The sequence below is a fragment of the Xiphophorus couchianus genome, chromosome 11 (assembly GCF_001444195.1).
Source record: "Xiphophorus couchianus chromosome 11, X_couchianus-1.0, whole genome shotgun sequence".
Classification (NCBI taxonomy): Eukaryota; Metazoa; Chordata; class Actinopteri; order Cyprinodontiformes; family Poeciliidae; genus Xiphophorus; species Xiphophorus couchianus.
In genome coordinates, this window is record NC_040238.1 from 2533113 (window position 1) to 2677291 (window position 144179).

Genomic DNA, 144179 nt, shown 5'->3' on the forward strand with positions numbered 1-144179 from the left:
TCTCTTCAGCTGATAGGCAAGATGGTTTAAACTTTGACACACTTATGTCTTCCTGCAGGGGAATCCTAAATCATCGAAATTAGATTTTAAATTAAGAAAGCAGCCTGATGCCAAGATTTCAGAATGGCCCTAACCTCCATCCTGTTCAATATCGATAGACTTTCCTTGAAAATCAAAACCATTGCAGGAAACCAACCAAATTAAATTGGAATGGTAAATATTCAGCCAGAATTTACCCTAACCTATTAAAACTATCCAAAAAATTCTTGCTAAAAGACTTTTAATTAACGGTTAGTAGGGGAATATGTAGCTATTTATGCGTATAGGTTTCATCTTGTGTGACTAGACAATCTTGTCTAATTCACACAATGTTTCATTCATACTTTTGAATAAAACATTCAGTATTATGAATTCAAAATTGTCTAATAGATTGAGACTTCCTCCCTCAGTTGATGTTTTTCAAAATTCCCTGAAGTTGCTTGTTGATCAATCATACAACGTTTATAGCTAAATGGTTCAGAGAAATCACTAGGGAAACTTTATTGGTCCATGATAAGTGTAAGTCAAACCAGTCCCGCCTATTTTATCTGAATTAATTCTACAGGAACTACTGTTATGATTTCAGAATATTCGTCTCTTTGTGTATTTGAATGTACAGGAATGCATGAGCCTGAAAAATTTTTGGAAGCTGAGACATGTAATCTATTTTTTAAATCGGATTGCTTTAATCGTCTCCCCTCGCCTGCTCATCCTTTCTGTGCGTGCTTAATAATGCAGGACACCGCAGATTTTTCTAATTTATCACGCCCTCCCAGCTGGACTTGAAGTGACAGATTTATTAGATAGCCATTTTAACTGCATGTAATACTGCCATTTGAGAGTCGGTCAGACTGACAGAGTCAAAGCAGCTTGATGACCTCTGTGATAATGACCAAACAGGAGGGAAGGACATTGAGGAAAGAGGACAGAGAAGCTGATAAAGATATGTGGGGAGTAGTGTAGGTGGATGAAGAAATGTGGCCAGGATTTTCAAACAAGAAGAGAGTGGAGTAAGAGAATTGTGGAAATTCTCAAAACACACAAGATACGTTGTGTTTGTTGATAATTTATTTCACACTGTAATACAATAAAAATAATAGAATAATGCACATGTTGCAGATTGTAGCGCTCTTTTACATACATAATAGACCACTCTCTAACGTCTTAGAACATCAGAAGATTGATGATATTCTCATGTCTTTAAAAGGGAGATATTACGTAAGATTGACTTTTTGAGTTTTATATCATGTTAAAATGTTATTCTCTTATCAATATGAAACATGAAATTTTGCTTTGATACGTGCATGTTTGAGAAGTCCTTGAACCTCTCCTGACAGAATACCCTGAATGCTCTCACAAAGCACCGCCTTTTTCCAAAAAGCTCCTCCTTGGAGCTCCAGCTAAAGCTCCACTAGCTTGGTACAGCCAAACAGAACTGAGTTAAGCTAACTAGTAGAACAGGACCACTCCCTAAGTGTCATTGAAATGACATTGAAATGTGTTTGTAACCTTTAACCAGACAGATTTATGTCAGGCCATCTGTTTTAGATATGCTTTTGATTAGCCATGATGTGTTGCCTTAAGGCTACTTTCTGTTGTTAGACAGGCTCCACTTGAGAGATTTCATAATTCTACAGGTCTGACAGTAATGCGGCTGGTAGTGGTTGATAAAATTAAAGTTCTTTGGAGCAATCATATGTTCAGATAGGTTGGTTTGGATAACTATTTGTCTTCACCAATTGTGATAATAAGAGCAGTTGTATTGAATTATATTATTTTTTTGCCTGACATTAGGATAAATGTGATAATTTGAAACATTTAAGTATGAAAAACAGCAAAAAAAAAAAAAAAGAGGAAATTGTTAATGGGGATAATTATGTTTTCATAGCACTGTTTCTATCTGGTTGTGTTTAGTAATCCAAAAATAACTGAAACAAGACCTGCAAGGTTACAGCACAAAATGTAATTCTAGTGGAGCAAAGTTCCCATGTGAAAATATAACATTGTGTTTAGTTGCATTGTGTTCATGAGTGAAGGTGTTGATTTTATTTTAAACTTTGCACATATAAGTCCGAAACTAACACATTATCACATGTCTATGCTGATCTGCTTGATCACACCAATTGCTAGCATGCTTCCTGTTGCATATCTCATGATCGGTTCTAATGTGTTGCAGTTCCGTCCTCTATATGCAAATAATTTGTAATATTTATTATTTCTGTGAACGTACGCAGATCAGCTTATACTTTATCTAAGTAGTTGATGTGGAGTCCTGTGATTTTTACCTCTAATGAACTCACCACAATTACTGCCCCTCATCTAAAGTGGTGCAAAAACAGAGATGCTAATGCTTATTCTAGTTTATAAACTACTTTTGAATGGAAGCTGTTAGAAAACCAGGAAACAAAACAATACACCTTGATCCAGAGGTGTTAGAGGAAAGGGAGCTGAATTTGTTTGGCAATACATTAAAAATTATGCATCATTTTCCTTTCTCTTCAAAATTTCACAGTATTTTGTGTTGGTATTTAAAAAGTTCTTCATCTTATCTTATCTTATCTTTTATTCAACATTGGAAAATTAGGATAGAACCTGACAAAAAAGGCAGAGAAGAGCAATCTGAATGGCGCCTTGAGAACCATAATGTAAAGATGATTATGTTTATAGCGTTGGGCTACAAAAAGAAGATATTTTGAAAGATAAATAATAAAATCATGCATGCATTGCATATAAATCTGGGTTATTTAACTTTGGTCTTTTACAACAAAGGAGCATTAGATGAAAGATAAAGCCTGGTTAAAGAGATTCTCATTTTCTTTCCATCCTTCTAAAAGGGAAGTGGGCCGGGGGTACTCATTTTTCTCACGACCTGCTACCGGCTGCATCGTGAAAGGACAGGACAGTGGTGGGAGGAGTCTTTTTCTGTCTTCCTGACCTCCGTGGGCAGTACATATTGATATTATGGGTGTGTTACTGGTGCATGACTGCTAAAGGATGAAAAAACTGGGCGAGAACGCAGACTAGCCGGTCCAATCGCGTATCGAGGTGTGCCTCCTTGGAGGCGGAGCCACAGTGGTTTGGGCGGTGCTTGAAGCGGAAGCGTGCCTCGGCTGATCTCTCGCTGTCATTCGGCCACGGTCGGTTCCAGGAGAGAGGGGCAGCCAAGAAACACACACAAGGATCGGCTGGCTCTGTAGGAAAGACAGCAAGCAAAAAATAACCCCAAATCAAACGGACAATGAAACCGATCGAATAAGGCTCAAAAGGGAACCCCGCTCAGCTGCCACATTAACAAAGCTATTCGATGATCGAGTCCAGATCAGAGACAGCAGATAGAGAGCTGTGTCATTGAGAGGCAGGACACGTCAGGAGAAGGGAGAGAGAGAGAGAGAAAAAAAGCTGACCGACTGCACTGTACGAGTCAGCTATTAAATCGCCTCTGAAAAGCTTTGCCTGCCGCACTCATCGCTTCAAGGACATCTTCTCGCTGTCAGCCCGAAGCAAAGGAGCTCGACAAAAAGGCATCTCCGAGGTCGAAGGGGGTGATCAGAAGGTGAAAATGGTTTTTACTCGCCCGCATACTCAGCCTGTCCAGCGAGCTAGCATCTGTGCTAACAGCCGTTAATAGCTAGCTTGCTAATGTTAGCAACGGATAAAAAACTTCCCTGGTCACCTTTATAAATTATAACTGGCTGTATGTCAACAACTGTCGCAGGAGTATAAGGACAAAAAATGAAAAAATACATATTGTCTGGTTAAATGTGAAACGTTGTTCCCAAACTGAAACTTATCTTCGATTTAATTTGATCATAGTGTCTCCTGCTGACAGCTGTCAAAGCAAGGTCGACTGTTTTATTCCCAAACGTTAAGGCGGTTAAGTTGTCACATTTTAAACATTGACCGATTGATTACGTTTGTGTGTTCGTGTCGTTGTCGTGCTGTTTGTAGTTCAATGCCTGTCAGCTAATTTGCCTTTCTGAAAACCTCCTCCTCCTTCTGCTGAAAGAAGCCTGTTCTCGACACAGCAGTGTTTCTGGTTTTACGGGAGGCTGACTGGAGCTCAGCTGGGCTCTTACAAACTGGCAACGTCACGGGGTTATAATTAGCTAAAGATGGAACGTTGACTTGTTTTTTCCTCGGTTGTATTAAGGGTCAGCTCATATGATCATGGTTGATTATAATGTGTCCATAATTAAATTTAAAAAACGGCTACTAATGATGAGTACTTTATACTTAGAGAATACATATAAAATGTATTTAACACATGTATAATAAAATGCCTCTTCTAAATCTGTCTGCTACTGCTACAGGGTTCCTTTAAATAGAACATTTTTGGAAGACTCCCAATTTTTGTAAAGCCTTTGACCTGCTGACGCTAATTCTGTTTTTTCTTTAAAAGCCTAGATATCAATATACTAATTCAGGATCTAGCATCTGGGAATAGTGTTTCTAGTTTATTAGCCATGATGTCATTTTAAAATATCTTGCTTAATACTAAATTAGGTTGAACTTCTATTTTTAACAACCATACCATCTGATGTTATTGAAGTAGTTTTGCATGAGGAAATAAAATATTCCTTTTATAATTTGTACATGCTGTACATTTGCACTACTTAACAATCCTGTGCAACATATGCCATGTTTATTACAAAAAACAAAAAAAACAATTAGTTTCTCACAGCTTGGCTTTAGATGAGCACTGCATCATCTTGCCATTGTTTGGAAGTTTGGCAATATATGAGGTGATATGAGAATAGCATTCAAATCATTTTATAGCCTTTCTGACATTCCTGATCACTAATTATTTATGTTGGAAGAGAGTTGACATCACTTTGGGTGCATGAAAAGGCATTCTCAGGAAAAGCAGTTTTTAATAATAATAATAATTACAACGACAAAATGATGACATGGTTGACAACTGAATTTAGCAGTTTAGACAATTATGTCTTCATAACTGCCTTTAAATTAACCAATATTTCTAAAATTAGTCTTTTTGTGTGTATATTATTTGGAGAAAGTAGATTCTTAACTTTACTATTAGCTTTTCAAAAGGGTGCCAACATTAATAAATCCAGTTCCAAAAGCTCAAATGAACAAAACAGAGCCTTCCTGTTATCTGCTGAAAGATTTGATGTCATCCACAGTCTAATATTGGCTTGATATGTCTTGAAAATTGGAGTAGAGATGTTGTCACAACCGGGCTTGGTTTTCCTAATTTTTACAGTTCTAAAAACTGTTAGCAGTACGACTTTTTCATGTGTTGATGTACACAAATAACACGTTCACATGTTACTTAACCTTTTCTCAAAATAGCTAATTTTGACATCCTCAGCACTGTAAGACTTGTGCCTCCTGATAGTACCTACTTCTGATGTATTCAATTATCAGAAAAAAGCACATTGGATATTTGAGTTTCAGACTGATTGACCAACGAACCTGAAAACTGATTGATTCCACTCGCTTTTGGTAGAAAGTATGTTTTTATGAAACTGAAAAGATTTTATTTTATTTTATTTTCATTTTTACAGCTCCAAGTGACTTGGGACACTTCTTTTGTGTCGGAAAAGAGATCACATGTCATCATATTTTTGGACATAATAAAGTAAATTCAGAATTTCAGTTTGAGTAATGAGCCAGGAAGCTGAAAGATGTAGGTGTTTATATAGAGACCCCTTTTGAAACAGGGGAAGCTAACCTCACACCAACTCAGATTTTAATCGATAGTCCAGAATTTTTTAGGCAATATATTCTCACCATCTTATCTGAAGGAGAAGCAATATCCAATATTATATTACTTAAATTAGGTTGCCACTTCTGTAATTATGAACCCAAAAGCAAAGAAAGAAAACATTTTATGTGATGATGTGGAACCACCTGATGGATCCTAGATCCCTTGATCTATTGGGCAATGAAGGACTGAGTGCTAACCTGCATGCCTTTCTGTTTGCTTTTTTCACAGTCTGACCAAAGAGATCGCAGAATAGCATTTGTTCTGGGGGGAAAGAACAAATGGGGGATTACGGGTTCGGAGTCCTAGTTCAAAACAACACTGGCAACAAGTCTGCTTTCCCGGTCCGAATCCACCCGCATTTGCAGCCCCAGCACCACCACCAGAATGTGTCTCAGAGCCCCGCTGCTTTCATAAACAGCACTACAGCCACAGGGAATGGCACTACGGGAGGTTCTCCCTGGCTCTTCCCTACCTCTGCCACCCACAACAGTGTGCAAGACGAAATCCTCGGGGGCGCAGAGAAGCCCAAAGCACAGCAGCAACAGGAAATGCAAGAAACTCAAGAAAAACAGCAGCAGTTATCTCCTGGGGGTCACCAGGAGACTGGGAGCGGTGGCGGGATAATTGCAGAACTGGAAAAATCCCGATCAGAGGAAGCCAAGACAGAGAACGGCACGTCAGAGGGCAACAACGGAAAAGAGAAGCAGCTTCGTCTTGAGTCACCTGTCCTGACTGGATTTGATTATCAAGAGACATCTGGTCTAGGTGGAACAGGCCCGGTACAGTCGAGCACAACCTCGTCATCCCTTACTGGTTTTAACAACTGGTCAGCTGCCATCCCACCTGCACCGTCAACAATCATCAACGAGGACGTCAGCTTTTTTAACCCAGCCTCTGCTAACAACGGGCCTCTGCTATTCCAGAACTTCTCACACCACGTCAGTCCGGGGTTTGGGGGAAACTTCTCACCCCAGATTGGACCGGCTCCGGCCTTGTCCCAGCACCACCCTGCCCCGCCGCCTCACCCCCATTTCCAGCACCCCCATAACCAACACCAGCAGCACCGACGCTCCCCAGCCTCCCCCCACCCACCGCCACCCTTCTCGCACAGGAATCCGGCTTTCAACCAGTTGCCGCATTTGTCCAACAGCTTGAACAAGCCCCCATCCCCCTGGGGTCCGGCCAGCTACCAGAGCCCCTCTCCATCTCCTGGTTCCTCCACCTCTTGGAGTCCTGGAGGTGGCTATGGAAGTGGAGGTGGCGGCTGGGGAGGATCTCAGGGCCGAGATTATCGTCGTGGGCTTAATGGAGGGATGACTCCCATCAATTCCATCTCTCCACTGAAGAAGACCTTCCCTAACAACCACGTGGCATCCCAGAAGTACCCCAGAAATAGTCCCGCTGGCTTCAACCCAAAGTCATGGATGGATGATGGAGTAGGTCGTGATAACATTTTCCCTTTTCAGGTCAGTTTTCTTGTGATAATTTCACCAAACAATGTTCTTCTGTGCTACCATTATGTGGCATTGCTGCTATTTTTAGAAATGGGGGGTGGCATGGATTTGCACAATTTGCTTGTTACTGTGTAAAAGCTGTCACTGGACTCTGCACTTTCACAGTTGAATGTCCCTTGTGGTGACTCACATGGATATATCACTGCAGTGGCGTGTGCCACGTTGGTGGAAGGAGGAAGGGGAGGCAATGCAAGGAGAGGAAGAGGAGGATGGGTGAGGGGTGCATTTGATTTAGTCAAAAGATGGGAAAGGGGAAATGGAAAAGGCAGCTAGGAATGAAGAAATGGAGAACAGCTTCAGTGAAAATGGTCGGAAATTGCCAAGATAATCTGAATGAAACCAAATTATCTTCCTGAGCCTGCCTGGTTAGTTGCTTCTTTGACGTAAAGGGTTTCAATCTGTTGTAGTTGTAAACATAATACTTATCCTCAGACAATAAATCCACGAGGAATAATATTATTCATCAATACCACTATTAACAGTTGCACCAGATTTGTCTGCACATCCTTCATGAAAAACCCATATCAATGACTCTTGCAGCCTCTGTTGTATTGGGGTCTTGTGACTCTGGAAGCAAATATTTATTTGAGCTTACTATCATTTTCAAAACCTTTCCTGGGGCGTCGATAGTCTGTTCCTTCATATTTATTTGCTCATAGAATGCTGGTCAAATGTTGCTCGGTTCGTCATTGGTGAAATATTTTGAGGTTCTTGGATCAACTGCTTTGCAAGGCTGTATCTGTATTCTGTCAGCATGCTGATTCCAAATTAAGTCAACTTAGTTTTTAACAACTAAGACCTTCCTATTTTGTTCATTTTTCTCCATTTGCATTCAGTCAATCACAGGGTTCCACAGGTTAAAATGGAAGGACTTTGTTCTGACATGTCTTAACTTGCCTTTACTGTTTGTGTAGTTACATTGCAAACCTAAATCAACAATCTAACAGTCAGACAGCTACTGTAAACAGTAAGTAATCTTTGTTGGTGGGCTTCAGGTTTATGTAAAAGTACATTTTTGGAAACCAAATTTGACTTTGATAGCTAACATTTTTCTTGTGGTCGTTAAAGCATTTTAGACACATTTTTAGTTAAAAAAACAAACCAAAAAAAAAGTAGTTTTGTTTCATGCAAGCAGGAGGAAGTAGTTGCTGTATTGCATTACATAATGATTGTTGTCACACTAACAATTATGTGTGTGCTTTACTGCAGTCAGGGACATAAATATCACAGAAAAAGAGAACATCATGACTATCTTGAACTAATTAACACCAATATATATAAAGTACAATTATGTTTGCATATCTGCAATAACTTCCTTTCAACCTCATCAAAAGTCTTCATGTCTAAATCAATATCAAAATAAAGAATTAGCATGCTGCTCTATTTCATCCTAAATATAATTTGCTGCAAAACATGTGAACATTTTTTATAGCTTTCTTTTCAGTTCACAATTAGACACCGCTTTGTGTTGGTCTAACACAAAATTCCAGTGAGGGACTGTGTGACTGTAGCTGCAGCTTGTTGTTATGTGTGGCTGAATCAGAACAACTAAAGTAGCATTGTCCTCCTGGCTTCTTGACTCTGTAAGGTCAGATTGGGCATGGGGCTGTGAATAGCTTTTCTGTGTGAAGGAGAGAGTTATGTAAATGCAACCTATTTGACAAAAACAACTAGACAGTTTTACAACTAAAATGATCAACAAGTAGCAAGAATGTTTTAAGACTTTAAAAAATGGCTTAAGCTAAGAAGGTGGCTTGTTGTCGCTGTCTGTTTTGGTCAGATGGTGCAGCAGGTGGTCTGTTCTCCGTATTTGTGTTCAGGATTTTTTCAGTAATAGAATTGGAACAAAGTGTCCAACAAACTGGTGTTCTCGGATCCCTTGTGGTTCCATACTTAGTTTCAGAATTTTTCTTCATTGTTAGCCGCAGTCCTCCCCAGTATGATCCGGAGCAGAGATCTTTGCTGTCGTTTTGGGTGGTAAATTCCCTGAAGTTGATCTCGTCATTCTCTCCCTTCCCTCTTTGTCTGTATTTTCAGATGACTACCCAATCTCTATTTCTTTTAATGTGTTTTGTTGTATACTGAACCCTTTTCATTTTTTCCCAAGCACTGGCACGCTCATGCTTAACTGACCTTCATCTGATAACTTGTACTTTAGGGAAGCAGTAATTAAAAGGGAATCTGATGGCAGTGCTGCTCGGATAACTCCAGCAGTTTCCCAGGCAACGACACATAGGTCACATTTTACTCCTCGGAGGCACCAAAACACAAATCGTTATTGATTCTTCCCAAAAAAATAATATTTGCTGTTATTCTTGCCATTGGAACTTTCTGTTGTGGCCCACTGGGAGTTATCCTTAGCTTATTTGATTACCAGCCTTAAACAGATCTAAAGGAAATACTAAGATGGCTGCTACTACACTTGTTATAAATATTTCAAACTTATTTTGCCAGTGTAACTTACCAGGCATTCAGATTTTATTATTCATATTTCCTTTGTTTTTTCTGCACATCAAAACCTCTGATGTCATTATGCAGATTGGCAACAGCTACATGTAGCTGTGAATGCTTCCTCTGGAGTTTTTATTGTTTGCCAGTAGAAATTATGAAGAATGTTGTTCCAGCTAAATATTAGTATGCCAGGGTTCATTTATTTTGACTCCTTTAGAAAGGAAAACTTAATCCTACTAAGCTTTAATCTTAATAGTGATTACCTTTGTGGAAGAATATTTGATGTTAGAATGTTGTTACATAACTCAGTTTCAGAGTGTTTTATTTGTGGGGGCAAATTTATTCTGTTGCAGTGTTAAAGCTGTTACTATAGAAACTATTGCTAAATGACAAACTCCTCAAGGTTGTAGTAAGTCATAACTACTAAGTCATATGTTACATTTATACTCGTGTCTTAAATTGATTAAATTACTGTTCAGTTTTTGCTTCTCCCTTTCTTTTTTCTTCTTGATTTATGCATTTTATTTGTGATAAACACACTGATAACATTTGCTGATGAATTCAGGCAGAGCTACAAACCTTGTTGACAGAGAAGCTCCAGTCAATCTGCCAGAGACTGGAATAGTACTGTTATCCTTGATTGATTTTAATTCTGGAAATCTTGATCTCCCAATATTTAGTTTTCTATATTAACACATACACTAACCTTACAGTCTGTTTCCTTTTTTTAAGTTTAATAATAATAATAAAAAAAAATCAGCTAAAGCTTAGCATGAGTTAAAATGCTGTATTAAAAAAGTGTGTATTATTTTTCTTCTTTGTGTTATGGATTAAAACTGAAATTGGCAATCAGACTACAAGGAAAACTGCTAAACTGTACCGGTTGGAAAACGCTTGATCGATACATAACTACCATATGATACAGGGAAGCACTGAGTTCTGTGGAGAGACAAATATCCCCAAACTGTCGCTCTTTACTAGAAAGTTGAGAAACTTGCTCCTAAAACCAGCTTACTGACTTTAAGTTGAATCTTTTTTGCTCAATTAAAATCCGAGCATTCTTCTATTATCCACGGCCAACTCGTTCATCGCTGAAGAGTTACTGTTTTAAAGAAGACTACCTGAAAAACAGGCATTTTAATAGTTCCTAGAAACCCACTATTACTCTTATGGCGCATACTACATGCTTTTGAGAGGTGTTGAAGTTGTGTGACCTTTGTATAAAAACATGCAAGTCACATGCCAAAGCTTAAAAATGCTAATTTAAGTTTGCAATTGTACTTAACTTGCTTTTGTTAAATATAAGTTGTTAGGTTATTTTTTATAATTTATGTTGGTTTTGCATTTAAATCCAAGTTTAGCTTACTAAAACTCAGATAAACCCTGTAATAGCTAATATTTAAAGCAATATCTTAAAAATGAGCATTATGTTATTTTAAAGATGACAACGTGCTTCATAAGTGCCATCAGAATCAGCTTTGGATAACTTATTTTATTTCCTTCAATATAGTTTCATTTTCAATAAGACCTGAAAAGTGAAGTTTTCTTGTATTATTTTTAAATACATCCTTTCTGTACATGTTTTTAATCCAGATTACAAAATGCAACACGTGCTGCCAGGTTTTAGTAAATTAAACAGAATAACAGTTTGTGAACTAAACGGTCCCCATGAGGAACCAATGTCACACTTTCCCACTGTAAGCTCTCCAACTGCTTCACATACTTCCCATTTTAGCACCGACGCGGCAGATGAGGGATCAACGGCTTTTGCTTTACACTTGTCATTGTTTGGCCTTTTGTAGGCTTTCTGAAACTACAGTCGCACTGTGCTGCTTGATTGCATGTCTTTAGATCAATAGGTTTTTACAGTGCTGTTTTGGATTGTTCATTTGGAATGTCTTTTCTTTAGAAATGGAGCTTTATAATGGGTAACTCCCATTGCAAGGATCAAACCTCTTTGTTTGCCTCATGGCTTGGATTTTTGTACAATAGTAAATGAAAAAAACACTATTTTAAAGTTGTTTGAAGCACTGTAGCATGCAGAACATTTCCCTGCAACACTGAAGCTTTCAAATATTAGCACGGTGTAATACTTAGAATGGGCCTGTATCCAGCCGAGCTGTTGATAATGCCCTGTTCAATCAGTATGTGCTTTTTAACCAAACATTTTACTTCCATATAGTTCGCTTTAGCTTCTCTTTCATGTTGCTTCTCCCCTGAATCCTCACCTGTTCGACCCGCTGTTGGGTCAGGTGCACACACTGGGCTGATTTGGACTGAAATTTGGCTTGTGACCAGGTCAAGACCTGCAGGGCTTGAAGGAAAGTGAGCCAGGCCAGGATATTGTCTCAGTAAGCCACCTGGGTTACTGTTGGTTACTGTTCCACTCTCACTGTTTGTGCAGCTTAGAAACCTTCCAACATGTAAAAGAACATTATTAAACTCTCTCCTTAGTTCAGTGCATACGCTTTATGTGAATAAAATGCATATTTTTGAAAATGACTTTGCTTGCCCCTGCGGTATGTAAAAATTTCCCAGGAAACACACCAATCTTTGTATAAATTTAATTGATTTTACACAGTGAGTGGGAAAGTGGGGAAATATAGTTGACTACAGTTCAGAGTTTTTTTTTTTTTTTTGCTGGATCAAATGCAGAATCAAAAAAACATTAATATTGTGTAGAAGTGTGATGAGATCCATCTTGCTTGAATACTTTATATTAAACTGATTTGAAATTTGTAACAGAAATGTCCAATGAGATATTAGGTCTGTAAGGTAATGTGCAGGAGGCCTGCATACATTAAGAATTTATTATATATATTTTTTACACATCCTGCATTGTTGTACACAACCTGTTGCTTTAGAGCCTCCTAACATATCAGTAACTGAGCTAATTTCATCTGCATTTGCTTCTAGGGTTACTTTCTGTTTGAAAGAGTAAAAAAGAACCTACTATTTGGCTTCATTTACATTGGTTCTTTTTGTTGTTATACTGTACCCAATTTTCGATCCAGTTTGGGTATATGTAACTGTGATTTAAGTCTACAGTTACACCCCTAGTATTACTACAAAGTGTACTTTCCATCTTTTCACTTCTCTATGGTTGTTTTTCCAGAGGGAATTTACTCTAAACAGAACAGAAACCGCAGACAGCTTCGCACGCAAAACCTTTGCTATTTTCTTATCTTTTTCTCTCTTCATTCCAAGGTGATTTAGCTCTTCACCTGCAAATGTTCTTATGCATATGGTTATTATATGATAGTAACAAATTAAAATGGAAACCAATGGATGTTTGTGAAAAACAAAGTAATTGTGTGATATGTGCTTGCCAAACTACATGATATTTTGAGCAGCACAATAGCAAGCTTGCAAACGTTATCTGTACCTTGTGTTCCCAGCTAATGAGTGGTCTGAGCTGCACAACTCTGCTCTTTAAGGCCTCATTGTAGCCTCCTCACACCCTTGACAGACGCTTGGAAACAGGAAGAAAGAGCATCTCTCTGCACATGTGTGTCTCTGCTTGACTCCTAATTAGTCCCAAGCCTATGGTTTTCTCCACGTGTTTTGATAAAGGAAGAAGGCTAAGCAGAGCCTCGCTTAGGAGTCAGTTAAGATTGAACTAATCCTAGAGCTGAACATATACTACTGTAACTTAGCGACTCCTGTTAAAACCGCCCTAAATTCACTCATGCACACACTATTGAGCTGTTCAGCCAACACTGAGCAATTGGTTGGTTTTGACAGTTGGGGGTATTTTGTGTCATTATGGGTCTTTGAAATATTCGACAAGGAGAAATGGCATCAGAAGCGCAATCTGCTTCCCTTTCCTGCCCCCCTTTCTGTTCTTTTTACAATGCTTTGTATGCCTTCCCTTTTCATTATGGTTTGCTTTCCCCTGTTGTTGCCTTTTTATAAGTGACCAGAGGTTAAAATTTCCAACTTACTCCCTGAAGTGACTCAAACTACTTATTGACTGTAAAATCCTTAAATTTCATTTAGATCCAGAATTTTCATTCTTCATTACCTGTCAGGTAACAAGCATAAAAAATGCTTCCTCTTGCGTTATATCTATCTGTGCTACGCCACACAATGTAAATCTGATGAAATATTTATATCTGATGTTGCAGAAATCCTTATTGGGGTTTTAATTCCAACCTCTTATTTTCTTTTTAATTAAACAGAAGCAGCATTTTAATTCGGAGAACATTTTGATGTCAGCTGCTGATGATGAATAACATGTAAAATTAGCAAGCCTGGACTCTGGTGGAGAGGTTTAACTGCTTAGCTTTTTAGTAGCTTGAACTGTACCTAAATTCTGAAGGTGCTATGGTAACAAGGTATGTTGGTCTCTTCATGAATATGTCATACTTTACAATACACATGGGGTGCTTTACAAAAGACCTGTACTCTTTATACTTTTTCATAATCCATGATGTCATGACAACAGACTTTGTATTTTATTGGGATTTGATATGATGGAGCACAAATGTTGTGATGCATGCCACAAATGCATATAAGTGTGGCATGCATTTGTATTCAACTCTCTTACTTGTTTACTTTAGTGAGATCCAATGCATCCAGTAGACTTCTGAAGTGTTTTAACTAGTAAATTTAATCTAAACAGGGCTGCATTCACACCAGCCCTGTTTGGTCTGTTTTAATAAAACTCAGTTGTTTGCTCAGGAAGTCCATTTCTTTTTTGAGGGAGGTGTGAATATACAATCAAACTCTGATGCAGACCAAAAAGGCGAAGTCTGATCTGCCTAATAACCTTGATCTGGTTTTGGTTGGAGTGAATGCCAAGCGGACCGGAGACCTCTCCAAAGTTTGGAAGCGGATTAAAGAGCAGGGCATTCTGGTTAAATACAACCAAAACCAACACAGAAGTCTATACTAGCTGTAGAAATGGCTTTTAGTCTTTTGCCAAGAAAAGAGAAATCCTGCCACTGCTAAAGTCTGAAGCCACTCCACTTGTGTTTACATTTTGTGAAGAAGGAAGTCACACTTACTGTGTTGTTTAGAGGTTTTTGTTTTACAATCTTTAATGGTTCTTGGTACAATGTCACCACAGACGATGCGCTTAATGGTTTTTTTAAATGGTTGGTTCGATTGACTCACACTGCAGCAGCTGAAACTGCAACAAATGTTACAATCTTGGTCCCCAGTGGAACTGAGTCAACCAGACTATCAGATGTAGCATAAATGCAGGTATAATAACTTCATAGAAGGTATGGCTTAAAAGAAAAAAAAAAAAGTAAAATTAGCTTTTTTAAAATATGTGTAGGAATGACCCCGTCAAAATCTGGGAAATAATCCTTGAGAATCTATTGCAAATCTTGAAAATTGATGTTTAGACATTCTGTATTCAATCTGAGTTTAAGAAGTTTCCACCAGTTTCCTCTGTAACAAAGAAAATCCAAAAACGAGGTGTGCCTTCACTATTATTCCTTTCACATTATATTTATGAGATGCTTTGTGTTGATCTGTCACAGAAATCAAAATACACTTAAATTGTGGTTGTGATGCAGCAGAAAGTAAAAAAATCTTATAGGTTTTGGATGATTTTAGGAGATGCAGTCTTCATAAATCCACTATTAATTTACGATCAGCCTCCATTATCTCAGACAAAACATTTTGTCCCATCAAAATGTTTTTTCTTATTATGTTATTTTTTCAGATCTGTTGTTATTTTCTTTCAGATCTGTTGGTTATTAATTTCATAATCAGCTATTATTCATAACTGATGAGTTATTTTCCAGTCCTCTTACAAGTATCATGACATTTTTAAAAAGTAAGTTGAGCATTTTCACAGATGATAAGATTTAACTATCAAATACACATTTCTATTAAAAATAATACGGTGTAATTCTACTTCCAGCAAAGAAGCAGGTTAAAGTTTTGCCAAACAGCTAATCAATGTATAAACGTTTTTACAGTGCTGGTAACTTTAAATGTGTTGGCTGCATTGCCCAGGTTTGTAAATTTGCAACAGGGTGTCCACAGAGTTGTAAAAGGTATTACATTTAACTTAAGAATTTCTGTATTGTGCCTTTCTATTTCAGTCGAAGAAATGACCAAAAAGATCTAGGAGATCCTTTTTTCCCTCCATGTTTCTAAATGTATGAGTGTATAGGAGAAAGCAGTATAGTACTTTTACCTAAAAAGAAAAATTTTCCTACATCACAATAAGGATGATTACAATTAATATTCATCAATGTGTTAATAAACACCATTATCTGTATCCAAAGGTCATTGTTACTTGGCCTGATAAGACGCTTCTCACCAACCAGTCATCATAAAAGACAATCCCCTTTTAGTGTGCACTACCTCACCATTATTTTAGGTATTTATTTTTTCAGATAGGATGATTTATTCACTACTTGCATCTCCGAGGTACAGTTAGCTCAGCGTAGGATGTATGTTTTAGGTCATGGTGAAAGATTCATAAATTGTAACATGAGCCTGTTGTCTTGCAATGTAAAGAAATGAACCCTATTGCACCATGTTTTTTGCTGATTCATCTTATTAAAAGGTGTGTCATGGCTTTTAGCCTCTGTTTAAATCCCATACAGATCCCACAGATGGATAAAGTGAGATAGTTTATTGATCCTGCAACACATCTTTTTTTTTCTGCAACAAGCGAACAATGCAGCAACAAATGACAAGCTATGAGCTAAACCTATGACCTGTACTAACTGTGGACCATTTCTCATGGATTCATGACACGGACTGCCTTGTAAATTGAGTTTTTCTCATTTCAGAAGTGCTCAAATGTGTATATGTGCATGCCCTTCAAGTTGTCATGTATAAACACTTTGCTGGTCAGCTGCCCAGTTGTTGAGATAGAAGACTGCACAGATCTGTTGATGAATCACCTTCACCTCACCTCTCTGGGCTGAATTTTACCAGCTGCAGAGCACAATCCATACTGATTGTACCGAAGCTACAGAATGAATTCCAAACAACAGTATTATTTCAAATGACGATGGCCTAGAAATGCTCGAGGATTGCTTCAGCTTCCTTGTATCTGTTTATTGTGGTTTGGGAATTTGGTTTGATTCCAGTTGTAAGGTGCAGTTCTTTTGCAGATCTGTATTTAATGTTTGTTTCGTTTGACCTGAAGCAATGGTCCAAGCCTTGTGTTTCTCATATCCTCCTATGATACTACGGAGGATATGAGAAAACAGAAGACAAAGTTTGGCTTGTATTCCCGTGCTGATGCTTGTTTTGAGGGAGTGAGTTGTGCGCTGGGTGTGTTCTGCCATGTCAGTTCTGTTTTTGCAGATTCTTTCAGTTAGTGTGGGAAATCTGCTCTTGTACAAATCTAAAATTTTGGTTACAACTTGGTGAGTTGGGCTGTTTGTTTTTCAGACATTTGTAGTGTGTTGCTAAATTTTCATATCCTTCAAACTTTTTCTCATTTTGTCACATTACAGGAACAAATGTCAGTGAGTTTGAATTTTATGGGAACAACACAACCGCATAATCTTAAAATAGATGGTAAAAGTGTAATGTGCTTTTGTATTCAGCCCTATGAATAAATCTCTTAGAACACCCATGTGCTGTAATTACAGCTGCAAGAATTTCCAGTGTACGTCTTTGGAGTACACTGGACTCCAAAGATGTCCAGATTTTGAATTTTACACATTCCTATATGCTAGCTCAATCATATTGAAAAAAAGAGTATTTTCACATTAGCTTTTAATTCTTGCCACAGATTCGTTATTAGATTTGTTGTAGGTCTGGACTTTGACTGGGCCATTTTAAAATATAAATATACTTTAATCTTAACTGTTATATTGTAGCTCTGGCTGTACATTTAGGATTTTTGTTCTGCAGGAGAATAAACTTTGTCCCACGTCTGAAGGCTTTTGTTGGCTTTCAACTTCTTGTAGGATTTCCCTGCATTTAACTGCATCTGTCTTTGTATCAATTCTGACCAGGTTTCCTGTTCATCCTAAAGCAAGGCATTCTTACATCATAATGCTGCCACTTCCATGTTTCTCTGTGGGAATGGCATATGCAGTGTGATGTGATGTATAACAAAGACTGTCCCCTGAATGAGGAAATTCTGACCAGGACAGTTAGACTCGGAGCTTACTGAGCAGCTCCAACTTTAGTGTGCAATATGGCTGCCACATATGTTGAATGTAGTGACAGCTGCCAGAATAAACAATTTAGATTCATTTTGGACAGTTTTTAGCTCGTCAAGCCAGTGGTCAGTATAGTGTAAAATATTTGTTGTTTAAGTGCACAAAATGATGAGAAATGCATTATTGGTTAGTATTGCTAATAGCAGTTAGTGACTTGTAAAATTCACTCAACTTGTGGGTGACGTCGTTGCCAGATCCAAGCTCTGATCAATGAGACAAATTGAATGCAACATTAGTTCCACACATTGTCCTTTCAACTCTTATCAGGTTTACTCTCCCTGCTAGAAAATAGCAAATCCTGACAGCATGATTCTTTCACCTTGGTTCACCGTAGGGATTGTATTTCCAGGGATTATTCCCAGAGATACAGTTTTTTTTATGCAATTTCTCTATTCATTAGAAAAGTAACTACCAAGACTATCAATTGAGTCCTTTCCAAGTTTTAGGAGAACTAGAGTAAATGTGGCAGAATGCATATTCACAACACATTTTTCAAAGTTTTATTCATAAAAAAATTTGAAAACCATGTATCATTTCCCTTCCATGTTACAGTCATTAGTTTCTTTGTGTTTGTGTATCACATCAAATCCTAAAAAAACACACTGTAACACTACAAAACTCCGGATGGTGTTAATACTTCTGCAAGGCACTGTAACTACGCTCTTTAACCCGTCAGACACATAAAGTAGCTTCTGAGTTTAGAAGCGGCTCCAAACTCCAGGGAGGGGATGAAAAAGTGAGGTGCCTGCCTGGCAGAGCGTGGGTCATGTGGTTCACAGAAGTAGGTCTGTTTTTCTGAACCCTGTAGCATTTAACCCCTGTGGAGTTCATGGTAACAGAGTATGCTATGAGCTTTGCTTTCTACAGTGCCTTCACCCTCAGGCTTTCTTTACTCACATAAGCTGCAGTTCTCCAGGATTTTAACCTGATTTTTAATAAATACTAGAAAATCCCAAGACAGTTGCACAGACTCAACTACAGCATTGCAAGTGAAAAGTGGAGCTGTGCATCTATATTACTTATGTTGACTGGTATGTTGGAGTTATTCCTCTTGTGCAAGTTCTGAGCTTTACCAGTCACAGTGGCAGTCTCTGTACAGATTTGTTTCATACTTTCCACTTGTTTTTCTTCCTTTTTTTCAATCACAAGGCATATAGGCATGACAAAACTGAAACTGTACAAGACAATACAATGTAGCTCAGAATAAAACACTAAGAAGGAAGCATTGTAATATATTTGCTTGTATTCTCAGTGGGTGAGTTAGTGTGTATCCACATTCCTTCATCTGCATTGTTGGCTCAAATATATATGTCTGACATAGATAACTATAAAGCGAAACCAAGAAGACTTCTGTCTAGGGGCGCACAATGTATTGCCATCAATATTTGTATCGGCTGATGTGAATCATGTTTTGACATATCGGTAACGGTCCGATAAGTGTCAGGTGATGTGACAATGATGGAGTGCAGGATTGTGACGTTTAATCGAAGCAGAGAACTCATGTAGTTTGTCACTCCTGCACTTTCGAAAGTAGAGGGGAATATGCGTAATACATGGTTAAATATTGTCTATCGGTGGATTTTGATGTTGGCCCAAAATGTCCTGACCAGGATTTTAAATTTTCACTTGACCCCATTACAGATGTAAGTCATTTAACATAACAAAGTTTCTGAAACCAACTTCTAGTCTGACACTTTGTGTTTTGTAAAACCAGTCTTCTGTATTTGCCTGAAAACATATTAGCTTAAGGAGCCATGAAATGACACCACATTTAATCTTATTCTGAATATTGCTCTCTCTTTAATTGCCCCACCTCAGGCTATTTAAGCTAAAGTAGTGCCCATAATGTTCTAAAAATATGTCACTTAAAAGCGAAGGCTTTACCGTGTGTTTATAAAGATACACCTGACTGGATACATATAGGTAATGTTTTATGTCCAATAAACTTGGGTCTTGCTCCTGCTAGCTACCATTTCATGTGGAGCAGTTTCTTTCTTGTTTTGATGTAACTCTGATAATTTCCCACATTTTAATCTCTAGAAAAAATATAAAGGAAAACTGAGCATTTTGCTTTAAATTGTGTAAACTTTTTCAACTGTTTTAAACTGATTTCAGTGACCACATCATAGAGCAGGTGACATCAGACAGGATGCAGCAAACTACACAATCTCTGCTAGCTTGTTGGGGAACCTACAGATTAATTTTTGAGCAAAATCTTTCCTGATTTAGTTGCTGTTTTTGCAAGATGTGGACACAAATACAACAGTATTCATTTTTAAGTAAATTGTCTTCAGGTCACGGGGTTATTCTAACTATAATAAGTTAGTTTCAAGTTGTTTCCATTTTGCCAGTTTTTGTGGCATTCTATAGAGCAAAGAAAAAATTATAAAATATTGCTACATCTCATTCAACTTTTTCTTTCTGAACTTTGATTGCTCTGGTTCAGATCAAGAGAAAACACTTATTCTAATCCTGAGTGCTAATCTATGCTTTGAGTCTGGTCTTTCAAGTAACCTGTCAGATTTCATTAAGTTCTCAGTGTCTTAAATCATGTTTTATGTTGCAGTCCACTGTTATTAAAAGTTAGTATGATGAAAATGTCAGACTTAGCAAATCATATAGTCGTATTTGGATGTGTTTCTAATATAATGGTACACAGAGAGTACCTGCAGACTTTTTGGAACAGCACTTTGAAGTACTGAAACCTATGAGTGCAGAAAGTAGGTTTTAACTTGACAGTTTTGGGAGAATAAACATCTTTAAGCTTCTTTAAGACTGAAGTCTTTGTCTTTGAGACAAGCAACAACTTGTAGCCACAGGAGTCGCTGGCTGTTTTAAGTCTGGGATCTCTGATGCACAGATGAGAACTATGACAGTATTTAAGGAATTTCTATTTTTGAGGTGACACTCACTGTAGAATGACTGGAAAAACAGTAAAAAATAGAAGAAAGGAAGGAATGAAATGTTCAGATATGTGGTGGAGTTGGGATGTTAGACACTTCAGATAAAAACAATAACGTTATGAATTTCAGATAGTGGTCTTTGTTTGTTTTTGAAAAGCAGGAAACGAGACGAGTTTGTTAGTGTCGCCGCTTGTCGTCGGCTGCATACTTGGCCGAGGCGGAGTCGAGGCAGAAAGCTTATCAGTGTGCCACTCGCAGTATTTGTTTGTGGATGGGGTCATGTTTTTCAGTGTGAGAGCATATTTTGTGTATACACATTGTAAGGGTGTGAGAGTGTTTACACATGTTGGCGTGTGCATACACAGATATGTGGCGTCGCCGGTATGCCAAGGATGGCCCAGCTGAAGGTGGAGCTGTGGACGTGCTGTGCTCTGGCTTGTTCTTAATGCCATCTCGTCAAGCTGGTTCATCTTTCAAAGCATTTTAGAGTCTGAACAGGAGTATTTTGATTAAAATTTAGCAAGTGTTTCAATAAGCAGAATGAAAATGAACATAAAATAGATTATTGACAAAGGAGTTAAACAACACTCTGTTTTTCAAATATTTAGGTTGATCTCAGAATGATATAATACTTTAGCAAACAGTTGTACATTAATTTATTCAGCTGTTTGTTTTGAAAACTTCAAAAAAGATAAAAAAGAATACATGGATTCAATGCATGTGATCTGTCATATCTTTTGTATTATTCTGTGGTATTTTATGATCTTCCGCAGAGGTGTTCAGCTAGTATTTGAAGCAACGGTTCTCGGATCATATTTTCATGTGCAAATTAGAAATGCTGTCTCCTCCTCTTGCTTCGGTCTCTATGTGTTAATTAGGTCAGTGCTGCATTAAAAGATAAGTCTAATGACTGCTGCTCCACTTTAAACACTGGTTGCCACAATAACAAAAAAGGAATCTAAACTACATGCCTTCTGAGGGAAGGAAAGAAGTCAAATTTGTCCTTTTTCTCTGTCCCCTGTAGGAACGAACCAGATCGTTTGACAGCTTCAACATGAACACTCTGGAGAACTCCCTGATCGACATCATGAGAGCTGAGCAAGACACCCTGAAAGGTAAATATAACAACTGAAACTCAAGAAACATGTAGACGAGCAGCAGTACAATGCTTTTTAACAAGCCTGATGCACATGTAACAATCGAACAAAAAATACACATACTCTGACTTATAACTTAATTAAATGTTTAAAATTTGACATAAACCATTTTGCATGCTGTGATATTTGGACAAGCCACGGTTAATGTTGCATTTTATGCATATTTATAAGTTGGATTTTACAATTTCCTTTTAAAAACTACAACAGGACAACGCCTGCAGAAGCTGGAAGACTGTGCTTTGAGCGTCCTCAAGCTCAATAACCAGCATGACTCAATGCTCACAGGGTTAAAGATACAGGTACAACCTATTAGCAATGCTAAAGGCTTGTACCCTATTAACCAGCAGTACACTCAGTAAAGTACAACTCTATTTGTGAACATGTTAATTAAGTTTGAGTATGGAGAGAAGTCTCACTGTTTTTCCTACCAGCAGTGAGAATGTGATGCAATTCCCAGACACAAGTTCTTTCTTCCAAAGCAAACTGAACTTTATTCTTTGATTTTCATCATTTCTAAACTTCACAACGCTTTCCCAACAAATAACTAGAAAGTTCCTGTTAATCTACAAAATTGAACATTAAAATTAAATAAGTTATTTTTAAATTAATGCAATATCTTAAAATCAGCAGCCTGTGTTCAATCAGTAGGAAAAATATGTTGACATTTTTTTGCCATCACATGATCAGTGTTAGTTGATCAAGGTCAATTGATTGTAAAAATCCAAAACTTGATTAACTAATTGCTTCTTCACAAATGAGCATTTTATTCAATGGTAAAAACTATTTTTTGTCTTTTGGAGAGAATGTGTAGAACAGAAATCCATCTTGTTCTTATAATTCTCTTTGTGAGTGCTGTGGTGGCGCAGGGGCAAAGCATGACCCACATATTGAGGCCTTAGTCCTTGTGGCGGTGATCACAGGTTCAATTCCTGGCCTGGCAACAATACCTGGCTAATAGAAAATCACCATCATGATTCTTATCTGTTGGTTGAGAGGGAGGACCTGTTAGAGTTAGTTACACCTTTGACACAGGCTTTACTTTAGTGTAATCCTTTGAGTGCTGCATGCTAACTAAACTTGTCAACCCCAATGCCTTAGCTGTTAAATAGATTACAAGACTTCAATGCCAGTAGCAGCCATGTTTTAATTAATTGTTACAGATTGAGTAAAAAAATATATATGATGACAAAAATAAGTGATTTTTAAAAGTTATCCCACATGGATATAATACAGTAGATTCATTCATTAACTATTTAACATTGGTGGTGTTGCTTTTTCTGTTTTAATTTATGGCATAATTTTAAGCTCGCAACATTTGAACTGTTTAATGAAGTCCACAAGCCTGCTTCCAGAACCCAAAATTAGCGGTTCTTATCTCTGGCATAGCAACGGGTTGGGGTTGAGACTGCTCCTTTTTTATGCTTTAGTGGAAGAAATGGGTTTGACAAAAATGGTGACTAAGCTAACTCTAGTTTTTGTTTTAAATTGGGGGAAGTTTGGTCATAAATGACTCAAAGTATCCAGGTCTTGTGTTCTCTTTGTGATCCATCTGAAAACATAAACTTCCTTACAAAAAAGTAGGCCCAGATAAGAAAATTATTTTCTCTTTTATCCCACTGAACACAATAAAATATCTATAAAGGGAACCACCTTGTGAAATGCATAAAATCAGTGCCACTGCTACAATAACAAGATAATAAAAACATTGAAATACAGTCTCTCTTCTCATGAATACCTTTTTATTATTTTAGCGCTAAACACGCAAAGCTCATATGCATCCAGTTATGATTTTGTGTTCTGTCGTTGGAGCTTATAGTAGAAAATATTTTTAATATTAGAATTGAAAGTTCAAAATCTTTATTACCATCAATGTTATGGTATCAGGTTTTTGACAGTTTTTATTTTACACTAGCGGTTTATTATGGTGGTAGTAAAATTAATCACAGCACATTTTTCACCTTAGTTGCCCTAATTTTTTTCTCCATCAAACTCTAGATTGTTAGTTAAATGTACAGTGCACAGTGGTGAAACCACGAAGCACACCATATCATCTCCCAAACTTATCATCCTTTCATTTGAAGTGTAGATCTTGGAAGCAATCAAATTTTACAGTCATAATTTCATCTAATAATTTCATAATTTCATAATTTCAATTTCATTTATAGTGCAGCCTAATACAGTAGTATGACAGGTGGAGCTTGAGTAAATTTGCTCTTTTCTTTCCAGAGCTTGAGTAAATTTGCTCTTTTCTTTCCAGAGCTCGAGTAAATTTGCTCTTTTCTTTCCAGAGCTTGAGTAAATTTGCGCTTTTTCCCTTGGAGGATAGTTTTAAAGAACCATTATTACAAGAGGTTTTCTTTGAGTGAGCACTTTTTCAATTTGTCACACAAATGCATCTATGTAGAAAGAACAGCAAATCTTTCTAAAATAAATACATCAAATCTTGAAATTTCTCATTTGAACTGAATGTGCTCAACAAAATTGAGCACAACAAAGCAAGGGAAGAGGCAAGACAAAATGTCTACAGAAGAAGTGGCTTTGAATCCCTTCCAGCATTGTTCCGACTGACAGAAAGAGTTCCTCTGTTCGTCCACTGCACATAAACACACCACTGCATTGTGCGAGGTTGTTCATACATGTGTTTTAAAGTGGACTGTTTGTGTGCAGCCAGCAGCATGCAAATAAGCTTCACAAAGCAGCCACAATTCATCCTGCAGACACACTGGGTTATGGTGTACCTGTTTACTCCTCAGAGATTTAAAATGTAATGACAGCCTGGAGCTTTCTCTCTATGGGAGGGAAAGCTGGACTTTGCGTTTCAGGTGGTGCAACTATAGTATGTGCACCTTGTGTTTATTACCTGGCTAATTCACTTGGGGAGATAAATAGGTAAATTTTGCAGTGAAGAGTCACACTGCAGTCTTTATCTGGTTTGGGTCAGTCCCTATGGCTCTGTTTCCTCTGTTCTGTGAGTTCAGTTCACAGAGTGTGGAGGAGGGGCCCACAGATTTCCTTGTGACAGGGGCATCGGAATGCACCAATCACCAGGCGGTCCGTACCCACACAACAATGACTGCACTATTTCAGCTCTTTCATCTCATTATCCTTTCTGGTGCAAGCGGGCCTTGCATAACTTTGAAGATTGTTTGGCATCATAACATGTATTTGTGTGTTTGGGAGGTGGCCCTTGCAAATTGCTCGGTGTAAAAAGTATGGTATGAGGATACAGATTCTAAAATGGAGTTGAATGTGAAGGAGAGAGATGGTTCATATTTTGTAGCCACAGTGCCCGGGGTGGAGGACATTCAGTCTGGTGGTGACGGCTCTGGACATTTTTGGGTTTTCTGGTTGATATACCTCTAAAGTGTTGTATGAAGAACTGGGACAGCAGTTGTGAAGTGGCAGACTGGGGGGTGTTCCTAATTATGAAGAAAAGGACAGGAGAATGTCTTCCAGCATTTAAGTGAGTGCACATCCCAGTCTCCCTGGGGAAGCTTAATCTCGGAGGTTGGAAAAGAGGCTCCAACTGACCATCCAAGCTCTGATTTCAAAAGAGCAACGTAGCTTTCGTCCTAGCATGGAAGAGTGGACAAGAATGTGTTATATCTGGGTTGCTTTTAACTGGTACCCTGTCCGTGTATACCAAAAACAAAGCTGAGATTAGTTCTGTTTGTTGTGTTCATGGAAAGGACTTCAAGTAGCAGCATCAATATCTCTCACAGCAAACCCACCTTGCAGTGGTGAAGAGTTAATGACATTTTCGACTTAGTAAACCTTTATCAGTTCATGTCAGTGATGGTTCATAAAACACTCATCTGTTTGTATTTATTTAATTGTTTGATTTTTTTAAAATGTATTTTTTTTTTTTAAGTGTTGCATGTGGTCAGGACATCAGTCATATACCAGGTCTCAGGACTTGAAATGGTCCTTCTAAGAAGGCCCAGTAGAAACTGCACTTCCTGCTACAATAACAGCAGTACAGCCTTCCACAGGAGCTGCTGGCCATTTGCTATATAACCATGATTCAGTCTGCCATGTGCTCATCCATCACTGTGTGGTTTGGCCTACCCATAAAAGAAGAAAAAAAAACCCATAACATCAGTCAAGTTGTACATTTATTCCCATTTGTCATTTCTTATGCTTTAAAAGGTACTGAAACTTTCCATAGGAATTTAACCCGTCAGACGTCCTGAAGAGATGGAATCTTTTTGTCTGTGAGCATGAGTTCTTGGCTTTTTCTTGCCAAGATGGAAATGTTTGACTGTGGCTGATTGTCCATGATAACACCTTTGGAATGTAGACACAACCTTGAAGTGCCTGGATAAAAAAAACCCATGATGTGTATCATTGCATTTTTCACTGACTCAAAAAACGTCAAACTTCTAAATTAGAAGATCCCAATTTGATACTGCTCCTCCACTGAACACTTGATCTGTTATATGTTGTGTAGAGGGTCTCTGAAGTTGTGAACATTGGAATATTTTTTACGTTTCCCTACAGCCGGACATTAGCCAATTTTAGCAACAGGGTGAGTCTTATTCAGATAGTGTGATGTGTCTTGACTCTTACCTTTTATCTTGTCATATACTGCAGCAGGTGAGCCTTATCACATTTTAGTCTGCTTACTAACCAGACTAAAAACTGCAAAATCATACAGTTTGGATTTCTACATTATTATGCTTCCGTTTCCTGTTGTGGTTGCCATAAGAAAAAAAAAGCCTTTCATTTCTGGAGCCTGCACCATTATCATAAAAGCCACCTTTGTAGTTTGTTCTTTACTTTTGGTCCAATCCAAAAGCTTCCTTATATTTGGTTCCAACCTTGGATCCTAGGAATAATTAGACTGTCTTCTGGAAGGACTTACACAGAGTTAAAATAGAGTAAAGATATTATATGAAACACATTTTGTTCTGTTTTTCTGTGTAGGTCGTCTGGGGTTCCCTCACCCTGGGGCGGACAACCCTCTGCCCCTTAATGGTATGTATGGCAACCTAAACACATTCCCCAAAAGTCTACTAACCCTGGAAATGAAAGATGAGTCATCAAAAGGATTTTATATGCAAATCATGTCAAGTGGGAAACTTTAAGTAAAGTAGAGATGTAATAGTCATAATTTTGAGGCAAATGTGTAGTTTTTGTATAACATTTAACCTGCTGATAAGGATTTTAGGCAGCTTTGGTATTTCAGCAGGGCTAAAAAGATGTCATTTTTTTCTGAACTTGTGTTTAACACAATTGGAGGTAGAAACATAGTATTACACCCTGTGTTTGAGAGAGCAGTTGATGTAAAACATGGTTTTGCCTGTTGAAAATAAAAACAAAGAATGACCAAGTTAACATTTTAAATGTGTCCTAGCATGTTATATTAGCAGTTAGCATGGTTACCATTGCTGAAATTGCCACCTTTGTGTCTTATTCCCTCCCAACATTTTTAAGTGCAGCATGTTCCAAAAAAGAGGTTGAATGGTCAAGAGGAAGAAATAGAGCAATATTTCTGTACTTCAATTAGCCGCCTTATCTAAAGTGACTGAAAATCTTGTTCTTTCTCGTAGCTTTAATGAAACAGGAAGATGCTTCAAACTACCATATACTGTTTCCTTCTAATTAGCTGTTCAGTTTTTTGTATTTTGTAGTACATTTGGAACAAACTGTTAATAGTCAAAATATTTAACTTTGAGTCTAAGAAAGTCCACACAAAAGAGTGTTGTCAGCATGAGTTGATTGCACTTAGTTTGGTGCATTCATGATCAGATAAGTGGTGAACTTTTGAAATTCTGACCGACCGGTCAAACTGAACATTAGCCGGTAACAATCAAAAGCAGATTTCTTGGTGTGCTTCTAAAGCTTGAGAAAAAAATTTTGGGATCATATTTTAATGTTGCTCTGTTTTCTTGCTGGACTTAAATTACAGTCAAGAATTTAAGTCCATCTGAGGTTGGAAATCTTTAGGATGTTGCTTGTCTCCAAAACCTGGTCGCCCATGTCCCATTGAAACATTGACATATTTAGTCTATTAGTCCCAGCCTAAACAACAATATTTTAGACTTGATTAGCCCATTAGTTCAACTCCAATCGCTTTCCTACTCAAAGACCATTTAAACATTTTTTCACCTCTTTTTTCCAACCATATTATCATCCGGTTAACCTGTTAAAATGGAGGCTGATATCGTCTTTCTGTCTTTCTAATGACATTTTGATGAGTGGAATCTTCTGTTGTTTTGCAACTCAAAGCAAAATAATCATTTCCTTTTTTACTTGCAGAGGAGCTTAGGCTTGAATACTTGTATATAAACTTCTTTACCTTCTTGTTCATTTTGTGGCTGCGTCTATTGCTTTGTTCTTGAATTAGAGAAGGATGTAAGAAATCTAATGAAATGGAATGATTTTTAAAAAAGCAGTGGTTTGATAGATACAGAAGATTTTTTGTGGAAGATGTCCTAGATTTTGTCTAGAATTACTGAGCTCCTGTGGTGCTTCAGCATGTGACCATGATTGCAAAATAGGATTTTTCTTAGAGATGAGATTTAAACTCTCTGTCATGCAATCTCTTCCTTCATCGCTCTGTGGTTGTAGTGTTTTAACGTCATCTGTACGGGCTTCAACTGGCAGGTAAAACAGGAACTGCCAGTAGTTTCCTGAAAAGCCTGCTGGGTCACATGGTTGGATCACATGGTTAGGAGCTGTCATGGTGCCCTGAGACAGAAGGTGCCAGCGGATAGAAGCTGCACACCAGTCCCGGTTTTCTCTCTTTGCCTCATAAGGATACACAGACTGCATTCCTCATTCTCTTCCTCCCCCCATCCTCTCTCCCTCCAGTCACTCTCATTTTTGCGCACCCCCACACGGCTTTTTATCAGCTCATTTCTCCATCACTTCTAATCTAGTTTTCTCTCTTACACTCACATATACACGCACACGCCAACACACATGCACACACGTCTTTTTATAGCACTCTCTGCTCTCTTTCAATCTGCTTTACTGCCTCTCAGTATTTTTCTCCGTTTCTGGCTGCCTTTGACCTTCCCCGGCGCAGTTAATGTCCATCTGGTTTGGAATGTCCACTGAGGGAGGATTACGGGTTCTTGCAATTGGAGATTGTGTTTGGCTTTTTTAAACTCTTCTGTTTAAAAAACTCTATTTTTTATCCTTATGTTGCCCCAACTGCTTCCACTGCCTCCCCTTGGAAAATTATACACTATTACTGAAAGGACATTACTTTTCTTCAAATACAAACTGCTCCGTTCTCAAGCTGGAGCTGCTTGACCAACCTCGCAGAGTATTGCTTTTGTTTGAGTGAAGCTCTGACGTGAGAGCGCCATCCTTGAATCGTATCAGGTCCCCTGACTGGCTGTGATTAGGCAAAGTGATATGCTTTAGTCTCATTTCTGCTTCTTCCTTATTCTCTGCATGATTAATTCACATCTCCCCTCGCTGTTGCCTGTAATTGTGCACACTTACTTTCTTTTATTACTTTGCAGTCAAGCTCAGTAAAATGGATCAGTTGCACAGTGTTTTGCTAAAATTGCTTAACTAATCAAATCTGCAGATTAAAGTCCAAACACGGTTCTTTTCTTGGATACTTCTGCAAGCTGCTCTTTTTGCAATTACTCTGCATTTCCAGGTTTAGCTTCGGGTGTCTCCAGGGTTACAATGGCCTATTTGGGCCTGATTCAGTCTTTTAACTATACATCCTGTGGGCTTTATTACATTGTGTTTTAATTGCCTCGCTTTTTATGCTAATACCTGTTCTGTATTGAGTACCGATCCTCTCTGGTGAACTGATATGACCCGTCTACTCTGTCTTTCTGCATAAATAAGCACAATGCGCACGTCAAGTCCATCACAATAATTTAGAATATCATCTAAATTTATTCCTGTAATTTGTTTCTAAAAAGTAAAATTCAGGTCAGTACACTCAAAGTGATACATTTCAGACATTTCTGATGACTGTGGCTTGCAGCTAATGGAATTCTGAAATTCATTTTCTCTGAAAATAAATTTTACATAAGAAAAAATATACGGTATATGGTTTTAAATCCCAATATTTCACATTATGACCTCGCCAGTCATGCAGAAGATTGCTGGCTTGACAGTTTTTCAGGCGACTGTGACTGAAACATGCCACAAGGAGGGGGTAAGTCACAAAAGGTCACTGCTAAAGTAGCTGGCTGTTTATAGAACTTAACCCTACCTTAATAATGGAAAGTTGAGTGGAAGGACAAAATATTGGTATGAAGTGCTCGAGCAACAAAGATGGCTGCAGCAAATTATAAACAAAAGCTTTTTCAAGAAAGCATTGCTTCAAGTGCTAAAACCCACAGGTTTATTTTGGGCTTGGGCTACAACTTTGCATTATTTGTGTTAAACTACAGAATTTGTTGATACTGCCATGTTAATCTGCTGGTTTCTGTCAACTTTGTTTTATTAAGTCCAAATCACTGCAGCCATTTACTTGTAAATTTGATCTTCTCATGCTTCTCTCTGATGACAAGATTTATGGAGATGCTAATTTCATTTTACTGGAGAAGGGAACAATTCTTCCAGTGCTTTTCAGTGCTAGCTCTTTCTGCTGGATTACTGGAATAAATAAATGTTTCAGTAATTCTCTAATTTTGGAAACGTGCAAGATTTGATAAAAACGTCTTCTTGAAAAGGCATTTGTTTATAATCTGCTGCAGCCATCTTTGTTGCTCGAGCACTTCATACCAATAATTTTTTCCAATAATTGAACATTCTGATTCAAAAACCAAATCTATAAAAAAATGAAATGCATCCATTCTGTACCCGCTTACATAAATTGGTATTTGTGTGAGAAAAGTACCGCAGACTGATTATGATTCAGCGCTAATTAACAGAATCAAGTGCTAGCAGGCAAGCTAACTGTGGAGCCTCTGTCATGAACCACCTGGCACTTTTATTGCTCTGGTTTATTATGCCATATTTACAAACAGCCTCTCCTTTAATTTATTTATTTATTATTATTTTTTCCCTCGTTCCACATGCAGCCAGGAATTATAGCAGGAGACGAGGTAAAACATATTCATAAATCTATAATGTCCATCTGTGGAATACGTTGTTTTAACCATTTTAATTTTTTTTCTATTTAACAAACAGTTTTCTGATTTATTTAAAATCCCCTGCATGTTTTTCTTCTTTTTTTAAAAATTTGATTCCCATGTTTTGAAATACATTTTTTCATTTGTGTGCAAAATTGTCTAAATGTTGAGTCATGTTATAAACTTGTGAAACTATCTTTTCCTCTCATTAGGCTTCACTCTTTGCATATTTCCCTTCCTCACTTGCATTTTGGAACATTAAACTAGTGTCGCATTTAGCTGAGAGTTAATGAGGCAGCGAGGTACACAACGCTTCGTATGTCATTTACCCAATTCTGCGGCGGAAACACACACACACACGTCACACTGTGGAAGTCAAGGCTAACACCCTCGCATAAAGCTTTGTAAAGCAGCTCAGGGCAGTTCGGATGGGACGGCTTAGCCTCCACCACACATATGTTCCACAGTGAAAGTATTCAGACTTAAGAGGACTGCTGTGTTTGTGTGATTAAGCTTGCATGCCTGCTTTGTGGGAAATCATTACAGTTGAGTAACATCCACCAGAAGAGCACACAACATTTTGGAGATTTCTTACTTTTTGTTTTCACACTTCATATTTCTTTTAATTTTAGTTTTATAGAATCCTTCCTAAACAGCAACCTCACAAAGTATGCACACTAGTTGAACTTTTTCCCCATGTTTCAACCACAAACTATTTGAATTTGATGTTATCTACCAACTAAGTAGATTAATTGGCTGGGAAATCATTTTTGGCATTAAATGTTCTTCTGTAAAGTGTACGTTTGATCCCCCCCCTTGACTCTGATAACCATAAAAGGTGCAATCCAGAGAAGTTTGACATGTTGGTAGGAGATCATTAATCAGCCTACAGCTCTATTCTAACTCTGGAGCAGCTGCAGGGATTCACAGCTATTTTGACAAAACAACTCTTAGGTTTGCATGCTACAAATTTGTTTTGATTAGTTTTCATTAGATAATAAGTCTATGAAGACATTTTCAGTTGTAAAAGATTTAAACATGCCGTATCAAAGGAAAACAGAGCCATTCCCTCAGTTTTTGCTTTTTTCTGCACATTTGCCAAAGCAAAAATCTATAAAACAGAAATCATCATCACCATTATGACATAACTTATCTTTACCCTTTTCTTATCATCTTGGGAATTAAATCTATACTTCTGACCTCCTTATGTTTTCTTAGGCCACTCCTCGCTCTTTCCAATGGAGGACAGTTTCCCTGACGACGAGCGAGCTGACCAGGGTCTCGCGGGCCTTGGCTCCCCGCACTGCTTTCCACATCAGAACGGAGAGCGCGTGGAACGCTACTCCCGCAAGGTCTTTGTTGGCGGACTGCCCCCAGACATAGACGAAGGTACAGTCATTTAAATGAAAAACAAAGGCTTATTTCTCTCATATCAGAATCTCTTTGTGCTTGAATTAAATTGATATTTAATAATTTTCCTTTCTGTTTCAGATGAGATAACTGCCAGCTTCAGGCGTTTTGGACACCTGTTTGTGGACTGGCCTCACAAAGCAGAGAGCAAATCCTATTTTCCTCCTAAAGGTATTGAAAATAAGTTAGACTTGTTTGCGTGTTGGTGACATAGCACATAAAAGTTCCAGCCACATGTATTGTAAAAATACTAAAAGTTAATTCTTTTTTACATAAATTTTCTGGTGACCTGGTATCTGTAAATCTGCTTCTTGGTTTTCCTCAATACCTGTATTAGGTCAGCTTCATCCATATGGGTCTGACTTTAGGTAGCAGTTTGAATCACTTTTAGTAACATCTATAAAGTTTATACCTGTTTAGTAGAGGCTGACCATTTCAGGACATAAAGCACATGCCTGAATTCAGAGATCAGATACACAGTCACAATAATCGATCTGTTAAATTTTAGTTTCTGTACTTGAATGACCTGCCTGTGTTTGGTGCAGGCTACGCCTTCCTGCTGTTCCAGGACGAAAGCTCGGTGCAGGCCTTGATCGACGCCTGTATCGAGGAGGACGGCAAACTGTACCTCTGTGTTTCCAGCCCTACCATTAAAGACAAGCCAGTTAGTTTAAAGTCACACAGTTTTTCCATTTCTCTTTGTTGTTCTGGCTCTTTTTTTTCTTTTTTGAGTCTAAAGCTTTTTGTGTGCTTGTGCCTCAGGTCCAGATTCGCCCGTGGAACCTGAACGACAGCGACTTTGTAATGGACGGCTCTCAGCCTCTGGACCCGAGAAAAACTATCTTTGTGGGAGGAGTTCCCCGTCCGCTCCGTGCAGGTATCTTTCACTCTTTGTTCTTCTGGAGGTTAAACTGAAAACAAATGAGTATTTGAAATAAAAACAGTTGAATTTTAGGTACGCACAGTGCATACAGGCTGGATTTATACCTCATTTACGACCCATATTTTGAGGCCTTTATGAAAAGTCTGTAAAATTTTCCTGCTGTTTGTTTCTGATCTCTCCATAAAAATAATACATTACCATTCTGTACTTTTGCTGCCTTGTTCCCATTTGCTTAATATTCCTCTATGTGGTGTAATCAGACCTGCTGAGTAATAAAGCTGCAGAGGCATTGACCTACACTGGTGGTATTAAAATCAGCTCTTTGCAACCTGCTGAGCAGTTTAGAATATTGAAATGTATTGTTTCCTAATAGCAGTGGTATGTGTATTATTAGTTCATGTCTGCGCTGCTGGTTGCCATGCTCTAAGCCTCTGTCCATGTTCTGTAGTAGTGAAAAAATATTCTGTAAACCCCTAAGATGGTTTAAAGTAAAAAATAGTAATTGCCATAATTTTTATTTTAGTAAACAAAGGTTTTAGATGACAATTAGAACAAAATGAAGTGCCCTTCAAAAGTATTCATTTCTTACATTTTGACAATTTTTTATTGGGATTTTATGTATTTGTGCAACAAAAATAGTACCTGATTCTGAATTAGAATGAAGATTTATTGCAAATAAAATCTCTAAAGTGAGGGGTTCATTTATACTCATCCCTCTTTACTGTAAAACCCCTAAATAAAATAAATACATTTACTTCAGAAATTTCAGTAGTAAATTCATGGAGCAAGATGTGCAAGAAGAAAGTAATGTTTGAAAGAAAGTCATAAAAATCCCATTTGCAGTTTGCCACAAGTCTTGCAGGAGATTCAGTAAGTATGTTTTGTTTGGTCTGACTGTCATCAAGGAGCTTTTTATGTTCATTCCGATGTAAATATGTACATTAACTCACTATGTTATTGTTATATTTTTTTGTGGTTTTAGTTTAATATTTGTGACATTCTTCAGCAAATTTTGTAATGACTTATGCATTTACATTTCCATGTTCATGGGATTTGGTTGAATGTTCTGGATTAAACTCTACATAGTTTATCTGATGAAGAACCCATCTTTGAGACGGCCCGGTTCCACATTATGGTGCAACAAAGCAGCTAAGATGGAACTCCTCCAGAGTAAAACCCGGTCTTGTTTATCAGGAAACCACCACTGCTCATTCCCAGGAACGGGACAGTGGCAGTTTCATGCTGTAGGGATGTTTTTCTTCAGCTGGCGCTGGGGAACTGTTCATAGTTAATGGAGAAATGGATGGAGCTAAATATATGGTGGTCCCAGAAAAGAAAAAAAAAACTGTTAAAGAGTTGAGCAGGAAACCTCATAAACATCCAGTCGGTGTTATAACTAAATTGTTAGACTGGCCTGGTCGCTAAATCTAGCTGGTAACCTGCAGCAAGACCTGAAAACCTTCCAATCTTATGAACTTCTGTTGGAAAATTACATAAAATCCTAACATTGTTTATGATTGTAATGTAACAAAAAGAAAAGTTAAAAAAAAAAGTTCAAAGTGTGTGTATTTTTTCTTAGAATGTAAACTTAGAATCTTTTCACATCAGCAACATGTGTGCCATTCGTGCTGGATTTTTGGTGTCGAGTATTTTTCGCGCCTAGCATTTCTCCTTTTGTTAAGACAATGCTGTTTTTGTTTTTCCTCCTCAGTGGAACTGGCCATGATCATGGACCGCCTGTACGGTGGAGTTTGCTACGCAGGCATTGACACGGACCCAGAGCTGAAGTACCCCAAGGGAGCGGGGCGGGTCGCCTTCTCTAATCAGCAGAGCTACATTGCCGCTATCAGTGCTCGCTTTGTACAGCTGCAGCACGGGGAAATCGATAAACGGGTGAGTGGAAAGAAAAGGGAGCCTCTATGTTTTTCCACCTCCCTCCTCGAAGCCCCTCTCTTTCTGAAGTCGTCTCCACACCACAGTCTTACTTCCTGTTCCTTTACCTCAAACTGCACTGCCTTTCTCCTTACGGTGAGCAAAAAAATTAGATTTTTGCTGAAAGTAAAATGCGTTTGTTGGAAGTAAGGCAGTAAGCTGGGAGTGCAAAGTGTCAAACATTGCTCCTACATGAAGAATTATTTGGCCTTCTCTTATGAAAGAAGTTTCATTCCATGTTTTTTTTCACTTAGGGATAGGCAGCAGTTTAACAAGTCTTGCTTTCAGATTTGGAATCAACGATTCAGTTGAATTTCCATAAACTCTAATGAGGCCTAACTTTTTGAGGTTGTAATCAGAGCCATGCATTTCGTAATGCTCTTGTTAAACAGAAGGATCTGCACTGATCCAAGCTGTAGATGTGCTCCAACTGTGAGTCACAAAATTGTGTGTGGGAGCAGTAAATGGGATTCTTGCATCTGGAACAAAGGTGCCGAAATCTCCCCTCCCACTCTGCAGCATCTCTGTAAACACTTTATTTTTACTACTGCAGGTGACATTTCTGAAACAATAGTACCAATAATGCTTCTTCTGCTGGGAGACAAAACTCTGAACTCTGCTGCTTCTCAGTGTCACCGCTTTGCAGTTTCAGTCACGTGATTCCCTCATGGTGCAAGCTTATTTATTTTAGGATTCACACTAATATTTGTAGCACTGGTGCACAATTTGCCATAACCAGTGAATTATGCAAATTTAATCCAGCGCTTGCACAAAGAGTAAGTGAAGATAGCTGAAAATCAACCTGGTGGAACTTCTAGTGGGCTATTTTTTCACACTTGAGTGATTTTTCAATATCTATCTGCTAACAATGGCACAATGCCAAGTTAATAAGCTGGTGAAAAGTGAAGTTGACTGTTCCTGGACTACAGTCTGACCTTAAAAAAGGAAAAGAACAGATTTCAGCATTTGGACAACTATCATGAAAATTGACATTTAAATATGACCTTAAAAAGCTCCTCAAATCTTTAAAAAATGCTCTGTGACCTTTTAAAAGCAAAATGGAGCCAAACTATCAAACTAACTGTGAAGTTTTTCTTTACAATTAGTTAACTAGATGTTTCATTAAAAATCTAGTTTTTTCATGCTCCAGAAAACATATCATATCAAAACATATCATTTGGTAATAACATGTTTAAAAAATTTGCCAGCCTTGTATGATAGGTAACATTTCTAATGAACACTGAGAAATATTTAAGGCTGAAACCTGGTCAAAACGTTTCCCTTCATGTGACTTCTGTCAGCAGATTTTTTTTCTGATCCAATAATAGTAGGAAGCAGTGGTAGTATTCATTCTGTTTGCAAGAAATATGATTGTTGGTTTTGTATAGTTCAGTGATTTGCTGGTTTTTAGTATCAGAATGTTTCACTTGAAATCCCTGAGAAGAGCTGGAAGTAGCAGGTAAATCTGCTTGGAGAAGTCACACTGACCTGATTTTGTCAAATGCTGGTTTGAATTCTCCACAAGGAAAGATTTACAACTTTAAGCAACTCAGAAGGGATTGTTGGCCAGGTTGGAGGGAACATCTAAAGTAAAGACAACTTTCCATGGGTCTAATGCAGTTTGGAAAAGTCTGGAATAAATTTTTGTAGTTTTCAGATCTGGTTTCAGGTTTCCCTCTTTTCTATCGTTTTTCCTCCCCCCTTCCTTACTTACAATGTCCTTTCTTCCCTTCTTTCCTTCATCACTCCTTCTTTCCTTACTTTTTTCTTCCTTCCTTAGTTACTTAGTTACTTTCTCACTTAAAAATACTTTTGTTCTTTCTTCCTGTCTTACTTAGCTACTTACTGACTTGTGTACTTAAAACTTACTCAGAAGGAAAGAAAGTAGCAACTTTATTTCCATCTTTCCTGTGTCGTCCTCTCTTCCCTCCCTCCCACTCCTTCACTCATTTCTTCAGGCTAAATATTTAAAGCCGTTCTGCTATATAAATATATGCCATGAATTCATAAAACTTGTAAAAAGTCTGAAATATTGAAATGAGTAATGTGTAGAACAAGAGTATCTACATCACCTAGAAACTTTTGCGAAAAGAAAAAGTCTAATTCTCATCTCTGCGTCCAGGTGGAAGTGAAGCCATACGTTCTCGACGACCAGCTGTGCGATGAGTGCCAGGGGACCCGCTGTGGCGGCAAGTTCGCGCCGTTCTTCTGCGCCAACGTCACCTGCCTGCAGTACTACTGCGAGTACTGCTGGGCAGCCATCCACTCCCGCGCCGGCCGCGAGTTCCACAAGCCCCTGGTGAAGGAGGGGGGTGACCGACCGCGCCACATCTCCTTCCGCTGGAACTGAGCGACGGAGAGGGAGAGGCGACAGAGAAGCAGGGGAAGGAGAGGTAGTGCAGGAGTCGCAAATCATTGTACAAATAAATGCACTTTTCTGTTGCTGGTTCCTTTTTTGCTCTAATTTCACCTAACAGCATTTTGTTTCTGGTTTTATTTAAAGTTAATATATATCAATATTTTGGAGATAGAAAAGAAAAACTGGAATTGTATCCAAATATGTCCATTTAAGGGGAAGAAAATGTAACATAATTTTATTTTTTTTCTGATTTTTTGAAATATTTTTATTAGTTCTCAAAAAAAAGATATATATATAAATATAGGAAAGTTTTGATGTGTGATATGGTACTCTGCTATTCAATTGGCATATTTTTCTAAAAAGAATATTTCCTTTTGATACAAGAGGCCCTTAAAAACACCTTTGATTTGACATTCAGCTGTCTTATATTGTAGCAGAGCTGTTGCCTTTTTCCTTTTGTACAGTCTTCACAGCAAATGCTGCTGAAAAAGTGCGTCATTGGCTATTTATTTCTGAGATATGGGATTAAGTTTGCTATTGCTGCAAGAAGCTCCAGAGCAAATGTGATTAACAAAGGTGTTGCTGAAGAAGAGTGCACTTATTTCTTGTTTTAAAGAGTGAAGACACCGTATATGAGTATATGAGACCCTTTTGTAGTTAACCAAAGCTGAATTCTAATTAACTTTGAAGAACAGAAAGGGCCCGCTGCAGGAAGAAATGGAGTCTTTTCTCTCCCTGTTTGAAAGAAAAAAAGAAGAAGAAAAACTCTTTTTATGAGTTCCAAGACCATACAGACATTTTGACGTTACTTGAAAAAAAAACCACACAACAAATTTTAGCAACACAGATTTGGGTTTTGATCTCCATTTTTCACATGCAAAAACCAATACCTCAAACTCAGCTGCTAATGTGCCGAATACATTAAGGAGAAGAAGGAAAAAAAAACAGCAAGTAAGCAAGAAAAGAAAAAACACATTTCCACTCTCTGGTGTTGAGCTTCCCTTTGAGCGAGAATCAGAGGGAAGTGATGCAACAGACAAAGAGTGACATAACAGGCACAGTTTTCTACTCGCTTGCTTCATCACCTCCTTATTTTTGTAATCAAACCCAGGGTTGTGCTAGGGACGGAGTAAAGTATCGTACAGTATACAGTGTAACATGGGAATGTATGGCTAAGGGAGGATCGGAAGAGGCAGGCGAAGAGATGAATGCAGCCCCACTTCCCCTTCCTCATGCCCGCTTCTGGCCTCTAGAACGAGACTAGCAGCTAACCGAGAGCACAGCCTCGTTGTTGGATCAAAACCAGATTATTCGGGACATGAGGTGAAGGTGCAGCGCCTTTCAGAAGTATTTCATACCTCTTAATCTTTTTCTACATTTTAGTCACATTACAACCACAAATTTCAGTTTATTTTTTTCTGATTTTCACGAGATACCAACACAAAATAATGAAGTGGGAGGAAAAGAATAGTTTGTGTACAAATATAAACTGGAAACTGTGGCAGGCTCCTCCATCTCAATCCAGATGGAGAATATCTTTCGACATCAATTTTTAAATCTTGCCACAGATTCGTAGGCCTGGACTTTGACTTCTAACACATGATTTGATCCAGACCTTTCCATTATAGCCCTGGCTGTTTGGTTAGGAATGGTCCCATATGAGAAGGTTTTCCTCTTAATTTCTTCCCATTATTTACCTCCAGCCATCGTCCAGTCTGCTGTGTCCACCCTGCTACCCACAACATGATGCTGCCTCTACCATGTTTTACCTTGTGGATGAGATATTCAGGGTGATATGTAGTGTCGGTTTTCCTCCATCCAAAACTCCGATGGTAGATGAAACCAGAGTTTAGTAGCATTGAATTTCATTTAGCGCTAGCAGATTGAAAATGGGTGGAAACATGTTATTTAAATACTACTTAGTGATGGTTTATTAGACAGCATTTCCTAGAAAAAATAAACTGAAATGTAAAAAAGTTTAAGGGGCATGAGTATGTTTGTGCGGCGCCACCTTTTCAGCACCAAACAGGAAGCGCCTGTCTCCGCTGGTTCCCTTAAAACCCATTTGTGCAATTCTCCCAAGTCTTTAATAACAAAAGTGCTCCTTTTGCATCCAAGATTGAAAGCGACGCTCAATGAAGCGTGCAGTTTGCGTTAATCTGCTTTGCACATCATCAGCACGCGTTCGATTCACGGAGGGGTCGTCCCTCCATCCGTTTTGCTGCCAAGTGAATCCAACTCAGCATCCAGTGTTTTAGAAGCATAAATGAAGATATTCCCTTGCAGTGTGCTCTACTACTACTACTACTACAACACAATCGTGACCCACATGCAGTTTTCAGGCCTGTTCGGTTGCACCCAGTGGCTCATGGGAACCAAAGATGGCTGTGCAGTAGTGGGTCATGCTGTAGCTCATTTCCTGTCAGGATTTTTATGTTTTCTCTCATTTCTTTAGAGTTACTTTTTAATTTCTCTTTCTCTCTCTCTCTCTCTATATATATATATGCTCATAAATGTATCACTCCGACCCAGTTTTTGTTTCACCGTTAAGCCCTGGTGGACTACAACAAACCAAAGATTGGCCTTGAACACAATGCAGGCGCTGCAGATATATTTAACAGTGATCACCATCTGTGGAAAACCCAACAGAGCTTGCAGACGCACAGAAAAAGACCCCAGCTCAAAGCGGAGGTGGTTCTGTCAGGCACGTGTTTTTTTTTTTTTGTTTTGTTTTGGGGTTTTTTTTATCTCAAATACTTCTGCAAGTTTAAAGTGCACATTCCCACAGCAAAGGTGAAAATAATCCTCTCATTTTCTTTGGTGTTTTCCGTCACTCAGTGGCGATCTTCTAGCCGAGCATTTAAACGTCAGGGAGTCAGTACCGAAACTTGATTTAATAACACACACTAGTGAGAATCCTCATATTGGCGGGGGGTGTCGCTTTGCACCCCGTGCATCAGTTTTGCGGGTGAGCATTTTAGAAGTTAAAAAAAAAAAAAACACTTTGTGAAGAATTTGCTGTTTAAATGAGATGAAAAAAAAAGATTATTTTATACATGGCCTGCTGATTTTTTGGTACAGTGTTTTCTAGCTAAATTATTTTGTCATGCACATACAAACATTTATTATGCACTACTTTTCTAAATATTTTTTTTTCCTTTTTTTTGTCTTTTTTTCCAAACAGTCATTTTAGGCACATTTTTCACAAAATGGGGAAACTCCTTTTTGCAATACCTCAATTTTTCACATTGTGAAAGGTAGCTTTTGTACTTTTGTTACTGAGAGATCTGCATATACGGAGATGTTTCATTTTTTCAAAAAAAAGGACAAAAAAAAGTTGAGTGCTTTCAATATATATTATTTTCAATTATGCTTTTTATACATTTCCGTGCTGAGGAATCTTTACAACTTTACGAGTGCGCAGTTTTGTTGATGCGACTTCAGATCTGCAGAGGAGAGACCAAAGCGGAAAGCTCTCTTGGTCTTTGTATTTAATTTATTTTTTTTCTTTTTTATTGGTCATACACCAGATGTTCTCCAGTCGATCTGCTCAATAAAAAGCATGGCGGGAACAGAAGAAGAAAAAAAATCTTTTAATTTCAAATTGATGTAAATGTCTCCAGACTTGGCTGTACTAGTTGGAGGAAATGGCAACTTCTGTCTTGGTTTCCTCTCCATAGATGGAGCATAACTTATAAAGAGGAGAATGCAAAATCTGGTTCACGCTTAACGCTGAATCTTGTACCACAAGAATGGATGTTTGGTGTTTTAGATATTTTAATATTTGAAAAAAAAAATCTATATACATATACATATATATATATTCTTGAACTTGCCAACTAGCACCTATTGTAACCCTTAGCATGCATGACGAAAAAAGAGAAAATGACAAGTACATGAATTAGATATTAAAATTAACTGTTGTGGTGTGCACCAAATGTTTAACTATTACGTTAAGGACACCTCAGCTCTCCCCCTCACTCCCCTCGTGTCGATTTCCCCCCCGCTTCCCCTTATCCGCAGACCTGCAGGGATGCACATGATGGAGAGATAAACATTTAAAAAAAACCTTAATCCGATAAGGCAGTGCAGGACTTTGAGCATCCGTGTTTAAAAAAAAAATATATAAAAATGACAAAAAGATTTTAAAAAAAGCAAACAAACAAAAAGAAACACTGTTTTGAAAAGACTTGAGAACTTATCCCCGCCGTGCGTCGCGGTGAGCTTACGTAGACCTATCTGGAGGAAAGGGGAGCTTAAAGACTTGAATGTGGTAAATTGTTGCAAGTTAACTTCAAGTTGTTATGTGCAATACTTCTTTTGAACCTTTTTCCAGAGAAAGACTCTTTGCAATGTAATTCTTTAATGCCATTTTTAATTGCAGACATTTAATTAAAGAAGATGTTAATATGTTTTTCACAGTCATTTTCTACTGTTATTGTAATCCTTTTCATGCTGGTGTTTGTAAAAAAGAAAAGAAATCAAACTATTTGTACTAATATAAATAATTGAAGTTATTTTTAAAACATTAAAGGTTTTTGTGCTCATTTTGCTTATTTTTTTGGTTTATTTTAAGCTACTGTGATTGATTGCATTGTAATTATTAGGTCAACGATGTATTTAGCTGTTTATTGGTATATTTTTAATTGGAATGTATAATTGATTTTTATAATTTTGATCAGATTTTTGTTATATTTTTGAGGTGAAGCTTTTAATATGTTAAAGTGTCTAGTTTTTACTAATTGCTATATTGTGCTCCACAATATATGGTTCACATTTTCTGAAGGAAAATAAATATTTAAATATTTGTCTGTTAATGATGTTACTTAATGGCAAGATTTCAATAGTTTTTAACTGTGTATGGGAAGGTTGTTGTATTTATTAATAGCATTTTTTACTTAAGATATCACCTTAATTTTTATTGTCATTTCACTTTATAAGTTCCTATTTTTGTATTTTCCTTTCTAATTAAGTTATGTAATACGGATATGTCCATATTTCTAGGAGTTGGTCTGTAGAAGTGCTAGTGAAACGAAAAAGAAAAATCTAATGTTATTTAATTGTTTGCAGCCAACTATTTATAACAGTATGCATAATTTTTAAATATTTGTAATGTGAAATGTTGAATGAAATAAATCTTAACTGTGATGAAAGTGTGTGTAATGGTCTGATTATTTATGCTTTGTGTTAGGACTTTCAAATTGTAGTTTGCCTATTACTATGTGTTTCCTTGTGTTGAGTTTCCCGTATTTAGCTGAGTATCAATCAGCCTGTGGCTCTGAGATGGAACAGGTAGTTCAGGTTGCTTTACCAGCAGCAGCTTTTCTGTTTTACTAACTCTTTCTCATTTTCCACTTGACAATAGTCCATAAATTCTGTTATTTTTATTGCAGAAGTTTTCTGGCCAATCAAATGCATCGATGCAATAGTTAATGAAGCACGTATTGATGTTTTTTGTGCAATATGGACAGGTGCCAAGTCCCTCTGGAACAGAAAAGCAGCATCTCCAGGAAGCTCGTCAGTCTGGAGAAACATGAAGTGTTCTAAAATTTCCTGGTGGATTTACTTTAAACAAAAAGTCTGGATAAACACCAGCAGATGAAACGGCTCCTTAAATCATTAGTGACTGTGGAAAGTTCACAATAATCCGCAAGCAGGATCTTAGAATCTGATCCTAAGATCCTAATTTTAAATTTTTCAAAATTGAATGCAACATTTGTTTTCATCTGAAGTGGATCTTGGACCACTCAGCTACAGCACAGTATTTCTGACATTGAGTCTGGTTCAGATCTTAACATGAAGAAAGTGACAGTTTGTGTGTGCAGACTCCTCTTGGGGATTAATTAAGTATTCATCATCATCATCCTTGTCAGTCTCCAAACTCTTCAATGGACTTTGCGTCACAACCCTCCTAAAGTTGTCTTCACTGTTACTGGAGCACTTTATTCTACCAGACGTTTTCCTTTCACCCACCTTTCTGTTGACATGTTTAACGTAAGGCAGCTTTAGCAATGATATTTTGTGATTTACTCTATTAAGGAAGATGTTTATGATTTCTGGATTAGGGATTAGGGATAGGGTAACCCTAACCCTATCCCCTATTGGTCAAATTTAAATATTTGAGAAACAGACGTTTAGGTTTCTATTGTAACCGCCCAGATATTTATCAAACTTAAAAAGTAAACAATTGCTTATATATATATACAGTATATATACTGTATATATGTCTCTCTGTGTGTAGAGACAACTATTAAAAAGTTTCATTTTTTGAATGAAGTTATTAAAATAAACTTCCTTATAGTAGTCTAATTTACTGAGAAAAACCTTCCCATTTTGTAAATACCAGGTTTTGTCAAGATGCATGTAAATGTCAGTTTTGTTTTGTAGGCCCTGTTACGGCCAGTGGCCTTTTCTTTCTGTGTTTGTTGTTTTTCAGTGGCTAATCAGATTGACTCCACCTGGAAGTGGGTGCTGCCCTGCTTGTCCTGTGTCACATCCTGAGGCCTACCGTGATTGGGTCATCAATTGCCGGCTCCACCAATCACTGTTGAGGCCTCCCTTTAAGAACCAAGGACATCCTGGGAGAAGGCGCGGCTGTTTCTTGGTTGAAACAGCTTGCCACTTTGTTAGGGGTTTTGGTTGACTGCTGTAACCTTGTTTTGTTAGCTCTGACAACCTTTGTTAGCTTGGATAGCTTGTGCCACTCACTTTGTCCCCGTGTGGGATCTTTGATTCTCTGTTAGAGATTTGTAGTTTGTTTTGTGAACCCTGTTCTGAAAGTCTATTTTTGTTTGGTTAAGTTCTTTGATTTACAACTGATTGTTTTGGGGTTTTGTTTTGTTTAGTACCCTTTTGTTAGTCTCTACATTTTGACTATTGTTAATTTTACCCCCTTTATTTTTGTTGAACCCAAACAATAAACCTATAAACTGTTAAACCTTACCATCTAGGTTTCTTTAATGTTGCTTCCCTTTTCCCTAGCCGAGCCGGGTCGTAACAGCCCCCATACTGATGCCTTCATGCCGTGTGAAGGCTTAAATCAGACTGACTGTAGGACCCTGTAATTTTATGACTGGTAATAAATGAGTGGAACTGCACTCAAATCATAGAGGAATAATACCTTCTCATTTATTGGCATCCCTGGTAAAGATGTGTAAAAAAAATTGCAACTGCATATTCCACATATGAATCGATATGTACCAAAAGACGTGTTAATGGGAAAAAAAAATAAAAATTGAATACACCATGAAAGCCACCACTTGACTGTGTGCTTCGGCTGCAAAAACGTTTTCCCCACAATATCATTTTTCAGCCAAACAAATGCTTATTTTCTGCCAGCCCAGAGTCTAGACTACTCAGCTTTTATTCATACAACTAAAGTGCTTAGTCCAATTTTTCAAAGAAGGAAATCAATACTCTATTTTTTCAGAGTGAAAAGGCTGTCCTCCTTATTCAACAATGTCATGCTTCAATTCTCATCCAGATACCTTAGGATGGTTTGCCAGAAAATGTTTGCTCTTTTACACCTTCACAGTTTAATTATTTTTGGAACTCTGTGGTCTCAAGCAGTACAGAACTGTTTGATGGTATAAATACCAAAGGGCCTCTTGTTTAGTTGCTGTCAAAACTGTACCAAGTTTTGGTGCTTTGCAGAAGACTTTTGACTTTTCACACACAATCTCACCACATATCTGAACATATACCAGTATATGACTCCATTACAGCTCAGTTTGTAAACACAGAGCTGTTCTCCTGCTTAAGGGTGTATTTTTGGCCCAAGGTTCAGCTTTTTGGCTGCCTCTAATAGGTTTTCTTCCAGGATTGCCCTGCATGTATCTCCATCCAGTTTTTCTGCCCTCGATGGAAAAATGCATCTCCACAACATATACAGGTGAATATATTTTCTGCTACCATTGGTAACTCCTCCAGAGTTAGTATGGGTCTATTTACTGCTTTTCTCATCAATAGTTTCCATCCCTGACAGTTTGGTAGGTTTGCACTTGTGGTATACTGTGTTCAGTTCTGGCTAATGATTGAGAAATACTCAATGTCCAAAGTTTGGGACATTATTTTATTGCCTAACTCTCCTTTAAACATTTCCACAATTTCATTCCTGTCCTGTCTGTTGTGTTCATTGACCTTCGTGCTGTTCAGTCATGTTCTCTGACAAAACCTCTGCAGAACAGATTTATTTATAATTAAATTAAATTACAAACAGATTGTCTATGACTTGATTACTTGATTTTACTTTGGGGTGTTAGAGGAAAGGGGGCTGAATGTAAAATGCCTGCTGCACTTTCCAAATTTCAGTTTGGACCTTCAACCTTTTACTTAATAATTATGCCCCAATTTGTGTTGGTTTATGGAACCCAATAAAATAAACGTGAGTTTGTGGATGTCAGATGTCCAAATAAGGAAAAATTCAATGTAGTAGGAATACTTAAAGCAATATACTGTAACTCAACACATGGTCTGATGTTACGCTTCTTACAGTCTGTAATACAATAAAAAGATCGCCAGATGGCAGTGTAGGACAAAAAGTAAAACTGACACAACTCGCCTGATGTTGATTGCGTTTGGGTTATAAAGCCTCTATACACATTCCTAAACCTACGAATAATTGAAAATATATATACAGCTAGCAATGTGTGGATTATGAACAGCTGAAGTATCCATATGATGTGAGAGATTTTCAAAGTAAAAATCAGCTGTTTTTTTTTGTTTTTTTAGTTAAAACATTTCTATTTTTTATTTCATCATCTGAATTTAAATTAATTTATAATAGATTTTTTTTTGTTGTTCCATATTATTTTCCAAATGATTCCACCTTTCCGATGTAGAATCTGGAATTTACGAGGCACTGTCAAATGCAACATTAATTTAGCTTTCACTTTAACCAAACAATCGAGACCGGGGGATTAAGACGGCGAAACATCCCTCTAGCGGCCAGCAGCTCCAGCGGGTGTAGCTCCACGGAGAAGAAGAGGCTGTGCTCGGATTAGGGGGTTGGGCTGCCTTTGCTTGACGGAAACCCGCTGCCAGACATCCAGCTTGTCCTCGGCGGCGCAGTGTTGCTTTCCCGCAGCATCAGCAGCAGCGACACCGCAGCGCGGCTTCACCTGCTCCCCAGAGCTCCATCCTCTGGTCCGCACTCAGCGCTGCCGCAGACCAGAGCAGGAGGACGGACAAGGACGAACAGCTCGAAGTAAGTGGCATCACTTTTCTTGGCTAAAACGGCGGTGAGCGAATGTATAGTCTGTTTTTCCTCCAAAATAAAAATCGTGCGTAAAATGTCCATGTTTTTGCTTATTATCGCAAACCCAGAATAATTTCTGCCTGTAAACAAATCCACAAACTGACCATATATCTGTGACTTCTGAACTTATTTCTCTGTGTTTGTTCCGGGGAGCATAAGATGTACTGTTTTTTTTTGGTTTGTTTTCAGGAGCAGCTCTTGAGGGAAATAAAGGGATACAGCAAAGCTGACGATGGTGAAACTGGGGAGTAATCTTCAGGACAAAGGGGCCAAAGCTGTGAGTGTTGAGGACGGCTTTCAGAATGTGCCCCTCATTACTCCTCTGGATGTTGGCAGCCTCCAGAGCCAAGCACCTGACAAGGTGAGACACGTACAGCCCACCAGCTCTGTGGGTTTTATCTGTGTTTGTGTATGAGGGACAGCAGAGCCGGCCTGAGGTATAAGAAAACTTGGTGACAGCTGTGGAGCCTCAGGAAAGATGCAAGTTTATGTTTACAAATAAAGTAGCTGAAACAAATAAAGCAACAACGCTGTCAGCAGCGGAGATGCTATGGAGTTTTTCCAATAACTTCAAAGAAGTAAACATTTCAGTCTTATTCTTCATAGAGGTGTTAAATCTGACTGAAAAATGGAATAACAAGATTATCTTAAGTTATGCACTGAAGCACATATTCCTCTCTATATTTTGTGATTTGTGTCAGTTCCATGATCTTGGTCGATGCATTTAAGAATGAATAGAAAGCAATTTCAGTTTTTACTTTTGTTGCATTCAACAAAGGGGGCAACACTTACAGATCAGAGCCAATCGGGGGATATTTGTCCAATTCTGACAATTATTCTAACATTTGTCTGGACATTTTCCCCCACATCTACAGTCTATTAATCAGGTAAAAACCAGCCGGTTGTTCTGTGCTTTGCTTCGTACCGAGAGTCTGTTGAACCTTTAAATTACTGGATCTGATTTTACCCAATCGCTAACATTTGGGGGTGATGTATGCAATGTGCCAGCTTGATTGTTAGGGAAGACACGCTACAAAGCTTAACAGAAATTGAGTGTGAAAAGAATTTGTTTTATGACACCCCTAGTTTAAAAAGTATTTATGGAAATAACCATAATCTACAAATGATTTGTGCTTGTTAACTGCAAGTACTATTATTTTTTTTTCTGATTCTAATTGGATTTATTTGAGTTATTCACATTACCTACACATATGTGATTGAAACAGAATGAAGAAACACTGATTTGGACGGCTGCAGAAAGTCTGCACATGAGTCCTAAAAAATATTAAGAATATTAACAACCACTTCCCCCATTTATTGTCAATTAAACGTTCTCCTGTAAAATTCACCTTTGGCCAATAGGAAAACTAGATCATTTGCCAGGAAAACTTTGTCCACCTTGTTTGTTAAGAAAAAGATCAGTGACTGGAACCAAATATGACGAACATTTGCAGTAAACACACATGAACACATACAGTGAGTTAAATTAAAATCATCCATTCGTGAAAATTATACTCTGGAAAAAACATATGTTGACAAATCTATAAAGCCAATATTATATCTTACCCATTAACGTTATTTATTTGTTAAGAAAACTCAAGAAAAAATATAACATAGTGAACGCCATTGGCTGACACGTTTTTATAGCAAAAATGTTGGAGTTTCTTTATGCACTTAACAGAAAAAGAAAAAAAAAAAAATGTTCCTGACCGCAGAAAGGGGGGAAAAAATAAAATACTGTCAATAAAAGGACGGTTGCTAACTCTGAGGTGGCTCAACAGGAAGTGGACCTCCAAATGACCTTCTGCATGGGACCTCTTATAACTTGGGCCGGCCCAATTTGAGTGATTATGTCAGGGAGAGCTTTATTGGATGTGCATCTGTCTGTCTGTTTCTGTTGCCATTTAAGTCGATGTTGTTGTTCCATGCCATCCTGAAACCCTCTTGACTAGAATAACCCCTTCCTCCAAAGTACTTACACACACATTAACACACACGCCTATGATGTTTGATTCATTTACACATTCATTCATCTCAGCTGTCTCCCGGCTGTGTCCTTTGTTTTCCAGCTGAGATTAGGAGACAGATTTGGTGCCAGACAGCTTGTCATTTATCATCCTGACATGCCATAGTAACTCCGCCGCCGCTCGTTAATCCAGTCACCATGGCGGTGGAGGAGAGCCGATTGGTGCATCTATCTGCAGGGTTGAGACAGAGAGCTGTGCTGATTGCACATTATGGAAATGAATGGAATGAGGCAATAGGCAAGCTCATTATCACTTTCAGCACATTTGGAGGCTTTATGTATGAAATGTGTTTCAGTGTTTTGCGACGTTCCGTGCAACACCATTATTTCATTTTTCAGATGCTTAAATCTATATATTTTACCTTTGTGCTACTCATCAGTTTATTGAAGATATTTTTTTTCCAACTTGAAAAACTTTAGAAGCCTGGAGGTTGTTTGCACTCCTCAGTCAACACAGCATCTTCATTATCTTCAGAATGTGAAGTCATCCTCAGCCAGGTGGCTTTAAATATGACAAAGCAGTGGCATCAGATAAAAATATGGCATATTTGTCTGTAGCCCATTTTTCAGGTTTTCTGTTGCTTTAATGTGAGTTCATTCAGTGGGCAGTTGGTGTTTCCTGCTTGTAGCTGGGAATAGGGAATCAATTTTATGTGCTTTGTGTTGGACTTTACTGCAGATTTTCTCAAGATTTAGATGGTTACCTGTATTTTGATTGGTCGGGGCTGGGGCAGCAGAGGAGGGACTTGCCCAACGTGCCATTCATGCACAACCTCCATCAGTGAGCGTACAGACAACAGCTAGTTTAATTTGTGGTATGACACATTTATCAGAAGAATACTTTTCAATCTTCTTTGGTGCAGGTCTTAGATAATGGCTATATAATTTCAAATTCTTACCAATAAAGAAGTTTAAATTTTATGTTGCAAAGGTATGCAACATTCTAAATATCGAAATAACTGATTCCTGTAGAGAAAACAAACAATTCATTTCTCATTGTGTAATGTACCCTTCGTAGCCATAAAATTATGAACACAAAGTCAGTTTAACTAAATCTTGCTTTTGCAGACCAAAAACCAGTCACCCTTCAAGGCAATTGGCTCAGTTTTTCAATGTTTATTGAATTTGTTTTTTCTTTTTTTTTTACTTTTAGGTTGTTCAGTGGTCATTGTGACCCTTTTATTGACTAGAAAACATGTTTAAGTGTAAATAAATCTGTGTGTAACAATAAAATTAAACATTGGATTCTTGGGAAGGTGATCCAAAGGAAACATGGATAGTCTGAAGGACGAATAGGAGCTTTTCCAGTACACAATATCAAGATGGATCCTTGAGGAATGCCACAACTTATCACCACAGTTTTTTTAAAACACTTAACAGGAAAAGAAGCACTATTTCTTTTCATAGCTACTAAGAGAAGCAAGTAAAATGTTTGGTTAATTAAAAATGAAAAATAAAGAAAATAGTAATAGCTGTAGAAGTTGACAAAGATATCAATAGAATGTATAATTTTTCTCATCAATATTTGAAAATAATCTAATGCTTTTCTCTTTATTCAAAATGATCGTTGTTGTTTTTTTTGCAGATTTGTCTAAATTTGAAATATTCCTTAAATAACAAAATCAGATTCAAAACAGAATAGATTTTGATGTAAGTTAGGCATTTCGCCAAAAAATAATCCTGGATTATTATAATAAACTGTGTGCACAAGTTTGCCTGGAACATAAAGGTGCATATTTTATGGGCTTGCATCATTTCTACTGATCTGTCACCCGCTTCGGATGTTATCATCCCATAGAATGGCGATTATCAGTACAATTTCTACTGAGACGTCTTTTCAGAAAAACAATCTCCAAAACCATTTTGCATGCAAAATTGTCAAATTTTTAATAAGCTGGACATCTGAAGATGGGTTCATGGTATTTAAGCTTTTCTTTAATCTAACACAATCATACAGCTGCTGTCACAGCATGCAGAAAGTCAGTGCAAGGTCTGAACCCACATTTATTCTGCTTAGGGAGTCACCGTCTCTTTCCATTTCAATGACTTGTCCTTCAATGCACTTACACACTTGCATTCTTACTCACAACAACAATTGCTCGCTTCCAGCAGCGTGCATGTTGAGTGCAGCCTTGTGGACACATGCAAGTGAGTGTGTGAATTGCATGTTGATCATGTCTGCAGCGACCAGTTTGTAAACGGACATCAGTCAAGCTGTCAGTCATTCCCCGCTGATTAAATCAGTCCCAGCAGAATCAAGAGCAGCGAAACTGCAGCCATCAGAACCTGAATATGCTGTATAGAAATATTCATGTTGTTGTTTTACTGCATTTTTTTTCTTTCAAAGATTGCACTTGTTTCCTGCTTGTGAATAAAGTTGCTCACAGATGATGCAGATATTGCATGCCATGTCTCTGCTTCACAGTAAGAAAGCTGCTGGTCCAGACTTTGCATGCTGATGCATGTTTGTCCTTGCACAGGACACAATGAGAGTTGGAAAGATTATTTGCCATTAAGTTTCTTATTTGTCAGCAGCCTTAATTGTTAGAAGTTGTGCTCCTAGCAGGGAGAGCATGGATGCAATTCAAGGCAAAAAAATAAATAAAATTAATCTGTAACTATACAAAGAATACAGAATGATATCTGAGGTAAAGAGGAATACAAGTAACAACACTCCCATAATTTATTTGTTCACAACGACATGGACACAGATTCAAAGTCACAGCTTAAGAGACACAAAATAAGTTTTGTTAGGATTCTTCTGCAATGAGAAGATGCTGAATTAAATGTCAGAAACGGTTTACTTCCTTTTGTTTTTGATAGGTTTGTCACTCTTAAATGTTTCAAATCATTAAACAAAATTTACTGCCAGACAAACGCAGGCCGAGAAAATACACAATGCAGTTTTCAAACAACGACTTAATTTTTCTAGGTAGAAAAAATCCAAACCAACCTAAGCCAGTAAGAAAAAAATAATTGCACCTTAAACATAGTAACTGGTTTTCTCACCATTGGCTGGAAAAAATATTTTTGTGAACTTTGCATTACTAAAGAGAAATCTTGGCCCTCTCTTCTTTTCAGAATCCTTTTATTTCAGCCACATTGGAGGTATTTTAAAGACATGCAGTTTTTGTTTAGGTCATACCACAGCATCAATAGGATTCAAGTTTGGGCTTTGATTAAGCCATTCTAAAAACCTTTAAGAGCTGGTCTTCTTGGTGTTCTTCAGACCATTCTTGTCATTCATTAACCATGTGAGCTTGAGAATACGGTCACAAGCTAAAGATCAGACGATCTTCTTTAGTATTCATGGTTCCATCAGTTACAACAAGCTGTTGAGATCCTGGAGCAGCAGTGATCAGATCATCCAGATCGTCCCATCACTACATTTAAATGAAGGATTGATGTTCTACTTCTGATGCAACATCTTCCAAAAAGTACTCTTTTGCCTCATCAGTCCCCAAAATATTTTCTCAGAAGTGTAAAACATCAAAATGTTCTCGTCTCTTACAGCTTTATATCATGTCGATAATCTAAATGGATTTTGTTTTATATGTGCTTCATTCATTTTTACTGTGCCTTAGTAAAGTAGAAAAGTCTGTTAGTACAATTTGTTGACTAAAAATAATGTGATGGAGTATTTTGGATTTTATGCTAACCTCTCAGAGCTTGAACACCAAAGTCACAATGAACATTGAAAAATGCAGTGAACACAAATTTCTGTATTCAGAAAATGTTCATTTTCTGCTGTCTTTCATTCACGGTTTTCTCATGACCACTCTTTTTGTTTTTACACAAATCCTACATTCACCCTTATCATGCTTGCTTTCTCTTCTTAAGGAGAATAAAAATATCTAACTCTTCTAGTGTTAAGTACTTTCCAGCTGTACTTGCTAAAAATGCTGTGTGCTGCTCAGCAGGTTATGGAAATTTTTGGGAACAAAGCTGCTAGAGATAACACTGAAGCTGTGACAGAAACCTGGAGCAATAAACTAAGCAGACTGTGAAATAATAATTAGAAACGTGTTTTAGCACTTCATACAGCCAAAAGGAGGATGCTTAATAATTTTTGGAATTGTTTTTCAGTGTTATTTTGGTGTTCTTAATATATTTTGACCTTAAACATAACAAAAATTGGAATGTGCTCCTAAAAGTAAATCAATGGAATAAAAATGTCAGTATTGCTGAATTCAAGGCAGTTTTTTGGACATAATTTAGAAAAATAAAATTGATTGTTTATCTACTTATCTGAGACTGTTGTTTTAAATCTGCCCTCCAAAGCTTACAGGGATCATTTCTGGCTCACATGATCAGTCCTGGACCTCATATCACCCATTTGGTTCCGAGCAGCTTTACAAACACACACTGCCTGTGGAGGACTGCGTTGTAGCTGCGGTATATTTTCTCATGGTCACTCAGTGTTCTGTATTTAGATAGTGTGCAACCAGCAGAGCTGCTTTAAAAGCTACTCTTACTCCAGGTTTGTGCTGCTGTGCACTTAAGAGACTGATTAATTCCTCTGATAATGGGAGAAGCCAAACTGCTGCTTTTATTTTCCAGATCAAAAAGGCTCACTGTGAGAAGCCAACAGTGCTTCAGGAAGTTTTCCTTCTTTGAACGTTATTAGTCAGGTTTAAAAATGTAGAAAACATTTTACATTTATTGCCAACCCTAAAAAGATGCATAAAAACCTTTCAAATTAATTAATCTGGAGATGTTCTTCCCCCTGCATTACAATCCTCAGTGTAATGTGATGGGCAAAAAAAAGAGACCTTACCCTATCCTGTTTGTTGAAATTTTTAAAATTACTTTCAGAAGTAATAATTTAAAGCCATTTCTTGATTTTTAAAAATCACATGTGTGACATCAATAGCATTTTGTTGCCTTTCCTACTTTTTGAAGAGTCGAAGTGAAATTAACTTTTAGGTCTCATCATACTGATACCACAGGGAAACAGGACATTATGCATTGCTAAATAAAAGTTTGTATGTATGAATATTACATACTTCAAACATAGAATATAAAAAAATAAAATGCTAGTTATATTTATTTTAATTGGGTTGTAGAGGTGACACAGTAATAAAAAAAATTATTTATATGATCTATTTTTGTTTAGGCCACAACAATAATATCCTTGAGGTTGTTCACCCTTTGTAATGTTTACTATGAGATGTTGAGAGTGCAATATGTAAGTTATCTTTACTTTAAGGCCTATATCTTTTTATTTACTTTCTTGTGGTAGCAGGTTGTGATTTATGTCTAAATTCTCTACCTCTAACTGGAAACTAGTTATGATTGCAAATCCAACACGAGTGGATTTGCCATTGTGTAGAAATACATGTACGATTAGATCAGGCCTTCTTGTCCGTATTTGCTCTGAAACATGTTAATATTTACGTTCTGAGCTCCTACCAAAGACAAGCAACAACACCAATGTCTGTTTGTAGCTCTAATCAAATAAATATGACAACATAAAAAGAGCGGCTGATTAAACATTAATCATCTTTGATTAAAATATCACTTGATCCTCTTGGAACTTGTTTTGCAGTGCTTCAGCAAAGAGAGATTCTTTTTTTTTTTCTTATTTATTAAACATGTTGTTTATACCTTTATTCATAAGGAAACAAAAGAATCCAAGATGCCAAGAAAAAAAATAAAAAGATTGTCTGCAGCTGTCTTCCACACTGAACCTTGCCAAAAACCTGCACTCCCACAGCCTGCTCTCCAGGGATTACAGATAAAACAGCAATCACTGCTGCAGCAGTTCTAAGGAATAACACACTGGGAAAGACACAGAAAGAGGAATTCTGATGGATTTCCTGCAAGAAAGATCAAAACTGGAATAAACATACACAGATAGAGTTTTCTTGTAAATGTAAATCTTTATGCCACATTCTCTTCTCCACTTGTTCAGTTACACAATTGAAACTTTCAAGGCATTTTAAAGGAACATCTAAATATTCTTCATCAGCTCACTGCATTGAAACACAAAGTATTAATACCCCTTCTGCTTTTACATATTTTGCTATGGTACAACCACAAATCTATTTTGTTGGGATTTTATGGGACATGCAAATACAAAGTAGAACAAACTTATTGAAAAGAAGGATGCATAGTTTTCAGTTCTTTACTTTTTTACAAATAAAAATATGAAAATAACATTTGCATTATATTCAACCTTTTGATACTTTGTAGATCCATCTCTTGCAGATAGTACAGTCTATTGTGGCATGTCTGTTTAGTTATGCAAATATCCAGGGACTGAAATTTCATCTCATTAGTCTCATTTAATCTTTTGCTAAATGGTTTTGGTCAAATTGCAAATGGATCTTTGTGTTCCTTTCTTTAAGCTGGGGCTTTGTTTTTGCCATTCTTACATAAAAATAATTTAAACTGCAAATCTATGCGCATCCTCCAGAGTTTCTAAAGATCTTTTTGGGTGTTTTTTCCTCAGTGATCTCCTTTCCAAGCCTGTCAGTTTAAGTGGACAGCCCTGTCATCACATTAAAATGACCAATTTGTGCATTTATGCTTGTGGTCCTAAGATTCTTGCATGTTTTTGGTGTAAATCATGCCTTTCTAAAACAAATTGAAATGCATCTCCATTTCTTACAGAGAAACATTTAAAGGTCACATGCTTTCAAGGTTTTTAAAATAAACATTACTCTTGAAAATTAGATTCTCCAAGGCTGAAGTGTTGCTTGAGCCGCAATCATTAGCCTACCTTTTCTTGATGTTCGACCGTAAGTCTTGCTGGCAGAAAAATAACCGAGCAGATAGTCAGCAGCCGTGCAAGAGATGAAAAGACAGGTAGGACAATGCTTTGTAATGCAGCCAGTGTAAGGCAGCAACATCAAAAAGGTGCAGTGGGGGAAACATTGTGGTGATTGTTGTTTGTGAGCTATACATAGTATTATTGAGCCAGGAAAGTGTGTAAAAATATCAGAAAAAAATAATAACGGAATTTCTAATATTTCTTTCTTGTTTTGGATCTTCACATCTTGACACACCTGATAAATAAGGAATACCACATGACTTTATTAATGAGGGTAAGATAGTCTTCTTTTGTGCTGATGTTGTTCACTATCATGGATGAGAGCCGTCTTTTTTCTAATCGCTCTAAAAATACCCTGCTTTCGTATTTGTGGGGCAGCTTTTCAGGCATTAGTTTGTGTTTCAGAAGGACCTATTTTAGGATGAGATTAATGGTTGCAAATTAAAGGTTGCGTTTGGGTGGATTTAATTTCTGTTTAGGAACCAGCTCCAGTATTTCTCTCAAATTGCAGGAATTCTGTGATTCTTTTTAATCTGTGTCTTAAATCAAGACACATGTAGACGAAGAAAGCTATGGAGAAGTAAAGAGACCAGAAAGAGCAAATCCTACAGGAATAATGATACAAGCTAGAGCAAAAAAGAACTTAACTAAAGATATATCTAGGAGGCAAAACTCGGGGAGTAGAACTAAAAAGGTGCAGATACATTTAATATGTCAAGTTATTTGGCAGTGTAGTTCTTGTACATCTTCCAAAGGTTTTCTTTTATCTCTAAAATCAAATAGAATGTCTCTTTCTGCAACAAAAACATGAGTTGAACTTTGTCTCCCTTTGGTACTTGTTCAGTGTAGGCATCGAATGGTTGAATGGCATTTGAACAAATACTTTTCATCCAAATAAAGGGCTTTAAACAATACCTACCACATGACATAAAAAACTGTAGTAGTTTTGAAACATATATTTTATTAAAAGTCTTGGCATAACTTGATACTACCATGCCTTTATTGGAGTTCTCTGGTTCTCTTCAAAGCTTGTTTATGATTTTGATGAAGTGATGGTTTAGTAACTGTCTTACATTTCATTAGATTTGTTTGGATTTTATTAGATAAAAATATTACTATGCTACATAGACGATTTACTCACCTTGCCCGCTAGATGTTTAGATTAGTTGTTCTTCTTCAATTAAAATACATTTTAAAAATCTTTATAAGGCCTTTTATTCGAGAAAAAGTAAAATATTATGTAAAAATAGCAGTTATGAGGTGTGGCATCATGCTAAAGTTGTAAAACTCTGAATATAGGTTCCTGCAATGAAGCAGCAGAACAGCATGTTGTTAAAGACGTTTTTTCTTTTACAGATTTAAATGAAAACACTTATTCTCCAGTAAATCTTTCCTAATGTCCCTAGACTTTATCCAGCTAGTTAGTTATTACAGATGACTTATTATAGCTGTTAATTTAAAGTACCTGTAAGAATATTTACAATATCCCATCAGTAGAATAGCTAAATGTATCTATATCTCTATTTTGTGTCCTTCAAGGATATATAAACAGCGAAAGCTGAACTAAACCCACAAAATACATGTGCTCAGGAATGACCACAACGAAAATGTAATTAATAACTTTAAATATGTCTTTTGACATCGTGTACTGAAAAAAGCTTGTGTTCATAAATTGTTGGTTTTCAGAACAAAGTGGGACCCTTCTAATCAGAGAAGGTGGTGCTGGTGGCTAAAGACGCGTGAAAATGATCTAAAGTTGATTGATAGCCACTTCACTGGGTAATAAGAAACAAAGGAGTGAGACGTGAAGGTGGGGAAAATGTAATGAAACAACATAAACCCCATTGTGTTTGAAACCTGAAAGCTCTGTGCATTTTGTTGTGAAATGACTTCAAGAACGAGAAAGTTGTCATAAAATATTAGACATTAAAAATGGCAAGCAAGGCATTTTGTGCTGCTATACCGACAGCCACGGGGCTTCTGCGCCTCAGGAGTCCGACGAAACGCGGTGCATTCACCTACTGCAGCTTTCAGCTTTCAGATAACAGCATTGTGGAGCAAAGCGAAAGCTTTGTTGTTCAGATAGTGGAGTCGGTTTGTGTGCACAGCAGTTTCTGGCTTTGTCTCAAAGTGACAGTGAGCTGCTTAGCAGCAGCACAATCAGCCACAAGGACACTGAGACATTGGCCTTGTTTTTCTTTTTTTCCTCCACCCCATTTTCCTTTTCTGTGTTCAACATCTCTTACCCCAAAATCTTGGGGATTACTATCCAGGGATTGCAAAACAGCAGCTTAAGCACTGTGTCCATTTCAGGATCGCAGTGGTGAATTTTCATCATCTACAATAATGAGGTTAATTATTGATAAATGTTCCCTGATGTCACATTTCAGTCCTTTCAGTAAATTAAAAAACACACAAGACAAAGAATAATGCAAATATACTGATACTTAAGGGCAAAATTAGAAAGACAAGTCATATTTTATAAGCTTGAATAGAAGTCATAGTGCAAACTTTATGCAGAAAGAGTGCAGACCAGGATTTGAACCCATGACCTTCCTCCACTCAGCAGTTCATGGAATATAGTTGACTCATACTGTTTTCTGTTAACTTGTTGTGTTTCATCCAAAGTCAAATATTTGTGCTGTAGTGTTCATATTTAATCCATGTTTTCAATATGCTGATTTCTAATAGCAACATTTCTGAGATATGAGGGGGTGTCATTGTATGAAAAGTGTGAGAAAAATTATGTTTGTGTGTAAATTTTATGGGGTTTTTTTCTTAAGGTGGTGGTGAAAACTCGGACAGAGTACCAGACAGAGAAAAAACGGCTGAAGGTTCCCAAGGTGGAGGAGTTTACTATCAGCTTCACCGATGGGGTTTCAGAGAGACTCAAGGTAATAAACATTACATTTTATTGTTCTTGTTCTTAAACCTTTGGGGTTACAAAAAAAATAAGGTGTGTTGTTTTCTCCTACAACAATCAAACTTTAATAACTGAAATATGTAATAAATAATGAATTGCAGGTACTACAGCTATAACTGTGAAGGTCTATGTACAGATGTTTCACTCATCCAGCTGCAGCTAGGTGTCTAAATACCGTTTCATTGGACCAGTCTGATTTGTTAAATTTGAAATGCAAACTCTTCAAAGAACAGCATTTTTAATCCAACCAAAGAATTTACCAAGAGTTCAATATCTGCTATTAAAAATTAGATGCGACTGTCTCAACATTACAAGTTCAAAGCAGACCCTGCTGCAACTTATGGTCTTGTACTTGGATCTTGAGGGCAATAAGGTTAGATACGTATTAGGTAGGTGCAACAAATTATGCTATATGGAAAGAGTGGGTGAAGTGTGACACCATGGTGTCCACGTAGCCCAGGACAGAGATATTGGAACAGTCATGTCATTGTGCTTTCTGATGAGTTGGTATTTAGTATATCAAGTGTGTATAGAAATGGACTGAATACACAGCCCTGTGGTGCTCCGGTGTTGATGGAGGAAATTGTGCTTGAGATCATTAAACCAGGTGTGGACGTTGAGGTTATTCAGATTCTGGTGCAGCTAAATATATTAATGCGTCATATCGAAAAAAAGAAATGTGGGCAAAAATACATTTCTATTCTTGGTTTCTCTGTACTTATGTGTTTTGCAAATCATATTTTTTATCTCTGTTTTACATCTCAGTGGAAAAGAGTAACACATGTAACTCCAGCACTGTGTGTGTGTGGTGTGTTTGTGTGAATCACACAGTCACTGTTCCACAACGTCTGCATGACCCAAAACACTGTCTGTTAGGTCTTTCTGTCGTCACGGGAGACCAGAGAGATCTCATGTTGTCATGGCAGCAAAAAAAAAAAAATCCCTCCATGGCAACCCCGACAGAGAGCAAAGGAGGAAAAGTGCGTGAACAGAAATGTGCAAATGTGTAAATGATAAGTGTAACTCTCATGTGAAAGGTCTGTCAAAGACAGAGAGGGAACAATTACAAAGACGGCATAAGACATGTAGAATGTGCTGATGGAGGGAAAATTAGGCTTTTTCAAAAGTATGCTTCTTTAATTATATTATCTTTGTCTAGTTATGTTAGAATTTAAAAATATGTATTTTTACTGAACACTGCCTTTCAGAAAATAAAGGAATGACCACGTTTGAGAAGCCTAGTATGATGTGAGGGGTTGGCATGACTCCTTAGAGAGCCGTTTATCTTTTAGAAACGTTATAAATACCTCCGTTTGTTTTACTGTTATTGGCCTCAGAGCTATAAGAACAATAATATAAAAACACCAACTCTGAAATAACAGCAGCAGAGCTGCATTACAAAGTTATATTGGTCATAAGACACCAAAGATTGCAATGTGTGACTTTCTTGGATCCATTGGGCTGGTTATCGTGTTGTGATGAACGGCGTTTGTATCAGTGTGCTTCAACCTTTTCAGTGCAAACCTTTTTTTTCCTAAACAGTGCTTTTTAACCACAAACATGGCTTGAGATGCATCCATCCATCCATTTTCTGTTCACCCTTGTCCCTAATGGGGTCGGGAGGGTTGCTGGTGCCTATCTCCAGCTACGTTCCGGGCGGGAGGCGGGGTACACCCCGGACAGGTCGCCAGTCTGTCGCAGGGCAACACAGAGACATACAGGACAAACAACCATGCACACACACACTCACACCTAGGGAGAATTTTTAGAGAAACCAATTGACCTGACAGTCATGTTTTTGGACTGTGGGAGGAAGCCGGAGTACCCGGAGAGAACCCACGCATGCACAGGGAGAACATGCAAACTCCATGCAGAAAGACCCCGGCCGGGAATCGAACCCAGGACCTTCTTGCTGCAAGGCAACAGTGCTACCAACTGCGCCACTGTGCAGCCCGGCTTGAGATGCAAACAGCAGTAAATCCAAAAATACCCTAATCCATTTCTTGTAGACTTGTGGATACAGCATATTTGTGGTTTCAATAAACAAGGCACTGATTTGAACTAGGACGCATAGCAAGAAATATCAAACACCCTTTTTAGGAAATATTGAGTGGACCATAGACTCCTGGTAGAAAATATTTTTGGCCTGTTTTTGAAGTTTATTGTGTTTTGGATTTGGTGGATTAGGCTATCTTCTCTGCCTTGTTGCACCACATTCGTTTTTGTGTGGCAAAAATGCATTTCAGTCTCTGTGATTTTGTGCGATGTCTCTTAGTTTTTGTTTGCTGAGCTGAACCGTTTGCTTCGCTTGACAGACGGAGCTGATTCTGCAGGCACAGAAACATCCACAAACGTAGTTCACAGAGCGACGCACGCCCTTCTGTGCAGGGCAAACATTTTCAGTCAAAATGCTTGCATGCATATCTTCTCTCTCTTCAAAGTCTTGCAGATTGTGTTGATGGATGAAGAGCTCAGATTGTGAAATGCTCTTTAATCTGCCCTCCCTCTCCGTCTTGTCTCCCAACACTTTACCCGGCTCTCGTGTCTGTCTTTTCACTTCATATGTATCTCTGCTGGCAGGACAGCTTCCTGTTTTAATCTTTTTCTGTTTAATTCCCCACTAGAACTGTTACAGTACACTTTTACTTATAGATGATACGTCATTTTTGCTGACCTTAACCACTTACTACAGAACAATCTTCAATGGCAACCTTTAAACCTCTAAAAAATTGGTGTCAAAATATAGTAGGAAAGCCATCCAACTTTCTTCTTATCCATTTCACCAGATCCATTCATCCCCAGTTCCTCTATTTTTCACAGTAAAACTTCTCCTTATAGCAAGCTGAGTTGTCATTGCTTAAAGAGTCCTTACTCTCTCCCTCCTTTTCTTGATCCATAAGGGAGGACAGTCTCCTTGATTCATCCCTTGCCGCCTGTCTCTACTCCTCTCTTCCTCTCTGTCCCTCTTGATACTCCCAGCAGGTAGAAGCTGTCTTTTCTCTCCATGTATTTTTTGTTCCATATAAGGCTTTAGAGGAAACAATTCTCCACCTTTTTAAGAATCAAACATTTAAATTGAAAGCTTCTGAATTTCCTGGCGTTCGGATCAAACCGAACTTTGAGAGATTCTTGTTGTCGATTTGTTAACATACTCTAAGAGTACTATGCTTTTAAATCTTTCGGGAAAATGATGATAATTATGTAATGACTTTTCAAATGTTGCATTTCATTACATTTATTAAATGTTTTTTTTCTACATTCATTTAAAAGAAACTCAGCAGACACAGCTTCCTTGTGTGATACCATTATAGAAATATTCAATGAAATCTGAAAATTTATAAGGGAGGTATTAATGATCCTCTACAAGTGTAGTTCATCCTTGGATATAATTTTCATATCCCTGAAGGTGCCTCATTCCTCTCTTAAAACAATCACTTGGAATTCATGTGGATGTTCGGGTTGTGGATGTGGTGGGATGGAAGATGTTCGCATCAACCAGAAAACAAAAGCTAATGGCTTGTGAAGCTGCTGACTGAGTAAGAGTGTCATCATCCACGGTGAAGTAAGTAGCATTATTTGAAAAGCAATCTTAAAATCAAATTACAGTTTGTAAAAGCACTGAGGAGGAAAGGCGTTTATTTTTGGAAACATGTCTTATATGCTGAATAAACAAAACTTAAAGTGTTTAGCAATAATGGCCATCAATGGAGGACAATAGATGACGTTAATGGACTTCACAAAATAAATAGTATCATGAGCAAAAAAGTATTATGAGACAGATGAACAAGAAAATCCATGTTAGTTTGATTTATTGTCAGTGAGAAAACAAGGTGCTTCTTATAGAGTGTATGTAAATATGTGGCTTCGACAGTGCAGTCAACAGTCTCTGTGGCTGACAGTTTACAGGATATTACTTTGACAAAACCACAGTTCATGTATTTTGTCTTTAAACTAAAAATCCTATTTTATTATGAGAAACAATTTGCTACTTGGTTAATTATTAAGAAATATCAATCAACATCCATGCACGCTGCCTTGATATCTCAGAATTAAAGTAAAGTCATTAGTTGTAGTTATTTTAGATGACAGTTTTACAACTACATGAAATTTGCAGTCTATTTGTCAATTAGAAAATTAAATGAGTAATAGAAATAACATCAACGAGTAGAAAGGAGGAAACGGCTAAATTTAATCTAATCTGGATTTTGAGTGGAAATTATAAACCAGCATGACCTGAATCCTTTGTTTTTGTTTTTTCCATCATTGAGCTAACTTAAGCATTTCCTTTCAATATTCTCAGCTCCTGCAGTCTGTTTTTGAGAAAATATTTTGCTATTTTCTTAAAGCCCTATTACAGACTGTAACACGCTAACAAATAATTGCAACCGCTGAAACTAAACATCCTACATCAAAAGATTAAATAGCAAAATGCTTCTTTGTGGAATATTTGATTGGAATTCACCTCCTTTGCTGTTTTTTTTCCAGACCGCTGACTTTCCCCTGAAGCAAAAGCATAAAATTGTGTTTCAGAAGCAGGAACACAGCACAAGGTTGGTGCTGCAGGGCAGGGTTTAAAAGATGCAATTGTGAAGGTTTTGTGAAAGGCAGATTGTATTTGTACTTCCATTTCTTTTAACTGAGACCAAAATTCACCATATCTACACACACAAGCACACGCCGGCGCACCCCCCCCACACACACACATTTGTCTTTCTTAACCTCTAAACTCTATTCACAAAATGCTTCTTTGTGGAATATTTAATCATAAATATTCCACAAAGAATACACCTTAATCATAAATACCACTTCTTCTTATGGAGTCTGGGCTATAGGCCCCAGAAATGGGGCCCAAATTAAAATATTTGTTGCAGAAATTAACCTTGCAAAGTGGGAAGTGCTGAAACACACACACTTGAAGTTCATACAAGAACTTACACATTCACACTTCATTTTAAATCCTTGTACACCTTTCACTACCAAATCAGACACTGGACACACCAGCAGAAGTTAGTGAGGCTTTGCAAGTAGCAGAGACAGCCATCTTCCAAAACAATTATCCCATTATTACCTTCACTTTTACTCTCTGATAAAAGCTTTTCTGCAGGCTGCCGCCTCCACAAAAGGCCTTCTCTGTTCATCAGGTTGAAGGTAATTACCGCTGTAGGTTGGAAACCGTACACATTTTCCAGTTCCACGTATCGCGCCTGCCTGCTCTCTGTGGATGACTAACAGTGCACTCATTATAGGGAGTGTTCAAAGCCTTCATTGGATTTCAAACACCCACACTGATGCACATATGCGTACTCTCAAATGAACAATAGAGGAAAACAACACCACTAGTATTACTAGGATTCAAATTGTTCAAGCAGAAACTGAACTTTAGAGGATATTTAAGTACTTCTGAGGATAAGAATAGCTTTCTGTTGGTTCTGTAAGAGAAACATCGTACATCAAACAACTGAACTTAAAGTTGTTTGATGTTCAAAAGCACATATATCTTATTTGTTTTACTGAATCTATTTAAGATATAATCCAGAATTTTCCCCAGCAGATACCTAAATGAGAAAAATATCTCTGAATATTTGAAATAATTAACTTCCTTAACAATTTGACAAATGTATTTATTGAATCTTGTTCTTATAGAATTGAAAATAACAATAACAAAGGCAAGAGAAGAATGAATAATGTAATAAGAGACAAGAATGAAGGGAAACAAAATCTGAACTGTTTTGTAGGTTGAGGGTCTAATTTACAAGAAAAGGACTTGGATTTATGGATAAATGAGGATATTTTATTGCTACTGAAGTTGAAAAGTGTGGAAGAAGAAAGTGGAAATAGTGGTAACATTAGTTACACTGGTTGTGATGAAGTGAGGAGACAGTTGCAGTTGAAAATGTTTTACATTTTTGGGCATGCTGTGGTGGCGTAGGGGATGGTGCGACCCATGTTTGGAGGCCTTGAGTCCTCGGCGCGGCCGTCGCGGGTTCGATTCCCGGACCCGGCGACATTTGCTGCATGCCTTCCCCCTTTCCTGTCAGCCTACTTTCATGAAAGGGACACTAGAGCCCACAAAAGACCCCCTGAAGGGGGAGCAAAATAAGAAAATGTTTTCAATTTTTGAGGTAAAAAAGTTTATACATCTGTTGCAGAGGGTAGTGGAACATAAGTAGAAACGGTGTAAGGCAGTTGAATAATCTTACTAAGTCTGGAGAACATGGTATGTGAATTTCCTTCAGCAGACTGGATGAGGGAATCATAATAAACAGATTTTGTACTAGAAACTTTTTTTTGTATTTCAACAGGTTCATATTAAAGTTACAAATATTTTTGGGCCAAAACATCTTAGGAACATCTCAAATTGAAAATTTCATTATGGTCAAGCCATGTTACACATGAGGAATTACTTCAAACATTAACTTAATGAAAGGTAGTTTTTCCTTTACAATACTGTAGTCAAACATTAAATTTGATTACCTTCGCTTCCTCGTCTGATGATCTGTTTACTGCTGCCTGCCACTGAAAGGCGGCAGGAGGAAGGGACACCTGAGCAGTGCACTTATCGTAGCATGTAATGGTTTTTATTAATGCATTGTGCTTTTCAGTTTCAATTGCTGGTGTGATGCCAAAAAGTAACAGTCTACCAGGCACCATGGGAGATCACATGGCTTGTAAACTGCATTGTAACTCGCAGTTGTTTTCCGTTTAAAACAGATCCACAAATCTGACATGGAGGATTGACAGTATGTAGGTCATTGTTGAAAGAAAGTCAGAAGAATTCATGTTTTGTAGTTTTCCACAAGCCATTTAGGAGACACAACAAACATGTGGAGGAATGTGACCTTGTAATATAAAACCAGAAATGCACTTGTTGCCGTACAAACAAAACAATATGAATGGCAGAAAATTAGCACTCTGAAAAAAATTCCCTTGGTAAAGCATGGTGATGGCAGCATCATGATTTGAAGTTAGCAGGGACAGGAAGCCAGCTAGAGCTGATAAAAAAAACGAATTGAGCTCAATACTGGAAGAAAATCTATTCCATACTGCATTAGTTTCATGAGTAAATTATCAAAGCTTTGTAGATATAAAACCATGTTTGCCAATTTAATCCACATAACTTTTTTTCATCTAGGCAAGCTTCTGGGAAGCATATTAGAAATGTATGCATTAATCTTTAACCAAAAACAACATTCAGGAGGGCAAAATGTTTCTGACTGAGAACTGCCAACAATGTAACTGGAAACATGAATAACACAAACATGACTTTGGCAATTCAGCCTGATAAAATGAAGGAACAAAGTGAGAGGTCATGGCGTTCCCTTTCCTCTGCCTAAGTCTTTCACTTTGCTGCTCCTGTTCTGACAAGCTGAGCCCTGGGAGCAATTAGGAAACGGCCTGACTGCGGAGGAACGGTCTGACCTGCCACTTCTTACTCCTCTGTTGTTTCCTCTTACTTTAACATTTGTCCTCACAATTGATCCATCTACTGTAGGCTGGCTCCAAGCTCTGCAGACATCAAATATTTACATTTTTAGGAGAGAACTCAAGATCAGTTTTAAAGCCACAAAGCAAATATATATAGTCACTTCTTCATTTTCAATTTGATCATCTGTTAAAACAAAAGATTAGTCAGGAAAAGATGTTTGCTGTTTGCACATTTTACTGTATTTAACTTTGAAGGTTTCACCATCCCTCAATTTTAACTAACTGTGAAAAATATCCGGCTGGGTGTTTTTAAGGCAGTTAACTGCTTACCGTATAACCTAAAAAAGGGCTAAAACTATTTAAAGAAAACTTATAAAACAGTCCACGGAAAAGCAAGCTTTCTGGTGAAAAGGTGTAAGCACAACTTGAATCTCTGGGGCAGGAGTTTCTCCATCTAGCAGAAATAACTCTGTGTAGGTGTGTTGTTGCGTAATTTCCATCAGCTATTCCTTACTGCAGTTTCAAGATTCCTTATTATATAGCATTTTTTATAACTGTTGCAATTGATTGGTTTTGTTATATTTATGTACTGTGTTGCAACAACCTTTGTCCAAGACAGATTTCTCCCACTGGAGAGTAAAGACAAACCTTGAACCTTCTAGAATTCACTGGCTGTGATTAAAAGATTTTTAATTTCAGTAAATAACCTCATGTTTTATGCTTTTATATGCTCATTTTCCAGTGCCTGGCAATTTTAAATAATTTTTACTTTATCTGCATAACACCTTAAGTTATGTGTTTAATTTTTTTTTTTAGCACAGGACCAAAAAGCCTTGAGTTGACAATACAGAAGAGGAAAATGTGGTTTAATCAAATTATTTTGAATAAAAACAACTTTTGATAATTGTAAAATTAATTTTACTTGCTCAACAAAAATTCTGCAATTTTTTAATGAAAGAAAGTAACAATATGTTCGTAGAAAAATGCATCTTCAATTTATTGTTGATGCAAAACGTAGAAAGGGCTTCACATGTCTGCCTTATTGAAACAAAGGTATACAGTTTCTTAACACTTTTGGGTTCCGTGGTTTTGTTGGTGAAAAACATAGTTTAACACCTTCTGGGTTACTCTTGCTTCACAAACAAATGTAGTTAACTGGTTGCCTCATATCTGAATTTAAGTAAAAGTTACCAAATGTTTGCATTCCTGTTTACTATAAAATAAAATGTAAAAAAAGGTTCTGAATTCATTTTGGGCTAATAATATTTTCCATTTTAAGGAGCTGTTTGTTGAAGTAAAAAGATAAATCAAAAATGTCTCAAAATATATGCATAAAGATTATAGGTGCATCACATAGAAAACATATAATTGTGATACCATTGCTCAATACTGGGATTGCAGTATTTATAATTAACCCAAATTTTTCTGCCTCTTCTCTTGTTTTCCTTCATCACAAGTTTGGCAAATGGATAATGTATAAAAATATACATCATATCTGAGCATCCAGGGTAGTCAGCGCCTGTCCAGCAGGCATAAATAACAGAAGGATGCTCATTTGTCTGGTAGTTCAAAATGTGGAGTTTTTATATTTTCAGTCTTTGATGGGTCTCATAATTTAACCACTTCCTGTATTCTACATTCTGAATGTCTCCTTGAACTGTCTCCAAGTAGAAATATCTGTCTCTTTTCATCACTTCTACTTTTATGTGTCCTTTTTCATTCCTAAGCACTTTTCTTTCTTGAAATTATTCTGACTCAGCTATTGGGCTGTCAGTGCTCAGTGGATTAAAGGGCGACTTTCTCAAATGGTTTTCTGAAGGTTTGCTGAAAAAGCAAATGGTGTTAGTGCCAATAGCTGCTTTAAAAATGAGCATAATAAATAATATTGAAAAAAAAAAGAATTTTAAAATCCAAAAGTGACAAGTAAATATACTGTAGTTTTTAATGATCGCTATACTGGGTGGGGAAAAATATCATAGTATGAACATTTGTATTAAATTTATGATTTAGAAGGTACTAAGTATGCATGAAAAGAGAAAATAGTTTGGACTTTCATTCATTCGCTGTAGTCAAAGTGTTTTATGCACTAATATCTCTTTTCTTTATTCCTTTTAGCTTAAGAGTAAGTTTTCACGACCCACTTAAGCTTTAAGAGAAAACAATGGATTTCTGGGGTTTGGGATGTTTGACCTTTAATCATTTTGCAAATGTTTGTGTGTCTTTATCTCTTTAACGTTTCCTGATTTGTATTTATTCTTCAGCCCACCTGCTGCTTGATTGTTTACCCCAAGAGCACATTCTCCTCCAAACAGAGTCTCAAAATAATGTGACATTGTGCATCGCCACAACCTTTGAAGTTTAGTCTCCATGGAGACCTAGGTTAATTGGGGTACATTAGCATAATTAGCAGCCATCTTCTGCTGAGCATGCAATGTGTTATTGGACCTTGCATATTTTGTGAGCGTGTCCTTTAATGACAAATCTCCCAGCAACAAACAATGTTGCAATTTTAGAATACATAATGGAGATCATTCCCACAATTGATCAAAAATAAAAATGAGGAATGAATTCAACTTGACCAAACCTTATTACATTTTAGAAAAATGGGATTTCTTTTTTTTATTTATTGAAACCTTCAACTAAAGATTATGAGAAACAATTTTGAGATAATCACTCAGAATCAAGAATTTAATTCATGATTAATTAATCTAGTATGTATTTACTAATGATTAAGCTGAGGAAAAGTAACCCAGAAACAAATGCAGAAGGCAAAGGTCCCACTCTAATTCTACTTTACAACTACAGATTAAAGGGAAGTTTAATCTGTAGTTGTCCTCTCTTTGACTCAGTGAGGAAAAAAATGTACAAAAGCCTCAGATTGTGGATGTCCTTTGTGAAGCCACCTTCACTACTTTCAATGATTACATCAAACATGCCTAAACATTTATATTTGAAATAATCTACACAAACACTCCTCCTGCTCAGTCTTTTTTGACACTATTATTTCATAATTTTTGGGGAATATTTAGGAATATTTTATGGATTCTCAGTGAAATGCAACTTTGTTTATTTGTATCCTAAGTACAACCCATGAGAGCATTCTTGCATTTTTCACCAGTCATAAGATTTTAAAATGATTTTAGACTGTATTTTGAAATCTAATGACATCATAGGAGTTTAATAAAAGTTTTTTTCTGGATTTATCTAAAGTCCATTGAGGACAATTGGAAGGATAAAAACAGTTCATCTATGGGAACGGTTAGATCTAAGGTGTCTAGGTGCTTTTAGATAACTTTCATTAGAAAAATCTGATGTGCAGTAAAGTCAGACTTTTTTCAAATATAATCCTGACTTTCCTTAAAAATAATTTTTTGGGATTAAATGAAGGCTGTGTAAATCTCCAGGAAAAATAGGCCACATCCCTCTTTTCCTCTGGTGTGCAGAATTTAAATCTCGCTGTGCAGCACGTGAACTGCTGGATGTTATTTGACATTGGCTCAAATATTTTTTTCATTATTTTGAATTGAATTGACTAATAGATGAGTATAATTCAGTTCTTACATGTGTAATGTTCTTTTTACAGATATTAGGAATTTAAAATTCTTCTATTTTGTGTTGTTTAAGAATAATCTGTGGCATCTAAAATCCTTACTATCGAAAGCTTGTTCAGATTAAAAATAAAATCCTGCCACTCTTTCTTTGCTGTCATTGCAAAGTGGTGGGGGATATTCAAGTGGAAAACATTTGCAACTTCTGGATAGGCATAGTCAGAGTGAGGAAGATTATATTTGATCATGCCTGAGAGAAATTAGACTTTTTTACCTAAAAACCTGAGTTTAGTGATCCAAGCATACACAGAAGTACAGTTGGTGAAGGGGTTTCTTGAATCCTAGGGGTGTGTTTGCATGAAAAAAAGGTTCTACATGAGGAAAATTCCTTTACACTCAATTAAAAAACACACTAGTTATTGTTTTTTGGTGTGAACTGAGTAGCCAATTGACTTCAGATGAATCTGTGCTCATGTGCTGACCTCGACTGACCTTACTCCCAAGCAGAATCTCGAGTTTCCTCAAGTTGACATTTTAACCAATCCGTGTTTTCATCAGGGATACGATGCGTCTCGACAGTGGAGTGTTTGTACTTTGCTGCCTGACTACGGTAGCCATGCTTGTGTCAACCGGATAAGCTGTCCTCCAGAGCCCAAATCCCTCTCCAGAGTCTCCTTGACATCCCACCAGCCTGTCTCAGATACTCGGCTCACAGGCAGCAGTCTCCCACAACACTCTGCTGTGTCACTCGTCTTTGTTTCGGCTGACTGAAAACAAAATAGAAATTCTCTCTTTGCTGAGAATCTTTGGGTAGAATGAAAACCCGAAACACAGGAGAAAAAGAAAATCAATAAATGATAGAACTGTCAAGGTTCATGCACAGTCTTGGAAAGTCTGAAGAAGACTGATTTTTTTCTTTTCTTAATGTTTCCAGATCTGGGTTAGTAGGAAAAAAATGAACTTTTTCATTTTTAGCACTGAAAGTCATTTGATTTCCAAGGCTTGATTTCTCATCTTCACTGTTCTAAAGAACAATAATGCTTAAGAAATGCATTGATTTTTATTTAAACACAATGCTTTCTCTTTGATTTTAACACTGTTCATGACAGTATTGGTTTCTGACTTGCTGTTTTAACTAGAATGGCTGGGTTTTCGATTTCTCCCCAGAATGGCTGAACAGGGCCAAAAGGCCCTGAGTCCACCCTGACGACTCTGATGGCTCAAATTAGCATTCTTCTTCAATTGTAAATGTGGCCGTTGACCGTCAGGCCAGAATGTAGGAATGTGAATAGTCCATGTTGGGGGTGGGTATCTATGATACCTGCAGGAGATCAGATCTCCTGTAGGTAGTGCTCTTCAGTTTAGTTTTGAAGCATACATGAAGTGTTTTTGGAGAGATGTGACCTTTTGCAGCTGATCCATGATGTGGTGCTGCATTATCCAGGTCATTTTGCCAAATGTACATAGAGTTTGCAAAACATACAATCTGTTTCAAAAAATATGCAAAGGTTTTTCTAAAAGAAATTAGTAATGTTTCTCTTTGAAATAAAGCTAAGAGGGTATAACATGACAGTTTAGAAATAAACTAACCAAATTAATTGTGTTGATCCACCTCAAAAAAATCATGCAAAAAGTGTAAGCAAAAGAAATCTGGGAGACTTTGCACATGCAAATTTGCATGCAGCCTTTTGTGCTGTGGAGGATAAATAGGTGACTGCTTCACCTATTTAGTTCACAAGAACTAATGGCATTTATTTCAGTCATAATCTTGCGGGGGGTGACCAAGGTTCCATCACTATGTGACAGCTGGTCAGCAAACCTGGCAAACATGATTGACATGGCAGCACTGAATGCACATGTGCTTTATCAGGCATGCATTGGGGTGCAGGAGAGACGGGTGGACTTCCTGGTTGAGCTTGCAAAAGAGTTCGGTAACTCTCATGTGAGTGAGAAGAAGGCACACAAGGAGAAACTGCTTCGGCAACAACCTTCCACACCCAGCTCAGGCAAAAGGGCGAAGTGTCAGGTCAACCATCGATGCAGGATGCGTGTCCTGAGGCCGAAACATCATCAGTGACCCCTCACACCCCCACCATGGACTGTTCTCCCTGCTGCCCTCTGGAAAGAGGTTCTGCAGCATCCGGTGCAGGCCCACCTGGTTCCGAAACAGCTTTTTCCTACTTGCCATCAGACTGCTGAACTCTTAACTGGACTGCACTCAAAAACTGGTCTCCACTTTATACCTTGCATATGTACAGAGCTAAATAACTTCTATTTTACTGTCAGTCCTGCACTTTATATTTTATATTTAGATTTATATTCATATTTTATACTGTATTTTATTTTACTCACAACATTGGAACCTCAAACATTATCCTGAGCCGTATGCAACGAAATTTCGTTCTGTATACACCCTGTGCATTGAAAATGACAACAAAGTCAGTCGAAGTCGAAGTCTAAGGAACAATTGTGCAACTGTGAGATGCGTTGAGGCCATTACCAGGGTACTTCTAAGGTAATGGCCCTATTTACTGAACAAAAGCACCTGCTAGATAAGATCCTTCAGGCCAGTTGGACTATCTAAGCCGAAATAGGTATATGTCAGAGTGGCCTAACTCCAGCCATTCTAGTGTTAAAGATTGATCTGAAAAATTTTCCAAAATCTTCTTTATCAGAAAACCTGTAAATCTTCACTGTTTGGACATAAAACCAGCATTTCCAGTCTTACAAAACAGATAAGAAATTGTAAAGATAATTTTCTCACATAATGCCACCCAGTTAGAGACCAAAGTTTGCTCATTATAACTGACATAATCTCTTCCTTTTTTTTTTTTAAACAACTGCAGTGAAATCATATCCCTTCTATACTTTTTTAGCCAACAGCAGACATCATCAGATTTAAAAAGAGTGTCTATTGTCATGGTAGTTGCTGAACTTAACAGCCTCTGAACTGAAAATCACTTTGACACAAATTGTACTATTTTCATTTCGATATTCCAGGCCACCATCCGCATCTGTCAATTATGAATGACTATTAACTCCTCAAAACAAGATAGTCACATAGGAATGTGTTAAAATGTTGGTGGAAATTGTTCTGGGACTACATTTAATCAATACTACAGCTATTGTCCAAACAAAGGTGATCGCTGGTGAATTGATATTGAACCTAAATTAGGTCTGATTGCTATAATTATCTTTTAAAAGGGCACTGTGCTTATAGTCTGTCTGCTGTTAGATGTTGAGTCAGAGTAACATTCTGGCCTTTGCCTTAACTTGGTCAATCTCATTTAAGCTCTTCAGTTTTGTTTCGCACAATGAAAGGTCTCATTTTATATTGGCTACACATAAAAGTCCAAACATTTCATTTTACATCCAGCTAATATATACTTCATGTATTCTTATTTTACAAGCATACAGTGTTTTGCAAAAGTATTCATGTTGCTTGAATGTTTTCACTTTTTACAAAGAATTTTGTTGAAATTTTATGTAATAGTGAAACATAAAAACCCGTTTTTAAACATTTTGAAATGTGTTATTGTCAATAGGAGGTAAGGTTGCATCAGCATTGTCTCCTGGCTAGCCTTTCTGCCTGTCCACCTCTCACAGCTACAACCAAAAAATGAAGGAATCTCCATCTACCTCTGGATTTCTCATACTCTGTCTGCATTTCTGTTGTTGGTTTATTGTCTTTGTCTCCTGCTCTTTCATATCTCACTTTGCCTCCTCTGTCACTCAGTTTATCAAATAAGTTTCTCTGTACTGTCGCACTCCCACCTTTCTTTTTCACCCTTCGCACAGGCACCCCCACCCCCACCCACACACACACTCTTATTCCTTGAGAGAATATGAGGAGGTGTTTGCTCCTCCATATGGCCCGTCAGCTTACAGCGGTGAAAGCGTGGGTGGTGCGTTGCATTCTAACAACGCACAATGTTATTAAAAAAAGAAGGCCAATCATATGTGAAATGCTGGTGAAAACAGGCTGTGAAAAAAGCCATTTAGAAAATGCCTTTGAACTTTTGATTTATCACGAAGCTATAAATAATTCAAGCAGAGTGTATTTTGTTGATAACACTCACTAGGATTTATAAAAAAACCTGATTCACACTGAAGTAGTTTAAGGAAAAAAGGCAAGTAGTGAATTAGTCTATAAATCAAGTTATGACTAAAGCTGAAACAAGGAATATATATTAAAAACAAATAAAATGAGATGCAAAAAAATGTTTAAAAGATCTATAGAAAACTGCTGAAATGTGTGAGTACGTACTTGAAATGCAGTTCATTATTTCACCATAAATTAGCCATTTTAATGAAGATCCGTAATTAAGATGTCTAATTAAGCAAACTGTTCTCGCAGGCCCGTTTAAGCAAAAAGATTAACAGGGTTGTAACTTTCAGAACATAATCCTGGAGTGGAAAGAACAAAATATGTCCATAAACCAACTGTAACAATATGGTCCTGGCCAGGTTTCTGACTGAGAAGTACAAAAAATCATAAGAGTTGTCCATGAGGACAACTCACAGAGAGCCTTTACAAGTACCTGAATTTAGGAAAACGTCTTCCACTTGTTGCATTTTTTAAAGTCTTCAAAGCTCTTTACACTATCATTGATTCATACACACATTCATACACATAGTGGTAATCTACACTGTAGCCACAGTCATTGCCAATGAATGCTGGTGGGAAAAGACTCCAATCCTGAAAAAATAAAATAAAACAGCAGTTTGGAGTTTGTTCAAGGTTTGGTGGAGTTCATTAGAACAAGTCAATGGCACACTGTGAGAATACAGTCTGGTTATATGAGAACATTATCAACCACTTTGGATGTTGTTGCAGACACTGTATTTAGGGTATTGGCATCGTACATCAGCCCAAAAGCACCAAACATGTGAACCTCGTTGTAACGATATGAGAGAGGTGTTTTTCAGCATGTGGTTCTGGTGGAGTTTTACATTGTTTCTTGTCTGATTAGTGTTTGCATTTTGTGCTTCCACCTGCATTCAAGACAAACAAACTGTTATCTGTGATGCTCAGTAAGTAGGTTGTGTTTGTGGTGATAGAGGTGTTGGAAAACACACCATTGTACAGTGATTGACTGCACCATGGGAAGTAGTTTATAATTCTGTTTCCAGGCAGTTTTCCTGTATCTGTTTTTAGAGTTCCCCTGGGTTTTGCTCCTATATATGGTCCCTGCTTAGTGATACTAAATGTATCCACTCTCTTTGTTTTATCCTGAAGAATAAAACAAGGGACCTGAAGAATAATGTCATATCATGCATGGAGAAAATAATGTCTGAGCTGTGCTGTTGCTCTGACAACATCCTTAGGTTTACAGCTGAGTTCAGTGGGATCATGAATAATAGAGAAAGGTCACATTTTTTATGGATTTGTTCTCCACATGACCACTGCACCATCAATAGGGAATTTTGAACAACTATTTAGTACAAGTGGTGAAGTATGTATTTGTCTAAGGTGTTGCTTTGACTGAAGGTGCAGTTAAGATGAACATTGATTTTATTGTTAAAAACAGTCAGTCATCGTCTCCCATCTTTAAATGTCATTAAATACTTTGTAAAAAGTAAAGTGGTTTTGTTTGTGCTGATTGCATAATATGCTATGTTTTTTTAAAAATAAAATAGGGACTGGAATATGATTGAAAAATAAAACTCAGAAGGCTGTGGGTGGTCTTGGTATTTGGCCAATATTTGACCATTTGACATAAACACTGCAAATGCATATATGAAGTCAGATTAGGTTTATTCTGTTCTACTTGTACACAGACATGAATAATCTCCTCAGTCATTTATAACTGGAGGCTTTATTTTATGTGTCTAAGCAAAGTACACAGATAGTAAACACTTCTGCTGCGTCCTCAGTGATCTGAGAGGCTTTACTATAATCCCTCTTCTTAATAAGACATTTAATTTCCATCACTATCGATTGATTCAAAAGAAGCTGTTGAGCGGGTCTTAATCAGTCACTTCCCGTCTGCTGTAGTTTCAAAAGGCGGGTCACAGTGACTTTAAATGCATCCTTTTAATGTATGGCACTGCGTGATGTGGGGAGATGTAATTTTACAGAAGTGTCAGAAGCAACCAACAGGGAGAGCCGTGTCCCTCAGTTGACACCGGGTAAACAGTCACTTAGCGTGCATGTCCCTGTCCGCCCTCATAACACTGCTGGAGACTGATGATCTTACTTGTGTAATTGCTCTGACATCTCACTGTGACAGATTGCGTGCAGAGCAGTAATCCAAAATGGCTGCGGCACTAGTCAAGGCTAGAAAACAGAACATTAGAAATATTCAGCCGTGAATGGAAAATTGGTTTCTTCAGCTGTATTACAACCAAAATCTGAAGCTGCGTTTTATTTTTGAGGATAAGAAAAGATGCAGTCATAACTCAGTACTGCACAAATATCTATATCCTTGAACTTGATTTGCATAATTTTAATTAAATGTTCACTCCAATTTATGAAATCAGGATGTCAAGTTGAAAATTTAAAGGGACATTTCCTTTTTTAAGTTATAGCCAACAGCAGTTTTATCTTGTTTATCAGGGAAAAAATATTCTACAACTTTATCTACATTTGCATCGGTAGGTTTACTAGGGCTTTTGCTTGGTGTTAACTTTCTAATCCGCTCAAGAGACATTTGAGAACTGATAGGAGTATCTTATTCTGTGACATGACAGTTTAGTCAGATTACACACTTCCAATATTTTGGAAATCCACCACTGACTTGTCAAAATAAGTTGTTTATTTCCATAGTTACCTTCAATAAAAGCAGATCAAGTAGGGTAAAGTTCAAATTTGAGGAAGTCAGGCTACATGCAAATTATGTTGTAATTTACAATATTCAATTGCTATAGTCGTTAATAATTGAATATTACTGAAAAGTTACTGAAAAGTTCATTTCAGTAGCTAAATTCACAAAATGAAGCACATTTTATAGATCATTTACAAAGATTGTTTTCAAACCTTTGTTATTCCACTTACAGCTAATGAAAACAGTTTGGTTGCTTTTAAATGTTTAGATCTTCTATTTTTATTCTAACTTGTTTTATTTTTGATTAGACTGTTACAGCAAACCATTTAAATGCTTATAGGCATATAGGCTTAATAAAAAGTGTTTCATACCTACCTAAAGATTATTTATTAGTCACTTTTAATCTGACAAATAATTCTTGTATGAACAGATAATTTATTGAACATGACTGTATAAATTTGAGATAAAAAAATTCAAGTTATTGCTTCCTTATTTCCTGACTTATTTTTTGCAGTCTCAAGAGGTACACAAGTGAATCTAATGTCATGTAGTTAAAGTTTTATTATTCAAGTGGGTATAGTAAGGAGCACATCTTTATGTCTGTAAATAGTCTAAATGGGGCTGTTAAAAGCACACTCCAAGCGTGATTGGAGTAAAAAGAGGGATAAATGTGAAAAATCACCATATGCAAACTCCAAAATACTGCGGTAGAACCTATGATACTCTGAGCGTTTGTGTTTTCCAAAAGCTTTGACAACCTTGTTAGAGTGCATGTTTTAAAGGTGGTTGATACTCACTAAGAACACATGTGGTATCACTACATATGCAGAGTATGAGGCCAGAAAAATCAAATACAAACAAAATCAAAACAAGAGGATTAAAGATGTAGCCCTTCTTCTGATTCACCTCAGTAATTTTATATGTTGTATTTCTCTGAACCATGTAGTGTTAATAGAAACAAGGTAGCTTCAAAGCATATCCCATCTCGAGGAATCCATCATGTAACTCAGCAGAACACCTTGCCTCGAGGAGTCATTGACCTCAGTCAGCAGCATCTTACCATTTATAATGACAGCATGCAGACACACTCCAGTGCACACACTCCATTTTTCTAACTATTGCATATACACCAAATCCGCCATACTACTATGACAGACACACTGACCATGTGTTTGTTTCCCCGCCAGGTGACAATTCTGATCATCCTGGCCTTGGCCTTCCTCGCCTGCATCGTGTTCCTGGTGGTTTATAAAGCTTTCACTTATGACCACGCTTGCCCAGATGGATTCATTTATAAGGTAAGAGCTTTGAATAATCTCTCAAATGTTAGGCATTATGAGGTGAAAAATGTAAACACAGGGAAAAAAATCTACATCACATGCTTGTCGCAGTGACTTTTTAGTACCATGAAATGGAAAGGATGGTCATACTTTGGCATACATTTTCAGTTATGTTGGTCAGTTTTAGTTCTGGTTTTTTTTTGGATACATTACTCATTTGATCCACAGGACTTTTTCAATTTTGACAATAAGTTCCCTGGGAACAAATTTTCTGTTGCCCAGATTTCTGTCTTCTTTTTTGGCTTGTTGTTAGGGACATTACTAATGTACGTACAGCGGTCAACCACTCAACAGATAAAGAAAACTATGTCTTTTGGAGAAGAAAAACAACAACAGGGCTTGTTTTACATAAATACAGTGAGGGAAGATCTTCTGTTTACTCACTGCTAATTTGTTAAACATCAAGGAAAAAATCAGTTTTTATATTCTGGTGAGAAACTACCTTCCATCAAGTTATGTTCTTTTTCTCCTCTTCATTGTACAAACTGTAACATCATTATTATTGCTCCCCAAAGGCTCTGGTGAAAACTGTACATTTGCTCATATGTGAGGTATGTCAAACACTTAGGTCTAAAAACAAGCTTCCTAGGAAGGTTGCTAAACAGAATTATCCAGGCAGACCAAAAGATGCATCAAACCAGTGTACATCATCAATAAAACTTACCATATAATCAAAATATGATAATTTTCTTCTTTGTTGAAGTGTACCTTAAAAATCACTCAAACTATGGTAATTTGTCAAGCTGTACTCTTAGCTGGTAGAAGTGTCCCTGAGCAAAGCCCTCAATTCTGTGCCCTTGACTTTCCTCATCTTTCCTTTGTCACCTATCTAAATAAAGAAAAAAGGGTGAGTTCAGTCCCTTATGAGAGCAGATAAAAAAGCTACTCCTGACCTACTTTTGTATTCAGAGGTTAAATTACAGGAGGAGACTCGTGATTTCTAGACAACCAGAGTCTTTCTTATGACCCGTGTAATCAGGTGTAATTTACTAAACAGCCGCAGACTATTAAATCTGCAGCCAGAGGTTATTAGCTATAGCTATGAAGGAGTGAATAGAAAAATTGTAGCCCTGTAGCTGTTTTATAATAATCAGTATAAAATGCTGGATTTCCATAAGGCTGAGGTCAAAAGAAAATAGCTCTCAGATGCAGCACTGTTCAACAATTTGTTGCAGTAAAATCTGTTATTTTACGGTATATGAACAGATGCAGAACCAAGTTACTGTGCCATGGAGGTGGTCACCTTCCAAGTCCCTCAATAAGGTAGAAAACATGAAATTTTAGTGCTTTGTTAGATTAAAGCCAGAATATCAAGGGAGAAAGATTAAAGTTTTTCACTAATCCTGACCTCAAATCCAGTAAAGCTGCCATGCGTTTAAAAACAACACATGGCAGTTGTTTTCTACATAGATATATCTACAACACACATTTACTTAGTGCTTGATTGCATAACATGACTGGTTGGGAAGGACCCAGATGCAGAGCAAAACATAGGTTGAAATCAAGCAGCATTATTTAGTAAAATAAAGAACATAAATGACTGTCCAAGAACCCTGAACTGAATGGAAAAAAGAAGGATCCGGTAAAAACAATGAGGAGCTTAAATACTGAGGAGAGATGGAAATGACAAAGCAAACCAGAAGAATTGATTAGTGACAGATGGGAAACAGCTGAAGCAGAGTGAAGGCAGAGGGAATTTGGGGGATGGAAAACACCTGTGGAAGGGAGCAAACTACCAGGCTGAGGGAAGGTGATTGATAAACACTGGGGAAAAACTGACAATCAACACTAATCTAAGAAATCAAAATCCAAATGTACAAAGAACAAAATGCAAGAATAAACTAAGAAACTAAATACAAAGGAATTAAAATATATGGCAAGAGCTTTTGCACAACAATGAATACGGGGGACTGAAGACCAACAAGGAAATAATCAAAATACAAACACTGAAGCAAATGTGTAGATGAGATGTTAACAGTTCATCTTTCTGTTTGTTTTGGGCTTAGTAGCTGTACACTACATCATTTTTTTCATATTTATCTTGTAATTTTTCCATATTTATTTCAGCTAGACAAGCAAAAGTTTATCTGAGTGCCACTCTAGGCAGCCTTAGTAAGTTGGCCTGTAACAGAGGAACAATACTACACACAATAGTAATGGTAAATCTGTTGAAATGACATTAAAATTGATGGAGGCATTGGTCCAAATTAGGTGCAGGGAAGAAATGCTTTGGTTTAATGGATAAATCTGCTTCTTCTTCTTCTCACAGCATAAGCGGTGCATCCCTGCATCACTTGAGGCCTACTATGCTGCTCAAGATGCCAACTCACGGGGTCGTTTCTACACGGTGATCAGTCACTACAGCATGGCCAAGCAGACCACCTCGCACTCTGTCTCCCCCTGGCTGCCCGGAGGGGCAGCAGGCCACGAAGCTAAACCTCCGAGAGGCGAGGGCCACTGAACTCGCTGAACAAATGGTTGCCACATGTGAACAAAATCACATGAACATAAACCTAATAAAAACGAAATAAAAATGAAGGTAGATTAGTATGCAGAGACACAGACAAGTTAGTAAATATTTAGAACTGTAGACAAAAGAAACAACAAATATAGAGTAAAATCCTGCATGCAGACATTGATTCAGCATAGATTTTAGGTCATTTTTGGTCTTTGCAACAGCAGTGCTTGAACACAAGCTAACAGAACTTCTCTTTGTTCTTGAAGGTATTTCCTTTCTCGTCTAAACAGAGTGCCGGGAAGTTCAGTTCCCCTTAAGTTAAACTCTGTGGACATGCAGGGACATGAACACTCTAAGACATAATCTGAACATGTTGTCTGAACACCTGTATGCTCATTTTCATTAGGAATTAACTTTGAGATCCAGTTAAAGTTCATACATGCACATGCTGCCCACTCATTGCTCTTTTTACGCTTTCCTTTCATTTTTACTCTAATTTATAAATGTTTTGTAAGTGATTGCCATACTTTGTATAAAGCCACCAGTTACAGCGAAATGTCATGTTCCTTTAGTGTAGATTCTCTCTAACTCTTGTTTCTCAAGTGTTTTGAAGTATTACTGTAGGTACATAGAATTCCTGTTTTCTTTATTTTTTAAGTTGTATTTAACAAACATTTCTTGCCCACATCTCTGGCTTTGCATTTGAAGAAAATCTCTTCAGCCCATCAACCACATTCATATCTGCTTCAGTTGAAGATCATTTATGCGTTTATTGTTGATGTTTGATAACTTGTACACTAAAATCATAATTTTCAGTGTTCTGTGCCATAAACCCAGCTACCCCCTAAAGTGTACATACATTTTGCATTGAGCCTAGCTTTGTGTGTATACATCGTAGTAACAGGTTATATTTTCTGATTAGATCTCTGAACATTTTGCCTCTGCTGCTGCTTGTAGTTTTCTGAAACATGATGTTAATGTTTTAAAAATGAGATGTGTTGGACATAACTGTCTCTCGCCAAGACTCTTCTGCTTTGTACTGTTACCTTCATAGATGGGCTTCAACTGCAGCTACATTTTATTTGTGTAACGCTTCTGTTCCCCTCAATTTGTAACGTTGGATATGTTGTCAAGAGCACTCCAGTGAGATATTGTGATGTCGTTAGATGTGCTGATACCTGACGTAATTTCTCAGTGTGCAATCTTGTCCCTGCTCTCTTTGTTTGAATTGAGAATAAAACAAGCTGTGACCTGTGTTGAGCGTCTGTCAGTCCTATTTAATGTTTGTTCTAATGTAGCTCCAAGGCAGTTCATGGCGATCAATAGTGGCTGTTTGTTTGTTGTTATTATTAATAATAATAATAATTATTATTATTATTATTTTGCTGCATTCAAATTTAATTCCTCCTACGTTTGTTCTATCCACAATAACGAGGATTTGTGACAACACAGAGAGAACAAGGAAAATACCTGTGTCTTAATGTCTGCTGGATGTTTTATTCATCTACACAATTCTCTGGGAATACAAGATAAGGCTTCTTTTTTGACTTATTTCTTAATTAGACAGGTGGAGCCATCAGTTTTGTGTTACTTTCACTGCAGTCAAGCAGCAAGAAATTCAAAAGCTTTTAGAAAGAAAAGCAAATACAGGAAGGACAAATTCTTGATACCATGCTCATTCTCAGTTTTGCATATTTTAAACATCAAGCATGAGTAGTGAGTACATGTTTTCTCCATTTTTGTTCAGGCCATAAAATAAAAGTCCATTTTTATTCAGGGTTAGCTAATATTAAAATTGTCTATGAAATTGAATAATTATTATTATTATTTTCTATAAGTTAGGAAAAAGACTCTCACACACATAAACCTTCAAAAGAAATATTCTAAACCATTAAGCTTTCTCTTGCTTTCAACAACAGCAAAAAGATTCAGTTTTGCCCTTTTATCCTCTAATATTCACTGGCTAACAACCACACAAGCGACCAAACAAGCCCGACTCTGTTTCTTCATAAATTGGACAGATGGTTGCTTATGCAGGCCTTACACGACCATAACAACACGCTGACTTGTGATTTGAGGAAGTCAGGTGAAGAAAAACAGCTGGTGATTTCGTTTATACAAAACAAGGTAAATAGCAGTTTTTTGATGGAAAGGTTGGCAACACTTACACTAAAAATATAAAAGATGTTACCATAAACATTACTCACCTTTCCTCCAACAGCTTTTCAACTCTCCCAGTGACTAAATGCTTGATGAGTATAGTGCTACATTTGCATGATTACCCTCAATATTTGACCGTATATAAATATTTTCTAGTAAACGTTCGTTTTGCTCTGGAAGAGGACTTTAGAAGTAACACACACTCCAAACAAGCCACACACATATGGCCATCAGTGTGGTCGACACCTCCATCTCTCTCCTCAGCTGTCTCTCCTGCTGTCAGGGAAAAGGCTGCCTCTCAGCAGTCTGCCCCCCGAGGGGAAGGAGGAAAAACAGGGAGGAGGAAAGAGAAGAGAAATAGCAGAAGACACCCACAGGGAATTAGAGGCATGGGGAGGGGGAGCCAGGTAAACGCTGTGGCGGTGGATTCATCAAAGCAACGCTACACCTGCCACATGCATATGGTTTGTTATTCAGCCCCAGTTTGAGCTTTTATACCTCCACATCAAATGTTCACACTATGTGTATATGAGTGGGGGATGGGTGAACACACAGAGTTTCACCTCAGGGCTACTGATGCACTCCTTTTACTATATCCTGCATAATTTTGGGAGGGTGGGAGTGAAGTTTACACACTGAACCAAAGAGAAATGTGGCTTTGTTTATCTTTCCTTTTTATTGGTAATTCTTACAACTATAGGTTTGAGATTCCAGTACTTACAAAATCCATTGTTGTTATATAAATTTTTAACATTACAATTGAACTTCAATAATAAACAAATATGTTCAGGGTAACATCTGAAGAATAAAAACAAGTACAACGACCTAGTTCAACAAAAGCCTTAATCTCATGTTTTGTTAAATCTCTTGTTGACTCATTTTCTGTATTCTGTCCATTTTGTCAAGTTCATCTGTATTCCATGTCTGCACATCATATGGGAGGAAATCCCTTCAGGAGATTTTCCCCCCCTTAATTTCAGTTTTAATAACCGATAACAAAAGGTTTTTTGTCCAGTTGAACAAACATAACACCACAGCAGGATGCTGCCACCACCATGTTTCGCTGCTTTTGACCTTCCCTGTCTGGCTTTTCATGAATATTTAGAGAAATGTTACATTTTTGTAACATTTTAAAGTTTCTCCAATTTCTAATCACTGTCTTCATTCTGACCTAAATGATTTTTATGTATTATACTGTAGCCTTTTCTTGACTGATACCTTTGAACTCTTTTAAATCTCTTGTAACCTTTCTGCAAAGAGTTAGCTTCGTTGCGGTACACCTTTTGAAATGAATGATCATAGTGTAATTTTGTCATGATCTGTGTTTTTCTGTGTTTATTTAGAGTTTTCTGTGTCCTTAAGTCTCTTCGTTGTCCTGTCCTCCCCTTGATTGTTCCCAGGTGTGTCTCGTTTCTATGATTACCCTCCCATGTATTTAACTCCACCTGTGTTCTTTGTTCGTCGTCGGGTCCTCGTCAATGTTAGCTTCTTCGTCGTCAGTGTTTCCATGTGCCTGCTGCTCGTTGTTTGGACTGTGATTTTCTTAATTAAATTTCATTATTCATCATACCTGGGTCCGCTGCGTCTGCCTCACCACTCTCACCACCCACACTTCCTGACAAATTTGTTTTTACATCACTCCAACTAACTGGCAGTTTAACAAGCTGAGATCAGCTTGTTAAACTGCCAGTGTGTGAGATCAACTTATCACATACTCTTGAATTTGATAAAAACATACCATAACTGCAACATTAATTTAAGAAATGATGCAGAAAAATTTATTTCTGAAAACAGAACCGTATTAATATTTTGAAGTATCAAGCTTGAGACCGGTTCTCTGTGGGCTGTGGCGACTACGGAGCATCCCTGAAGGATATCATGCCTGATTTTCTACCGATCCTATTCACACCACAGATAGATGCTATGCTGCAGCAAACAGTGGGAGGTAGAAGATAACAAGTCAGGTTGTGTTTAATTTTTAAGCTTAATAGTTCATCATCCATTTCTTTGTGATGTGTTGAAATTTTCTGAATTTTTGCACAACAGAATTGAAATATTACACCTTGAAAAGTGTTAGTTGTTTGGGGACAGTTAGGCCCAAACATATTTTCACATCCTTCATTGCCAAAACCTGTGAGGGAGCGTTCTAGTTGCTTCATTTGTGTTTTCGGTCAATCTCAATCCATTTATGGCATCTGGATGGGTACCATAATAAAGTTTACCACCCTTAGTATATAGAAATTAAAACCAATTTAAACCAAATTACCAGAGTGTTACGATACACCCATGAGACAAGATCCGTCCATCCGTTATCTAAACCTGCTTATCCTTGCAGGGCAGCAGGGGGGCTGGTGCCTCTCCAGCAGTTATTGGCTGAGAGTCGGTTACATCCTAGACAGATCACCAGTCGATCCCAGCATGAGACAAGATGGTTAATATTATTACTAAATTATTATATTGTGTTTGAGAGAACAAAAGATGTTTTTAATAAAATTTGAGGGGGAAACTAAAATGCATTTTTGACAAATAAAAGAAAAAGTTAAATAAATCTCAAACATTGTAGAATTATCAGACTTAAATTTAACCCATCTAAATATTTTTACAATTTCAAGAAGTGAATAGATTTAATCCAGATTCCTTAAAATTGGTGGAATATCTCCTGTACCATATTACCAAGAATAACATTATGGAAATGATTGTTCTAGACAGGAAAACTTGCTGTAATTTGTGGAACCCCAAATTCAAAGCATCAGAACGGTATGAAACGCTCTAAAAGATCTTAACAATTCGGTGATCATTAAAAAACAGCTTTTTGACTTTACTGACCTCTGATACTAAAATGAGTTTGATAGTTCAAGACAATAATAGTAAAAAAGAACATTTTAAAGTTTTGGTTTATTTTGCTCAAATTTTCTTGTGGTAGACATTAGAATCTTTGTGTTTGCATTTTTTTAAACTTATTTCTTTTTCAGCTTTACCTTAATAATCCCTTAATAATTATTGACATTTGTCAGAAATTTTCATATCACAGCATCCCTGATGTGGACCATTGAATTAGATCATTGCCTTATAATGGTTAAAAATAATTTCAAAATAATTATAAAAGACTTTGACCGTTGCACAGATCCTGTGTTGCAGATATCAAAGCAACAATGAGGATTTCCTCTAATAGCTGCAAAATGAAAATCTAATGAAAAAATACATCAGCCATATATTAATTAAACACCATCAGGAACCAGCAGCTCATGCTAAGTTTAAATGTGTTTTTCTGTGACAGCAGGGAGTTACCTTAATTAAATCAGCATATAAATGTTCAACGTTAATGCATCTCTAAGTGTGTGGAGCATCACTAACTCCTTTTCTGACCTGGTTTCCTTCCCTCATTTAGAGCAATGCCAACTAAGTTCATAAACACTTATGAAAACAACAACAATAATAATAATAATAATAATAATACAGACCTTTGGGCACATAAATAACTTAAAAACAACATTATATGTAGGAGAAAACATAAGATACAGAAACCCTTCAGCTGTGAGTTTGACAATGAGGAACAGCAAAAACAAAAACAAGTCTATGATTTTAACTAAATTGTGCTTGGCTGCTCCTGCTGGGTTTGGTACATACAATATTCAATACACTGAATGCAGTTCAATTATTTACAATAAAATGTCTGGGTTAAAGAATAAAAGCTTCTCTCTCTCAGTCACGGTGGAACTGCTACAGATTTTTAATGCTGAAAAAAATCCTTCTGCTTATTATTTTAGAAACGTATTGAGACACACGCTTGTAAATAAACATATCAGTATTACGAATACTTTACTTATCTTGCAACATCTTAATCTGAGCACAGCCAGTAAGTAAAAGGAGACACTGCGGTTATTCTTAAGCAAATAAACAGATGCAGCCGCGGACAAATATGAATGAGACAGGATATGCACGCTTGCACGCATTAAAAATAAAAACACATTTAAAAGTTGCAGTTGCTGCATTTAACCCAGAACCACTGTGACCTTTATGCAGCCTTTCTGACACAGTGCTACCAGCTCACCAGTCTTACTAAAATTGGGTCAGCGGGTTTAATCCCTCTTTGGATGCTAGTCAGATTTTAAAGTTAACAAATTGTGTGCTGCAGGCACCAAACTGTATGCTAAACATAACAAGCAGTACAAACAAATTTATCCATTTAGCGTGTATTTGGTGTGTTTACAATGTGCTCATTTAGTTATTCGTGATTTTGTCCTTTTCTATGTAATGAAGCTGGTGGCAGGATGGTATCTGACTTACTTCCATGTTTGGTTCACAGCTCTCAGAACCAGAAATCAGGAACAGGAAGCTAAATGTGAGGGAAGCAGCATCTACCAGCTGCTCAGGGCAATTCTGCCAACTTGAACAGATGCAGAACCAAGTTACTGAACCAAGTTGAACTTGGCATTATTCCTAAAATGTTGATTGACTTGATTAGAACTTATTCAGTAGAACTTATTCAGTAAATAAGTTCAAGTTATTATTCTTAAATTTTAAGAATAATCATATGATGTTTCTATAATTTTCAATGTAATATTATTAAACGTGGTGGTTATTTTAAGGCTTTTATATAATTCTATAAAAAGTGCCAGCAAACATGCATGAAGCTGCAGTGTTTGCCTTGTTCCAAGGTAAATACAAAAGCTCACCCCTTTAGATTATATATTTTCTACATTTTGAGAATTAAAACCTTAAAATCAACACTGGATGCTACTTGAAACTGTAGCGTAACAATCCACCTACAGCATTCTGATAATCAACATGATGGTTTGCTTCTGCAAGATTTGTTTGCAACAAGGACATTTTGGCACTTTTACCAGCTTAAACTTAATTAATCAATCAATAGGGGAAATCACAGTGACTGCCAGGTTTTTAATAAATCATCTTCCTCAATTCTGGTTTCAATCAAAGCTGATTTATGTTGATTTTCAAGTCAAATTGGTGTTTTTGCTATATCTTTTGCCTCCGTGCTTATTAAGGTCAGAAGAGCGGTGTTAACTCCAAGACCGTATTCACAACGTTCCTCACCTATCCGCTGTCCTGTTCTTCTTCTCTTTTCTTCTCGATCCCCACTCTAATTATTCTTAAATTGGGCCTTTGTTCACCAGCATATCAGTCTCTTTACGCAGACAGACAGAAATGGAGTCTAATCAGAGGCAAAAAGGCACAGAGAGAAATAGGCTGGCTGGTTATCTCTCATGCCACACTGCTAAACCTCATACAGCCTGCTAGTGTGGATTTTAGCTCACAATTTTGCAAAAATACAGTGAATATTGCATCAGACTAAAAAAAATGACACAATTTTTTCAGTAACCATTTCTCCCATTGATTAGAAAAAATGCAGTTCAGTGAAAGGATGATGCCAGAAGGAGATGGAAGAAGAAAACATATGATGCATTACAGAACAAAATGAGGACAGGGTGACTCACTGAAATACAGAGTTGCCTCAGAAAAACAAAACAAACAGCAGAAAATTCAATTTCTGATCTAAGGAAAATGAGAGAACTCTCTTGATGATGAGGATGTGCTGAGATGGAAGTTGATTAGTAAATTGACTGTGACAAAAAGTCACAATGTTGTCTTAAATGTTGGACCTTTAGATAGGTCAAATACTGTAGGCACCAATTAACAAAAATACCATATTGCTAAATGCTGCACTACAGTGATCAAAGAGTAACTAAAAACCCATGGTATGATCACTTACCTGTTGTATTTTAAATAGTCTATAAGTAAATATTAGAAACATTTTTAGTGTTATTCATGTAATCTCTCAGCTATTGGCTCTTTCTTCAGTTAATCTTATTTCTTTTGCACAATCAAGCATTAATGGATGTTTTGTTTATCAACGGGTTTATAAAATCTGGACTCCATTTTTTTAATACTAAAGAACAGATGCTTTTGGTATCAACTTTGCACTTATGTCAGTCTTTTTAATACACTTTTTAAGTAATGTTGAAAAATGTATAAATTGTTTGAATTACATCATCACTCAGTGCATATAGTGAAGCACCAACACATCACCATTACAGTCTTTTTGCTGTTCACTTCAGATTGTACTAAACAATTCAAATCAACATATAAAATTGAAATCCTCTAACACAACTTTCTCCTCTACCAGTCGGTCATCAAATATGAAATCACCAAATAAATGTTCATATTATAACCCCGAATTGAAGCTGGAAACTTTTTTTTCACTCTGCTTGATATTGTTGTATGCCTGCATTCAAAATGAACCTTCATCACTCTTCAGCAACTTTCTGCTTTTGTCTTGGCTGCCTCTGTGCTACCTTGCTAATTGAATTGACTTTAGATGGTACAAATCCGTGAGATGATATTTATAACAGGTGCTATATAAATTTGCTGGATTGAATTGAATGTGAAAAAGGCTGATCAAAAGATAAAAAAATAGCAAAATCTTTGTATCCAATTTAAGAAGAAATACTGTGGAGATGTACGTATTCTTCAATAAATGGAAGATGAATATGAGCTTGAACGGACAAAATTATTGTTTACCTTGCATCATAAATCATACATACTGAAAGGTTTTTACTGCACTCCATTTAACAATTACTATCATCATGATAAATATATCAGTAACTGGTCACATGTGAGTTTGCTCATTAGATAAATTCATCCTGACGCTGTATGACAGGCCTTCTCCATCAAACCTTCCCCTGACGGTGAAAGCAGGACGGAACGCCTGCAGATACCTTCTGATTTGCACACAAAGCACACTCAGGACTCTTTGACTGCAGCTTGTCTCTCCTTTCTGTCTGCCTTCCACACAAACACAAAAAAATATATGTCAGCTTGTCTCCCAGTCTTTGAAACTTGTTACTGACTAGATCGATGCTTCAAAAAAACCCACATTGAATTGCATGTTCCTCCTGAATCATCAGGGGGCAGAATATGGAAATAGATAGATAGATAGATAGATAGATAGATAGATAGATAGATAGATAGATAGATAGATAGATAGATAGATAGCATTTATTGTCATTGAACAGAATTCAACGAAATTTCCATTGCATTGCATTGTCGTAAAGCAAAATACTTTGCTTTACGACATATTCTGAAATGCCGATGCGATCTGTTGTGTTGATTTCATTCTGTTTTTTATGCTAGAACAAAACACAGATAAAAGAAAGAAGGAAGCAGTCTGCATATTGTCGATTCTAGTATGAATGGCCAAACGTTCCTGGGCTAGAAGTTTACCACATTTATTCTCTCTCAAATGCTAAAGCTTTTCTTGTTGCATCAAATGTCACCGCATCGAGGACAGACTATCTCATAGAGGTCAGGACATTTTTAGAAACTAATACAGAAAAACAGTTTTACTGACAAGAGGAAATCTCTTCTCATTACTCTGAAAATGTCAAGAAACTGGAGGATATGCTCACCCAGCTCTCCAGACACACAAGCCATCCTCAGAGGGTTTGGTGGAGTATTACACTACGACTGTTTAAAAACCATGAATTTAATTGTAGACTACTTCTCCTTTCAATGGTTCTACTCTCATAATTGTGATCACAAACATCTTTCTGACATCACCTGAGAACAGACATGAATCTGTCAATTTACTTTTACTCACGGTGACAGAGATGCTGTTCACTCTGAGAGCTCTGGAGAGCCACTGATGTTCTGAGGTTGTCATTAAGTTGACTTCTACAGCTGACAAGTGGATCCACATAAAACTGCACAGTCTATGCACTTGTGCTGAAGTGTGAAAAACTGCAGAGAAAAAAAGGTTGTTTAAACATTTATTTTGTTGTGCTTTTATGAGTATATTTGTAAAGCTTTTTCTTTCATTCTGTCTACTGTGTGGTATTGTGTAATGGTTAAGCAATCTGAAATGCATCACCACAAAGTTTTAAAATGATTAAGACAGTTTTTTATATATCATTTGCAATCATTCCTTTAATTTTCAAGCCATTTTCTCAGAAATTGAGTTCAAAACAATAGCTGGAGTCACACAGTTTTCTACTTCACCAGCAGACATGGAACTAATCCTAGTAACCAATTAGTGCATTAAACTCAGTTCATTAGTCAAATTAGTTTAAAAAGTTCTCTATCTATGTAAACTCAACAGATTGTGTCAAATTGTTAACTTGCAGCATTCACTCCTCCTGGATGATTTAGACAATCGCTTGTGTTGTGTTACTGACTTTAGATATCAAAAAGGTGAAGACTGATATCTGTGCTCAACTAGAGTCAATGCTGCTAAAGGACACAGGAGGAACCTGGCTGTAACATTCACATAAAGTCTATTATTAAATTGACTTTATGTGACTTAATAAACTGTAACAAAGCTGTAAGAATATAAGGTTTCTTGTCCAAATAGAAAACAGAAAATCCTGGATATTCTCCTGCCTGAGTCTTGACCATCACCAGGAGAAATATATAAGCTCACACCACTTCTTAAATCACTGCTCTGTTTGTTAAAGAAGAGATTTTATAATTTTGTTATTGGTCAATAAAAACCTAATTTGTCTTGGGCTGACATATTTCTCAGCCCAAGACTGAAAACATAAAAGGTGCAGAAACTGTTGATTTCTTTAAAGTGGGATTGAACACATTTTTTGGTTTTCACAGCTTTTGATGAAGGCATCTGACAAATAAATTGGTTGAGACATTTGGTTCTTTTATGTATTTAACTTCTGTATTTTAACATCTTTTTTCTTTTATCCAATGCTTTTATGGCTATGCTTTGATGTCCTGTGAAGCACTTTGGATTGCTTTGTATGAATGGTGCTAAATAAATAAACTTGCATGTCTTTGAAAGTTCTGCATCATCTTTGGGACAGGCAGCCTTCATACCAAAATCCACTCATCTTTCTAATATGGTACATTTCTTATTTTCCTCCACGGTGAATAAAACTGGTGAAAAAGAAGCCTTTTCAGGATTAAGGTAAGGTTGCAGCAGCTGCTTGTCATTTTGTCAAAGAGGCCCTCGAATGAAATTGGAACTGTTCATTGTTCCAGTTGACAGGTCAGTACCTTGACTGGCAGGTCCAAGGTGTGTGGATGAGATGTAAACTGTAAAGTGGTTTGCTTTTGTTGAAGAGGATAAAGTAATTTCTTTACCAACACTCTCTTCCCAGGAATTCACAACCCATCACCGTAAAAATGAAGGGAACGCCGTGGCTCTTCTCCAAGCATTTCATGAGGTTCTGATGGGTTCTGTCAAACCCGTGTTTGTGTGCTTCAAAAAGCAAAAAACAAGCTTTTCATAATCCTCCTAATCTGTTTGCGTGTTAAAAGAAGAAAATGTAAGGACAATTCTGCTTCACATCATGTTTATGTTTAATGTCAGCAACCACAGGGTCTTTTTAGAAATGCTAATTGGACAGTGGATAAACTTAATCTCCCTTAAAGAACAAAACACAAAGCTGACTGTGTGAATGAAATATTTAAGCAACTTGATTTGTAAAGACTTGCCAGGTTATGATTAATCAATAAAATGCATCACAGTTTTGAAGCACACTGGTTATTTTAAGGTTTAAATTGTATGGACTAACAAAATAATGTTAGTCCATAAATTTGAGAAATACTCAAATTGGAGGCTCTGATTTAAAATATTTGCATTTGAAGATTTATTATGTTAATTAAATCAACAGAATAAAACTAAATAAATTATTCATGAAATTAATTCACAGGAAACATTTTGCAGTTGTAATGGGAAAGTACAATTGGAAAAGGTAACTGGCTAGCTCTTGTTTGATTTGATTTGGATTCCTTGTGAGTAGCAGGCAGAAAAACAGAATGACAAACAGCCCCAGTTTGCCATTTTAGAAAATAAAATCTTCTCACACAGACATACACACACACACACACACGCCAACTCTTCCTGCTGAATGCTGAGCTCTTGGAGAGTCTGTTTTTCACACTACAGACTCGGGGTGATGGGAGGAAGACCTCATCATGTGTCCAATAACCACCACTGAAGGACTTCTCAAAATTGAGCCAGATAGCAATTTATCAGAGAGGCATTTATATCAGAGTTAGTTGAAGCTCAGGCTCTGAGCTCTGTGTTTTTTTAAGACTACACCAAATCCTCTGATACGTTTGTTGTCCAAGCAAACATCATTGATCACACATTATCATTAAGACTTAATGCTCAAAAATCCTTTCAGAGGAGACGGATTTTCAGCTCAATGCATTTCCTATAACCTCATACAGGCATTCAAGGTTCTTATCACATAAATTATTGGTTCCTTTTCAGTGGATGAAGCCAGAGATATTATCTCAATCTGCACTTGAAAACCATAATTAGCCTGAAAGAAGAAAACCTTACTAATAAAACCTTCTTTCATTCACTGAACAGAAAAGGTACTACAATGCTCACTGGGCTCGGCTTCCCTAACCTCTGGCACTTGGTGCCTTTGCATCATTTTGCTCTTTTGTCGGAGCTTTCAGTGAAATATCTGTTATCTGTAACATCGGGCTAATGAGAGCTCTGCATCTGAAATGATGCTGTGACATCTCTGATCTTAAAATGTCAGCTGTGACTTTATGAAACATCACTCAAGAAAAGCCTAAACCTTTCATATTAGTGACAATCAGGGTGGATAAAAGCATGTGATAATGGCTCTACTTCTAGAATAAGAAAAAGACTGATAAGAATTGCTTGAAGAGATAAATTATCTCTGATTTTGATTGAGAACTTTGCCCTTCAAAATGTATTTAATTAAGTGAAAAGCAGTTTCATTTGAGGCATTACTGAACCTGTGAAACATTATGAGCCAGTCAGCCATCACTGTAGGTACTAAGGTTAAACACAGGAGAAATTACGTTCCTCTTTTCATATCTGCAGCTGAAAGCTTTGCTAAAACAAACACATTTTTGATTGTCCAAACAAAATGTTTTCATTGAAACTGAATGAATAACTCAGATTACTTAAAATGAGGTTTTGTGGACTTATCAGCAATTAGCTGGATGTAAACTGGATGTAATTCTGTTGTAAGTTTCTTTAAGATAATATTTCTTGTAAATTGGAGGTACATAAATAAATTGAATTCAATTCCATTTCTTCTTAATCTTTATATAATTGAGTACCTTGCAATTCTAAACAACTCTATGCTTTGAGAAAACATTTCTTCTGTTCAAATCACTTTTAATTAAATTAAGCATTTATAAATTGTATTGTAGCATGTTTTACAAGTGTAATTGTCTAAAACCTTATTATGTAGGGTACGTCTAATCATGGTAGCATATTTCTCATACCACAGAGTGGGTCATTTCTTAGGATAGAAAGATGGCTTTGATTCTTGGCTCAGACTTTTGAACACTGTGCCTCCATGAGTCATTACAACCTTTATTCACTAATGTTCCACATTAATCAGTACGTTTCTTTAATACTTGGTTCAGAATCAACAAAAAGAAAAATGCTATATCATCAATTCTCTAAATTGCAAGAATCTATTTTTGGAAACTGCTGAGGCTGTTTTCTGGGACATTACACTTTCACATTTTATTTATAGGTAACACAAAAGCAACACCTGGACATGTCTTCATCCTGCCAAATACAATAAATTCAACGCAAAATTAGGAATTCTTTAAATTCACTGTGTTTTTTTGGAGGACAACAGTTTTTGTTTCTCTGAAACATCAGAGTCCAGCAGACGCATCCAGTGCTGCTGTAACTGTGTAAAACATGTGGGTGTGCTAATTACAAGCTGCCAAACAACAACCACGTTTAGTCTGTAACTAAACATAGACAACAGCTTAAATTGCCTGTTACTCTCCTGCTGCTTCCTGACGAAGCCACATAATAATCACCCTGAAGGACGCCCACCAACTCTTCTTCACTCGTTGTGCTTCAGATTCTCTCTCCTTTTCTTATCTGCCAAGGTTGTCTATTTCTCTTCTTGTTTAGTAATTACTTCTCTTCCAGTGATGTTGGAAAAAGCTAAGCTTCTCGTTACACCCATGCTGCCCAGGCATCCAGCCAAGGATCAAACAGGAATGAAGAAAAATGGTGCTGCACTGTCTATCCTCTCCTTAGCAACTCCCACTGAAAAAGTGATGCTAGTCCTCTTTTTTGATTGTTATCTTTTGATATGGAGTAGATTTGCTCTCTCCGTGTTGCCAAGGCCTCACTATGGATACGGGATACAGTTTAAATGAATCATGCAGTACAGGTTCATTGTGACGATAAGAAACTAAAGTTTTAGAAATTAAAACTTTTCTCATTTGTTACAGTTCAAAATATTGTAAGTACTTTCTCCAGGTGTCGTTGCACCCTGGACAGGACGCCAGTCCATCACACAGAGACGTATAGGACAAACAACCACAATTTAGTGAGGCCAATCAACAGTCATGTTGCTCATAAACCATAGGAATACTTAATAATGTCTCGTTAAAATAATCAGAAAGCTGGATGGGAATCAGAGTTTGAGTTGTTTTTTGATTTTCTGTAAAAAAAAAAAAACACTCTTATATTATATTAGTCTGACCCCTCCAAATATTTACAGAACTTTGCAGATCTTCTTAATTCTTCGACTGTTTCCTTTTCGTTATGAAAAGCCATGTTCAACAGCAGTTCAACATGAGAGGAATTTTCATCTTTCTTTAAGGTCGCCACATCTTTTTGCTTTCTGAAGGTCTTCACACAACAAAATGGCAAACCAATATTCACATGAACTGTGGAGAAAGACTTAGCTTTTAAAAAGGAACATTTAGCTTTTAAATTATCATTAAAACTTCTTGCAACTGCTTTCTTTATCTGCACATGTGAGGAGGAGTCGTTGAAGAAGAAGAATTGTCTGCATATCAATCTTCCTGCCGGTTTCTACACAGGTTGAGATAAATTTTCTTTAACCAAATGTGAAAAGAATTAGTACTGACATCTCTTTTCATGTGCATTGTGCTCACAATAAAGTCTATATCATATGAACCATGCTGTTTGCCTCCCTCATCCATATTTTAAATCATATATTTCATACATATAGTATGCTTTACTGCTTTCAATTCCAGATCTGCACATTTAGTTTTGGAAAGTTTGCGCTCTGTGAAGCGCAGGGCAAATAAATATTCTGAACCAGAGGGTTTCATCCTCTTCATCCTTCACTCTCTCAACATTCATTATTCATTAATTTAAACATCTTTCTAAAAGATGTGTACACAAACTGTTCCTACACAAGGACAACCTTTACATATTTCACAATTTGAACAGCCTCGACTGCTTCCACCTGCTGTGTTGGTGTTGTGAGGATATATTGTCCTGCTGTGAATCATCAGTAATTAGGTCTGTAGGCAGAATACAGCAGGAAAAAACCCACTACTTTACCTTCAAGGTTACGAGACCCGAGGGGTTTGTGGTTCATAGTCAGTCTGCGCTAAAGTTGATTACTACATCTAAATCCATTCTTTTGCTGAGGAGAAGTACGGAGGTCAAAAATGAGAGTCTTCTGCATGCTCACTGGGACAAAGACAGCCATATTGATCTGCTTAATGAAGAGGAATGATGCAGACGGAATCAGAAATTAGGCAATACCTTTAGCTTTATCAGCTTTCCTCAAAGGCTAACACAGTTGTTAGGCGCTACATTTTTAGCTAATTATGTCTGTTTTATATGATCTGGAAATGAGTTTCCTCCCCACCTTAATACAAATATTTTTCAAAACCAACTTTTTCTGCTGTATTTTTAAAGTGAGATTTTTCTACTATAACAGGCTCAAATTGAAGGCAACTGGACTTTGGCTCAGTCTTTCCTGGAGACATTTTGACACCTATCCTGAAGTTGTTACAAATTCTGGAGGCTGACAGTTGAGTTGTGCTGCTGTTTTTTAAGCAGGACAGGCCTCCATGGCTGGTTGCCTTCAATTTAAGTCTATTGTAGTACCTATCAGTTGTTATTGTACTAACTTCAGTTGTAAACTAAAAATGAAAGAGAAAAATAGAAGAATGCGGTGTTCTATAAAATTAGGCGAATTAGCTGCTGAGACACAAAATTATGCTGAAACTTGTGTCAGAAAAAGTAATTTATATTAAAAAAAACTAACTGAAATATTTCTTCCTTCCTGGAGCTCTGCTTCTGGTAGTTTTGTGGTAGGCACTGTTGACTTTTTGCACATTGCATCACATCAAACCATCCTAGAATCCTCCTGCAGAGCTCTGCCATCATCATTTACCGCTGCCTCAGGATACATGGAAATTAGTGCCATATCATAGCTTTAGTTTTAGTCGACTAAAACATTAAAGAAAACCAAGCTTCAGACCCGACCTTGAAGACACGTCTCGTTATTTTATAGACAGAGACAAAAACATGATTTAGTTTTATTATTTCACAATTTCCATGTCAAAATGACAAAAATAAGAATTAGCATCAAGTTGCCTTTGAAAAAAAGTTTGCGTTTTTATTTGTTGAAACAGATGTCTCAGATTTAACAAATAAAAATGCCTCAGATTCTATGTTGTGTATATTTTCTTCTTATTTTGTAAGAAGTGAATTGTCAGTTTCTCTGAAGGTCAGTGGAGCGAAACAACTTGTTTTCTGTCTGCATCATCTTGAATTTAAAGATACTTCCTTACTTCCCAAACATTCCCTCACAATCTCAATGAGGGGAATGTACATGAGACTTAAAACTCATTGTTATAGGAGTTATGCAATATTTGTTAGTTAATCCACTTACACAAATATTTGTAACTCTAACATTGGAGGATATTTGTAATGCATCCGGAAATTTTCAACGCATAATTTTGGATTTTATAAACATTCATTTTCTGAGAGTTTCACTAATGGACTGAATAAGCAGCCACAGAAGCAACATTAAAAGTTACAACACATTTCATCATGTGCCAATCTGTGAAATGCAGTTTTCGTTAAATTTGTTAAATTCCACTCTCTTTGGAAGTTAAAACCTCTCAATCCACCAATAATGAGGAGTCTCTCCACTCTGGATACAGAGTTGCTGACACAAAGCCTCAGAGAGATACATGGCTTATGAGTGTGTGACTAATAAAAATTGAGGGATAATCCTTTTCACTGCTTGGGTCTGCAACTGACTGGATTTTGGAAAGAGGAGATGATACACTGCCTTTCATCCCAGAGACACAGGATGATGCGAATGTAGGACAGGGAAAAGGAATAAAGAATGAAGTGTGGGATTTAAATTTTACATACTTTGTAATGCTAAAAAGCATTTTAAAGAAGGAGTACGAACGTTAAGAGCTGTTCTGTGATGTGTTAAATGAAAAAGTAAAAACATATACTGCCAACCAACACAAATGTACACAAGTATTCACAGCTCAAAATGGTTTCCACTGATCATGCTTGGTATGTTTCTACAACTGGAACGGAGTCCACCTGTGGTAAAATCAATTATTTGGGCTTGAAATGGAAAGACACACAACTTTTAATAAATTTGAAAAATTTCATTTGGAATAGGGCTGTAACATAAGAAAATGTGGATAAAGTAAAGCGCTGTGAATACTTTCTAGACCAGGGGTCTCAAACTCCAGTCCTTGAGGGCCGCTTTCCTGCAACTTTTAGATGTGCCTCTGCTGCACCACACCTGAATAGAATAATTAGGTTATTAGCAAGGCTGGAAGAACTGAACTACACAAGGAGGAGGTAATTAAACCATTTCATTCCAGCGTTTTGTACCTGTGGCACATCTAAAAACTGCAGGACAGTGGCCCTTGAGGACTGGAGTTTGAGACCCCTGTCTAGATGCAGTGCATACTTGTTATCTTGATCTGTGACCTGCTAAAGCTTTGTTGACAAAAGTTTGGACTTACTATAGGATGCAAATTTTATTGCTGTATGAACATTCAGGAAATGTAAACTTAAATATGATCCCAAAGTAATCATTTGTTCATGATGTTCACCTTAAAGATTGTTCGCTACTAGTTTGTGTTACCAATAAAATCAGTTTAAAACAAAGTACTAGTACCATGAGCACAAAAGAATGGGTGTTGGTTTGAATATGCATAATTATATGTCTTTTTGTGTTGTACGCTTTAGCAAAATAGAAGTTCATGACGTCATTCCGGGTATAAAATCATGTTTAATTAGTTCTTTCTTTTCAATGTTACATAAAAGCCTTTCTCTGAGTTTTTCTGGTTCTGTTTGTAGCAAACCATTGAAGTGTTACCTCGGGGCAGAGGGAGGTATCACTGCTCACAATGCCTCTGGTTCAGTGGCAGTAAGTCTGTAAGAAAGGGAGTATGCATGGGAGGATATTAGAAACTGGCATGAAGGTTCAAACATGGGGATTTAGGAACCTGCTGTGAGTGTGAGGAGAGAAAGAGAAGTTCCTTTGATCAGAGGAAGCCACAAAGACACCCAATAATTAAACTGCATTCAGATAATCCTACAGTGACAAACATTAAAACATTCCCTCTTCCTTTTTCTACATGTATGATGCACCTCATGCAGCATCTGCAATATAAAGAAACTTATCTCTAAAAAGACCTTTGATTGTGTTTCATGTAAGTGCAAACAAAGAAAGATCCTGGATATGATCTCTGTATTGTAGTACCAATAAAGAGTTGAATACAGAATACAAAAATGAGAACTTTCTTTTTTCCTGGTAAGTAGTGGCTTTAGTATGCTGTAAGAAGTCTGTACAGCCCCTATTAGAAGACCTGTTTTTTGTGATGCAATAAACAAGACAAAAATAGATCATGTCTGAACTTTTTTCACCATTTCTATGTCAAGATTTGAGATTCTGCAGAGATTGTCTGAATGCTGAAACTGAATCAAAAGTTTCCACATTGTTTATGGATGTGCAGACATGAAACCAAGTTATCGCATGACTTTTATTTTAGGTGTATTGCTTTTCATGTTTGACTGTACAGGTTGAAAATCACATTAACAGTGGAAAAGTTTTCAACATCTTTTATTGCACATTTTTTATATCCACTTGATTAAATGTTTATCTGTGACTTTATTTAATTTGGTTGATCTAAAACCCTTTGAGGTAAAAATTGGTGTATTTACAAAGTCAGAATGGCTGAAAATTGACACATACCAATTGTTTTAATGGTACAACTAACATCTACACTATATTATCTTGTACTGACATACATCTTAAGGTTCGTGCACTTAGCAGCAAGAAAAGATTTCCAACCCTTGAGAGTAAACTATAAAGAATAGCTTTATAGTTTAAGCAGGTTTCAAGTATTGACATAAATGCTCTGTTTTAGTGTGTTTGTTATACATTTATTACAAGAGAGCTAAAAAATACTCAATAACAGGACTGACAAACATAGTAAAAATACTATTTTGAGTGGCTCAAATGTCAAGACATAAATACCTGATGAAAGCTTTTGCAGCAAAAAATAGGCACCGGTTATTAACACAATAGGTAATTAAGCTGTAATTTACCACAACACTAAACTGTTTCATCTGTCAGTGCTGAAACCTTTTTGGATTTAATATAGAACAGAACAAAGAACAAAACAACAAACTCAGAGACTGTACTCTGAGATGAAAATACATAATTAAAGGAATGGAGCAGGAAGAGAGAAAAGGAAATTATTGTCAGAAAATTTCCATCAATATGATGACTTACACACTGATGAAGATAGTCTTTGAAATGGTGATTAATAATGTGCTGGGCGGTCAAACACTTATGCTGAGAAAAAAATTGCTAGAAGGCAAACATACTGCATATCTGGCATCAAGTTGAAATTTTATTCATTTCCAAAATGTATTCCTAAGTTTATCAAGCCTTGTTGATGTCAGGGCTCTTTAGAGCAGTTGGAAAAATAACCCTCTTCATTTTTCACAAATATGAACTCCAATGTTATGACATCTTTACACATAAAGCAGAGTAATTAATGTCATCCTTAAAATGCACTTGTTTTAAGAGAAAAAAATCCTACGTTACCTATATGCAGCACATTTGTTTAAAACATCTATGTGTGTTAAGGTCAACATATTGTGCTGAGGTGAAGAAATGGTATTTGTCTTTTCTTTGTTTGCCCTAAGGCTCATCTGAAGAGCAGAGTAAAATTTAGGTTGGAATCAAATGTTTAGAAAAACTTTGGTTATTTGTAACAGGCACAACTAAATCAGCTGTTTAGTTTATGTTATCAGTTTACAAAACGTAGCCTACCAGTTGAACCAGCATATATAAATACACAAGAGCATTTTGCCACTGATAACAACCATTTCCAATAAACATTACAGTTACAGAATAATTTTAAACAGGCAATTGTTATCTTTCTGAGATTTGAGTAGTTTTGAGACAAACAGCAATTAATGTTCCCTAAGGATTAATACTCATGCTGGCATCAACCTAAAACTGAAGAAAGACAAATTACATCCAGATCTTTAAAAAAGCTGATAAGTTACTAAAAATATTAGAATTACCTGAAAATATCTTTAGTGTTAAATAACATTTCACAGCTTAAAATCTGATTAATTGTTCTAAAAATAATTATGCTGGACATTTAGATATGACACAAACCTTTTATTTAATAGTCTTTGATTAGTAAAGTTTACAATTAGTAATGGTATTTTGCTTGATTAAATTATTTCTTTTAAGACTGCACTTATCCATAAAAAGGAAACATTTTTGCTTTATCTATATGCTAATTTTATGCTATTGGTCTGCATGGTGTAAGATGGTCTGCATGGTGTTTTACATGTGCCCTGCTGCACATGTAAAACATTAAATTAAAGCTAGCTCTGTTTTTCCTTCCTTCTATTTCAAATATTTGCATTAATGAAGATGGCAGTGCTTTTACATAATAAAAAAGTCCAGATGGTAAAGTCACAGATTCTTAAGCATATGACATATTAATTTTGAATATCTGAGAATGTGGACCTCAACAAGTCGAATCCTTCGTTGAGTAGAAACACTAAATTCCCAATGTCCTGCCATCACTCTCTTCATGAAGGGTTAGGGTTAGATTAGGTTAGCTAGCGATAGAGTCTCCATTCCAGAGAGGAATATGTTTTAGTGCAGAATGTGTGTATCAGCCCCATAACAAAGCAAATGATCTTGTGAAGACAGAAAGTATCACTATCTACATTGGAACCAGTTCTGTACCAAAATGGGCTGAAATGCCACTCAGTTAGGGAGAAACCGTCACTCCAAACGCAAGATAAAACCGCGATTGCAGTTTGAACTTGCAGTCAGACATAAATATTTAAATCTTTGAAAACTGTATTCTAATGAGACGAAAGTTTAAAAGAGCAGTATTACGTATTCTCGATGCACATGGTGCCATTTTATTGCACAACTATGTTACCTTCAGTTGTATTGAAAATGCACTTTGAAAAACGTCTTAAAAGAAATTTGACCTTCTAATTTAATGCCTTGAAACTGGCATTAGAGCAATGTTTCATAATCCATCAGAGTTTGATCTGTTTCTGTCATATCTGTCTCTGAATAGTGGTTTTACCTAGTTTTTTTTAATCTCTTGTTAATTATAGACTCTGCTTCAAGTCAAATGTAGTCCCCATTTTTTCCATTTGTCTGAGAACCTGATGTGTATGACTCAGGGCTATTATTATTATTAATTATTGGATTGTGGATGCAATAACCTCTGCTTTCAGAGGGTCTCTGAGACCTTCAAGGGCAAACATTTTCAAATCATCCACCCTACTGAAACTGTATTCCTGGATCTTTTTCTCTGTAGCTTCCTGGTTCTCATCCAATCACGTCAATCATCTGTTTCTGTGTTCCAGGCCCTCCAAATGTCTGAGCAGCAACGTCCAGCATCCAATCGAGATTTCTATTAAATCTTTTGAAACTTCTTCTTTGTCTTGGCTGAATGTTCGGTTCTAGCTCTTAGCTTTCAAAGACATAAATATTAGAGACTAGTTTTAACTATAGTTCCTGTTTTGATCACAGTAAATTTCCATATGGTGGAATGCTATGTTTCTTTTCAAACATGCATTTGAGAATGTCACAGATAGCAGTTATCGTAGAACACACTCCCTTTCTGCAGCCAGAGAAGAAGGTACGTGGTCAGAGTGTGAATAATCACAGGTCCATAGAGTCAACTGACTGATGCAGTAACAGCACAACAGTCACTTGGAGAAACACAGTGGACGAACTAGACATGTTCACACATAGTCCCATTTTATAGCACAACCAACTAACCAGGTTACCTGATTGTGCTATAATCAAGTAATATAGGAAAACTAAATTGAAAAGGAGCATTTTCCCTTCAGCATCTTTGTAGTAAGGAAACTTTCAACAACCACAGGCAGAAAACGTAGAAATAATGAAGGTAGTAATACGGTGGCTGCAGCTCAACCCTGTTATTGATGCATACATAGCCTTATCATACTTCTAATGACACAAATCTATGATTATGATACTAAAATGAACAGTCCTGTAGCTGTGAGGCTAAGGAAGTACATTTGTAAATATTAAACCAGATAATAAAACTTTAAATCTGGCAGATACCTCTGAGTGTTTTGTTTTTTTAACCTGGGGCAATACATTAATGACCACCAAACCACTTTGTCTTTTATTTGTAAAGATAATAATCTACTTGTAACTCTATACATTTAGAGGAACCACAATGACACCTAGAGGCTGTTCAGAGTTATACTGGAATAAAGCTTCAAGTGTACAGACATTGGTCAGTGTATATAAAATTTTCATTAAAAACATGATGACTTACAAAGAGATCGATCAAACAGTTTAACTGCTGAAATCTTTAAAAAGAAGTTAATTTTTTTTTAATCTTACAAGATGTAAACTGACTATAAGTCATTTTACCTCATTTAAAACCTCTTTTTGTTAAAACTTTTGATTTTCATCTACAGCCATAGACTTACAATGTCAGTCACAGGGTACTAATAAAATGCCATAATTAAATCTGATGAATAAACACTTAATCACAGATGGGAGAGCTGAGGTAGAGAAGAGTTTCACACAAATATAGTTTTAGAAAGTGTAGAAGGCTGAAATAAAAATCCTTTTGTTCTATTTTCTTTCCCACATAGCTCTGTAGAAATTTGATCACAGCTTTAGTCTGACATTTCAGACTTACTTGTGTGCTAAATTACAGCCTTGCTGCCAACTGTGCCTTCACAATGTCTGCATCCTCCTCCTCATTAAATGACTTTGCTTTGTGATTTTTCAACATATAATGATGACCTTCATGTAGTAACAAGAAAAACTGAAGAAAAAAAAAATCACAGTATATTTTGCACCAGCTCTCAGGTGAAGAAATACCGACAAATAATGTTTATGTTCTGAAGTAAAGACAAAAAGAATGACTTGAGAGCATTTCACCACAAGGTGGACATCTTGCACCAGATAAATCACATCGTCAAAGCTGAACTTGTTAAAGTTAAAACTTATACTATCAGCTACATTATACATCACTCCTATGCATTTCCCTCCTGAAACACTAAGCCATGGTATGTGAACAAGTGTGTTTAAGAGTCTGCTCACTGGGTGAAACAGATTTATTTATTATACAAAATCATTGTGACCCAACAAAGAACAGACTAAATTTGAATGTTTTATATGTTTAAAAGGTGCAGCTGTGTCTGCATTGTTGGGTCTGGTGTCTCTCCTCTTCCTCTTGACAATCCTCCATCGATTCTCTAAGGAGGTAACTCAGGAACTTTTACAAGGACTGCAATACTATGGTGATTAAAGGAGTTATTGTTACATTTTACAATGTAGGCAGGGAAGCCAGTCCTAATGGAAAGGGAATGAAACTACTAGTGATATGGCTTGGTTTTTTTATGAGCTGTGTTGCAGGTTTCTCCTTGACTTGGCTATGAAATTAGCATCTCTATAAAGTTTGTTGCAAAAGCAGAGTTCATGCCCATGCATGTTGTGAATCTGCCATAATTGTTGAAAAGACTTTGGTTTACGTTTTTTGTTATCCTTGTTAATTTGTTCCATTTCTATGTGTTTTCTTTCCACTCAACTCTGGCTTACAATGTTTGAATAAACCATTCTGTGAAAAGAGTTTTTTTTTATTTTTGCATTGACGTTCTGTGGTTTGTGCCTAATTCATCAATTCATAGCCCAAACTACTGTCTTCTCAACTGTGACATAAGTTTGTCATTTGTATGTGTCCCCTAAGGTTTTTTTTCTGTTTTCCAGCAGCCAAGAGTTATGTGACGGTGATGACAGTGCACAAGATAGGGAGAATAATACAGCCAACCAGAGGATGGTGCTAAACATAAAGAAGAGAAAGAAAACAACACGTCTTGGAAAAACAGGTGAGGCTTTTTTGATGATATTCTAATTTTTTAAGAAACACTTGTGATTTTAGCAGAGATGTCAATTTCAGCTTCAACTTTAAACTAGTAAAATATTTCAGAAAAATATTTCATTTAAATTAATCAACAGGAGGAAAAAAGAAAGCCTCTTCAATTCAAGTACACCAATAATTTCAGTTACTGTGTGACCATTTTAATATAAATAAACATAACAAACCAGTTTATAAACAATGTCAACATTTCAAAAAGTCTCATTAATAATGATAAAGAGCCTGGGAACAGAGATGGGGAGGATCTAAAATTGTCAGGTCTAAAATTGTATTTGAGTGTTTTTTTTTTACATCAAAAGAGAATGGATGGATTAAAAAAGAGCATCTTGTGTGAAATACAATTTCTAAACTGAAGCAGGAGATTTTAATTGGAAATTTTCGAATTCTCCAATCATGCATCAGGTTTTACAGCCATTAAGTTGGTGTTCTCTTTAATTTTTCTCTTCAAAGAGTTTAGTTACATTTGGTTCTGTCAAACTGTGAAGGTGTCACAGTTTGACAGCTGTCTGGATGGATCATTGCTATTGCTGCAAATAGTGTCATGTTCTCTTTGCATTAGTTCCAGCACTCAACCTTGTCTAGCTGTGTTTAACCTAATTTCTCTACTAGATAAAGCAACTAAAGAGCAAGTATAAGTATTTTATTTTTCATGCCACAGGATAAACTGCTTCTTTAGCTGAGTTTTTCCTAAATGTGGCCATTAAAGGATATACTGCTGCTATTAACTTTTTTCTTTAAAACAGAAACTCCTCCTGTACAGTTTTTTTCTGTTTTTTGTCTCTGATCTGTCTTCTCACACCCCAAGTCAGTCGTGGCAGATGGCAGCTCACTCTAATCTAGCTTCTGCTGGAGGTTTCTTCATATTGAAAAGGAATTATAATTTCCACTGTCGCCACATGAACGCTCAGTATGAAGGATTGCTGCAAAGTTAATGACTTGATACAATCGACTGTTCAATGTTTGTTCAGAAGACATTGCTGCAAAGCCACTGTCTTAATGCAATTGTCTCGATAGAAATTTTTTTACCAGTTGGCATATTAAGCCAACATTGACTGCATTATATAAAACTGGAATGTATTAATTCAATTCTAGAACTGATGCATATGCAACTGTGAATATAATCTGATTGCTTTATAAAGTGACTTTTGTTGTTAGCGGTGCCAATTATTGCCATAGAAGTGATTTAAAATTAAACATATATGTATATTACTTGTCTCTGTGTTGCCCTGCGACAGACTGGCGACCTGTCCAGGGTGTACGCCGCCTCTCGCCCGAAACGTTCACTGGAGATAGGCTCCAGCAGCCCTCCCAACCTCACTAGGGACAAGGGTGTTTTTAAGGCTTTTTACCTATGGTGCCACTAAATGTACACTAAGGATATGCTCACCACTGCTCATAGGTTATGTGACAACCCCTCAAAATTCCCAACTGTTTTCCAGTTTGAAACCCAATCTCAAGGTTTATTAGTGCATCTATCATAATGGCTACAGGTAGAATTTCCTTGTTGTGTCAGAGACTCAAAGCGACACAATGAGCACAGAACGGCCTGCTGTCTGACTCTCAGTCCATCTTAGTCCCATCTCTGTAAGCAATCTGATATCCCGCCTTGATGCATTTAGCTTGTGACACTAATGTGATATGATGACAGATAGAACAAGGCAAAGAGACATTTCCACAGAGCTTTGCTCATAATAAAGGAGTCCTCTGAATAAAACATGATGTGACAAGAGAACAAGAAATATGATTCATTCATTATCTGTCTTCATCAAGCAACACTTTCATCAATATAATTTACCCATTTTCATTTCTTTCCTGTCCCTTTGTGTTTTCTCCTCAACATTGCTTTTTCATGTCCTATTATGTTCCTAATTTGTGAACAAGTGAGGGATATTTATTTTCCTATAATCTTTGTAGCTTGACGACTTTGTAACCAGAGTCTACAAAACTCTGATTCCAAATTACAACAAATGTGTAAACAATTTAAATGTTTGCTACTGCAAGGCTTTTAATCATGACTGTGGTCTTGTTATTATAAATTAACCCAAGATCACAAAGTGTGTGGGTTTTTTGTAGACTTTTTTTTAAGAGACTCAGCTTCCTGTCTTCATACCTCTCTGGTCCAGGATGTTCCTTGGTTTATACACTTCATTAAAACAATTTTCAATGCCTTGGAAAAACATTTGTATTTCTTGAACTTTTGTCCCATTACAAAAACAAATGTTACAGTATTTATTTTAAAGTTTCGGGATGTAGGCCAAAACAAAAAAGGGCGTAATTGCAAAGTGGAAAGTTAAAGGCATGTTTGTACTCAGTACTTGTTTAATCATTCCAAATCTTAAAAATTAGTTTTTGACTCTTTCTCTTTGCAAAACAGTAAAAGTCTGTCCATATTCCTCTTTGAATTGAGGTTTGTGCTTTGAAAAGATCTTGTTTGTATGTTTAGGGTCCCTATACTCTTGGAAAGTGAACCTAACAGGTTTTATTTCTGTTAGGTTCACAGAAATATATTTCTCTACTTAGCCTCTTTCATCTTCCCAATCTGACAAGCTTCTCTTTCCCTACCGAAGAAAAGCATACCCACAGCCTGATGCTGCCACCACCATACTTGAATGGTGTATTCAGGGTGATTCAACCTGGCTGCTGCCACCATGTAGACGGAAATGTTTGACACTTGATATTGTTCACACTGGGGCTGATGTGTCTAGGATGAGTTTGCTTTCAGTCATTTTTAACGTGTTGCATGTATAGTAAAAAATTATCTATCATTTTATCTTCTTCAACATATTTGCTCTTTGTATTGCTCTTTGTATTGCCTTGTTGCTGAAAATGTGCTATACAAATAAAATTACCTTTACCTTTGTGTCCTACTGTGAACAGGACTTCCTATAGAAGTCTTTTAAAATGGCTTTCTTCTAGCAAGTTTTCCAGAAAGGCCAGACTTGTGGGGCACCATCACTGAAAAACAAAACTACAAAAATAGCTTATATAGAGGACAGGAGGCTTATTGACTAATTTTTAAAAGCTGCTATCTAAATTGAACGCGAATAACTCAATGAGTAAAAACACTTATTGCATTCTCTAGCAATATACAGTACAGACCAAAAGTTTGGACACACCTTTTAATTCAATGAGTTTCCTTTATTTTCATGACTATTGACATTGTAGATTCACACTGAAGGCATCAAAACTATGAATAACACATGTGGAAATATGCACTAAACAAAAAAGTGTAAAACAACTGAAAATACCCCTTATATTCTAGTTTCTTCAAAGTAGCAACCTTTTGCTGTGATTACTGCTTTGCACACACTCTGCATTTTCTTGATGAGCTTCAAGAGGTAGTCACCTGAAATGGTTTTCACTTCATAGGTGTGCCCTGTCAGGTTAGTAAGTGGGATTTCTTGCCTTATAAATAGTCATGAAAATAAATAAAACCCATTGAATTAGAAGGTGTGTCCAAACGTTTGGTCTGCACTGTACTTTAAAAGTGAAAAGGAGATACACAAATATTTCCCAGTCATTTATTTCCAGTTTGTTAAGACATATTACAGACTAATCCATGACATGAATCATTAGCTACTGAGGAAGAACAATATTTATGCAGTGGTAAAATCTTTGACATATGACCTTTGTTAAACGTTCTGACTGTCACTCTAACATAAAATATTAAGTGTTGCAACATAAAAAAGAGGCAAACCGCAGGCTTTGAAGGCTAATCCTGGTTGTGTGTGTGAAATAGGATAGGGTTTTTAAGTCCTAATAAGTTCTTAATTGAGTGGAAACACTGTGAGGCCAAGCACACAAACACACACAGGTCAACAGTGGCTTCCCATCATGGTTGAATTATTTCCCCACTAAATTCCTTTTTCCTATTCCTTATGTGTGTGTGCTACACATTCTGTGGTCCACTGTCTGGAGATTTCTGTTGAAGTGAGGAAAACTGTGAAATAATTGTTACACAAAGTAAAACATGTAAGGATAATATGACTTGTGATTAAAAACCATCCATGCATATCTTAAAGTTGACTTTAATGGATTTGTAATTGATCATTAAACTACTTTATCTTCATCTTATTTGGACGGGTGTGAAGACGGAAGGTGCCTTGAATTATTGCTTTATTAGGGTGTGCAGAGACCAGGGCTCCGGTCATTAATCAAAACAGTTCTTTGATGATTATAAAAGGCCTGACAAAAAAAAAAAAATGGAGCAAAAAGCTCCTGTTTTCAAGTTAAGTCAGCTTGCTGATGTTATTCAAATATTGGAAATAAATGATGACTTTTTTCCAGTTTCAAAAACTATTTTCCCACAATTCTAAATTCAAGAAAAAGCTTGATATTTTCAAAAAATTATGCGATTAAGAAGAGACATTAAAAGTTATTTTCAGAAAATTTGCAAATTTCTTGCAAAGTACGCTCAAAAACAGTCTTTTTAATTTTTTTTTAGGAACAGAACATCTTTGCGTGAAAATCTTAAGTAAACAACTCAGCTTCATGAGTCAGACACAAGTTTTCTACATGGCTGACTTAAAATGTAAGCTCTTAAAAAAATTCCCAGAAACAGAAGTATGTTTACTTAGGAAACCTGCAGTTAGTTACAGTGTTGACAGAGTATTAACATAGCAAATACATAGAAAGAATTTTTTTTTTTTTTTCATTAAATCTTTATTCATTTCATTCAATACAAATAAAAAAAAATAAAAATTTAATACAAAGAAAAAAATAAAATAATTTAAAAATGAAATGAAAGGTAGCAGAAAGAAGAAAATAATCTTATATAATCTTTAAAATAATCTTTCTCAACTATGGATCAAAACAACAAAAAACAAACAAACAAAAAAAAAAAAAAAAAAAAAAAAAAACTAAAATTTTTTTTTGATTTGTCTTATGTGACAAAAAAAAGAAAACAAAGGAAGAACAAAGAAACAAGGTCAATCATCAATCTCAACTGAACAATACTATACTTTGACTTTATACTATTTCATACTTCTTCAAAAAAACAATCTTTAACATTCTTTTAAACATGTGTAATGATTTAACATTTTTAACATCGTTTTGCAGGTCATTCCACAGTTTGACTCCTTGTATCGAAGTACATCGTTCTTTCAAACAAGTTCTGAATTTAGGTTTCTTAAAAATCTGTGTCCCCTTAAGGTTATAACCACTCTCTCTCTTTTCAAAATTTTTTTGGATGTTTAAGGGTAATGTTTTTAGGTGTGCCTTATACATAACCAACAAAATATTATAATCAACTAAATCATTGAATTTCAAAAACCTCAAATTACAAAATAATGTATTTGTTGGATATTTACCATGTTTTCGAGCAATAACTCTTATTGCCCTTTTTTGCAAAACAAAAACAGATTTTGTACTAGTATAACATGCCTTTCCCCATACCTCAACACAATAAACCAAGTGTGGAACAATTAGTGCATTATACAACATAAATAGTGCATGATCATTCAGAAAATCCCGTACTTTATAAAGCACTGCAATTGATTTTGCTAATTTTGTTCTTAAATAATTCAAATGGGATTTCCATGATAATTTCTCGTCAATTATCACACCCAAAAATTTCACCTCACTAACTCTACAAATCTCTACACCATCAACTTTAAATGGAGTGTTTACAGTTCTTTGTCTCCTTGTAAATAACATATAATTTGTTTTGTCCAAATTTAAAGATAATTTATTAAGTTTGAACCATTTATGTATTTGCATAAATTCTATTTTCATTTCTTTTAACATCCCTTTTATATCATTGCCCTGACAAAAAAAGTGGTATCATCCGCAAATAGAATACATTTGAAAAACCCTGATACATTTACCAAATCATTTACATATAAGATGAACAACTTTGGTCCAAGTACTGAGCCCTGTGGAATTCCACATGTAATTTCACAAAATTCGGATCTAGTATCATGTACTTGTACAAACTGTTTTCTATTCTCCAGGTAGCTCGAAATCCACTGTAATGCCGGCCCTCTAATCCCATATTTAATAAGTTTTTTGAGTAAAATGCTATGGTCAATCGTGTCGAATGCTTTCTTTAGATCGACATAAATGCTGGCACTATATTGTTTTTGATCAATAGCATTTGTTATATGTTCTGTCAGTTCCATAAGGGCCATTGATGTCGAATTTTTGGCTCTAAATCCATATTGACTACTACTTAATATATTATTTTTATCTATAAATGTATCTAATCTATTTACAAATAGTTTCTCCAAAATTTTTGAGAACTGTGGCAACAACGATATCGGTCTGTAATTACTAAACATACATTTCTCACCATTTTTGTAAATGGGAATTACCTTTGCTATTTTCATGGCGTCTGGAAATTTTCCTGATGAGAATGACAAATTACAGATATAGGTGAATGGTTTAATTACATAAGACATAATTTCCTTTACAAATTTCATATCCATATTTACCCAATCCTTTGATTTTTTATTCGCCATTTTGTTTACGATACTCAGTATTTCTTTCTCATCCGTTTCTCCAAGAAAGATGCTGTTTGGACAACTCCCAATTTTTTGGGTAACGTCGCTATCATCTTTTGGTATCTGAGCAGCAAGTCTTGGACCAACATTTACGTAATAATGATTGAATTCGTTTGCTATTTCATTCCGATCATAAATTTCAGTATTTTCTTTTAAAAAGTGTGTTGCAATACCAGATTTTATTGTATGCTTTGTAGAAACACTATGTATAACTGTCCATATTGCTTTTGTGTCACCGTTACTTTTTGTTAATAGGTCGGTATAATATTCTTTTTTATGTTTTCTTATAATCCATGTCAATTTATTTTTATATTTCTTATATCTATCCTCTGCTTCTTTCGTTTTTAACATCAAAAAGGATGAATACAAATTATTCTTTTTTTTACAAGCATTTCTCAACCCTTTTGTCATCCATGGCTTGTCAACAGCATCTTTCTTAACAAAATTAGTTGTCATACAATGTCTTTTATACAGAACTCCCAAAATATTCATAAACTCATCATATGCTCTGTGTACATCATCCACATATACATTAGTCCAATTTTGTTGACACAAATCATTTTTCAATTTATCCAAATTTTTTTTTGACATATTGAACACTTTTTTCGTTGGCACAGGTACAGTAATAATTTTCTGGTGATTTTTGTAAATAGCAAAAACTGGTAAATGATCACTTATATCGATTTTGAAGAGTCCACTCAGCACCTCTCCGTCCGTAATATTAGTAAAAATATTGTCAATTATTGTGGCAGAGTGTGTCGTAATTCTTGTTGGTTTTGATATCAATGGAAAGAAACCCAAACTACACATTGTATCAACAAACATACTATTTAAATCAGTTTGGGTTCCTAAATCTATATTAAAATCTCCACACAGAAATAATGTTTTATTTTTACTCAATTTTCAGTCCTATAGACACACAGAGACCGACAGCATATGCCCATCCAGCTTTTGTCCATACCCACTTGCCTGGCACCGTCCTGTAGGGAAGGGCGGCTTGCTGTACATATGCCTAAATGCTTTATGAACCCTTGCCAACACTTATTTAAAATTATATAGAAAATTGTTTTGAATTTTTGTGTCAAGCAGATTCTATGTAATTAGAGAATAATTTATGCATGTCACGAATTAAACTTACATTTGGATATTTAGTCTACAAAGTAGCAATGGTAGGCATACAGTGACTGTGGTAGATGGCATCAAAGTGCTTCTGTTATGTTTGGGCGTATAGAATATGCATCCACAGGCATTCATACACCACTTTGGATATGTAGAGGCGTACAAATGTCAAGAAGCTTTGACTTGATTTCTTTCTTTCTATAAGACGTTATATCCTTGCCAAATCATTCAAACAACTTAAATGTTCTCACATTTGTCATGTCTCCACCAAAGTCTTATATATTGGATTATTATGCAATAGATCAATATTAAAGTGGACATATCACTTTAATGATATGCCCATTAAATCCTTTGTTTTCATATGTAAATCATTCACTTTTGGTCTATATAAAGTAAACTGGAATTCTTTGGTCTGAATTCCTCATTATTGTAGCGCCACAGATCCTTCGTTTATTTCTGCTCTGAGGCCCATTTTAGAGCAAATTGTTTCGCTGCGGTCTTTTTAAATGTGAATGAGACATTTCACGCCCTGCCCCCCTCCATGTCACACAGCGTTCCACTTCACCCTGTTTGGCCATGTTTTAGTTTGAAAGCAGAGATACAATTATCTACTGGCAGAGAAATTTTTTATTCCCAAGTTCATAAAATATGTGAACAACAGACGGCTTGACCATCCAACCTTACATGTTGGAGCCAGAGTCTGACCCAGAGCAGAAAAGTGAAGACGATAAACCGGCAGAACCACACACTCAAATGAATGCATCACAATTACTGTACCACCCATTTTAACTACCTACAATATGGAGTGTAGTTTAGCTATAGTGTCCATGCATGTGTGTCAGATACCTATTAAAATATTAATGCTATACAATATGAATGAAGTAAACAAAGTCTTGATATAATTAAGGAGTTAGCGTCAAGACAGATGATTATAAAACTCCAGACAGAAAAAAAGGACCTGTTTGCACTTTAATCTTTATTATGAAAAGTAGTGATATTAATACTAGTCATAAATATAAAAGAGTGTCTGTGCATAAGTGAATGCTTGAGCAACAGATTACCTTGTATCTAAATGTACACACAAACAGTACAATGCAGATTGTGCCTGGCGGTCGTCTCTATTGACAGATGACAGTTTTAATCCAGCACTAAGTGTAGATTTCACTGCTGCCATGTAACTGACATCCTGCCTGTCAGGTTCTTCTTTCCTTCTGCAGCTCACTCAGAGACAACAGAAGTATTTATTTTCAAAACTAACAAACTCACTCACAGAAAGAGGCCTGGGGAAAATATTTTAGTAGTTGAGTGATTTATGAATCCCGTAGGGTTTTTGTTTGGATGCGTTTGAAAAATTAATTAAAATTTAATTGATGATTAAAGGTACTGGTCTGGTGTTGTGTTACTCTAATTACACAATGCAAGAGCATAAAAATGCCTTTTTACAAATTGTAAGTATTACAAAATACTTACAGATTTGTTTAAAAAGGCCTTTTTTTGACGCTCAGGTGGTGACTTTATTTAATCAAAGTAAAATATATACAAACTAATAACTGGGAATGACAGCAACAACAAGCCTTGATAGATGGAAACATGGATCCACTTAATATTTTTCATACATGGATCAATATTAAATTCATGTATGTTACCAGTTTTATCTTAATTTTTCAGCAGGGTTAACATAAGGGCAAAGTCGCACTTAAAATAATGACATTATGAGATAATGAATGAAATAACAACAAGGCAGAATATTGAAGTGGAGTTCTGTTAAAAGGTTGAAAGTAGTAAATATGTCTCCTGCAGAACATGACAGTGTATTCGTCTTGATGAAACAGAAATATGTTTTACAGCAAAAATCGTGCTAAAATTGAATGAAAGTGAAACTGCTAAATTAGGTTACATACATTCTAGCGCCAATATTTTCAGATTATATAATAATATGCAATACACTGTCTATAAAATAAAACACATTATAGTTTGTGGTTCTGACACAAGATGTTGGAAAAAAAGCCTTTTGCAAGGCACCTTGCATGTTAACAATAAATATAATTTAACCTTTTAAACAAGCTGTTCTTCATCCAGTTCATTCCTGACTGAATAACATTAGATCCTGCAGCTAAATAATGATTAGCTGGCGTTGAGCTACGACCTACGGTTTGGAAAATCTCTCATCGTGGACAAAAGACAGGACTTGAAAAACCATTATGGGTACCTGAAGGCTTTATAATTATATATAATCTGTCATTCTGGACAGATGTCATGTCTGAATAATGAATGGTGTTATCGTCTCACCCCTGGCGTGATACCAGCGTCATTCGTAACATGAAAATGAATGCCTGCTATGCTTTTTTCATATAATTGCTGCCGACTAAAGGAGTCAAAACCAGTTGTTTAGATCTTACTTACAGATTTGTTTAAGATATGAAGTAAGAATTGGCATAGCAATTTGTTTTTGGAAAACAAAATATCTACAGATTTGTGTTATGACTGTTTTTATGTTCTGCAAAAATGTCAACTACAATACAGTACTGCAGCTGTAATAAAAATGTGTGCTTCTCAATTCTTTTGCTCTATACACAGAGGTTGTAAAGTGCTTCATGTATTTTTTTTTTGTTTTCATTTTTGTCCCTTTTCATGGTGTTCTGTTTATGAAAGTGCAAGTTATTTAAGATAGTATACTTATATTTTTGTCCTGCTTTATGTTTTTGCACTTTTTTTTGCATTTTTTTTATTTGCCATGACTTGAGGTTCAACTTTTAATTTCCCACTCTTTGAGGGCAGTCTTAAAACACCAGTCACAAAGATCAATAACAAGTTAGATGTGCAAAGAGCATTGCAGAACAAGTTTTAGAAAGCTCCCAGATTGTTTAAAAAAAAGAGAAACTGGGAAGAAAAAGGAGCTAATCCATGAACAACCACTGCTGAGACGGCAGGCTGAGCCTCAGGTATTTCATGCGCTTCACAACTTCAAATTAAGAAGCAATTATATTCTCTCCTGGGTCATTACTAAGCCTTCCAAGGTAATGGAGCCGCACCTTCAAGTTTAATTGCAGGGATTACAACTGAAAAGGCACAATTTCTTTAACCAGCACCGTCAGAAACAAAAGCCTTCACAGGAAGAAAGAAAAGTTTAACACCTTATTTACTAATGCTGAGAAAGCCCCAGGTGAAAAGAAAATATTCAAAATCTCTCTTTGTGATAACGCTTGCCTTTTATTCTTTTAATCCCTCTTTGACTTTTGTTTCCCCTTTCAAATTGGGCAACACTCCCTGACTGTCACTTGAAAATCTCTAAAATTAACAATCAACAGAGCAATTTACAGTTTTTAAACTGCATTTTCTGCCTACGGCTATCTGCAGTGTTGCACAAAAGAGACCTAATCTAACTTTTAAAATCATCTGTTTGAAACCTTATGCCAACAGAGATTAGGCGCAAGCAATACATTTCTAACAGACAGTCAGTGCTTGGTGGAAGCACTGACTGGCTTCCAAGTTGAAGCAAAAGAACGCAAAGATAGGAAAGAAGAGAGGCGAGAGTTGAAGAGTACAGGGCAGAGGAACATCCTCTTTCCATTAAGCAGCATTAGCCCTGACCTTGTTAAAAGAGAAACATTCCCTCATGTCACCACAGTGTCTGCAGGGGGTGGAGAGTCAACCTAACCCAATTATCAGCCTTTTCTCTTATTATACCCTGTCATGTACACTTTCTTGTGACTAGCACTTGTCTATGATTAATATTTCTTTCCGAATAATCTCCATTAACTGGGAATGATTATAAAATATATGCTTGCAGGAGGGATCACAAAGGTGGGAATCTTTTAACAGAGTCAAGCAGAGTTCACTGTCGTTAATCATAAATTTACGAGTCGCTTTGAAGCCTGTGCTTCACAATACTGTCAATAATAACTGACAAGAAATAAAAACATGTAAAAAAGAAAAAAGTTATATCACAACATGGAAACTGATTTATATTTGTTTTCTTTGATGAAAAGCCAAAGAAGCTTTTATTGCATTGCATGATCGTTAAACATGTAATAAGTAACATGTTCTGAGGTGCTCAAAAGGGTAGGTGTCAGTGTAATGTAGGATTTTGGAGCCATGCATGGGTCAGCATGTTCCAGGACCCTTAAATCACCTGAGTGGTGGTGTAATTACAGCTCTCTAGGACGCCACTCAACCCTCTAATACCCAGGGGGCTCTGAAGCGGCGCCACTTATTGCGCAACTATTCAGAGAGGGAAACACTGAGAAAAGAGGGGGAGGGGAGCTGGGATGGCCCGGGGGAAATTCAAGGTTAATCCCTCAAATGTCGTCTGACAAGCAATATTGCTGAGTGGGAATGCTTGCAAGTAGGTGTGGGGATTGGAGTTCTGTCTTTCTTCCCTCCCCTTGAAACCAGGGAAAAACATGTTGCTTACACTTTTGCCAGGACCTCACCAAAAGTTTAAACACAAATGAGCCTTAAAATGTTTTAGCACTTATGAACAACACTAATTGTTATTGTTTGATTTTTTTTTTCTTTTTGGATTGCTTGCTCATTATCTAACTCAGACCCTATAGATCAGGGGTCTCAAACTGCAGCACACCTGAACAGAATAATTAGGTCATTAAGGCTCTGGAAAACTGATCTACACAAGGAGGAGGTCATTAAGTCATTTCATTCCAGTGTTTTGTACCTGTGGCACATCTAAAAACTGCAGGACTGCGGCCCTCGAGGCCTGGAGTTTGAGACCCCTGCTATAGATTATTCAGGGACGCACAAGTGAAAATAAATGATCCTTGATGCTTCTCTAATTGCTTAAGCTGAAGTTTTTCCTCTATTTATAGATTTTACTTCTTCTTCCATTCATATTTTAAGAACACACGACCCACTGTGCTGTATTCTCCAGATAACTGGAAGTGCCACAGTATAAGTCACATCAGTCAAAAAAATGAGTTTTATCAAATGTTACCAGCTTTTCAACAAACTCCCAGAAATTGTAGAATTTGACTTGGACGTCTGCTGGCTTTAGCACAGCAGTGGACTGACGGACATGCTGTCTGCGATCAGAGATGGTGTGTAGGAGCGTAATTATGAGTTTGATCTTGAGCAGCGCCAGAAACGCATGCGTTGACTTTTGGAGCGAAATGACCTGGGCAAGCAGCAAGTCTCTCTGAAGAACGGGCAGCAATGAAGAATCAAGAAGCAGTTCAGTTCTGGTCAGAGTTCTGTCGCAATTAAACATACATACATGATTCTATGGTTCCATGGTAAATGATTGTGTGGATATTGGTTTACAAATTTTGACTGCATCACCTAAATCCAAAAGGTTTTATGTTTAAAATAAAGTGCCACTATATACTGTATGTACTTTGGTATAAGGAACATGACATTTAACTGGTGTACCCTTAGGTTTAAGTCAACATATGCCTGATCGAATATTATAAAGGTATTTTTTATTATTTTAAATGTTTTTCTGTACAAACGAGCCATTTTATTTAAAAAAGCTGTCAGTTTTAAGGCAGCACAGCATATTTTTCGCTCTGCTTCACTGGGAATAACACATTCATGCTTGACAGCTCACTGTCAAATGTATATGTGAGCAAATGTGTACTAATTAATTGATTCCTTTGCTTCACTTATTTTTCATCCTTTTCACCCATCAGTTGTCTCAGGTTTGACGGAGTTCACGGTGGTTTGTCGGGGTAATTACCTGTAGACATGGCACAGAACAAAGCAACCAGGGAAGGTCCCTAAATATGCCGTCTAGACTTGGTGTCTCGCTCCCTCCCTGCGTGTCCCTCCATTTATTGTGAGGCCTGTCGTCTGACCTGACGAGGAGTCGACCTCTAGCTTTAAAGAGGACCCAGAGCACCAATTGTCTCCAGCTCATTACTTGTCGTTTATCCTTTAATCTTACCATAAAAACACTATTTTGTTTCCAAAAAGGTTATTTTTTCTTTAAACCACAACCAGAGTTCAACGCCTCAAAAGTTAAAACACTATATATCCAAAGTTTCCGACTGGGAGACAAACAACAGGGCAGGGAGGAGGCTGTGGGGGCAGGAGGGTAGAGAGACAGTTAGTCTCACCCTCTCTAATTGCCCAACTTTGAAGTGGTGAAGATTGTGCTTGTAATCAGCTTAATTGATTGTAACAAGGCAGTAGGACCAGAGAGTAAGATAGAGACAGAGCACTGTGGGCTGGTTTTAGAGAACCACTTGAGTTGGGGTTGAGCACTAATTCACCATAATGACAGCAATTACTCCAAACACAAACAATGTTACAGAGTTCTCCCAACTCAGACAAACTGCAAGATACATTCACTGTAGTAAAACACAGCCACAAGGAAATTAAAATGAGATTCAACTGATACTTTTCAGTCATTAGTAGTAAATTAAGGAGCAAAATTACATTTCACACCTAGATTCATTGACAATGAACAAAACACTAAACTTTTCTCAAAACAATCAAAGCAAAATGTTATTTTGATTTTCAGATTTTATCTAGTACTAAATAACTTAAATCTAGTGTACAAAATATTCCTTTTTCTTCTTACTAATACTATTTTCTCTCTGTTTCATTATAGTTTCCCCCTTTATGCTTTACTTGGTCTCTCCTCTCTATAGTTTCCTCACCTGGAGTTGATCATCCCACTTCCTGGCTACTATTACAGTCAGCAATTATCTTAAAATCAGCAGGCAGCTCATCTTAAAAAGCTTAAAGACGCACAATGTACAATTATGGAACGATTTAACAAAGCTGTTAAGGTTATAAATAGTTGTTGTATTACTATTAATCTTATCTGTAATATTTCAACTGAGTGAAAATTTTTTTCAACTCGTTAAAATCATTATAAATTTTAACTGACAAAGGTTCATGGCTGTTTTTGCTTCAAAAATTGAAGTGCAAGAAAATAGTTGATTTTCATCCTGGTCAAAAATGAAAAACATCAAGTCATATATTTAGCTTTTATGTCAATATTTTACAACAGTTTTTAAAAGATCTTAAAAGCATTGTAAAATATCAAAGGAAACAAGAGTATCAGTAACTGTTCTTTTACCAGGTATTCTGTCATGTTAAAATACTATTGTTACATGAGGAAATGAAGAGGACTCTGTGGGATGTGAAGTGTTTGAAATATGTGAAATATGAAACGCAGATACACAAATAATGACTGAGGCATCAAATTATGGTTCTTATTGCTCCACTTGAGCGATGGCATCACCAACTTACCATTATAACGTGTACGATGGAAGGTGAACCTTCTCTAAGCTGTCATTTTATAAATCAGTATAATGCAGTTTTGCTATATTTTCAGAGTTACTGAAGAAACGTTTCATGGCTGAAGTCAAGTTTGGTTTTCTGTATCAGGACACTTCTCCACTACCCTTCCAGTGTGTGTTAATGAGAACTTAAGATGTGCTTGATGAACCACACTAGGGCTCCACAATATATTGCAAGTGTATAATCGTCTCAGTCTTTCAGAACGTTTACAAAAGAAGCAAAGGGGAACTTAACTTCTGGCTTTAGGTGTTTGGAAGAAGAGCTATAGTTGAAGAGCTGAAACAGTTTTCTTTCAAACTGTTTCAGACTAAAGAGTGTTTTATTTTTTGGGCTATTATAGATGCGACAAAAATTTTAAAACTTTACAAAGCATTAAAGTGGCAGATTGATTTAATCACACTTTTACAGAGCATGCATAAATATTTACGCACAGCAGATGTTAAGCTTACTCCATCTTTTTTCCATTTACTTATGTTTTGGATGTAAGCATATGGACTGAATCATGATTACTACCTTATTTCCAACCAGTTCAGCAGCCAGTCTCTTTTGCTCCATTTCAAAGGATGTCAGAAACCTTTGACCCTGTGGGTGAAGACAGGGTCATCACACTCATCTGAACACTCACTTTTCTCCACAGGGTCAGAACAAAGATCAGTTGAACTGTTTGTGTACTCTCCACTGTCTATCAGGACTCTGTCCTTGATCTCAGAGTAACTGGAGTCTCCAGCTTGTTAAACAGCAGTGAGCCTGAGTCAGAAGTCTACCGCAAAGCAAGGACACACATGCACACACAAACACAGAAAAGGTTTTATCAGATCACATCTCGAGACATTGGGGTGTCAGGTCATGTGCTTGTTTATACCTCCATTTAATTGGCCATCAAGATTGTTGGACAATCTGTCAGCCAGCTACATGTTCAACGACCTAAACTCTGAAAAAGTAAATGGGTCTGACTAAAAGAATACTCAGTGTCTTTCTCAAACATGTTACTCAGCTTACTTTGCACCAGTCTACTAAGTGAGTCAGAAAGCCATCAACCGAATAGTTAACCTTTAAAATAGTTACGAGTGACTTTGATGTTTCCTTTTCCTTATTCTGGTGCAGTGGTTGATTTGTTTACCAAGTGCTTTGTTCTTCGTGACTCAATGAAAGAATCACTGACCAGATTCTAAAAGCCAAACTGCATCAACTTGAAAATAAACTGAAGGGTTAAACCCCACAACATCGCAAAGCTCAGGGAATAGTAAAGCATTTTTAGTTTTAATGGTACAATGGTACAAATTTATTTCGTAGATCTTTTTTGGGATCAATGTGTTGGTGTGTTGAATGATTAGCATGTAAAAACTCCCATCTGGAGCTTTTTCTCAGCTTACAAAGTCTTAAACATTTTAAACTGCTACTATTTCAAAAAAAGGTTTAAACTTTTGAGACTGTTGAATGGATTTATATTTAAATGCTTCTGTGAGATATGTTCATTCATTTCTTGTATGACTTGATTGATTATATGTCCAGTTTGTGATGCTGATGGAGACTTTCCAAACTTCCAGTGTTAAAAAAACACCTTTAGAAATTAGCTCATCTTCAAAACTGCTTTGTTCACAATCATTTAGTTTTTGTCAACCAGCTCGAACACTCAATGTACACAGCCAGTTCATTAATACTTTAAAATCCCAGTGACTTAAATTAGTTTTTCTTATTCTTCCCTTGAGATTTTTTAAATATGCTGTGCTTTAGTGATTGATGTTTAATGTTTTGTTCAGGACAATAAAAAAAAAGGTGAAAATCATCCTACAGGCTGCTTCTGAGTCTGAATGTGAGTTCTTTGATCATGGCTACATTCAGTAGGAGATAATAGGATTTAAGCAAAGTGATTACAAGATGTCCATAAAATAGATAAATGTTCCAGTGAGAGAAAAGAAAAGGAGCAGACTGTCTTAAAGAGATAAAAAATAATAAGCTAATGGTTGTGAGGCATGTTTTAGGACAGCTGATTTAATATTTGCTCACTGCAGGAAAAAGAAAACCTCACCTGAATTTTTCAAAGGAAACAAATTCTAACTCTAATAGCCTAATTGAGGGGGAAAAGTCTTGGCAAACTTGATCCAGCCCTCAGTCTTGAGCAACATACAAGGACTTGATTGTAATTAAATTATTTATTTTTAAAATGAATAAAATAAGTTAATAAGAACAAACTTTGGGTCTCAAATGTTTGTTTTTTTCTAGATAATGGTGGTGATGATAGCAGTTTGAGTAAAAAAATATGAATGGGTGTTCTCCTCAAAAAAGTACAACTTACAGATAATTCTTGAAAATTAAATCCTATAAATGTAGGATCAAGTTTAAATTAATATGTCTGACATTTAGAAATTAACAACATTATCACTGACTTTTTTTACAGTCACTAAAATACGCCAGGGTTGCTGCAAGCCTAAGTGATATTTGTCCCACTTCACTTCTTCAGTGTAAGCTCATTGTACTTTAAATGTATCCTAAAGGCTGCCTGCAGCTCAGTCATAATAGCTGGGAAAGCTGTGGCTTTTTCCGCTATAAAATGTTATTTGCTGTGATGGGATGAGAATTTTCTCTTGAGCAGATTTGTTGTTGTGGTTGTAGTTTGTTGTGTGGAAGGTGGATTTCCCCAATCTCTGGAACACTTCCCAGAAGACAGTGCACGCTCTCACAATCACGTGTGGGACAAACACACACGCAGAGAGAAAAGCATGCACAGATGCCCCTCCAGCACCACTTTAAAAAAATTTCACCATTTCATTGCCTCTCCATAATAACAAGGCTCCTTTTGATTTAGAGGTCGGTCTTGTCATAAATCCTACCTGTCAAAAATGATTAAGATATAGTTCATTACAGAGAATCTGCATGGTTGTGCGAGGACCAGATGGCCTCTGGTCAGACTCATACTCTGTATGTGGGTTAAGACTTTGACTAGAAATCTAAAGTCACAAGGTTGTGATGCATGTTGACTCATAAGACAAGATCCTTCATGTTTCTGATCTTTTTACCACATTATGAATTTGTTCCAAGTGACTGAACTCCTCAGTTGACATCGTAATCATAATTAAAATAAATTCAGACCTCTACAAAAAGATCCAGTTAAAAGGAATGCTTAATTATATCAATTATATCTCACAAATATATATTTGTAAGATTTGACGGCCAAAGTACAGAGGTATTTATGTTATTTTTGGTCTCAAATGTCTCCATAAGGCCACTGATTTGTTACTTCTAGCGTGGTCGGGTTATAAGTGGTAATGCCATGCGTCCCCACTGAAAAGACTCGCTTGTATTTTCCTCTCCAAGAGTGTTTAGTGGTGCAGAAACAGGCCAGGTCTTTGTTGTCTTTCAGGATATTCATCTTTTCCCGAGACCTGTCAAATCACTAATATGTGGTAAATGTAGCCGTCCCTCAGCCCCCCTCCCTCCTCTGACCGCGGCCAGTGCTCCTCAGTTTTCCCACTGACGCTGAAGGCAGGTATTTTTAGCACTTTTTTCACGATTAAAAATCACATAACTTGACAAAAAACAAACAAAAACAAAGCATGGAAATAATTCAGAACTAAATAATAATATCTGAATCAATGGCAATGTCAAGGACACAAGGCATAGACAAAAGAGTGGGAGTAAAAGCTAAGGTTTTCACATTTTGTAACATACAGCATTATCAAAATCAAAAAAAGCTCCATTTTCCCTGCATATATTTTCCAAAAAACATCATAAAGGAATTCTATTTAAGTCTATTACCAACTCAAGAAAGTAAATAGACAATAATAATCAGACGTTTCTGCAAAACAAGGTCTGATAAAGCTGTGAATGTGAACAATAGAAATTGGTGGAAAAAATTACAACCATAGAGTTGTTCAAGAAATGGGTCAAAATATGGGTTATGCCTCTGCACACTCCACTGTGCAGAATTTAATTTTATTTTTTTATAACAGCACATGTAGGTCTCGCCCCTTAAAACCGGCTTTGGAAGATGAAAGTTTTGGGATATAAAAGTATCCCAAGTATTGAAAGTATCACAAATTTTAAGCTTCATTCACACAACAGGTCTTGATGATCATTTCTGTTTTTCTGCTGAAGTTAGATTTTTTTTTGTAAGGTTGTTTATACTGCTAATTAAACCGAACCGCATTCTGTGTGAACCGTTTATGTACCCAAACAATCAGAAGAAGAACGTTGAGATCACACATCAGAATACTTTTTACCAAAGAAGTAATTGATCCCACTGTCTATCGATCAGTTTCAAAGTTTTTTCAGCAGTGGGAGCCAGTAGTGTTGTCCCAACAGGAAAGAAGCTAACAAAAAGAAAGCACAACTAATAGCAATGACCTTCTGTGGAGCACTGATTTCAATGTCTGTAGCAAAATCTGTTCGGATTTATACTTATAGCCAGGAGTGGAATGATTGTGATGTGACAGATTTCTTTCATAATTTCATAATCAGAATTGTCAGCCATCGTTTAAGTCCAGATTTACTTGCGTCTGGATTTTTCTGTTGCAGAATTATGACATAAAAGTTGGATAAAATGTGATAAGGCTGTTTAAATGTAATATTTTCAGTCTGTTCAGACTGCATATGGATTGAAAACCATCTCATATATATCTAAATTAGTACCACATATTGAAATGGCACAAATTGGATTATTTTAGGGGATATAAAGATCAGAATTGGGTCATTCAGACTGCTGTGAAAAAGTTGGATATAGGTTGCACATGGGTCACATTTGCCTGCTCTGTAGACGAAGCCTTAAATCAACTGAACAAATGCTGGATGTCTGGTGGGGAGTCACTGGAGAAGATGACTGGAAACACAAGACAGGATTTAAGTCAGGCAAATTCTTATAAGTTCTCATAAGTAAAAAATGTAGATAAGACACTAGTCACATTACCTAAACTTGACTCTAACCAGGGAATTAAATCAAAAAGAAAAATGACTGCAACTCTGATAAGCAAAGGTAACATAAGTTTGTCTTATTGCTGTGTAAAACTGTGATAATGTAAGAGAGAAAGTAACAAAAAATCTAGCAAGTGCTCTCAATTAGAAAACCTCTCAGAGAGAAATTGTGGTGCTCCTGGAAAACAGTTGATCAAGGCCATTTAGATTACAAGAAAGTCTGCTTCTTATAAAAAATATGGTAACATTTAGTGGAAGTTTAATCGTCTATAACCCAATAAAGGGAGAACAACCCTATAACAAAATTATTCCTGTTTAAAAAGACATTATATGTAGTTTTACTAACCACAATACTACATTTATGCAAACGTCTATAGGTAAACCCATGTGTAGGTGTTTTACAATCCTCTATTCAACTCCTATAATGACCCACAGTCAACTGCTAATTTTCTCAGGAAGCCTCCCCTGCAGACTCACAGTCATCAGCTGACTGTCCTGTAACATATCCCAGGACTGAGTCAAGCAACAGATTACCTCCTCCTCTTGTCATTAGCAAAGTGGGCATCAATCTTTCACTTTACAGGAGGCCTCATTCTCTGGCTACTGAATAGATCTGTCTACTGTGTTAACAGCTAATTGGCTCTGGCGCCAATGTAGCATTCAAGGTAGTCATTTAGGTGTATTACAGGCGGAGGCTCTGAGGGCTTCCCATGCCTGGCAGGGGAGAGGCGGGGTGTGTGACAGCTTTGAGGTAATTTGGATCAAAGTGAATACAGCGTGATTAGCTTGCGTGTGGATGTGTCGGTTGTTTACAACATGTCCCACTGGTTTGACGAGTTACTTTATATGACGGAAGGGTTACTAACTGAACACTCTGCCATTTGTTTTTCTGTTGCCTTGTATTATGGTGAGCGATTAACTTTAAAAACAGGTCAAAGCTCTTATGTTAGATACCCAAGAAACAGCTTTAGCTGCATTTTTATTTAACCTTTTTATTTCTTGGATCGGTTTTTATTAAAGAGTTGTTTTGAAACAGTTCTTGCTGAGGTATTTGTTTAGTATTTGAACAATGCAGTTAGAGTGATCTTAGGTTTGATTTGCCTCAGAAGTTCACGTCTGTGAATGACGTGAAACCTGAGATCAATGCTTAGAGCGGAACCTTGGAAAACCGGTTCAGTTACACAATTGCTATGATACCAACTAATATTAGCATCACAAGCCAACAACAAAGTAGTTCTTCCAATTTTATATTTGCATATTCACATTTAAAGGTTGTACTGTACTAAGAGTGTCACTAATTTAATGTGAAAAAAAATATATATAAAAAATACACTACTGAAAGGACACTATAAAAACAGAGCACTAATTGACCTAGTGATATTATTCAAAAGAAAAGAAACTTTGACTAAATAGAAATTTAGAACCTTATTTGAAAGCTCAAAGATTGATTAACCTCAAAAGATAGGTAACGTTAAATTTCCTGAAATTTTATGAGAATAATACTGAGGCCCAGTACACCAGCAGCTTTATGTCCATATGAGAAAACCATTATCACAAATATGTATGTGAGAAAGGATTCTTTACTTAAACTCAACAGTGAGGTAAATCCAGTAGTAAAATTCAGCCTTTTCTATTTAAATCTGTTGTCCAAGATGAAGCCGATACTGTCTAAACAAAAATTTGAACCATTAACCTTTGCATTATAGTGCATCTGAATCTACATTACTGTTATGCCCCTCTTTATGAAACAAGTGAGTTTTCCCATTCTAATTTGAAACTGATACAAAATGCTTTATTTTTTTCCTTGTAGATTTAATTAAGGGTGCATTTAGCCAGTTTTGGAATCCTGTCCACAGCTCAAAATTTATGTCTGGATAAATTTTATAATTAATTTGCTAATTTTCTCAATAGTTGAGCAGCATTTCATCTGTCAGAACTGCTGCCCTGCTTATGCACTTTCTCGCTCAACCAGATGTGTTACATATTAATGTTTTGCAAGATAACTTTTATTTACTGTTCCTAAGAACAGTCTTTAACTATCAGGTTTGATGCAGTATAAAATGTTTTTTATATCTACTTTTGTGTCCAGTTTGTTGTAACTGTTGTACTGTATATTAATTTGTCATGATTTCTTTACACCTTGTATTTGTACCTTTTCTTCTAAGGTGTTGAGTTCGGTTTTAAAGTGCTTAATAAATAAGGCATTTGGGAGTGTGACTGAATGAATTGGAGTGTAAAGCACTTTGAGTTGGTAATATAACTAGGAAATGTCATATAAATGTGGTACATTTATATTTATCATATGTATCAATACAAGAATACTGTGAAAAATAAATTTCATTGTTCACACATTAGGAGACAGGCACCAGGACCCCTCCGGACCCCTCTAAGGGACAAAAGTGTACAGGAAATGGATGGATGGATGGATGGATGTTTACGCATTACTTTTGAAGCTTTTCCTTTTGTGGCTTCAAGATCATCAAAGACAATAAAGAAATTATGAGTGAGATGTCCTGACTCATTGCTTTTAATGAGAATTTAAGTGTGGCCCAGCCTGCTGATTATCCCTGCCAAACATTCTGCCACTTCAAAGCTTCTGCTGTAATTACAACGCTCTGAGGTGTGCCCGACCCACGCAACCAGAGGCTTCTCGAGACTCCCTCCTTGTCACACATGCACGCACGACGCACAGATATCTGCACAGTTCACACGCAGGCAAACATGCTCAGACAAATTGCTTTAGCTATTACCAGGCTTAAATTATATCATGGAAAAAAGGAAGTGGGATATGTGGGTAATTTTGCTTACACCCAGGAGGGCACCCCTCTCATCTCAACCCCACCTCCTTCTTCCTTCCTTCCGCTACCTCTTTCTGTTTCCCCTGCAATTGTCTTTTTAGAGTAATTAAATTGTTTTCTTGCTCATTTTTTAAAATGTACAATTGATGACTGAAGTTTTATTTTAACAGTATTTGTCCTCTTACAGATTTTGTTTTCAATCCATTTAGGTGGAACTTACAGGTTTCAAGATAAACAAATTTTCTATCAGGCAAAGATAACGTAGAAAAGTACAAAACTGTAAAATTACATATTATTCAATAAGGGATTGTATGATAATGAACAAAGGCCTTAGCGACAAAGGTAATTACACACATCTTTAAATCGCGGATTACGTGTGATTAAAGGATCAAACTAAAGGACAATAAAGTTCTGGTCTACTCAGGGTACATTAATGGAAAGCTTAGTTCCAGGTGTGGCCACACAAAAAACCTGATTAGTAGAACTGTAAAATCAAGAACCCATTTAAAAAAACAACTTTTTTCGACAACTCAATGAATGGTCATATATCTCAAAAAACAATATATCATGTCTTTAAAAAAAATTCAAGAATATATTAAAAAGGCTATGACATTATCCACTCTGAAGATATTAAAAATATTCAAAGGTTTTAGAACTTTAGAACCTTTAGAACAGAGTGAATCTTACTGAGACCAGCTGATCTCCCAAATTACTTCAAGTACACATCAACAACTCATTTAGCAGGTCAATAAGATAACTCAAAATTACATCTGAAGAACCTTATACCTCACTTGTCTCAGTTAAGTCTTCACCATGCAACAGTAAGAAAAATACTGGGCAGAAATTACAGTAATGGGAAAGTTCCACGGTCAAAAAAACACTGCTGACCAAAATAAAAATGCAAAAATCAATCAATCTAACTTTTGCCAAACAGAAAAGCATCCTGATGATCCCTAAAAAAATTAGAAAAGTATTTTTTGGATTGACAAGATGAAATAGTGTAAAATTTAGTAAGGTGTGAAACACATTACATGTGGCATTAAACATACTGTGGTAGTATGTTGGGATGGGGCTGCTTTGCTACTTCATAACTAGGATGATTTATTGTATTGATGCAACCACGATTTCTCTCTACAAAACAGTCCTTAGAGAAAATGTCTGGCCCCCAGTTTTTGACTTTAAGCCTGAGTGCACTTGGGTTACAGGAGGACAATGATTCAAAGCACATGAGTAACTCTACTTTTGAAGAGCTAAAAAATAGCTCTTTTTTTTAATCATGGTGCCCAAAATCCCTGACGACACACCTGGTGACAGTCATACAATCAGTGACCTAAAATAACTCAACAAGCTGATAAAGATGGTTGGCTCAGCTCTGAGTTCTGTTCTGGGGCCTCTTAACAAGTTGGTCCCTTTACAGACAACCCTGACTATCCTCAACAACAGTGACTTCAGTCAGAAGCTTCCACAGAACTACTGTAAAACAGGCCACTACAAGCAATTCTTCTTGCCAATAGTCATTAATATCTACAATGAATCTTTGTTCAAATTTGTATAATATGAGTCACAACATCATTTCCTGTGGGATTAAAAAAGTATTTGTAAAATATAATTCAGTTAAATCAGACCGAGATGCAGCGGAATGACCCATTCATGCTAAAACCCTTCTGTTGTGGCTGATTGAAAATAATTTCTTCACATCGATGTAAACGACCTGCTGGCAGTTATCTCAAATACTTGATAGCAGTTGTTGTGCCAAGAATGGCACAACCAGTCATTAGCGTTAGGGAGCAATTACTTGTCCACACAGGACTACACCTGTGTGGACACGCAATTACAATAATTTGAAAACTACATTTATTTTATCTTTATATAATGTTAAAAATGTTCCTGTTGATATGAAGCATTATTTAGATCACACAAGCATGACAAAACAAAGAAATCTTTAGGAAGGAAAAATATTTTTCCACGTCACTGCATGTGCTGTATCACTGGACTCATTACTTTTTTAGTTCAGAACAACATACTTCACAGATGACATGACAGTACAGCCTGTAAGTTATGCTAGTGCAACATGAGCTCTAAAACTATTATACAAGTTAATTTTGCCTATCATGAACAAATTTTGCCTGTTTTTTCTCTTTTTTTTGCTTGGTTCAACATACTGTTTATAAATAAACATTTATTGATTTGACATTAGACCAAACATGGCAAAAGTATTTGGAAATAATAAGGATTAACTGCAAACAAAGAGGCAATTCAAGGACAGAAAGATAAATAGGGGCTCAGAAAATGAAAGGCAGACTGTGAGAAACAAGAGTAATGGAATTCTGACATAAAAAATGAAGATGAACAACTTGCATGAGGGTGAGAAACAGAAAGAAAGAAGAGCTTCAGGAATGAACATACAGAGCAGTGATGTAATGATGCATAACTAAAATAAAGGCATCAGAGATAAAAGGCTGCAAGGACAAAGTCAGGAGGTGGAAATACATGAAACATGCCAAAATGACAGTCAGCCAAGACTGACAAGGTGCCTGCAGGGTTACAGGCACAGCCACAGACCGAGAAAGAGAGAAAGAGAAAGACAGAGAGGTGGGTTGGGTGGAGGAGGAAGAAGGAGGTGGGGATCCTGAACTGAGCTGTAAAAAAAAAAATAAGGCAACAGTTTGTCCCCTGAGGAGTTGGTCCTTTCATCTGGCCGCTCACTGGCGCCTCCACAAACCTCTGATTGTCTGTGAAATAACCCCACTTTAATAAGGCAGCAGTAGCAGCCTCCTGGGAACCAAGAGCCTGCTTCACACAGACAAACCAATCTGGATCTGCTGGCTTCATCTAAGCACACAAAGAAGGACTTTTCATCATGTTGTTAATTCATTTAGTTTTAGGGATGTTTTAGTGGTTAAAAAAAATTTAAACTTTGAAAAGGAATCCAATTAATCTTGTACAATTTTAGGGTTGTGTGAATTCTGATATTTAGACAGTGTATGAAAAGAGCCTCTTTGTTAAACATAAGTAGTAAGGCAACAGATAAGTAATTATTTAGGCACCCATGACTAGAGGGGAAAGATTTTAAAATATGGGAAAATGACAAGAGTACAGTTCTCTATTAGGAGCTAGGAAACCTTCTTTTGAATACTTCCACGTAAAAGTTATCTCATAATATATCTCATAATATATAAAAATTAAATATTTTATATTGGCACTGGGAATAATTGAATCATAGAACAAGAAGATGGATGAGTCAGTAAAAGGCAAACAGAGATGCCATCCAAGATGTCCTGCCAAGGCTTAGAGACAACCAGCCTTTTAAGAACTGGTTCTGTTTTATTTGGGTGTGAAACCCCTCCATAAAAGCCTGACAATCTGTACATACCAGCACTGTAGCTCATAATGGAAAGTCCCAATAAAGAGGAGACCAAACAGATGAGAGAGCAGGGGAGATAAAGAAGAAAGGGATCTGTGTTTCATCCCGGGTATAATTCTCTATAATTATCCGCATGGGGCCCGTGTTTACACATGCAGTCTCATGAGGTTAGAGTTAGAGCTAATCCATTACTGGTGCTTAACATGTGATAATGCTGTTGCATGGCTATTATTTTTACAGCCTATTTCCCTGAATCCACTTCTTAAGCCAGTTAAGCAATATGGAACTGTGCTTATTGAGTTCCCAAAGAAGCAGAACTGATTCACTCTGACTAAAACCAAAGTCTAGAAATCTTTCACTTCCCAGCATTTCAGAGGGAAAAATGGCAGGAAATTAATTTTATCTTGGCACACACAAATAATATATTTCTGGGTTAATTCACAAGGTTTCACTTTTTGAGTGTTTTTTTGCAACTGGCAATTTTTTTGGATGAATATTTGTTTGGTGGGAAAAGCCTTTCAGTCAGCTGATCGATGGCAAATAAAAGTACTGCACTTTATCTGGACAATCATCAATAGCCTATAATTTAAGTCTGTCAAATGGCATGATGCATAATTTGACTGTAACTTTTAAAACCTTGGGTTACCCTGTTTCTATCGGAGACCAACCCATGCCTCACAAGTTACATTGAACCTTCATTTGGAGCAAAGAACACAGACAGCCAACATTTGTTGTCCAAATTTGTCAGTTAGCATCTTTTTTAGACCGTTTGCCAAAACTAAAAATATTAATTTTAAGTTGAAATGCTTCTCCACATTATATACATAATGAAGTGAGTAGGGGTGGATAAAGAATCCAAAAATTGTACTCAAGTAAGAGTCACATTACTTCAACACATTTTTATTCAAGTAAAAATAAAAAGTAGCCATCCAAGAAATTACTCAAGTAAGACTATAGAAGTATTTCTTTAAAAGTTTATCCAAGTACTGAGTAACTGATCAAATTATCAGTCATTAAATATTTTAAAATGACATCATCAGATGGACCAAAATGTAGAGTTAAATGGAAATTTTGGTATTTTAAGGACCAAACTGACAATAATTCACAGAAGTAACAAAAAACAAACAAAATCAGACAAAAAAAAAACAATAAAAAATCCAAATCAATTCTTTCAATATAAAAATTATGAAACTTTAATAAAAACTGCAGGTAGAATCCAGAAATTTTCCTCAAGAGTAGCGATAAAAGCATATTTTTTAAAAAGTTACTCAAGTAAATGTAACTGAGTAAATGTAACTAATTACTACCCAACTCTGGAAGTGAATAAAATCTTTAAAAAGGAATTTCCCGGGTTGTACTTCATAAAAAAAAAAAACAAGAATAATTTCCCACGGTTCTTGAAAGCAGCACAAGTTCACTCGTAAACATTCTGGGCAGCAGTGATTGGTCAAAGTTAAACTGTCAGCGTGTTACGTTTACAAACTCGCTCCCAGTTCCTGACAGCTCAGAGCGCTTCGCTCACCGAGGACACCATCACCTGACGGGACGTCTGACGGCGCTCTCCGCTTCCAGTCCACCTTTACTTCTGGAGGAGACCTGGAGAAAAGATGACCTCCCAGGACACTGCTAAAGACTTGGGTCACTGTTCCGAGAGGGAGAATAACCGATCGGTCTCCCCAGAAGTGCAGAGGGAAGAGAAGACGTCGCCGATTCTCCGTCGGCGTCATCCATTCAGCGTGGAGGCGCTCATGTCCGGGGAGACGACGGATCACCGCACCGAAACGTCCACCTGTTGTAAAACACCTGGAGCCACCGTGTCAGCCCCAGCCGAAGGGCTAAAGTCTTTGTATCTGTGCCGGGACACGTGTAGTCCTCCCGGGGAAGGTCGGAACAGTTTCGCGGCGGTCCCTTCTTCGCCGGTGAAATCTGAGGTGTCGGAGTCAGAGGAATGCTCACACTGGGTTTCTGCCAGCGCCTTCTCCACACAACCACGTAAGTTTATTTCCATGCTATCAAGCTATTTACTTTTAATGTTTTATGTAGTTCATTATCTACATTAAACCTTTTAGATTAGTTTAAATAAGAACAAACTTCAAGTAAGCCTCAGAAAAATCAGGAAGCAAGGATATTTGAGTTTACACAATTTTCAATCAATGCATAAATAAATATTACATTGAAACATGGTCGACTTTGTGCCCCACGTCGCCTTTTTAGTACATTTTAAGTTGCTTTGAACTTTTTGAGTATTACTCTACTCTTATATGAACGTTTACACTGCCTTACTTAATAGCATATTTTTTGTCATATTTACAAAAAATAAAAATAAATAAATAAAATAAGACATGGATTACAAATTAAACCTCCCCAAGATAGGTTGATTAACTTAAAAATCAAGGTAGAAGTTAAAGTGTTATTAGGTGATATGGCTTATGTTACCTAGATTTATTTTTTGTTTATATTTGTAAAAGAAACATACCTTGTTTGTGTCATCAATGGATTTTTTTTCACCAATATTTAAATGTACCCAAATTAAAGGTTAACTTTTTTCTCCAAATTTTATTGTTTTTTTCAAAAGTCTAACACAATGTCCTCTGTCAGTATTTGGTATTAATAAAAAAGTACAGAATATATAACTAATTACAATATTAGTAAATTTGATTTATCATCCAATATTTCTGTTCATTGATAATTTATTTACTTACTTAGTTTATTTTAATTATTTCTCAGCCAGATTATAATCTAAAACTAATAAAAATGAAAGTAGTAATGTTAAGTGAAAGCACGATTGTCAGTTTTTCAACTGAAATTCATGTAAGTTTTTGGAAAGTCATTACTTGGTGTATACTCTATTCAGATCATGTTATAATCAGAATAGTTGAAGTCACTATACTAAATTTTTCACCCTTTTTGTTGCATAAGGTCACATCAGTCCAGGCTGTCAGCTGAGGAAACACAAGACCAACAGAAAACCCCGCACTCCCTTCACTACATCCCAACTCCTGGCTCTGGAGAGGAAGTTCAGACAGAAGCAGTACCTGTCTATCGCAGAGCGAGCAGAGTTCTCCTCCTCCCTGACCCTGACAGAGACCCAGGTGAAGATCTGGTTCCAGAACCGTAGAGCAAAGGCAAAGAGGCTCCAGGAGGCTGAGCTCGAGAAACTCAAGATGGCCGCTGATGCCAAGACGGCAGTGGTGGCAGCCACTGCCACTTCTGCAGCGCTACATCCCGGCTTTACGTTACCACTGTCGCTGGGCGCCATGTCTCTGTACGGACATTCGTATTCTGCCTATCACCACCACCAAAGACCCATCCTGCCCATATCCCCGTTAGGACTATATGCTGCTCCGCTTGGATACAGCATGTACCACTTATCATAAACATGGAAATATTTTATGTATTTTGCTTTTATGCATTCCAAAATGGACAGAGAGGATCTGCGCTTGACATTTAAAAAAATAAATAAATAGTGTACAGCCTATCCATATCACCTGCACAAGAAGTGTGACATTCAGAACACTTCAGATCAAATTAGCAACCTGTTTTTCTTCCCCTAGGTGAGGATAGAAAGGCGCTTCCTGTTCTGCCCTCGTCGGACAGCCCGTTTACACGATTGCCCTGTAATGCGAGGGGTGTTTCTGTCTGGGTGCTGTTTATCCTCTTCACTTGTTTACATCAGCAATAATTGAGCAGGGGCGAGGACTTGCACTGGGCACCAAAGCACAGACCGCAGCTGTTTTCTTAAGCCTTGTTCCCAATCAGACGCAGTGCCTTGTGTCAGAAAATGGCCTCAATGTCAGGATAATTGTGAGGATGAACTGGAGTTTTAGCTTCTCAGGACAGATTGAACATATCACTGAAGCTTTCTTGTGGTTTACATAAACCGATTGCCTTAAAAATAACATTGCATTCAGGTTAAACCTGAACGTCACCTACGCTCTATATAGCAAAGCATAATTTATACCACTATAGTTGAAGTTTCTGTTTTTCTTCACAACACATTTATAGCACAATAACGTATTTATCTCCTATGAAATACAATGCTGGAAATGTATGAGTGCCTTATGTTGTGTATTTATGGTAGAGAATATGGTACAAAGTTTTACCAAATGTGTATTTATATTGCTCCTTTTGAGCATTCTATGCTGTTTTTGTTTTGTCATCTGAAATTAAAGTTGTTTAGATTCTTACATACAGATATGTAATTTTTTATAGCAAAGAAAAGTAATACACGAATACCTATCTCTAGGTAAAATTAGTTTTTGTAAGATTTAGAGGAAGTGCATCCTTTGCAGCTTTTTTAAACATAAATCCATGTGGCTTTATGTCCATGACGGTGTGTCATCAGAAGAGTTCAGTTTAAGGGGAACCATAAAGAAGAAACATAAATTATACAATTATGCATTTTATTCTCACTTATTCTGCCCTCATGTCTTTTATTAGGCTAAAATGCATTAATTGAGTCAACTTATAAAAATGCCTGATGTCTGGAATATTATCTCCTTATTGACAACCAATAATCGGGTGTGCAAGTTGAACAACAGTGTCATGTAGTCTCACATTATTAAGCGAAGCTAGTTGCAATTAACAACTTATACTTCCTACATTTTGAAGTACTTTTGCTTTTTATTAAAAAGTTAAGTCACTGCTCATTGCAGCTATATTAGTTATTCTGCTTTTCAGAAAGAGTGTTGACTAGAGACGCTTGGATAATGTTTTTCTCACTGATGCAGATTTTCCAGTTTTCTTTATGGTTTGATATGCTTGGTCCGAATTTAATTTGTAACACATAAAGGAGAAGGGATCTTTATTGCAAGTTTTTGAGTCCAGCAAAAAATGAAGGCATTACAGCAACTCCATTTATGCATGAAAGCGTATGTCCCTCATCTTTATATGAGTTTTATTCAAGTTCATCGTCATACATACTGTTGGTTGATGTGTTTGCAGACTAAAACTAGCAAGAGTTCTTACTTTTTATTCATTAATTTCTAAACATTATGAAAGCAAAAGAAAAACAAAACAGATTATTCAGTCCTTGACATGATCACTGTTCAAAATTCATTCAAGGCAAAATTGACCAAATGATTGGTTCATTTTTAGCCTTGACAAACGAAATTACCTAAGGTCAGTTAACTTATTTACAGGAGAAAGTCATGCATTAAACTAAATTGTTACCAATTTGATTTTTGATCAGTTTCTCTTTGTTAACTATTCAACTATTTTGTATCTTGTCCTGGCATCTTAAACTAATACTATGGTGGGTCTGGTTGCTTTGAGGTTTCACAAGCAGATTTGCTCTGCACAACAGGCTACATCAGTTTTAGGTAATAAAGGCAAAAGGAGGAGGGGAAGAAAAACAACTCAGGGGGGAACCAACAACAACAGAAGTGACAAACAGAATAATACAAGCAATACTTCTTTCTCAGTAGGACTTATTTTTCACTCTTGTTGTTTTCCTATCTATTAACAAGCTAAATTAAACCACAACTTAATGCCAGAGTTTAAAGCCACAGGGTGAGTTTTGAGAGCTTGCAGTGCCTGTGCTTTTGTTAGGACTGTAAAAGCAGCTTAAAAACTTCCTTGTGACTTTGATGTAGCAAAGGAATTGTTTATAGGCAGCGGCACATTTATGAGGTTCCTCTTTAATCAGAACAAGTTGCAGGGGTCGGGTAGGCAGTGAGAACTGGCAGGCGAAGCAAGCAGCTTACACAGACGAGCAATCAGCTTAATGAAGTGCAGACTGGCAAGGATGACTGTCTTTGCTCTTGTGAAACATCACATTTGTGGTACTTGGACAAGGAGGGGGAAATCTGAGTGTGAAGAATCCACTAAAGCAGCTTCTTTAAGCGAAGACTTGTCATTAGCAGAGGGGATTTGTTTCTGTCACTGTTAGCTATAACTCATCTGTCAGTGATTGGTCATATTTGTGGTTTTACATGTTACTTAAAGAGAAAATGTGACTAAGAACCCCTCTGGGTTTAAGTCATGTGCTTGTATGCAACCTCCTCTAGTGGCTGTTTGATGCATAGCATTCGATCATGACTACTTCCTAAAAAACGTTTTCAGTGCAAAGTAAACAAAAGGTATTATGAAATGGCTCTCCTTTTAGAGTCTGGTGAAGTGAATCCAAATTCCAAGGTGAAGCAATATTTCTAAACATAGCTCTGACTTGTTTTTCAAACTAAAATGTCACAACCACCCGTTTGCAAAGTCTAAACTGTGACTGTGAGAAATTATGACCACACCTAAAATGAAACATAATCAAATGCTTGAACTTGAAAAGATTTTAAATATTTGTAGAAAATAACTCAAGAGTGTGGTTGTTCTTCCTGTGAGGCCAAACCAGAAGAAAAGTCACAAAGTTGCAACGGTGACCTCAAGGTTTCTTAAAATTAAGCAGGAATCTCACAATGTTTTTCAGTTCAGATCTTGGTCATTTTTAAAAGAAAATATCTCGTTCACACGTTCATGCACACATTCTGATGGTGGTGAAGTGCACTGTAGGTCTGACAGAAGTGAGGCTGCTATGCATCAGCACCACTGGGTCCTTTCTCTCCCACAGGCAGGCGGGAGGTGAGAGGAAGAGGGCGGATCTTGCTTAAGACGGACAGGATATACTGCTTATCTGCTTAGACACAAGAAATTTACAGTTGGTAAATTTTGAAAAAGTAAAAATCAGATGTTTACTTTGTGGCACTTCGTTATCAGAAAACGTCTCTTAGCAACCAGTTAACAACAAATATTATGTTCAAAAAACATAAAATTTCTTCTGCTCTTTTGAAATACTACTTATCTTGTACTACTTACTACTTAAGAATTGTGTAGTTGGTGAATTTTGCAGAAAAGTGAAAATATATTTCTTTGTCATTGGTGATAAATATATTATAAAATAGACATCCAAAACAAGAGTAAAAGTCTGATTTTTACTTTGTGGCACTTCGTTATCAGAAAACGCGCTCATCTCTTAACACCAAATTAATTACACTTAATTGAATCTGCTGTTGAACTGGGTTTTGAGTTTAATTAATGTCTCTAGTCAATGGTTTTCAGTGTGGAGAATGATGAAGAATTTCTCAACTCTCCTGGACTTTCTGATGGAATTCAGTATGTTGAATAATGAGCTTTGTTTTTCTGCTTTTCAGTTTTATCAAGTGTCAAAACCAGCAGCATAATTTCCTCAGAGAAAAACACTCGGCCCATTTTTAATAAGAGTTCCCTTGGAACAGTTTCAGGATTCAAATAAAATCAGCTTTGGCCCCATTGTTTAGGATGTTAGCATCCCAAGTTGCTATTGACTTGTGTCCTCCCATAACACATAGTTTTAATCTAATTAACCCCGGCGCACAGAGCCAAGTCAATAATTCGTGGAATGATATGCAGTGGCAGGTCTCCTCTGAATGGCACCCTGGGTGAGACCTTCCATCTGTCGACCCCCAGCCAATTAAAACGCAGGAAATTATCTGAGTTTCTGTGACGGGATAAAACATAGAGCAGTCTCAAACAAAGCACATCTCATCTAGTCTCCCTATTGTACGCAGCAAATAGGGATACCTAGTTAACACACAGTGACATTTATTGCACATGTATAGTAGCAACAGGAAGTTTGTCCAGGGCATATTTAACCAATATGTTTAACTGCATAACTACTGAGTTGTGGAGTTAAAGTCTTCTATTTCAACATATTCTATTTCAAAGCTCTAATCCTATTTAAAGTGTAGCTATAAAGTCAACAAACTACATGTTAATCAGAGTGAGAACTCAAAAAACTAGTGAACAACCCATCATGTTTTTTTCTCCACTGCCTTTCATGTAAGATACATTAAAAGTTTGATGCTAACCTTTTCACTGATCCATGTTTTCCTGAATCTGCAACAATGCATTTCAGAAGCCAGCATTTTTAAAAACCAGACAGAAAATCACACAGGATTCAAGCAGCAATCTGCACATGAGAGGTAATGGTTGTGTCATGATCAGCAGAAATGAAAAGTCATTTGCTTCCTTGAAAGAGGAAGATAAATACCAGTTTACATTGGTGAGAATGTGCAATAAAATACCAGTTTACCTACTCAGACAATCAGTACTGATTGTCACATGTGAGGCCTTTGAAGGCAAGACCCTTGACTCCTGTAATGGTCATAAAAATGTGGCGACATACAGGATTATGAGTGTCGCCTCGGAGCAGAATTTTGCTGATTTCATTTCAACTCTGACTATATGTTGTGGGTTTTTGTTGATCTTCCCCCTCAATACACTTGCAATAGCAGGTCTCCTCTGAATGTTAAATTCAGTTGGTAAATTTTGCAAATGTATTAGAGATACAATATTGTTTAATCCTATGTGTGGAAAAAAATAATAATACTCTACAACTACCACACTGAAGTTTGATGTCATGCTATAGAGCAGGGGAGCCAAACTCCAGTCCTCAAGGGCCGCTGTCCTGCAGTTTTTAGATGTGCCACAGGTACAAAACACTGGAATGAAATGGCTTAATTGCCTCCTCCTTGTGTAGATCAGTTCTCCAGAGCCTTGCTAATAACCTAATTATTCTATTCAGGTGTGGTGCAGAAGAGGCACATCTAAAAGTTGCAGGACAGTGGCCCTCCAGGACTGGTGTTTGGCACCGGTGCTATGGAGCATGATACCCTTTAGTTTTTGTTTTCAGCAGAAAAGGAAATAGTAGTTGTATGGAGCTAATTGCAGGTCAGTCTTGAAAGGTTGCAAATAACTTTCGTTTGGGTTGAAGGACTAACCATAAACACCCAGAGCCACAATAACATGACTTAGATCTCAGTATTTTGAGGTCAAAAGAAAATTAGCATAAATAATTTTGCATAAGACTGGATGGGATAGGAATCTATATTGTGCAAGAATGAAATATTTGGTGAGTTCAAAATTTTCCCTAAGCAACACAAAATTTCCATAAACAAAAAAGATTCATAAAAACATAATCACTCTTTGGGTATGCAACTTGGACCTTTTCAGTTTTCCTATAGCAGACAATGTTTGTGCATATCTGCCTGGAGGCTTGTACAGCACATGGACGAGTTGTTCAATTTGCAGATATCCTCTCTGCATTTAATACTGGCCACCCACTAATCCTGGCTGGCAGATTGAAAGAGCATTTTTGACTGGACTCAGAATTAATCACATGGATTTCAGATTTTTCCGGGCAAATCTGAAAGACTATATCAGACATATGGTGAAACATGTCAGCACCCCGCCACCCTTCAATTTTACACAGAACTCAGCAGTAACAAAAGACATATAGAACTGTTGAATTGCAAAGTTATTATGACACCATGTCAAACCAAAGTTGAAATGCCATAATAACTTTGCAATTTAAGAAAAACATTGACACTAGATTTGACCCATGCTGTTTATGATTAAGAGAGACACTGAATAAGATGATAATGTTGGCAATTATGACTCTTTTATTATGTCTCACAAAAGACTGTTGGCCAATGATTGACAACATATTTTCATTAAATTTGTCCTTCAACAAATTCTTAACGATTGGGATAAGCTGAAAAGTTATTATGCTTGAGAATACATGCTGAAATAAAAAATACCAAAAAAAAACAAAAACAAAACCAACATCCTTGAACGCTGAAGCTTAATTGTTTTGCCTTGTTATATTTTTAAGATCTATACTAGTGAGATCTGCACCATGCAGTAACCTGTTAGAAAAAAATACATAAGGAATGTTCAAATATAAAAACAGAATAGCAGAGGAGCAGTGGGTACAGCTGTGCTTCTTTTCTAAAGGGGAAAGCATCAAATCTAGAGTGAAGAGGACCAAGTTCACTTTCTGCTCAATTTTTGCAGAATGGTCAGTATTCTCTTCAGGAGTTTGTTAAAAGTTTGATTTATTCCCATCATAATAAATTTTAAAGAAGTTAAGCCCTTGAAGTCCTGCAGCAGGAGTTATAGAATACAACAGGCTAGAAGGGAAAGGAGAATGTGCAGTATGCTTTCTATGTGTGTATTATAGTTATTGGTTTACAGTAATGGGTGTGCATTTTAAGAGTCTGTTATGAACATACATCTGAGGCTTCACAGTCAATAATAATAAAGCTTGCCTCTATTGATAAGATGATTTTGAAAATAAAACCTGATCATTGTGATTAAAAGTTTGCTATGTTTCCAGCAGGTGTCACTATATCAATACATTTTAACAGAGGAACAATTCATTGGACACTTTAACACCACACAAAAGCAGGCTGCTTTAAATTAGCTGGGTTCCTAAAACACAACACAAAGTAAATACATAAATATTTATTGCCATTTAAAATGCAAAAGTCTCATTTTGCTTGTGTTATTTTGGTAAAGAGTGAGTTGAAAATAAGTGCATTTTTAAAATTGCAAATGATGCCACGGGGAGGAAGCCCTACTAGAAAACGCTGCCATACTGCTCCAAAACCTGTTTACAGAACAGAAACCCTGCAGCGCTCAGGAGGAGGTGTTTGCATACGCGTGGTTGAAGAAGTGCGTTTTGCATGCTTAAGTAAGGGTGTGATGCATTTATCAAGAGGGAGCAGAAACATGTGCTTGAGTGCAACATTGCAACATCCTTGTGATGCAACTCAATCACCTCTTCTTAAGAGAGAACGGGGAAACTGTGCAGCCACAGAATTTCACAGAATCTGCCGTGTCTTATCCACACAAACTCTTGGTGCCATCGTAGCACCTCTTCTACCTCAGAAATGTCAACGCGATAGACAGTAAAAATAAGAGCTGGCCCCTGCAGTGCCTTCATCCCCTTCCCCCTTTTCCATCTGACACACACAAAGCAACAAAGACACAGATGCTCTCCCTATCTCATGTAAACTCACACACATACACATATTACCACTGTGTTGCTCCCTCATATTCTCATCCACTTTTATCGCTTCCAGTCATAGGCTCAGCACCAGCACAAGCTGATAAGCTTTTGGCACATGGGAAGCATCTATGTTCTGCAGGGTACCACCAAGAAAATAAGCAGCACTACATTGTAGAGGAATTGTAAATGAAACTCATGCTGTGATTGTTCGTTGAGCGATTTAACTGTTGAGCTCCGGATGTTTTTGTACATGAAAAGAATATACCGCCAGGAAAAAAATAAGACAACCTACGGTACTCAAATTTCAAAAGGGGAGAATTTTAAGTGCTACTTAACAAAACCAATGGGAGAAAGCTAAATAGACAAGTGGGAGACTTATATATATATATATAAGATTTGTATATAAATCTTCAGTGAGTTTTTACGATCTGAAAACATGTGATCTGCTTACTGGCAAAGCCATATGATGTGTGAGAACATAGCCGTGGGATGACGTCTATTTTTAGATTCACTTGTATAACTTTATGTGATTGCTGGGGTTTTCCCTGTTTTCTGTGGCTCATTAGGAATGATTGTATCACTGAGGATAGCAGTGATGAGTGGGTTCATGCTATAAAATCATAAGATCAGAAAAGGATGGAAAGAAAGGGTTTCGTATATATGTATATGACAGCACAATTAACACAGCTAAATTGTGTTCTAACCACAATTAACTTAAAGCATCAGTTGCCAATTAATATTAACAATGCCAGCAGCAATAAATTCTTTGTTTAACTAAATTTAAAATAAGCAACAGCATTGGATACAATTAGTTGTACATATATTTACTGTTCTATTCACAATATCAATACCAATTGCCTTAATATTAAACCTTCTAACAATAGATTTGCAACAGTTTCTTAAAGCCTCTGGGACTTTTAAACAAGTTTGGAAATAAAATATGTTTTACTTCTACAGCTGAGCAACACAAATATTCAGTCTGGGTTGTTGCTTTTAAATTTTTACATTCCCGTTTAGCAGAGTGAACACAAAACTCTGGAGATTCACAAAACTCTTCTGAAGTCACAATGTTTCCTGCAAGGTTCATTAAACTGTTAATGAGCTTATTTCATTAAAATTCTACAAGCACTAAAGATTGATATTGTTTATTATTGGAATCAACCTTGTTGCTATTCCATACATGCACCTTGATCCACAGAGACTTGCAAAGGAAAAAAAAAGAAACACTTGTTCACTGTCAAACTCTGCAGCAGTGAAATGTGACCTTCTGTCCAATGTTGCTACTGTTGTGCCAGATTGTCACACTTGCTTCTGCCAGGATGAGAGTGTCAATATTTGCATGCATATGTATTTCGGGCTGTGAAACTTTGGTAGTGACATTGCCAAAAAAGAAGGTTGTTTTAAGCACTCCCAAAACTGAGAAGGAAAAAACAAAACCTGAAGAAAGAAACTGGGATTTATAAAGCAGAAATTAAATGCAGGAAGTGGTTTAATGTGGATTAATGGTGACTTTAGTAATATAACAAAATATGTGACCTCTGTTTGCATTTTGATTTTCAGTGCCATCTTTGCTCTACGTTTAGTCACATAATTTTCAGAAATATGATTAACTATTTAAATTGAGGAATGTCGACCTAAAAATGACCGATTGCTAATATGAACTTCAAATCTACGTGTGCATTGGATCAGAAATTTGTATTTTATAATGTTCTTGACGCTGGTGCATTTCCAAACAGTTATTTATCAAATTAAGTTGTTTTTTTCAAGATGAAAATTTCACCTTCAGCACCTTAATTTAATTAAAACTGTATTTTCATAAGCCTTTTCAAAAATGTAATATGAGTTTTTACTAGAGACTCTGTCTTTAGGGGCGAGTAGCGAGAACAGAGATCCAGAAGCATGTTAGACTTTTGCTTTCTAAGAGCTCCTGCCTTGATGTTTTATCACATTGGATGGCCAGAGGTGCTATTCTCTTAAAAATATGTGGAATTATTATGACCTCATAGAAGTGTAATATGAGTAGGAGGACCATAAAATGTTATGTCAATTTGACAATTACATTTCTCTGGCAGTGACAGACAATCTCCTCTATCAGCTGGAATGACTATCCTCAGCCCAGACATAATTGAATCTGGAAAATTTTCTAACCCCAACAAAACTATTTAATAGCAGAACATATTAAAACAAAACAAATGGAACAAAAATACTAATGAAAACAAACATCTCCTAGCTTTCAATTGTCCATTTCCATGAAGGTTTTGTAGGTCATTATATTTATGTGACTCTCTAGGAAAGTTGTGGTTTACAGCATAAGATGGAGAAACTTTCAATCACTTATGACAAAAAATGAACTGAAACCTTGCAAGACTAAACTGTAAAATATATTTTTTACCTAATCACAATAGCACCATTTAGAGATTTGATTTTATCAATGTTGTAAAAGATGACTCTTTGCGAAACCTGCTGTATGTTTTGTCACTTCACATCTTGTATTTTGGTTTGATTCAAAAGTTTTCGATTTTTACTTTTATTTTTTGACAACCATACTGTTATAATGCTTTGTGACGAGGACACAAATGCAGGAGGAATGGGTACAAGTTGGCCGAGATGAGTAAGAAAACTTTAATGAACTTACAAGTACTTCAGAGTCCTTCAAAATACCAAAATGGTGAGGACTGGAACCTGTGAGGAAAGTTTGGGAGTAATAAACCAGTTCTGGTTTATTGCCAGAAACTGGCAATAAACTGAGGAAACTGCGAGATTAATGTACTGGAAAGGTGATTACTGCAACAACAAACAGTTAGGCTGAATAACAAAGTGAAAATCAGCTGATAAATCTAAAGACTTGAAAGAACAGCAGAAGAAGAAAGATTGAATGAGTAATCACAATATATAAACAAGATCAAACA

General features: G+C 36.7%; 3 protein-coding genes across 4 annotated transcripts; all 3 read left to right on the forward strand.

Moving 5' to 3' along the window:
- The first annotated feature begins 3107 nt into the window (after positions 1 to 3107).
- On the forward strand, positions 3108 to 42741 carry cpeb4b (cytoplasmic polyadenylation element binding protein 4b). Of its 2 annotated transcripts, XM_028030803.1 has the most exons (11): positions 3108 to 3592; positions 5999 to 7236; positions 21816 to 21906; positions 26875 to 26925; positions 30954 to 30977; positions 32223 to 32393; positions 32496 to 32585; positions 32960 to 33078; positions 33177 to 33291; positions 35009 to 35190; positions 37352 to 42741. In XM_028030803.1, exons 2-11 carry the CDS (start codon positions 6049 to 6051, stop codon positions 37577 to 37579), a joined length of 2259 nt encoding a protein of 752 aa, XP_027886604.1. In that variant the 5' UTR covers positions 3108 to 3592; positions 5999 to 6048; the 3' UTR covers positions 37580 to 42741. The 2 variants fall into 2 exon arrangements, with proteins under 2 accessions (XP_027886604.1, XP_027886605.1); XM_028030804.1 differs by lacking the exon at positions 30954 to 30977 and having other exon boundaries at positions 3109 to 3592.
- Positions 42742 to 46468: 3727 nt separating this feature from the next.
- On the forward strand, positions 46469 to 81362 carry nsg2 (neuronal vesicle trafficking associated 2). Its single transcript, XM_028032171.1, has 5 exons — positions 46469 to 46793; positions 47034 to 47205; positions 58429 to 58539; positions 77496 to 77606; positions 79918 to 81362. Exons 2-5 carry the CDS (start codon positions 47077 to 47079, stop codon positions 80107 to 80109), a joined length of 543 nt encoding a protein of 180 aa, XP_027887972.1. The 5' UTR covers positions 46469 to 46793; positions 47034 to 47076; the 3' UTR covers positions 80110 to 81362.
- A 50567-nt stretch (positions 81363 to 131929) lies between these two features.
- On the forward strand, positions 131930 to 135631 carry msx2b (muscle segment homeobox 2b). The gene is made up of 2 exons (XM_028032429.1): positions 131930 to 132443; positions 133371 to 135631. Exons 1-2 carry the CDS (start codon positions 132059 to 132061, stop codon positions 133826 to 133828), a joined length of 843 nt encoding a protein of 280 aa, XP_027888230.1. The 5' UTR covers positions 131930 to 132058; the 3' UTR covers positions 133829 to 135631.
- The last annotated feature ends 8548 nt before the right edge of the window (positions 135632 to 144179 follow it).

What these genes read in the sequence shown, in the direction of transcription:
- msx2b (XM_028032429.1), top strand. Translation starts at nt 132,059, where the DNA reads ATGACCTCCCAGGACACTGCTAAAGACTTGGGTCACTGTTCCGAGAGG. An exon ending in CGCCTTCTCCACACAACCAC is followed by an intron (nt 132,444 to 133,370) that starts GTAAGTTTATTT and finishes TTGTTGCATAAG; the next exon opens with GTCACATCAGTCCAGGCTGT.
- cpeb4b (XM_028030803.1), top strand. Translation starts at nt 6,049, where the DNA reads ATGGGGGATTACGGGTTCGGAGTCCTAGTTCAAAACAACACTGGCAAC. An exon ending in CAACCCTCTGCCCCTTAATG is followed by an intron (nt 26,926 to 30,953) that starts GTATGTATGGCA and finishes TTCCACATGCAG; the next exon opens with CCAGGAATTATAGCAGGAGA. An exon ending in GCCCCCAGACATAGACGAAG is followed by an intron (nt 32,394 to 32,495) that starts GTACAGTCATTT and finishes TTTCTGTTTCAG; the next exon opens with ATGAGATAACTGCCAGCTTC.
- nsg2 (XM_028032171.1), top strand. Translation starts at nt 47,077, where the DNA reads ATGGTGAAACTGGGGAGTAATCTTCAGGACAAAGGGGCCAAAGCTGTG. An exon ending in AGAGCCAAGCACCTGACAAG is followed by an intron (nt 47,206 to 58,428) that starts GTGAGACACGTA and finishes TTTTTTCTTAAG; the next exon opens with GTGGTGGTGAAAACTCGGAC. An exon ending in GGGTTTCAGAGAGACTCAAG is followed by an intron (nt 58,540 to 77,495) that starts GTAATAAACATT and finishes TTTCCCCGCCAG; the next exon opens with GTGACAATTCTGATCATCCT.